At 31.9% G+C, this 141,884-nt stretch overlaps 10 protein-coding genes, 3 long non-coding RNA genes and 1 other non-coding gene across 15 annotated transcripts; 8 read left to right on the top strand and 6 right to left on the bottom strand.

The window, feature by feature from the left end:
* Positions 1–7,370: 7,370 nt before the first annotated feature.
* LOC135122749 (tetra-peptide repeat homeobox protein 1-like) lies at positions 7,371–8,872 on the bottom strand. Its single transcript, XM_064047151.1, has 2 exons — positions 8,801–8,872; positions 7,371–8,086 (listed from the first exon to the last, which is right to left on the bottom strand). The coding sequence occupies exons 1-2, from the start codon at positions 8,810–8,812 to the stop codon at positions 7,460–7,462; spliced, it is 639 nt and encodes a 212-aa protein (XP_063903221.1). The 5' UTR covers positions 8,813–8,872; the 3' UTR covers positions 7,371–7,459.
* Positions 8,873–22,831: 13,959 nt separating this feature from the next.
* Positions 22,832–24,001, top strand: LOC135122741 (tetra-peptide repeat homeobox protein 1-like). The gene is made up of 2 exons (XM_064047139.1): positions 22,832–22,856; positions 22,944–24,001. Exons 1-2 carry the CDS (start codon positions 22,842–22,844, stop codon positions 23,919–23,921), a joined length of 993 nt encoding a protein of 330 aa, XP_063903209.1. The 5' UTR covers positions 22,832–22,841; the 3' UTR covers positions 23,922–24,001.
* An 8,635-nt stretch (positions 24,002–32,636) lies between these two features.
* LOC135122735 (uncharacterized) lies at positions 32,637–35,134 on the top strand. Its single transcript, XR_010279447.1, has 4 exons — positions 32,637–32,768; positions 32,820–32,902; positions 34,748–34,871; positions 34,926–35,134. It is a non-coding gene; the product is annotated as an uncharacterized LOC135122735 (long non-coding RNA).
* A 3,910-nt stretch (positions 35,135–39,044) lies between these two features.
* LOC135122729 (uncharacterized) lies at positions 39,045–40,213 on the top strand. Its single transcript, XM_064047121.1, has 5 exons — positions 39,045–39,149; positions 39,216–39,297; positions 39,349–39,434; positions 39,486–39,639; positions 39,687–40,213. The coding sequence occupies exons 1-5, from the start codon at positions 39,078–39,080 to the stop codon at positions 39,800–39,802; spliced, it is 510 nt and encodes a 169-aa protein (XP_063903191.1). The 5' UTR covers positions 39,045–39,077; the 3' UTR covers positions 39,803–40,213.
* A 2,148-nt stretch (positions 40,214–42,361) lies between these two features.
* On the top strand, positions 42,362–43,189 carry LOC135131268 (uncharacterized). Of its 2 annotated transcripts, none has more exons than XR_010280906.1 (5): positions 42,362–42,496; positions 42,540–42,624; positions 42,675–42,760; positions 42,811–42,964; positions 43,014–43,189. XR_010280906.1 is itself a non-coding variant. In XM_064058939.1 (5 exons), exons 1-5 carry the CDS (start codon positions 42,421–42,423, stop codon positions 43,118–43,120), a joined length of 504 nt encoding a protein of 167 aa, XP_063915009.1. In that variant the 5' UTR covers positions 42,362–42,420; the 3' UTR covers positions 43,121–43,189. The 2 variants fall into 2 exon arrangements, 1 of the variants encoding a protein (XP_063915009.1); XM_064058939.1 differs by having other exon boundaries at positions 42,362–42,492.
* LOC135131280 (uncharacterized) lies at positions 43,122–48,464 on the bottom strand. The gene is made up of 5 exons (XM_064058954.1): positions 48,355–48,464; positions 48,017–48,196; positions 47,886–47,971; positions 43,374–43,527; positions 43,122–43,318 (listed from the first exon to the last, which is right to left on the bottom strand). Exons 2-5 carry the CDS (start codon positions 48,189–48,191, stop codon positions 43,251–43,253), a joined length of 483 nt encoding a protein of 160 aa, XP_063915024.1. The 5' UTR covers positions 48,192–48,196; positions 48,355–48,464; the 3' UTR covers positions 43,122–43,250.
* Positions 48,465–48,593: 129 nt separating this feature from the next.
* Positions 48,594–49,368, top strand: LOC135131292 (uncharacterized). Its single transcript, XR_010280907.1, has 2 exons — positions 48,594–49,023; positions 49,083–49,368. It is a non-coding gene; the product is annotated as an uncharacterized LOC135131292 (long non-coding RNA).
* Positions 49,369–57,661: 8,293 nt separating this feature from the next.
* On the bottom strand, positions 57,662–64,366 carry LOC135131262 (uncharacterized). Its single transcript, XM_064058926.1, has 6 exons — positions 64,320–64,366; positions 60,683–60,728; positions 59,154–59,308; positions 59,009–59,094; positions 58,802–58,946; positions 57,662–58,368 (listed from the first exon to the last, which is right to left on the bottom strand). The coding sequence occupies exons 2-6, from the start codon at positions 60,700–60,702 to the stop codon at positions 58,298–58,300; spliced, it is 477 nt and encodes a 158-aa protein (XP_063914996.1). The 5' UTR covers positions 60,703–60,728; positions 64,320–64,366; the 3' UTR covers positions 57,662–58,297.
* A 2,297-nt stretch (positions 64,367–66,663) lies between these two features.
* On the top strand, positions 66,664–84,773 carry LOC135131252 (sensory neuron membrane protein 1-like). The gene is made up of 8 exons (XM_064058915.1): positions 66,664–66,903; positions 82,983–83,140; positions 83,190–83,334; positions 83,381–83,632; positions 83,681–83,892; positions 83,945–84,230; positions 84,282–84,407; positions 84,464–84,773. Exons 1-8 carry the CDS (start codon positions 66,664–66,666, stop codon positions 84,740–84,742), a joined length of 1,698 nt encoding a protein of 565 aa, XP_063914985.1. The 3' UTR covers positions 84,743–84,773.
* Positions 84,774–87,029: 2,256 nt separating this feature from the next.
* Positions 87,030–89,490, bottom strand: LOC135131250 (uncharacterized). Its single transcript, XR_010280904.1, has 3 exons — positions 88,985–89,490; positions 88,713–88,929; positions 87,030–88,658 (listed from the first exon to the last, which is right to left on the bottom strand). It is a non-coding gene; the product is annotated as an uncharacterized LOC135131250 (long non-coding RNA).
* A 2,582-nt stretch (positions 89,491–92,072) lies between these two features.
* LOC135131078 (sensory neuron membrane protein 1-like) lies at positions 92,073–93,995 on the top strand. The gene is made up of 7 exons (XM_064058650.1): positions 92,073–92,212; positions 92,425–92,572; positions 92,634–92,885; positions 92,934–93,139; positions 93,200–93,479; positions 93,535–93,660; positions 93,714–93,995. The coding sequence occupies exons 1-7, from the start codon at positions 92,082–92,084 to the stop codon at positions 93,993–93,995; spliced, it is 1,425 nt and encodes a 474-aa protein (XP_063914720.1). The 5' UTR covers positions 92,073–92,081.
* Positions 93,996–94,353: 358 nt separating this feature from the next.
* On the top strand, positions 94,354–110,373 carry LOC135130998 (uncharacterized). The gene is made up of 16 exons (XM_064058531.1): positions 94,354–94,479; positions 94,544–94,701; positions 96,498–96,645; positions 96,695–96,946; positions 96,995–97,206; positions 97,268–97,535; positions 97,584–97,709; positions 97,772–97,942; positions 98,284–98,385; positions 100,874–101,031; positions 101,084–101,231; positions 101,293–101,547; positions 101,602–102,099; positions 102,151–102,498; positions 110,134–110,280; positions 110,335–110,373. The coding sequence occupies exons 1-16, from the start codon at positions 94,372–94,374 to the stop codon at positions 110,371–110,373; spliced, it is 3,138 nt and encodes a 1,045-aa protein (XP_063914601.1). The 5' UTR covers positions 94,354–94,371.
* Positions 109,834–131,723, bottom strand: LOC135131243 (UDP-glucosyltransferase 2-like). The gene is made up of 5 exons (XM_064058892.1): positions 131,515–131,723; positions 124,116–124,447; positions 117,337–117,837; positions 111,808–112,036; positions 109,834–111,683 (listed from the first exon to the last, which is right to left on the bottom strand). The coding sequence occupies exons 2-5, from the start codon at positions 124,443–124,445 to the stop codon at positions 111,166–111,168; spliced, it is 1,578 nt and encodes a 525-aa protein (XP_063914962.1). The 5' UTR covers positions 124,446–124,447; positions 131,515–131,723; the 3' UTR covers positions 109,834–111,165.
* Trnaq-uug (transfer RNA glutamine (anticodon UUG)) lies at positions 125,062–125,133 on the bottom strand. The gene has a single exon. It is a non-coding gene; the product is annotated as a tRNA-Gln (tRNA).
* Positions 131,724–141,884: the final 10,161 nt, after the last annotated feature.

The raw sequence follows: 141,884 nt of genomic DNA, 5'->3' as shown, positions 1-141,884 counted from the left end.
CAAGAAATGTCTAGAAATGCGTTTCCATTGTGACTTGTTATCATTTCTACAATCACTTGGATTTTTGCTTCCCGAGCGTAAGCGAAGGAAGTCTTGTAATCGAATTCATCGGACGAATGGCCACTTTTATATTTTCTTGACGTTTCATGACCCCGACAGTATGAAAAAGTAGTCTCCCGTTTCCGTCTGTCTGTCCGTCTGTCTGTGTGTACCTATTTTTATTAGACACGTAATCTCCGAAACTGCTGGACCGATTGTTGTCAAATTTTGTATGTATATTAGAAATATCATGTAGATGCTAACCAAAATTTGGTTAATCATCCCCATTTTAAAATGAGTTGAATGTTATACAAAAATGTACTCCTATATTTATAGTGTACGAATCCGCTTTCAGTTTTTTTGCTAAATGTTCAAATTTTCGCAAAAGCAATTGCACGGTATAATAGTGTTATATTACCACCACGAGATATATGAACTCGTGGCGCAGTGGCTCAGCGATATTCTCGGCAAACCGACGACATTCCGTCGTGGGTTCGATGCCGAACTTAACGCTTTTTTTTCTTGCATTAGTAGAACGCTATGACTACTTTTATGTGCTGTGACTAGAATTATCCATGTTGATGATTTCTCGAAATAAATATAATAATGATAAAATAAGAATTATAATTTTCAAATATTTTGTTCGATTGTGGTTTAATTAATAATTTTAGTCCTGTTTTGAGAAGAGAAACTCATTCAAATTAAACAAATTTCTACGTGAATTTATTTTACTGATTTAATCAGAAACTACAAAACCGAATGCTTTGGAGATGTTTTAAAGTTATCATAGCTTAAAAAATCTAAGTACAAAAAAAATTTAAAAAAATGATCAAAAGTTATTTCGACAGAACTTCCCTTGCCCATGAAGCACAATAAAACAAATCTAAAAATCCTTATAAATTAAAATAAATTTATGCATGTAATGTTAAAGTAAATAAGTTTTCCTTTGGCAAAATTTTGTGATGACGTCATCAACATTTTTTGCAAAAGCACATATATCACTTTAGAGAGGTGCAGTATAATACTAATGATAACAGTACTTGTATTCCCAAATTTTCAAGAAAAAGGAGTGAACTGTTTCTGATTTAATTAATAAAATATGTACATTGACTCATTCGTTAATTTTTATAATTCACCATAAGAAATTCAAAAACTCTTAATTCTTAATGTAATACACATATTACGTAGGATTTATTCGGCAAAATTTTGAGGATGACGTCATCACTTTTCTATTTTTTTGAGTCACTCTGTATAAGTAATTCTAAAAATTTGAGTGCGTTGATAAAGCAGGACAAGTATACGGCCATAATATTTTGCATATTCCAGAGAAGATTTATTCGCCAAAATTTGAGATGACGTCATCACATCAATTCCTTGGAAGGGCATAAACGCATACATTTTTGTTAACGATTTATCATCGATTACGGTAACCTTAAAATGTTTACAAGATTTCAGAGCATTCGGTTTGGCAGTTTCGAAATTAAATTGCAAAATATTGTCATACAATTTTGAATTTTTTTCCAAAAATGTGGATATCCAGAGTGAAAATTCTACACGGATTCAAGCACCACAAGTGCAGGGACTTCTTATTTTATAGAATTAGAAAAAATACTATCATAAATTTTGGAAATGACGTCGTCCCATTGGTGGTGGGAAGGATTAGGTAAATTTTAGTTAGCGTTTAACTATATACATGAAATCCCTAATATTTATAGAAAATTTGACAACAATCGGTCCGGTAGTTTCAGATATTAATTGTCTAATAGAAATGGATACAGACGCCGGACAGACAGAAAGAGAGACCTAAACGGGAGACCACTTTTTTCGTACACGTCCAGAACATATGAAAGTGGAAATTCGCCCGAAGGACTCGATTGTTGTACTTCCTTAATTCATTATTTTTTAAAAATAGATATCGATCGCGATCTTTAGAACTCTTACCCTTCAAGTGAGAAGACGTACATACAATGTGTGTATGATTTGTGTACTATAGAGGTACATAAGGTTAACTCCATCTGTGAAAAATTATTATCGCTCATCTTACTAATTTGCTGAGAAAAGTTAAACCGCCAGTCTAGTAGGGGCATTTTTCAGCATTGAATTCTTTAAATATTAAACATTATTGTCTCTATTAAACATCAAATAAAAGAAAAGAGTAATGAAACATGAGTAACAAAATAAAAAAAAATGGATAAAATCACCAGACAGACAGACGGAAACGGGAGACTACTTTTTTCGCATTGTAGGGGCCACAGAACGTCAAGAAAACATAAAAGTGGCTATTCCTCCGATGGAGTCGATTACTATACTTCTTTCGCTTGCGCTTAGGAGATAAAAATAAAAGGTATTACATTGTCAAAACAGGTCCTATAAATTACACCGAAACTACATTGTACATATATATATTTGAATGAACTACATGTAAAGAGGTTAATCTAGTTTTAAAACTCTTGACGCAAGTAGCTGATTTCAAGTCCATCGGTAGTGAATTCCAAAGGGTCATAAATTCTATTTACAAGAAAATATAGACCCTGCTTAATCCTGAATCTTTCTTCGGTAGGCTTTAAAGAATGTCTACGAAGGCAATAATTTTGATTTAACGCAAACAGTTGTTTTGTGACCATGATTCAATGTTCGAGATTTACTAAGTTAAAGTCTTTCCTGAGAGAAATAAATACGAGTGGATGGTAACACGATTCTAGCAGCTCGATGGTCACTGCCTTTATTCAATTTAATACATCTAACAAGCAGCATCAACAGCATATTGTAGCTTCTGTTAGAATACGCTTTTGACGAATAGTTACAAGTTTTAAAGAGAAACTCGAAAGATTGGGAATCTAGACTATGGAGAGCTTTGAAAAATAAAAAATTACTCTATTAACTTTGTTTACTGCTTCGCTGATAATGTTGATATCAAGATAAGGAAGATGTGACAATACCAAGAACAGTGCAGCACTTAATGATTTTCATTTGTTGATTAGTAATGTCAAAAGCGCATAAAGGATGCTACTTAAATAAATATGTTAAAAGGTTACAAAGGGTACATTGGTCTGCATTTAGAGGAATTTGTTAGTTTCGACAACAAAAGCAGAATATCAATATCCATAACCTTTTTAAGACATTTTTGACGTACTGTTAGCATTGTGATGCAACAAACTTTCGAAAATGAAACTTGAAGCAGTAAGAAACCACACTTTAATACTCCAAAGACAACAAACCAAAATCGGTACAGTTGTGGGCGATAATTATTAGGTACTGAAAACCAGATCAAAAATCCTTCTTCTGCTTAATATGGATAACTTAAGATTTCTTGTTACCAATTAAAATGGAATTTGTTACAGACATGTCGTAGGCATATACAAATTATTGCGTACTAGTCAAAAAGTAGCGCCTTATTTAAATTGGCCAAATGAAAAAAAATGCACTGGCGAGTGGCCATACCTTGAGAGTGTTAGAGAGTGTGTTTTGTAGAGTAGTAGTGTCTCTGTTTTGTCCCGACCACATTTAATTCAATAATTGTAGACACTTTAATGTAATCATAACAATCTAAAAAAAAAAAAAATCAAAGGTTACTTTCCTCGCTCCTGAAGTGGTACAGTCGAACAAATAAGAAGAAAAATTACAAAATTTTATTAGCGAACTCTATTTCTTATTATAACCTTGATAACAAGGATATATAAAGCTCAGGTAAAGAAGCAAGCTAGGCAGTGGCATAAATAACAGCTCCGCAGCCCATGCACCGTGAAGCGCGCGAAGTGCAAGAGGATGCACAGATACGGATATGAAATCTATTTAAAGCAAATAACCAACAGAAAAACATATATTATCAATACATGCTTAACTTCGACTGTTTATGTTTATTCACTGAAAGAGTTCGACAGTTAAACACGTATAAAATAAAGCGCAAGGCTAACCCTGTTTCTAATAAGTTTTCCCATTGCAAAATATTTGGAGCAATATTTCGGTAAGGACACGGTTGCCAGTTCAGTATTCTCAAATTGTCGAGAAAATTAGGTAGGTACACGGGAATCGAACCCGTCCATGTGCAAAGTAAACTGTCTTCCTATAAGTCCATTGATCGGGCTTACGGATTATGTGACGGTTTAAACTAGAAAAATAATAATAATAAATAAAATGGAGAGGGATTCATAAACTACAAGTACAGGAGTACGTTATTTTAAAATGCAAATAAAATTTAACAACAATTAGTATAGTAGTTTTGGAGATTATCTGTCTAATAAAAATCTTGACAGACGGCAAAAGACAGACAAACGAACAGATAAACGGAAACGAGACACCTATTTATTCGTACTTTTGGGGTCATGGACCCCATTACAATACTTCCTTAGCTTATGCTTGACAAGTAATAATGTAGTCGAAATTGGTTCGTAGGTATCCGATTATTAAAATGATCTAATTTATTGTTATTTTTGTTTTAGGATATGTTAGGCCGGAGGAAAAATATTTCAATAAGTCGGGTTTTAATTCAGAGAACGTTACGAAAGTAACCCTATAATTTATTTTGCAGAAAGGTTAAGGTTATAAATTTTCAAGTTGTTATTTTATACATGTTTACATGTGTTATGAATAGGAAAAAAAATATTAATATTAACAAGTTTCTGAATTAATATTGTGTGTAAGAAAAAATCAATCAAGTACCAAGGTAATGAAGTCGTCAATCGAAATCAACAAGCTTCTCCAAGAGGTCACAAGTATAGACTTTACATTTGTTAAAAGTGATATTAAGTTTTCTCATTTTTCGGGGGTCATTACTGATACAGGATACAGTGAGTACCAAAAATAAGCAACAGTGCTCTCTATTTGACGGCACAGGAAACAGTGAAGTTAATATTACTTCTTTAGGAAATTTGTTGCATTACAGCTAGCTCAGTGCCACCACATCATTTCTTCGGATCCTAAAGAAGTTCGAAGTTTCATACCCCATAGACTTGCAAACCTTCAGGAAAATCCCAAGTAAAATAGTCATTATTTACGACACAGTAATGTGATTTTGACAGTCCATGTCATCCTCAGTCGTCCCTCGTCCGTCATCCGTCGTCTGCAGACGATTTTATTAGACAGAGAATTTCGTAAGCTACTGGACTGATAGTTGTGAAATTTTTGATTCTATCAGTGGTTTACTCATAAAAAAATGCAAAATTTACATTTTAGAATTTAACCCAGAAATTACTACCTAAACAAACTGTTCCGAAATCTTGTAATCGATTTAAGGTTAAAGCTGGTAAAGCATATCCAAAAACTGGACGACAGCATTTAAAGTATTATGGGTGTATATTTTTTTGACTTGCTTATGCGTCAAATTATGAATAAAACGATTTCTTTTATCGGTAAAATGATAAAAGATAATTTTCGTTTCCTGAAATTCTGCCAATAATTTTACACACAGTGAACCTATATATCCGTACTGATAAATTTGTCCTTATTAAAAAGTTGTTGACGTCACGAGAAAATTGTATTAAAGAAAAAACAACACTTGAAGCATGCAAAAAAGTCAATTAACAGAATCACCTTTCATAATTTATGTAAGAAACTGGATTTATTTGACTGCGCTGTAGGGACGAGGGAAGTTTTCTCTAAATAAGTTTAGAACAGGTTTTTCATCTTGGGAGAAACCTGATGTTTTAATACCAAAAAGTTTTCGTAAGCCGAATACAAATAAATCTTTGAAGATCATTGGCAACTGTAACTCAATATGTGAAATTATACGTTCGACATGACGTGATGAAATATTCAAAGCCTAGTGTTGAACTCTAGGCAACCCGTTAATCATACACGAGACAATGTGTTTAGTATTTTATGTAACAAACTATCTAATATTAAAATAGCATCCAAGTAGCTTTATCGGTTAAAACTCATCTAAGGTATTTCACGCCGTTTTTATGCAATTAAAATTTATAATTCGCTTTTAGGACCACTAGTTCAATCAAATGAAATTTAAACCACTTCTTGTGGATTTCTTTAACATTTTATCGATAATATTTCGAGTTCAATTTCACCTTTTAAAATGATGCTATGTAAAACAAATTCAGTTAGCAACCAGGTAGAAAAGAGTTGTGTCAAAGTGTTATTTATTTTTTATTTCCTTTTATACAGCGTTTCCAAAAATTATGGCATTTGAAAAATTTCAATTTTATCGTGTGTAATTTTCGGATTTTTCATTTCTATTGTTTTTTAATATACAAAATTAAGTAAATAAATATTTTCTTTCACTTCAATGGTGTTTTAAAAAATCCATAATTTCATCTTTACTCAAAAAAAAGACAATAGAAAATAATTAATATACTGTTTATTGATTCATAAATGTCACTGTACAAGAATGCGTAAAACACCCGAACAAATATTTGATTGACTTTTTCGTTCCAAATTATTTATGGAAAATATTGCCGTTCTTCATCAATCTTTTGGCCAGATGGAAAATAGACTTCGATAATAAATTTATCTTCATCTAGAGTCCACATTTTTCCGTATCCTTTGTGAATTAAAGAAATAAATATGTTAAAATTTGATTCAAAGTTTGACAACTCCAAGAGCTAAGCGGCTCATTAAAAAATGAATTTCATAGCCCATTAGATATAAATCATTTATTAACCACCCTGTATATTAATTACAACAACTGAAGTTATATTGATAACATATATGTAATTTTTCTTAGTTAGAAATAAATAAAATAATCATCTGAACGATGAAGTAGAAAGAAAAATGTTAATTTTTTTAATAATGTTGAATGTAATTTTGGACAATTATTTTAAACAAAAACTTGAGGTCCCACATCAAAATTTACTGAGTTGCTGTAATTGAAAAACACTAGCTTGTGTGGACTCTTCTAGATAAAAAGAAATCTTTTACTGCGATAAAATTTTAAATTTCATGAACAAGCATAACAAACACGAAACTAATTTTGATGCTATTTTTAAAAATTAATTTATAATATAGGTAAACATAAAGTTGTCTTACACTGTCTACTTACAAACAGAAATAAATCTGGCAAATTTGATAGATCAAATCTACAGCAATATCTCGTTTTACTATTAAATACTCTATAATTTATTATCATTGCTTGTTCGATTACCATTCATAGATAGTATACACAAACACTCACTACTGCAATGTTGGTAATCTAAAGGTTTCATTTATTATTACAGAAGTTTATAGAACAATCGACTGGATAACCATACACCTAATTGACTGACAATCATTTTTTAAGATGAGATAAATTAATCAGTTATATACCACTATACTGATTTACGGAAGTACATATTTCTTTCCTTGCCAATATTAAAGGTAAATAAATGAAAATATATGACCTGGCTTCGAATTTTTATTTAAAAACGCGATAGATATTTACAAAAATAAATCATTTATCTACATTTTGTACTTAATCTAATCTTCTGTAGAGAAATCACCAGATATGCTTGCCCACCAGAACGGGTTTAGCGACAGCTACTGGTACAGGGTGGGCCACAGGAACCGCCACAGGACTGGCTACCGGTACTGGATACGGTGCAGGTACCGGAACTCCAACTGGATTTGGGACGGCCACACCCACAGGATGCGGGACAGCTACAGGAACTGGACGATCGACGGGAACGGCGACAGTTCTTTCGACCGTAACAGGAACAGGTCTGGGAACAGCCACGGGAACGGGACGATCCACGGCTACTCCCACAGGAACTCCATAAGGAATTGGTACTGGTCTGTCAACAGGAACGGGATGAGGAACAGGTACAGGTACTCCCAAATTCCTGGTGATGGTTGTATGTGTGTGAGAAGACGACCCAAGATCAATGGTGCCGGGGGCCACGGCCAAGGCCGCACCACCGAGACCTACAGCGGCGCCACCAAGTCCCACAACGGTACCACCAAGTCCCACAGCGGTACCACCAAGACCCACGCCTCCGAGACCTAAGCCGCCATCAATGATTCCATCAGCGATTCCCAGTCCCAAAACTCCTCTTTTACCCACGGCTTTCTTCGCTAGGGCTGCTTTTTCGGCGCATGTGGCGCCTAAGATAAGGCAGACGCAGATCTGAAAGAGAGGATAATTTATGCGTTGGATGGAAAAATGCGTGATTTGCAACGTGGTCTCTATTCCTTTCAACTGTCACAAGCTTTCGCAAGGACACGATTAGTTTGAATTCAGTTTTACATCCGTTTGGAATGATAAGTTTTCTGAAACATGTTGATGACGAAAACAGGAAAGGAATTTAAAAGTTTCATTACGATGCATTCATGTTTTGGTGAGAGTGGTCACCTTCAAAGGACTAGACTTGTATGGATGCCGCGTCTGAGAGATCTGAATGAGTGAAAGTGTTTCATAATGCAGACGGTTGTACACATAGTAAAACACCTTGCACTAGAACTTACGTAATGACGTGATTAGATTAATGTCATAAAAGGCTCTATTTGGTACTTATAAAGTGTGTCAGCCATCTAGGTCGAATACGTATAAGTAACTTCAGGATGGAATGCGAGAATTTCCTTATCGACTATAAAAGGATATTTTATGCTTGCAGTAAGCTGCATTTGTTAAATTTAATTAGATCTAAACTGTCAGCGGATAAGTGAATTTGTATTTAATTAAATATATATCACATGTCTAAAATGTAAGGTTACTGTTAGAAAAATTCAAGTAGTAAGGCAGCAACATTAAAACTAAGCGTACCAAAAATCAAAACAAAGTCTAACATTTTAACCTATCAATAAACGTAAAACTACGCTATAAAAAATTCAGCTTACTTACCAAAATTCTCATGGTGTTCAACTACAGTAGAAACAGAAGAAACAACAGGGTGCGATTAGCGACTGGAATGTTACGCTTTGTCGATATCTTTATAGTAATCCATAACAAACCCCCACTAGAAGTCTTGCAATAAACGGATTGTCCTGTTCAGGGATATCTGATTATATACTTTCTCTGTACTATCATGGTAGTTTTAGTGCCACCTTTATCATTGTTTTGCAACATTACTACGTATTCCTAGTAAAGATTGCTTCCGCTATCAATTGATCAAACTGTTTTTCCCAACCGGTGCCACATTTCAGGAAGAATTTAAAACACCGAAGGATGTGGCAATACTTAGTAACTGTATAGGTAATCGTGATCATGATTTTACAGACAATGGTTAAAGTCAATGTGTGCTGCAAGCTTTTGGAAACGAAGCGGTTTTCTTTTTTCCTTTCGAAACTACTAAGTTTGAAATACTTTAAAAATGGGTGAGTGGTAAGAATAAATGCATAATTAGGTGGTTTTTCAATTCTTAATTTTTTTTAATAGTTCCAAAAAGCAAAACAAATCGAGTATTCAAATACCCCCATTATTCTCTTGTTTGTCATAAGTATTTTAAGCATATAACAATATTATTATTTGAACAGTCTATTATTACATATATGTTCTTAATAATGAATAATACAATTATGTTACACCTACATACAACCATTCTTGACCGATTAAGTGAAAATGAATATATAAATGCACAAATAACATATTAGTGATCAATAGTAGTAGCTAAATGGAGCACCTTTAATTTAGCGTGCAATTATTTTAATTCCGCACGTAAACTCCAACGTTTGACATTCGTTCTTTAAAAGTATCATGGGGGTAACGAGATTTTTTCGATCAATAGCGGCTGTTGTCTGTCGGTAAAACGAGGTTCACGTGCAAAAGTTTCAATAATATATCACAGAGAAATTGCACAGATGACATCGATAAAATTACTCTATAATTTCATATAGGCAATTACTTAATTATGAGTCACAGTGTTCTGCTGCCTTTGTTACGAGACCTGTTTACAAGCTGAAGTGTATCAGATCTATTAAATAAAGACGAGGCAGTGGGTGTAACCCAGTTCAAGTGCCAATTAAACATTCATAAAAAATCTTTCTTTAGATCAAACTATTATCCGTTTGTAGTATTTTCTATTAATATGTGTATTTTTAATTTAACAAAAAATTCCAAAGTTTATTTAAGAATAATAATATGTATAATTTCAGGATATTAATAATAAAAATGGTAATATTTACTCCAAATATTATCTAAGTTTACTGGACATGCGTATTGTATTCGATACTTAATAGTTGAAGAATAAGTGAGAAAATTTCTGTTTGAGTAGAAAATTGTAAAATATATAAATATTTATTAACACAAAACAAACATCAACAAATATTTTGACGAAGGATGAAATTTAGGGACTGATAATAATGATAAACGAAAATAGCAACTTACTACAAATACAATATTTTTAAATATGTAGTCGTAAACGAACAATCAACTGCCGTTTTTTAAGAATAGAACTTTCCTTTCCTGTATAATAATTTTGATACGCATACTGTGACGAAATAAGTCAACATGATTTGCAATATGCTTCCACAGCCCTTCACAGCATGTCTGACCACAAACCTCAATAAAAATATGTACACCGACAAGTTTGGTGGCCCGGTGAATGATCTGAGCCGTATTCTAAAATCAGAAACTTGTTTAAGTAAATAATACTTACATGTACAGGGTATCGTAAAAGGGGTACAAGAAATAGTTTTGGCCGTTAAAGTCAACCACTAGCGTCATTTTCATTAATATTTATAGGAATTATAACAATATGGTGTTAGCAGGTGAAAGCAGATTACTAAATTTTGATTCAACGATTAATTAGGTCCGTTCACGTATTTTTTTTAACATTCTTGGTAACTAGATATTGTTAAGAGATTGAAACTCAGATAATCTCGGAAAGTGAAACAATAATAAACAAATTTAACGATTTTTTTTTACACTGCAGTTTAGTTTTTTGAAAATACTATATCCTTTAACGAGGGCATTCAGAATTTTATTACGCTTAACTCGAACTGTAACATTTACGTTACGTATCATAATTGCATAATTTTTACGGGTTTGGGTTCCTTATTAAGGACAAAAATAATATGAGAGGTTTTTTGTCAACAGTTTTCAGTACATTTGTAATTTTACGTAAAAAGATAAAGCTTGTATAAAATTTTTTGAAGTTTTTTCAAAGCTTTCCGGAACTATTGTTAAGATAAATCCCGAGAAACCGGTATCAAAATAAATCTTATTTAGATACAAGTTCGAAAATGTAATCAGATGCAAGATATCTCATGAAAAACATGCGAAAAATGATAACTAAAAATTTTGTACAAAATTTCATACCTCTATTAATAATGGTGGAGTTGTACAATTTTAAATGTGATTTTTTTTCTTCAATCAAAGCACAAATGTTTTGAAAACTCTTTATTACCAAAAACCCTTGTATCAATATTTTTTTTTATTTTTTCACAAATAATCTAAATATATTATTGTATATTTAAAAATAAGTAAGTTGTAGCTCTAAATGGGTACTATTGCTTGGACTACAGCAAAGGTTCTGTGGTTCACAATAAATAAAATCTTACGGGGACATTCTGTATAATGTCAATGATAATAACAGTAATAATCATTTTTATTTATTTTCTTGCAGGTTACACAACCCTACTTTAGTATCCGAGAAGATAGTTATGGTTGTAGAAAATGAAACCTAGATCCCGACGATATTTGTTAATGTTGCTACAAATTATTAGAGATTGGAGATTTTTTTAAAGTATTACGTTCGTGTACTATTTAGATAAAACATCTGATTATTTGCTGTGGTTGACCTGGGTATATGAAGATTAATTTTGGATATACAAACCTGGAATCAACATTGAAGGTCATGTAGTCTGCTTAGGATTGACATGACTAACATAAGATCTATTTATATGATTCATATAATAAAATGCACAAGTAAGATGTCTATTATGTAACATAAATGCAAGAAATTTTAGAACTGTCTTCGGATTCTTTCAATTTGATCTACATGTACACTGTAAATATGGGACAACCATAGTAAATACATATGTGTATTTAAGTTGTTATCTAATAAAATTCACTGAAAGTCGAAGGAATCATACAGATAGAGATCCCTCAAAATAATTTCAAAACCATTGACCATGCAAAACATAAATGTGACCATAGACCACGAGAATGTATGGAGTGAAGACTTCTTGAACACTGCAAAATTTACTACTAGCACTTTTGTTTTCACCGGAAATGAAAATGACTTCGTTTAATATGGCATAGATGTGATAACAATAAAATCAGATTAAGAGGTTCCAAGAATACTCGAGACACCGATGCGACGTAAATAAACCTGTTTTACGAAAATTTTGTTTTAACCATATTTCTACAGTTACAATTGTAACTAGAAGGCTTGAACAGGATACAAGACATAAAAGCTTACTTGGATACGATCTTAAAGATCGTATTGAATATGATAAAGAAATGAAACATTTTTTTATCATCAACTGTATAACTTCCACTCAGATACTGTACCTGTAAATTATAACATAAGTACACTCACTGTCACGAAAAATGGGCCACCCTTATTTTTTTTTAAGGATCCGAAAATGTGCAAAATAAAGTACAATGTCGGTTGCAATACTTTGAAGTTGTTATTATTTTTATGCAAAAAGAACTAAAAAATATATTATTTTAATAGAAAATGAAAAAAAATTCAATAATCAAACAAAGCTGAAAAAAAAAATTAAAGTTTCCAAAAAAGCAAAATCAATGATCATTATACATTGTTTAAGGACGTCAATAACGGGTATTTCCGCCACCAACCTGTAACACTGGTGCCATTCTCCAGAGCATCCCATGAAGTAAACTGTTTATTTCTTCTCTTATTCCTTTAAAAGCATATTCTGAAGCTCGTTTAAAGTGTGGGGTGCATGTAGACTCAATTAATATGAACATCAAAAATAGTAGTAGTGAAAACGTCGAAGCACTCTACTCAGAAAAATATTAACTGGCCTGTTTTTCATGCCGGTGAGTCTATCTGTAAATTATAAGAATTTGTAAAATTTCAGCTTTGTTGATTGCTAATGTAATTTATGCCTTCATTTTCCGTTTCTTTATTGCTGTATGAACAATTATTATGTAATCATAGTCATGAATAAAATTAATATTATTATTAGAGTTATTATAGTAAGTAAAACAGTACGTTGTGTTCGTTTATAGTTACATAATACTTCTTTCAGTTGATTAAAAGCTCTTATTACTTTTTAAGTTCTACATTTGATCTCATGTGTTACCGTTGTATTTGTTCTTTTCGGCATTTCATTACAGGCTTTAAATTGAGTATCGATGTTTTGCCTATAATCATAATGTGTTGTTCTTACTGTTCAGTCCCATTTCATAGCTCTCGCTTGCATTAACCACTCTATCAATAACCCTTTGTAGTCCTCCAGCGTACCTTACATTATCTAGTGCCTCGCCGTTAATACTTATTTCGTCATCCGTCTCTCTCAAGGGCTCTTGGAATAGGAATTCTAAATATGCATTGAATAACATAGGGGATCTGAGAGTATACACCCTTATCGTACTCTTTTTTACTTCCCGAGCCTAAGCTAAAGAATTGTAATCGAGTCTTGAGTCCATAAGGTGACTGGCTACTTTCATCTACAAAAAATAAGGTCTCAAATTTTATATGTATTTTAGGAATATCGTGTAGAAATAACATACTGCTGTACTTGTTGTTTATTAATCCGCTTTGAGATTTTCCCCGAGTCATGCGAAAGTTTTTTAGTTTTTCATTCTGGACTGCAGCTTTTTTGGTTGGATAGAAAAATAAAAACACTTGCTACCAATGTTTTTTTGATCAGAAAATTCAATTTTAATGTCAACTTTGAGTTTTGGGCACTGTCCAATTTAGTGGACGGCGGTCTGTGCTAACAAAAGTTATATTTTAGAATCGACGTCCAGTTAAGTAGACGTGATTTTTTTTGATAAATTTCGAAGTCTTTTGGTCAATTATGTGATTATTTACGAATATATCCGAAAGTAAACTCACACCATACTGCACAGACGGCATTTTGTAATTTTTTTTTCAGAAATCTGAACATATACAAATGGATATGGGAAGTACCTGTATCGCCATCTAAGCAACATGCATAATTTTTTTACAGAAATCTGCAAATATTGAAGTCTATTTTTGAACCAGTAGAAAATCATTGAACAATCCCACAGACCGTACAAACAACCGTTCCTTTGGTATTAAATATGTACAAATTAGCGTCCAGTACACTGGATGCGGTTTGTGAGTAAAAACCACTGTGTCCAATAAACAGAACGGCGGTACTTAAAATGTTAATGATTAAATTTCAAAAATGTTACACTTCAGTGTTTTATTACTTATTGGTATTACATTACCCGTGTTGGAATTGACATACGTGTCCTTGCTGAAATAATGTTGATCGGAACATTTTTAAATGGGAAATACACTAACTGGAAATAGAGAAATAGCTTTGCCCTTTATCAGTGCATTCATATTTTCGGAGAAATTATTAATCCGTTTCCAGTCATAGATAGAGGAAAAGTGTACTCCAGACAAAATATAAATAAGTTGGGAGAGTGTTTTTCGTAACGTAATGCGTTCTAATCTAACAGTGGCGGAGTATGGGCGATTAAATATGATACGATAATAATATCTAAGAAAATATATAGTGTTCTTTCATAGGTGCATACAAAAAAAAAATGTACGGTGTGAGAACACATTTATAGGATGTCGTTTAGCTTCTTACATTTTTACTGGTATTATTTATGTTTATTTTAATGTATAGACCTTATCACAAATAAAAGTTCGCAAAACCAACTTTTTTCATTTTCCACAGAAGTGGGATTTGTTAGACGGCACCTCAAGGACGAACGGAGACTTGTCGAAATAATCTTCAACTATTTTTTTTACGGAGAATTCCTCGAATAACTGGTTGTCAAACAAAAATGGCTTTTGTTTCTTATAGAGATCAGCAAAATTTTGTATGCTAAAAAGGGCTTCTCTTGCTCCAAGCCCATTTATAAAACAAAATTGGACCTCAACGGTATTTTCTTTGATTTTCCTGTATATACGCCCAGGGATGATCCTCAAAATATCTTTAAAACATGGCCCATACGGCTGATAATACTGTGTTCTTCCGATTTCTTGGGGTCTGTTTTTTTTTGCCAGTGATGTGGAAACAAAGAAATTCTCAAATAATTTCCCCGTTTCATATATCCGAAGTTCATATATAAGAAGTTGGGTTATTATTTCTAAATGGTCATCTTCTATTAATTTCGTAGATAATTTCGACATGCATTTCACCTGATCCAGGCAATTTATTATTTTTCAGTCGACTTATTGCAGATCTTACTTCATGCTGTGTTACTTTTAAACTTACAAATTGTTTTTTTATTTTTATTGGGGGTCGTCATTGGATAACTCTTTCATGTATGTATACCTTTCATCTGTTTAATTTGTTGGTCGTATTAAACTAATGTAATGTCATCCCTGTCTACAACCAGATCAGTGTCTCTTGTTTTGTATATCCCTGCTGTTTCCTAGATTTTTTATGTAGACCGAATATCTCGTGCTTCTTCTCATGACTTTCTATTTCAAGACATTTCTCTGATTTTCGTAGTTCCTGTTCCATAATGTTTCTCTTATTTTAGATTGTTCTTTGTTACAAGAGTTTTTTTGATCCCACGTTGTGTTAATTTCGTTGCTATTTTAGTGTTAAATTTTTCCAAGCTCTGTGTTTCTTTCTTTTTGTACCTTCACATTTATACGATGTTTTATTTCATACATTATTTCCGAATGTATGTCGGCCCCCGGGGCAGGTTTTTGAAGATGTATTTCGGTGTCTTTTATTTATTAAAAGATAGTCATTTCGATTTCTGGTTATTCTTGGTCGGTCATCTGCTGAGGATGTCCAAGTACGAAGTCTACTAATTGGTAGTTTAAAATGAGTGTTCATAATCACGTTGTCTGTTTCTTGACAAAATTCAATTAATCAGTCAACTCTTTCGTTCCTTGTACTTAATCCATAGTTTTTTGAAGTAGCATTCTGAAGTAATTACGCCTTTTCCTAACTTTGCGTTGAAATAGCTCAGGATTGTACCTAGTCACTTCTTTCTTCCTATGTTTCGGTGTCTTTCTAAGATTTCATCAGGTGAAACATTGTGCACAAATATCACATTTATGTTGCTAATAATCATTATGTCCTAGTGACTTCAGACAATACAACTGGTTTTGGAATTAATTTTCCTCTGCAAAAAAAAAGTGCAACATTTAAATGCATTTTAAATTATTGCGACGATAGCATAATAAACAACTGACTCTCATTCTAAAAACAAATATACATATTAATTTATACAAAATACCATTTCCGGAATAACACGACTTTGTTTAAATAAAGTATCAAATCGGGAACTTTCGTCTGTTTACATAGGCAAAATATTTCTTAATTTATATAGCATAATTTACATAAAAAAAAATACTCGTCTGCCCTACATTAATGAAAATGTCACGCTGAGACGACAGTTTCTCACATAAAAATTCAACCTACCTACATAAGTTAAATATTTGAAACTAGATACCTGTCATGTTCCGCGTTAGTGTAACCAATTAATCCTAAATTCGCACCATTTAATAAATCACATAAAAATGCCATTTCAGAGACGATTTTTTGTAGTACAATTGCACAAAGCAAGTAAATGCATTTCACAACTGCAGTGCCCGACGTTTCTATTTCTTCATACCTGTTAATTAACTTATTTCCATGTGGAATAATGTCAATGCAAAAAAAGATTATAAACGTAACCTTGCATCATTTTTTACTTTATACCTTAACTTCTTATGTAAGTGTTTTAGTGCGTGTATCTTACGTAAAAATGTAACACTAAACTGCATCTAACTACGCGTGAAAGCGTGAGTATTGTTCTTAAATTTATTAAGTTGTTTACCGGTGGTCATTTTACTGAAGTGTAATGAACCGAAATCACGAACAAGAATTCCTTCTGTTACAGGAAGGCATCTTGTTGCAAAGCAGTTCTTGTTTTGGTTGTTTGTTACACAACGCAACTGGATACGAACAAGAGACGTAACAATATCAAGAGTATCGGGCGTTACTTTCATGTGGTTTTTCAAGAGGTGGGCACTGACACCACCCACATGGCAATTAAATCACTTTATACAATGCACGAGAACTTGTGGCGTAAAATATCGATGGTAGATAATATCCGGGGCGTAGCTACTTGTAAAGAGTCCCTGTACGTATATAAACTTATGTTAAATAGGAGAATGAGTTTTCATTTAAAATTTCAGAACAATTTTAAGTTTCTACGTTAACTTATTGAACTTCATTGTAAAATTTTGAATTTTTCCCAAACACAAGGCGAATAATAATGTAAAATATAAATAAGAGATGTAGAAATATGATTTAAGTACGTGAAAAATTTTATATGACGTCATCAAATTTTTAGCGGAGATAAATTTTGGTTAGTCTTTTGTTTAGACGATATGCTTATAATAAAGGTAAATGTCACAAAAATCATTCTAGTAGTTTCCAAGATTATCTATTATTAAAAACGGGAAAGCTGCTCTCATATTTTAGGGACTCCGTAACATCAAGAAAACATGAAAAAAATTTGCAAAAAAAACCCAAGAATACAATTAGGATATAAAAAACCGCTGTTCTTATTTGTATTTTTTTCTGCGGCTCTATTATTTTCGACGATGACTCAGAATTTGCTGAAGACATTTGAAAAAATGTGTACCAAAAATCTGAATTGACAGTTTGCTACGTACAGAAGCAGTAGAGAGAGTTATCTATCTAGATTTTGTATAGCAGCCTTGATCCGATGTCTACTGTCGGCAGACTGACAAGTTTACTGCAATTGTTCGAAGCAGCTGCACCAGAGCTACCCACAATGATACTTTTTCGCCATATCAACAGAAATAAAACTGGAACAGAACACTTTTTGGCTCGAGGTAAAGATGCTAGACACAATTTATAAATCGTTTCATTGACTGCATCAAATTTACCGTTAACTTGATGACTGTAATATGTTGCAGGATGTTTATTTTTTTGTTATGTTATAAGTGTTAATGATGTCACAACATTAACAGCACTGGCCAAACTTTCTCAAACTTAAAACATGACCTGTTCGCAAAAATATTTGTAGTATTTTAGGACTATTTCAGTCACATTTCTGACAACTGTTTAACTTGGATATTGAAACTGTTATGTAAATATAGATTTTTCTCTCTTGTGTCTTGAACTGTAGCCTGTGTAAGAAACGTTTAGCGTGACAAGGGCTTTCGTCAAATTGAATTCCTAAAATTTTTATCGAATTTGTTCTATAAATTTGGAACACACTCCATATCAACCAAAACGATGACACATATCGTGACTTTCCCTTTGAAATATCCTTTTTCGGTATTCCGCACGCAACTAATGAACAATTAATATGAAAATTGCATTTCCTGTTTGCCAGTGAGTGGCTTTTCTTTCTTTATCTAATACCAAGGCTACGTTTTTACTCCATTTTCCAGAAAACCGTACCAGTTAGAATCGTGATACAGGTGTGTTTCAAACGCGTTAAAACGGATCCTGAAAATTTGCATTGTCATTGCAACTTCTAGCATACCAGTAAATTATTACGCACTTTTTACAATGACATTCGTGCATTTAAAATTCTATTAGGTTCAAGTCAAAGTCGCTTTCATTCGACGACAACAATCGATTCTTTTTGAGCTATTAACGAAAGGTGCGAAGGATGTCAGAGCTTTCACTGCACCAGCAAATCCCGAAAAACGGGTTTTTCAACAGAATTTAAGTTATCACTATGCTAGTTTCTGGATGTTTGACGGAAGTTTATGTATTTATACAGTTTTATGTGCAATTAGTGACAGTGAACGTGAACGTTTACCAATCTTGTAACCATGAATTAATCATAGTTATGTCTAATTGAATAGCAATTATTTAAGAATGTGTGGTTTGCAATATTCAGTTATACATAAAAATAAAGTGTACCGATATATTGCTAATTGCAGTTATTTTATTCGTACCTTAGCATATTTACCCAGTTTTTGCACATTTGCATAACTGTAACAAGAACACTGATTATTATTATTCTTGATCGTATGCTAATTAAATAGAACAAGATTCGGTTACAGAATTTCGGTTATTTTAACTTAGCTACGAAAATCTGTGTTTGTATCCGGAAGTATAAATGTTTTGCTCTCGGGGCTATTAGTGTTATTGACACTGATTAGAATTATTATAATATTCTAATTTATGTTGCAACTACGCTCTAAATAACAGCACATGTTGTTTATATATTGAAAACTGAAAGAGTCCTTAATTTTTCTATTTATTTTAAAGTTCAGTAAAATTAGGATTTTTTCTCTTAAAAAAAACCTAAGTATTATTTTGGTATTTAGAAATATTAAAGCGAAAGCAGGTTAATATTTAATACAAAGACTAGAATCTACACTTTTACCATATCATCAAACTAAGACACACTTTTTAGTTATTCAAACTAATATGAATCCAAGTCTAAAAAAATATTTAACCCTTGATAATCACAATAACAAGTTAACTATGAGATATTTGCCGCTGTTAATATTAATCAATTATTGTTTAGCAATTTCTACCCAAACCATAACTGAAAATTCCGAAAATGTCAAAACTGTACAGATGAAAATTTATTAACAATAAATTTATTAACTAAAGTTAAATAATATACACTTAGAAGTACGATCAGTTTAAATTTCGGGACATCATTTGGGTTAGATATTTTTGCGCGAAATTAGTACGAGCCCTAACAACTAAATATTGGGACACCAAAAAATTTTTATAAAAAAATCACCAAACTTTTTAACAAAAATGTAATTTATTTTAGATAATTAAAATTTTAAAATTAATTCGTTTTGCAAAACTGTTAATGTTTACAGCACAACAAAAACTGATTTCTAACTCAAACAGTGACATAAAACTCTAAAACAACGTAATATTTTGTGACACATAAATATTGGGACACAGCAAATTCAGTAACTGGTCATATCTCCTTTTGCCTTAATAACTGTAGGAATTCTTGCCATCATACTTTCAACTAATTTTCTACAATACACAGGAGTTGTTACCGTATCCTACACTGCTAAATTTCCCGTTGAAGATTGACAATCGCTTGTGATGGATGATTTCCTAAATATTTTTTTATTTCACGCCATACCGTCTCTACTGGATTAGGATCTGGGCTATTTGATGATCAGGGCAAACATTTATATTATTATTCTTTGTAATAAGTGTTGTAGGTGTGTAACTTGAAGCATCATCCTGTTGAAAAATATAAATATCAACAGGATAGACTGATTCAGTAGTTGTTAATATTTTTTTACAAAGTCTCTTGATATTTGTTTGAATTTGTAATTTCCCTTCCATGAACGTTGTTGACTGGTCTTTAAATTCCGTTAATAGACATGCACCCCCAAACCATTTTTCCGCTTGCAAACTTGACTCTTTGTTTGAGATAATCCATATTAAAATTCCTTTTTTATTTCAATAACTCTTTTTCGACTATTATCTCACCCAGACATCAAATTTGGATTCAGCGTTATATATTACTTTTCTCCAATTTTTATTTTGCTCATATTAACCGATTTTTCTTGTGGGCAGTTTTTAATTGTGGTTTTACTTTAGCCTAAAATAATATAAATAAATAATAAAGTCCATCAAAGATAGCTGTATTTAAGATTTACAATGTAAAAACCAAGGCCTGATTTGTGTATGCATTCGCAACAATATTGTCTTGAAAAATTTAGTTGGTTATCGCTATTCCAGCAAGTAGTAATTTCTCTTGAAGTAGTCCATCGTCCACTTTTATAAATTTTCATCAGTTGTCGTTGATCACGCGGCTTCACAAGTGATGGCCTACCGGGAATTTTACCTTTTATTCCGATGGTACCTCTGTCTGCGTAATATTTTACGACATTTACCATCGACGACTAAGCTATTTCGAACAAATCCTCACTTTTTCTTAGCGATTTTCCCTTGAGGTACTGAGAAATTATTATTTTCAGAACTTTTACTAAAACTAGCCCGCCGCTAACTATTTTTTTCTAAATAAAACCAACACTAGCATGAAATGCTACGATCCCTATAACAATGGCAGCATTTACCAGCTACTACGTTTGTATTTCGATGGTATACTTAGCAAATTTTGTCGGGTGTCCCAACATTTAAATGTCAGCAAAAATTGCACATTTTTTAGTTAGGTGACAATTTTTGCGCTCTAAGAAAATTTATTAATTTCCAAAATACCTCACCCTCTGCCAAAATAGATGCCCATGCAAAATTTGCATTTAGTCCAAACGAATTGAATGATATCAAAAATATCTACCGGATTTTTTTGAGAAATTATCTGTGTCCCAATATTTAGTTGTTAGGGCTCGTAGATCTGAAATTGGCAGCAACAGCATCAACGCTATGCAACCCATAATTCACTTACACTTTTTTTAATTAAAATCTTACACTCCTTTAGTTAATGCACATTGCATCACGCGCTCTACATCTTCCACTATAACTATTTCCATTTACATAAAAGGAATGTAGAATCGTAACTTCTTGATCGTTATTGCAGTTTTCCAAATGCAATAAACTGGATGCAATGTACTGGTAATGGTTATGTCGACAAGTAACTCACACTGATCTGGATTAGTTAACACAGATTTTAGATGTTACACATAAGTAAGTTTACACCACACTTTATAATAATTATAGAATTTAATTTTATTTTCTCTCTTGTTTGTACAGCACGAGCTTAATATTTAAGTGTTATTACCTTTGACATTTTATTTTCCCATTAAGCTGATTTCGGAGCTTATGTAACAAGTAGAGTCCGAATTGTTAAATTTGTTCAGAATTGCAAATTTGGATGGAATATCAACGAGGATAACTGTGTGGCAACTTTGTGCTAAATTTTATGGAAATCGTTGGTTTGATGATTTCGTTAAATTTTCAAAAAACAAAGTGTTCGTTGTTCCGTAGGTGTTAAAATAATTCAAGCGTTTTGACATTTCGCTAACATGGAAAACGCCCACATTATGAAAATCCTTGGTAAAATCGACGTTTTAGTAAAATAATTATTATTATCGAGTTCGTTCATGTGATAAGCGCTTAAGAAAAAATAGAGTATATGCAATCGGGGATTCAATTTCATAATATCGGGCCCCGCACCTTGTCCATCTTGTAAACATTTATATAATCGATGTGTCTAAACTACCGTAATTTTGTCAAAAATGAAATCATTCAAATTTTTGTGTCGGATACATTAACATAATTAATTTTCTGTGATAATGGGGAAAGTAGTCAAATTTATTATGCAGCTTAAAAGTGGTATCTAAATGTCACCTAATTGGAAAACCTGGGCTCTACCATAATTTGCGAGATTGATGCAGGCCTGAATCTGCAATTAAGTACCGATGTCGACTTATCAGCGATGCTTGTATTTTTATTGGTAGAAAGTTTGTAGGTATATGTTTCAATTCAGTTACGTCTATTAATTTACGACTCTTTATGCTGATATATCGTGAAACTGGTTTTGTTTTCGGCGAAACCCCGAAATTTAGACAATAAGATAACACCGACTCGCTCTTAATGGATGACATAAATTACGCTGCTCGTGTTCCGATAACGATATTAATTCCTACGTGACAGAGAAAGGTGAAGACGCAAAAATGAACAAAACTGACCCCAAATTATGATACTGTAAGTTATGGTTAACCTTCCGGTTGCGCATATGTATCAGTGAAAGTTAAAATCTTAAGATACATCTTATAATCCGAAGTCCCTGCCTCACACAAAGGGGGGCAAACGCCCAGACCTGTATAAAAGTCAAAAACGTTAAGCCTTCGTCACATTCACTTGAGACACACACACATACAATGAGGGCATTCCAAGTAAGACTTGTAAATTAGTAACGAGACAAATTCAAAACAATGAAAATTTTGTATGCATTTTTCTGACTAAAATTTGATTCCTTCCAGATCTGCATTTTGGTACTCGCCATTGTCTGCAGCATCTCCTGTGGAGATGTAAAGAAAGACAAAAGAGGCGTTTTAGGACTGGGATATGGATCAGGTTTGGGCCACCTTGGCACAGGGGGCTTGGCAATTTCCTCAGGATACGGTTTAGGCGGTGGCTCCTTGGGCCTTAGCAGCGGGGCTATCGGACTAGGAAGCGGCGCTATCGGGCTTAGTAGCGGCGCTATCGGATTAAGCAGCGGCGGCATCGGAATTGGAGGTCCTGTCATCGGCATTGGTGGCGGCGGAATTGGCCTTGGCGGCGGAGCCATAGGCTTAGGAGGCCTAGGACTCGTCGGCGGCGGCACCAACACCGTCACCACAATCAACCGAGCAATTCCTGTGCCGGTACCACAGCCCGTCCCAGTGACCGTCAACCGCCCCGTCCCAGTTCCAGTGCCCCAACCCGTCGCTGTTCCAGTGCCACGCCCAGTGCCCGTTCCCGTGCCCAGACCAGTACCAGTCACTGTCACTCGCCCCGTTCCTTATGAAGTACCGCGCCCAGTTCCCGTACCTCAGCCCGTTCCAGTACCCGTTTCTGTGCCACACCCTGTGCCTGTTGCAGTACCACAGCCTGTCCCTGTGACGATTCCTCAACCAGTTCCTGTTAGAGTACCAACACCTGTGGCCGTTCCAGTTGCCCAACCCGTCGCTGTCAGCTCCGGCATCGGCATCGGAGGTGCTGGCATCGGACTCGGCTCCGGAATCGGAATCGGCTCCGGAATCGGAATCGGCTCCGGCATCGGAATTGGCTCCGGTATCGGAGTCAGCTCTGATATTGGGCTTGGTTCCGGTATTGGATACGGTTCCGGTATTGGGTACGGTTCCGGTATTGCCGGTTCTTCCATTGCTTTAGGTTCCGGATTGGGACATGGAGTTGGTTTGGGCTCTGGAGCTGTTTTAAGCGGAGGCCACGGCGTTGCCATCGGAAAGGGATGGTAACTCATTGTCTGTGAACACTATTGATCTAAGTCTCATGTGTAAAATTTAGTGTAAATACGTAAATATAAATTTATTTTTTACTAAGTTGATTTATGATTTATCGAGAGTGGATTTGTTGATGCTGAGCATTATTGACAATTAGAGCAAATGAAAAAATAAAGGCCAACGCTGGTACGCAAGTAGGTTGTGTAACTGCAGAGGTTGAAAAAATGTAATAATGCTGACTTTGTCAAGAAAAGCGTAAAACGCCACACCTAGTCCCTGAGTCATAATTTTTATTCTAAAGATTGTTACAAATACCAGATACATATTAAGTATATTACACCACCATTACCTGTACGTAGAAGGGTATTATACCCGGATCGTTTTACGCAAGGAGTTTAAGTCGAACTAACAAAGAGTGAGTATTAAACCAGCAAATTTAAATTTTTAAAATAGATTTATGACTTTTGCAGTAAATTAATTAATTAGATAGGTAATTTTTAGGACTACAAAATGCATATTAAACAGAAAATTTATTGTCATTAACTTCTAAGTTACGACAAAAGCTGACACTTCGAAGTTATCATCAAACATATTATTCGTATGATTATGTAACGTGAGTGATACGTAGAGTTGGTTTTGGGGACGTAGACAAATTTTCTGTAACGAGATGTTGACTGAACTAAAATCATTACTTTAGGATGTTAAGGGTCCCCAGTCGTCGGCCGCAAAATCGGTTTCAGTGAGAAGAATTATTTTTTATAACTATGCAACCCAAAGTACGGATGCACGGCAGGTAGCGACCCAAGAGAGGAGAGATTATGGTCACTGTAGGGAGTCCGTCATAAAATGCAAATCGGTAAACAACACCAGATAAGCTTATTTATTTTGGAATGAAGGGTACAGGGAAATAACCATCGAAATCCATTTCTATCTATTTTGAGAGAAATTGAATTGAAAGTTTAAAATGCGGAAAATAGATTGAGAAACCCACAAGGTTCAGTCTAACACAACTTTTTATTTTCTTTATAATGTTTTAAAAAGATATAAAATAAAGTGTTTATGTTCAAATATAACAGCAAGAAAAATTGGTGGAAAGTTGTTTCGACAGAACTTCCCTCGCCCCTAAAATACAATGAAACATATCCAGCATTTTCGAGTTAAATTTTTACTTTAGGTACACAATTTTGTGATGAAATCATCAACATTTTGCAACGACACGTAAATCAATGTGGATTAGACTAAAAATAACAGTATTCCAAAAATTTATGGGAAAATGGAGTGAGTCGAGACTGATTTAATCAATAGAATAAATTGACTCATTCATTAATTTTTTGAGCCATCTAGGTATATAAGCAAATCTAAAAAAATATGAATGCAATGATAAATTACAATTACAAACTCATCATATTTTGCACATTTTTAGTAGAATTTATTCAGCAAAATTTTGAGATGATGTTATCAATTTTTTAGTAGCATAATCCTGAGATAATTATTGAGATTTTTCGACTTTTCGGTTTTTCGATTTTTCAACTTTTGATGTTTCAATTTTTCAGTATTTTAATTTTTGACATTTTCAATTTTTCCATTCTTGAAATTTTCGATTTCTCCATTTTCTTATTTTTCGATTTCTCAATTGTCCGATGTTTTACTGATACGATTTCGCAATTTTTCAACTTTTCGATATTTTAATTTTTCAATTTTTAAAATTCTAGATTTTTCGATTTCTCCAGTTTTTAGTTCTTCTATGCATATTTCAGTTTTTCAATTTTCGGAATTCATTATATTTCTGATTTTCCATTTTTTTTTTAATTTTTCGATTTTCCAGTTTTTCGATGTTTCGATGTTCAATTTCAATTTCTCGATTTCTAAATTTTAGATTTTCATAAGTACACGTTTAATTTGGCAAGTGTTACTGTATTTAGAAAATTTCAGGTAATTTATTAATTTATTTGAAACACCATTACCAATAATTAAAAAAAAAGTGTACTTTCTTAAAACAAATAAGATATATACAAACCAAATATATAAAAGGACATATTAGCCTGTGAATTTTACGAGATTTACTCAACAAAATTTTGAGATGATACCCTTAAATTTTTAAAAGTGATCGATCATCACATAGTGTTTTACCATCATGTTAACCATAAGCTTAAAGTGTGTGTAAAATTTGTGTTATCTAATGACTAGGAGGCACATTGAGGCTTCAGTACCGTAATATTTTAATATTTCATTTAATAAGTAAAACCGTTTTTTATTTACTTAGACACAATCATTTTACACACCGCACTTAGACTTTCTATCGTGCTGGTATCATATACCTGTACAATTGTACATGGAATTATACAACTCAACAATTCAACTGATGTGTCACTACGAGCAAACTCCATCGTCGCAGGTAATATAAGACTTTTATCTCATTTTTAACTAATATTATTAGTAATAATTATCAGATATTGATGAATATTAAAGTTCTATCCAAACTGCTGTATCACTTATTAAGGACGAGGAACTATCTACAAATTCCATTTTAATAGACATATGTATTTACCCATTTTTTCTTAAATTAAAAATTATGAAACATGCTTATTCATTTTAAACTTGTTCATCAACCGACTACTTTTTATAGTCATTACCAAGTTGTTGCTGTTAGCAGTGTTTGTACCTACCAAGCGGAAGCTAAGGAAGTATTGTCATTGAGTCCATCGGGAGAATGGCAACTTTTACATTTTCTCGATGTGTCATGACCTCTAGAGTACAAAAATATAGGTTTCCCGTTTAAGTATGTCTGTCTGTATGTTCGCCGCCTGTGTCAATTTTTGTTAGGCAGATAATTTCCGAAACTACCGGACCAATTGTTATCAAATTTTATATGTGTATTATGTACCTATAACATGGAGGTGGTGAAAAGCTAACCAAATTTTGTATAAGCATCCCCACCAATAATATGATGACATCACCTCAAAATTGTACACAGTAAATGGGTTTTAAATTATATAAAATAACGTAGTCTTACACCTGTAGTTTATGAATCCGTGTTGACTTTTTATCCGATATATCCAGATTTAAAAAAAAAGTGAACATTGTATAACATTTTGCAATTTCATTTTGGCTCTGTAAATTCAAATGTTTTCAAATCTTGCAGACATTTTAAAGTTACTAGTATGGCAAATTTATAATTAAAGTATATTTGTTTATCTCGCTCAAAAAATTGATGATATTATCTCAAAATTTTTCCTAATCAATCGTATATAAAATGTGCAAAATATGATGAGTCTATATTTGTGAATACTGCATTATATTTTTTTGGAATTATATGATCGTTTTCCGGGTTGGGACTGTGTCAATTGAGTTTTTGGATCAACGTTTCGCACACTTTCGTAAGTGGCATCTTCAGGAGCAGGGTTGAGAAATTAGGACGAACGCAAAAGGGCACCGTAACTCAGTATGTCAATCATACCAGAGGCGAAACTCTTCTGGATTGACATACAAATTGAGATACGTGTCTTTGCAAAAATGTCGATGATGTCATCACAGAACTTTATAACGGAACAACTCATTTGAAACATACGTTTAACACGCTTCTTTACATCCGTAAAATCAAATTTAAAATTTTTCGAACAAGGTGGAAATGTTTTATTGTACAGTCGGTTGATATACAGGGTGTCCCAGAATTCGCGCCATTCCCGTGAATGACATGTTCCCTGTCCCGAACTGTGCTGTAATTCGCAAAAAGAATTGTCCAGGCTTTAACCGTGTGAGAACTGAAAGGCGATTAAGTTGACCAATAGAGAGGCTGCTTTTATATCCGAACGTTTCTATGTTCAAAGTTACCTATGCCAAGAACAAAAAATCCGGTAATACTAAAGTTGAATGAATTTTTTCCGAATCCCCCTCCGTCAACAAAAGGAAACAGAAGTGTGGTTATAAATTTAATCATTTTGACAATTGTTTGTCATAAACTGTCACGAAGTTCATCACTGACCTGAACAGACGCTTCTGCCCCCAAAGATGACTGATTAATGTACACAGAGACGTCAAGGTTTACTTTAAGGCAAGTAGCATGGGACAGAAGTTATTTCTGCTGCCATTCTAGTTAAATTGTGTTTAACTGGGCTGTACATGTCATAAAAGAAGCTGTTTCATTTCATCGTAGGCAAATAATACATTTATTACTATTCGACATAGTGTAGATACCGAAGAGCAGGTATTAGAAGTCATTTTCTTAGAGCCCCGTGAATAATGTGTTGTTCTTTTTAACGAAAAGTAGTGCATTTTCAGAATTCACTATGCATCATATCCCTGATATTAAGTTTATCATTATTTCTAAAAAAGAGTACCACATGTTCATTCAAAGAACGTTATTAAGTGTACTAAAACATAAATATCGCTTTTGATTAATCGGTGCTTATGATTTTCAATAAACAGTATCAATTTTTACCGAACAGCTTTGTTGCTGATACCTAATCTAAGCAACGAAAAAAGAGACGAGACTCCACTTCTCTGGTGTATTGAAATCATAGGTATCTGCTGTGGTGGCAATCATGTGGGGGAGATACTGAAAACGGAGACTTATTCAAGAATAATATTGATGTTGCACATGATGATTTAAAACAGTTTCTTTAAAGTTGTGAGTACTTTCTAGAGATTGAAAAGATCCGAATAAAAAATGTGACAAAAATCGTTTAGTTGCATTTTTTTTATTTAAGGACAATACAAACTATAAACAAATCAGTACCAATACCACTAAGTCACTGATGTCTTATTCATACTAGTATAAAGAATATTTGGAAATGATGTTAATTTATGGAGAATGTAAACGCTCTGCAGCCACTGCTGTGCGCGAATATACAGGTCTTTTCCCCAACCATCGGCTCCTTGACCAGCATGTGTTTCGTCGTTTGTTGCATCCAGCAAAAGAAGATGGATCTTTTTAGCCTATTCGGAAAGGCCTTCCTGGGGCTACACGGATTATACGCGTAGACGGTGAAGAACAAGTGGCACAAATGAATGGATGCTCAAGATCGATCATGCATCGTATCCTTACAGACAAAAATCTGCATCCTTACTATTGACGAAAATGCAGCATCTGCGACGAGCCGACTGCGCGACGAGTGCATGTTGCTCAATGGTTACTGCGACAAAATGAACTAAATCCTGATTTTTCACGGCACATTCTTTTCGCCGACGAATGTTCATTTTCCCGAAAAGGAATATTTAATGCGCACCATTGGCACTTCTGGGCAAACGAAAATCCATATTTCGCTAACGTGAGAGCATATCAAGAGCAATACTATTAATCTATGGGCTGGAATCGGGTATTCGGTTGGTCCCAGATGCTGCACTCTCGTGTAATGGTAAGGATGCAGTCTTCCCTCTTGAAGGATACGATGAGTGGTCGATCTTGAGCATCCACTCATTTGCGCTACGCAGCGGACACTTCTCCTAGGATCCGCTTCCATCAATATTATTCTTGAATAAGTCTCCGTTTTCAGTATCTCCCCCACATGATTGACACCACAGCAGATACCTATGATTTCAATACACCAGAGAAGTGGAGTCTCGTCTCTTTTTTCGTTGCTTAGATTAGGTATCAGCAACAAAGCTGTTCGGTAAAAATTGATACTGTTTATTGAAAATCATAAGCACCGATTAATCAAAAGCGATATTTATGTTTTAGTACACTTAATAACGTTCTTTGAATGAACATGTGGTACTCTTTTTTAGAAATAACGATAAACTTAATATCAGGGATATGATGCATAGTGAATTCTGAAAATGCACTACTTTTCGTTAAAAAGAACAACACATTATTCACGGGGCTCTAAGAAAATGACTTCTAATACCTGCTCTTCGGTATCTACACTATGTCGAATAGTAATAAATGTATTATTTGCCTACGATGAAATGAAACAGCTTCTTTTATGACATGTACAGCCCAGTTAAACACAATTTAACTAGAATGGCAGCAGAAATAACTTCTGTCCCATGCTACTTGCCTTAAAGTAAACCTTGACGTCTCTGTGTACATTAATCAGTCATCTTTGGGGGCAGAAGCGTCTGTTCAGGTCAGTGATGAACTTCGTGACAGTTTATGACAAACAATTGTCAAAATGATTAAATTTATAACCACACTTCTGTTTCCTTTTTTGACGGAGGGGGATTCGGAAAAAATTCATTCAACTTTAGTATTACCGGATTTTTTGTTCTTGGCATAGGTAACTTTGAACATAGAAACGTTCGGATATAAAAGCAGCCTCTCTATTGGTCAACTTAATCGCCTTTCAGTTCTCACACGGTTAAAGCCTGGACAATTCTTTTTGCGAATTACGGCACAGTTCGGGACAGGGAACATGTCATTCACGGGAATGGCGCGAATTCTGGGACACCCTGTATAAAACTTGTACAAGTAAAATTTTGTCAGTATGTAGCAAGCTACTTAATTGTCAATCAACTGTAACTCAAAAATTAAATTTGTCATCTTCACAGTTGCAAGTTTTGCAATAGTAATCTAAAAATGCCTCTAACTGGTTTTCAGAGGCATATAATTTTACAAAGACTTGACAAGCGAATGCCCCTAAAAGTTATTGCAGCTGATGAACTGCATGTCAGCAAAAGTACAGTTTAATTGGTGAAGAGAAAAATTGAAAATTTTGGGTTCTTTAACGGAAATCAGGTACAGAACGTCCAAAAATTGCGGCTGAAGATGAAAATTTTCAAGTTACTCCACTCGCTCTAACGTTTATTTTACTGAAGCGTTATTGTCATGGTATATAACCTTGGCGTAAAAAACTAATTTACACAGGATAACTTTCTAGGTCATCCGTTTTTTTTGACAATTTTGTACCAGTTTTTGAGTTTTATATGTATTATGTCTGTCGGCTGTACTTCAAGAGCTAAGGAAGTTCTGTCGAAGGAACCTTCGACCATTTTTTTTTGTGATGGATAAGTACACCCATTGCCAAATTATCTTAATTTGCTTGAAATTTTTTAACAATACAAGTTTTCATAAGAAACGTCTTTAGTAATTTTCACATCTGCATTACAGTATTTTTTGGTATATGTTTTATTGTAGTACCAAACACTTGGATGCTTGTATTGGAGTAGTCTTTATAAAAAAATTAAGATATTTATAGTACTTAAATTGACAGATTTCAGTTTTCAGATAAAATATTCTGTATTTTATTTCTCTTTTTTTTTTATTTTTTGACACATCAAATACTGAGAGCGAAAAAGAGAGAAAAGGACAGAGAGAATAAAAATATACCTTCTATATTATGGATATTTGAACATTATAATACTATTATAGAATTCTCTTATAAACGTTTTTATAGTAAGATTCAATTTTGCATACCATTCCATTGTAAATGAATTTCAAAAGTAAAACACCATTATAAAATCTAAGAACAAGCCAATCAGCGCATGTAAAATATTAAGGTGTCCTGTTTAAAAAATTCAATTGTTACAAACAAAACACTCGGTGTAGTTAAAAAATAATCTTAACTACGGTTATATAATGAATCGTTATAAACCAAAATTCCATCTTCAAATTATTCAGAGTTACTTCTTAGTTCCGCAATTATCTATTATCATTTGCACTATGCGTATTTCTGACGCAATTTGTGCATAGTGTTCTAAGAGGACGCAAATGCATATTATTTTCTTGGTTTAAATATATATATTTTTAATGGGCCGACCCTTTTTATTTACCGAGCGTAAGTTGAGGACGAATTGTCACTTTCATATTTTCCCTACGTTTCATGACCTCTAGAGTACGAAAGAAGTGATCTCCCGTTTTCGTCTGTCTGTCTGTTTCAATTTTAATTATTATCTGAAACTACTGGACCGATTGCTGTCAAACTTTGTAAGTATGTTATTAGGAATATCACGTATATGCTAACCAAAATTTAGATAATCACCCTAACAAAGAATTTGATAATGTCCCCTCGTTTTTTAGGAAACGTCATTAAAATTTTATACAGTAACATATTGGTCTATTGTAGCAAAGGCATCAAAATTGTTGTCACTGTTGCCGCTGTATTATCTATATATATTATTTTTTATGTATAGCGGTTACCACAAATATAATGTCGCAAAACCAAGTTGTATGATTTGTTAAAGAAGCGGAATGTGTTAGATTTTACTTTAAAGGAGAAGGAAGTTCTATCGAAATAACTTCGACTATTGTTGCTATTGCGTTCCCATTATTATTTTCTTACGTGATTAGACCAAATTTAGAACGAATAACACAAAGCAAAATTTTTGACTGATTTCAAATTTAATGTGTTTTTCTATTTAATAATGGTTGCGACAATCGCATTAGGGTTTAAACAATAATTTTTCGTTCAACAATAATCATTTTAGGTGGCAACAGAGTTGCGTGCAATATCGACAGGAAATAAACTAAATTTTGAGTACGTCCTTTGAGGAAACAATAAGAATTTTCATAATGCTTACAGCGATTAATTAAAGGATAGTTTTTGTTAAAAAATAAAAATAATTTTCATTTCCGTCGAAAGTGTATGTGCTACGATGGACAAGAAATAGACTGAATTTATTGTGTATAATCTGTTCAAAGTATGCAGATGGAACACGTCGTATATGATTTATTTTCGTCTTAGATAACAACTATTTATTCAGCAAAACATGAATCAGTCAATCAAATAGATATCGCTTTATCATTAATCTACATTTGCCGGGAGATAAAATTATTAGACGTCAGTTACATACGTTGTTATTAACTATATTTTCACATTGTGAATTAAGTTGTGATTTAGTGTAAAATGCGGTGGTTTATTTTTTTAACAATTCTTAAAATTATTTATTATTTGTTTGTGGGAATTTGTGTAATTATTAATGCCTCAGGTAACAAAATAATATATGAAAAGTGATTGTTTAGAAAATTCTAATTTACAGCTCTTATAAATTATATACCTTTGCCAGCAATATTTTTCGTCAGTGTTGTATTTCAACTAGCTCTGTTAACAGCATTATTCAAGGTAATTCTAACTCTACTCCTACATTTTGAATTATATATACCTTTCCTATCAAGGTCCCTTTATAGTGATTAGGTTAGGGTATATCATGGCCTTGAACAGACATATAGTTACTTTTTCCCATTACATTGCAAGAGCGATTTTGCCGAAACTGGCATTGTGTTTACAAAACCTTTGTAGCCAGGACGTAATCACCGTCAGGGTAGTTCACAACAATATCCCAAAAACTCTAGCGAGGTACTTTCTACGTCACAAATGAGTGGTGGCTCCCTATCCCCCTGTAACAGGTCTGTCTACAAACTCGCTGTATGCACTAACCTAGTCAATATTAAGGAACCTTGCTTTCCTATACATTAATTTATTAAATCCAAGCACCATATCTAAAATGAATTCAGAATTATTGTTTGCCTGGATTTCATAACGATTAATAATAATTTGTCGACAGCAAAATCCTACATTTTTTATATATTTGGATTCAACATGAAAATTTTCTTGCATAGATTTTTTTTCGAAAAATGTTTTTTAGTGACGTGAATATCTTTTTAGTTCTTAAATAAATAACTAAAATTTTCAATAGATGTTATGGTGGTTTGAGGAACTCTTAAAATAAAGACAGCATTTGCATTTCTTTCAACGAAATTGCAGTCTCATACAGTTGTGTGTCTAAAAATCCTAAATGAAAAAATCATATATTTTAGCTTTCACTTTAAAAGCGACCACCGATTTTTAATAGTTATTTATGTATTAAGGGCATAATCAGGGAGATTGTGGCACGCGGGAATGTTTAAAGCCCGACGAAGGAGGGCTTTTAATTTCCCGAGTGCCACAATCGACAATTACGCACGTGGTACATACAACGTTTTATTCTATTTTAGTTTCTAAACTATTTTTAACGAAATATTGAGTATTTTCGGCAAGACTGTGTGAATTGTGCCGATGCATAGCTGGCTATTATTTTGATGTTGTTATGGATACCACGTTGATTATTTGATAATTCGTTTTTCAAAATGCAAATTAAAGAAGCGGAAAACGTTCATTCAAAAGAAAGTTTAGAAGAATTTGAAGTCGGTCAGGTAATGATTTGAAAAAATATTATTTTGAATATCGAAGCTTGTTTGAATAATTAATTGAGTAGTGTAAATGAACAGTCAATTGTTGCTTAGCAATTTTTGATAGATTTGTGCGATACAGGCCAACTTACGCCCGCATTTGGGTGCTTATAAACAACATTACGATTCTAAAATGGAATAAAATAAAGTATTGTTATGAAATAACCCATACGCCGCCTCGGTACGACGCCTATGGGTTCTCTAGTACGTACGCCGTCCCTGTAACTCATTATCAGTGACGGCGGCACTCTAATAAAGACAAGTCTGGATAGTGGATTCCAGAACAACCTCGTACGGTAATCGCGATTTTTCCAGAAGAAGCGTGCGGTTGTTTAAATAGGGACCTCGGAAGCAGGTTAGTCTAATCCTGGGGTCGGTTAATAAACTTGAGTCAGAATTATTCGCTGTTATATTTTCGCTATTAGTCGTATAAATTTGTATTACAGAGAAATAAATTGTTGAGTTTTACCCATGCCGATTTTAATTACCGATCAACGTAATAGTATCTACTTCTAAGTCCACATCTGCCATGAATGTTATTATAATATTTAAATGCGAATGCTATTATTGTTGAGAAAACAATCGGAAATAATTAAACTTAATTTTATGAACTGCTTATAATTATCAAACTTTTTTTGTAAAAATTGGTTAATAATTCACTTGGTCTTATTTGTTAAATCTCATAGCACCTTTATACTTTTGTTATTAGAAATGATAAATTTACATAATTATTTTTTAGGCTATAAAATGTATGATGGACATTTGGATAATATTTACGTTTATTGAAGTCATAGGAGTCCTAGCAACTCTAGTGTATGTTGAATCGACGCCACATTACTGGTTGTATTTCCCACTGTATTTAAGTAAGTATGCAAAGGTTTTAACGTCTATATTTATTTCATCTGAGACTATTTCAGTATCACAAATATATAGCATATGTAGGGTATTCTCTTTTCGAGGAGATCACTTAAACTCTAATTCAGAATATGAAATACTTTCGCCATCATAATACTCAGTGTCTCTCTATGCAAAATAATATGAACATAATTATCAATAAATTATTTTACTTAAGCACTTTTAAACTTGTAAAATTGTACTTGTTTTTTAAATAAAATTGTTGAAACTATGTTAGAAAAATATTTCTTTTTTATATTTATTATTGTCCTGCGAATTGTCACAATACCTCTGAAAAAAATAAGCGAAGGGTGTTTTTTCTTATAACTGAAATGATAGACATATTTTAGATCTTGTTTAGAGTCTGTCAGGTAAGTCAGAGAAAAGTCCGAAATTGCATTCGTCCCTATTTTTTTTGAAATTTTCCGGATAAATGGATGATTGTTATTACATTTAATTTTAACCAGTGGCATGGGAAATGTTGTTTAGTTTAGGCATAGTTTAGTATACAAAACGTATTTCATTTAATAGAGTGACTAAGTTTTATAGTTGAAATGTTTCCGAAACATTACAGTGAGTCATTTGGATCCGACAATTCACACTTCTCCAGTGGCGTATCACAGACGCTTACCATCGGAGTTAAAATATTAAACACAACCCAAATTCAAGTAATGAAGTTTAGTAAATATATTAATCCTTAAGTAGGTGCACTGCGATCAAATTGTCCCAAATATAGTTATAATTCTGGAAAATAGTGAATACTGTACACAAGCAACAGATATATGACGTACGCCGCTGAGTAACGTCGGTCCCTTAAATTTAAAAGTCGACTGTCACTGTCGCAATTTCGTCTTTCGCGCAGGTTTATCTGTGTGCTACTTAGGAGCAGTTTGGTGGATTATTTGTTTGTGTTTGCAACGTTTGTTTATAAATAAAATAAAGTTTCGTCATTATCTACAACTATTTTTTTGCAACCAGCTAAGTAACTTTATCTCACTTTATAGATCTTTTGAGCAAACGTGTTATTATTTCAATTGCGGTATACATATTTTTAATGGAGAATTTCAATTCCGGTCCAGGTCGAGCATTCACAAATAGGACATGGTAGATCGGGTCTGCGGTCATCTGAGCTCCTTAGGCATGGCATCAACTTCGGTTCGACAAATATCTACCTCATCCTAATTACGTTTACTTAGTGCGGGAACACATTCAATTCATTTCGGATTAGGAAGCGAAGTACCTTAAAATTCACGCAAACAATATTAGCTTTCATGGAGTTACAAAATTTGTTAAAAATTAAAAAAACAATAGTGTTATGTTTATTATATGAGACACATTTTACAAAATCGTATTGCAAATTTTTTTGCGATATAAATTCTGCCGTTATCTAACTTCTTAAGACCCACCACTGACCCGGAAATGACCGGCATTCAGGCAAGACTTCTATCATTACGGGTACTAAGACCAAGTAATGATATGCATTGATTAGATTAACAGAACAACTTTCGAGATTCTAGAATTACAGCATACAAATTAGTCTGCTATTATTCTCTAATCTCACCCCATCTACTTTCTGACTTATTTATTATTATTCTATTAGTTTCACGTTCGTTTGTATGTAAAGTTTAGAATAAGTGCTCTTATCAGTTAGGACCGGAGTTAAGACGAGGGATTAAGGCACTCCAGGTACCAGTATAACGAGAGATGACCTTGGACCGGAGTTGGTGATCCACCGTTTTTAAAAGCATACATTCTGTTGGATCATTTTGTGTCATCAAAATACTTTGCAATTGTGTGTACTATTGTTGTCGATTAGGGTTGAGTTCATGTCATTAACACATATAATAAATAATAATGGTTATTGAATTTTTCCCTGTGACACGACTAAGTTTTACTTTTTCTAGACATGATCTCTAACGTCTATAATTTTTTTATATTTTTGCCTGAAACAACATTTTTAAATTCAAGAGCATGTAGACTACGTTGAAACTAATTAAAGATAGCCGTTTCTTTTGATTTATATTTTAGATATTTCACTAAAAAAATACCGGTTTTTAAACTATATCTACTTGGTACTATTGTATCAGCTTTTTCATTTCCTTTTTCAGCAGGGTGATATTCAGTTTATACGATAAAAAATATATATTCTAACAAGTTATTAATAATAAGGAAGTTAATAATTACGGAGTTCTCGCATGTAGAGTATATTAGTTGATATTTCATATTACCTGCACGCATTGTTGCAACAAGAAGAATAACCTTCAGCTTTGAACATGAAACCAATTGTAAGTAATAAAAAATTGGGCTAAAGTTATTTATACAGAATTTCCCTTGCCCTGAAGTACACTACAGCTTTTTGGAAAAATTATAAAGATTAATTCTCTGAATTTATTTTTTTTCATGATGACACCTATAAGTTAATATAAAGATATGTATGTGTACTGGTACAGTAAATTTAAAGAAGCTTGCTATGCGTGTTACTTTTTCCATTACAAAATTCTGTCATGACGGCACAAACATTTTAGCAAGGATACGTATCAATTGGGATAGGGGCAGTGTGATATGAATAAGAACAATACTGTTTTCCCTAAATTTAGATAGAATTTATTCGGCAAAATATTGAAATCAATTTATCAATTGTTGAAAAAAGGTGATAAACGGTTCCAAAAATTTTGAGGTCTAGGGTAAAAAAATCAAGACGGATTCATAAACTAGGAGTGTAGGAGTACGTTATTTTGTAAAACTTAATTAAAAGTTATTATTCAAAAGTTTGAGGTGACGTCACATTATTGGTGGAGATGTTTAGACAATTTTGGTTAGCGTTTTACCATCTATATATTTCTAAAATACATCTAAAATTTGATAATAATCAGTCCAGTAGTGTCGGAGATTATCTGCGTAATAAAAATCGACACGTAAGATCAACATCAGGCAGGCAACAGAATACTATTAAAAATGCAAGTACTCTCTTAACTAAATAGATATACATATAACTATTTTGAAAGCATGATAAAGTTATGCGAAAAAAGAGTACGATAAAAAATGTATTTGTCGAAAACTTCTCACCACATTGTAAAAAGTAAAAAATGGAGATTATTATTATTGTTCCAAATTACACAACAGTCGATTGTCTCTAGAAAAGATACCTCATGGTCTCTATTCGAAAACAAATAGATAAGAACATTTTTCTACTCATTAAGGTTGAAGTTTGTCATTTTCCCATCGCTGGCAGTGGATGAAATTTCATTTCACCCTCTAGTGGAAAAATACTCGGCCGTCTACGATTTTAACGGGTCGTCCAGCCTGAGCGTTTCGCAGCTAGCGAAACGTGTCGCGTATCGCCTGCACCGACCGCACCGTCCGCTTCGCGCGCTTCGAAAATCATGACGCCTAGGCTGGACGACCCGTTAGTGTTTGACGTTTAATACTGCTAGTTTACACAAGTGAAAACAATGAACATGAGTGAGACTGACGAAGTTTCTGAAGAAATTTTGAATGCTGCCAATGCGGCATTTTCGAATCTGATACCCGAAAAGTCTAAAAAGTTTTATGAGCTAACATACCGAAAATTGTTCTATTACAGTTAATGTATTTCAAAAATAAAATACCTACCATAAACAAACATTTATTTCCTAATTTCTTAGAAAAAATAGTATATGCAACTCGCGGATGAAGAAATTTCAACGGCTCGAGTTTCTTTTTCGCACTCGCTCGTTGCACTCGCTCGTGTGAAAAAATCACTCTCGCCGTTGAAATTCAACTTCATCCACTAGTTCCATAATGTACTATTATTTTGTATATATTGGTTTTAATATCACACAAAATTTTAATACTTTTTGCTTTACTTACTACTCAATAGCACCTACCCACTAGCTGATAATTTGTGTTTTTATAATTAAAAGATTGTAATAGAAAAATATAATTTTCTTTCATTGCGTAAGTCTGCTGTCCAGGATTTTAATCAGTGTATGACAGATTCGTAGGTATTGTTTTAAATTTCACTAATTCAATTTTTAAGCTCTTCTACAATATCGTCTAAATAAAACCAAGATGTTCAGTTTTCGATGTTAGATAAGATAATAGTCATTAACGCATTTCCATTTACGTCAATGAGATTAAATTTTGAAATAACTTACAATCATTTATATTACTTTGTAATGTAACAGTTTACCAGCATGTTGTTTAAAATTTTTAAAGTGGATGATACTTCCAAAACCACCGCTTGTAAGGTGGCTATATTTAATCTAGTAAGTTAAATAAGTTAAATGTTTAAGACTAGATGCATTATTTTACTTATACTATCCTAATTGTAGATTTTGACATTTCTGCTAAACATAACACTAATTGGGGTTATTTCTGTTCTTTTTGAATTTGATGACAAAGTCACAGCTGGACGTAAGTATGAATTTTGATTAGTGTATAACGTCTTAATTGAAACAATTTCAGATATTAGTCGCTTGATTTGGGTGGAAGTTATTTTAAACTTCCTTTTTTATCCATTTGCAATAGTCTTACTACTTGGTGTGAAAAAAGTGAGTGTTTAATATATCTAGGTACATTTAAAAACGAATTTATATTTGTAGGATAATTACAAATGGATTAGGATTTGGATTAAAGCAAAAGTAGTACAAGCATCTTACATACTTCTCCTTAATCTGGTCATGCAGGTTTATGTATCAGCCTCTATAAGTATTGGTGATGGTTTGATCGTTTTGGCTTATACCCTGATAGTTGAGGGTAAGATCAAGATTATATTGTAATCAGAAATTAACAATCTGTTTTAGTGTTCTACATGGATCATATTATTTTTATGAATAATTACCACCGTCACAAAGAATCTGAAGAAGATGATTCACAACTGAAAGAAACGATACCTGAAAGTGTCGTTATAAGATTTTGAAGGATGCACATTTTTCAGAATCACACTTGAAGAGTGACAGAAGTGTCAAATACCGTGTGCCTATATTAGGTATCTAAGTGTGGAACTAGCCGCAAACGCAAATTTAGTACTTTTATTGTACATTCTTCCATCTCTCTACAATACAAAAGAAAAAAATCAGTACACTCTGATGATGCCATAAACAATATATTATTGAAGTGTTTATACTCAAAATCATCACTTCAACAATTTCATGAGAGCACATATTTATTTAGAACTGAAGTATATTTAAATTTTTTTCTGTTATTGTTCAGATGCAAATATCCATGGAACAGTATTTTAAACTCAATTTAATTGTTTAGTTTAGATGATATTAAAAACTATAATCTCATGTTTTTATAATAAATAAATTCTTTGGAGAGTTTTTCAGAACCTAGTACTTATGTTTGTTTGGAAATTGTCTTAAAATTATCTTTCCATAAAAATTTAATCACAAGTAAAAGAATAATTCATTTTATAAGATACGCTGAAAGATGTGTATGTGTCTAACTATCATCTGTGCAGAAATCTGAAATATTTTGAAAACTATTTATCAAGAGTTTTAATAGTTCCTGTAAAATAAAAACTTCTTCGTTAAGTGAAAAAAAAAAAAATTTAGATATTAAGATTACAAGTGTAATATTTTTTTTAAGGAATTAAGATTTTCATTTATTTTTAACATAGATACAAACAATGAAGATAATTGTCAAAATCCTGTTGGTCAAAAAGATTAACATCATTACTGCAATTAAAAGTTATCTTTCACTAATCTAAGCAAATAATTTATGGACAGAGGAGCTTTAATTAAAATCTCAAAATTTGGAAACAGAGAACCGTCAACATTAATTTATTATATAATTATCAATTTATTTTGTAGCAAATTGTCTTTTAAAAATTAAGATCATTAAAAAATTTTGAAAAATCGGCTTTTTAAATACTTTTGGACTTCTAAGTAAAACTGAATTTAAATTTTTGACTATGTAAGCTAACATTTAAAGTTATAATGTAGGCAATCTTCGCATAATTTGGTTGTTATGTATGTTGCACTTGATAATTTTAATATATTTTTTATAGAGCTGATACAGTAGATAACGCATATTTTCTGTTGTAAAAATTATATTTTTCTATTTAAAACAAAGAGAAAAGAAAATCCCCAATTATAATAGATAACAAAGAAACTAAAATTATGACTAAATCTCAATCTGCGTCAATTTTCGTTGTTATCTAAAGTCACAATATGTGTGTTGTGATAAGTATTTATTTCACAAGCGAAGTAACAATTCTATCATAGGAAAAAACCTGTTTTTACTAAAAAATATGTACATTCAGGTGATCCTTTCAAACTGCATTACATGCTCACCGCATATTGTAAAATTTATGGTGTCACTATTATCTAAAGTCAAAATTGTCTGTTGTGATAAGTATGTATTTCACAAGCGAAGTAACGTTTTTATCATAGAAAAAAAAATAGTTTTTATTAAAAAAATACATTCTGGTGATCCTTTTATAATGCAGTATATTTTTAGCTCATATTATAAAATGTGTTGAAATAAATATTTTTATTTTTGTAAGAAAATGTTAATTCTTATGTAAGTATCTATATTTTTTGTGTACGTAGCACGATTTCATTAACCCATGTAATTTTTTTAGTAAGCGGTAGGGACGTTTAGATCTACGTATCTGAACGTAGTCTGAGATAACAGTAAAAACGTACATTTTATATACGTAATAGTATTTGAACTTATTTAGTTAAAACACATATAATTTGTTAGAGAAATTAAACTAATCGCATTATACTTACACGAGTTACAGGATTTAAGTGTTCACATAAAGCTGCGCTTTTAATTTGAGGAAACTCATAGATTAAAATTATAAAAAACGTTTAGGTACTGAAAGAAATATACTAAGTTATTTGCTCTATTCATATTGTATACCAGCAGTACAGTTTTTATTAGTAAAACTGTTTAGGTGTTAGTGTGCTTCTTAATTAAATCTATTATGAAATTTAGTGAAAAATATATAAAAGCACACTGCTTTTTTTTTGTTTGATTCATATTTTTCTACTTGCTTTAACATACTTACTTATACCTGTATTCTGCAGTATTGTCGAATTCTATGACAATTGGACACTGAATGCAATTATTGTTATTGGATTACATCATTAAAATAGTAAAAAAATATTATTTTTTCCTATATAAGGTAGCAACATTAACTTATTCCATTCAGACGGAAATATTACGTCGCGTGTCTCTAGTGCCTTTACAATGCACACAATTGATTTTTAAACAGTTGCACCCCGCACCGGCTGTTTCCCAGGAAATAAGATCAATACATAATTTTAAAAATTAATTACGAAAGGAAAAATAAATACTACGAACTGAAACTAAATTTTCAATTTTTTGAAGACTTACTAGAAACGATCGTATACCTAATGAATTGATAAAGTGATTATCTTATCATTAATTTTTAACAATATATTTTGTTATATCGTTTTTTATCTTGATTACGTCGTAACGAAATTTTTGTTGCAGTAATCTCTAGGTTTGCACCTACCATTTAATCTCTAGTACTTAACAAAAACTACGTCTATAATACACAGTATGTTGTTGTGGTACTCATCTTTTTTCAAACACGTAACAAAGTGGTGTTTTGGGACTGCCATCGCACAATTCGTAAGTCAGTAGACACTAATCAATACTTTTCTAATTAATGTATTCAGTTTGTTTTCCTTTTCATTTTCTTGGGAGTCTCATACTTATCGACATTAATTGAAATAGATTATACCAACCAGGTTATATCGGAGTGTGAGTTTCACTCGAAATAATTGTCATCTATTGTACTGAGATAATTTTAGATGAGAAATTTATTGTGTTGGCTTCGTCGCTCTACATGGTTGTGCCTTTTGCTCTATCAAATGTATTTCTTTTTGGTATTCTACATGTGAGTAATTCCAAGAATTGTTTCCCAAAGCTATATAACTTGATTTACAGAGAAATCCGCTTATCTTGAAGGTGTTCATGATCGGAAGTCTTATAAATTGTGTAGTTATCTTGATCGTGGTGATAGGGTCAGGGATATTTTTAGCAATCGAAGGCACTGATTATATTGCTTACAGCTTAATAGCAGTAGGGATTGTGCTACAATGTAAGGAATATTGTCATTGAATGCTGTATTTTAAATCACGTTATTCTAGTATTCTTGGGCCACGGAATTTTGCTAGTCCATGGAACAAGACAAAAATATCTTCACGGACCGGAAGCCACCAGTGTAAACTCAGATAGAAACATAGAAGAAACTTAACTGTGATAAATATGTTATATTTCGTAATGTGTATACAATATTTATTATTAAAATAGTTTGTAAATTAAACTAACGCGAGTATAAACTAGTGTCATATTACTTAAACATAATACTGTGATTAGAAATTCGTTTAAAAATTTAAACTCTTCAGATGTTTGTAGAAACTGTGGACGGCAATGACGTTGTAGAAGGCAATCACTGAAAAAAAAGAACTGTATTAACAAGGGATCAAAATTTTATCAAAAGTACTTACGACACACAATAGTACCCACTGTCAAATGTCCTATAATAAAGTACGTGCTGTTTTCTCCAGTGTGATGTATTATTGCCACCAGAATCGAAATTATATACACTAAGATTGCTATAGGGTTAAAAATTAACCACGGCATCAAAAGCACTGGCCGATTCTGAAATATGAAAACAAAGTATCATAATCAAATCACAATATAGAGTATTTTTAAGTGCGTAAAGTTATTTTAGTAAGTTTTGCTTCTTATTTATCGAAAATGTTTATAGTTTTTAGTATTGCCAAACTAACAATTATTGGTAAGAGTAATTAAGTAATTAGTATTCACTAAGACGTTTTTCAGAACAGTAGAATTTGAGCTTTTGTTGGTTCGTTAGTTCGCTTCTTTCAGATCCTGCAGGTAGTAAAATAAGTATATAAAGTATTTTGACCATACAACACGCCTACCGTCTGCTTCTTAGTTTAACATGTAAACCGAATGTGGATGAAAACAAGATAAAATTTGATAAAATCACACACAAATTGCGAAATATGTAATTAATTTTAATTAAGACCGATGTTTTGTACAGTGTTGGGAAAGTAAATTTGATAAAAAAGTCGCGAATAGAATTTGATGATGTCAGAGATATTATTTTTAACTGGAAACCATAAAGTTTTATTGCGTGTTCTAAAAAACGGTAAAAATAATTTTTGGCTTTGTAAATGATACCTACAAAAACTATATATACTAATTAAAAAATAATCTAAAGTTATTTAAACAAAATTCCCTCGTCCCTAAAGACAATCAGACAAGTCCAGTTTTTATATAAATTATAAAATGTTATTCTACGTATATTATGTTTTCTGTGACAACATCTATACATTAAAATAAAGAGCAGTATTATGTCCTTAGAATAAAAAAAAATAATAACCATTTTTTAAATCAATTTAAAAATGAGTTAGTCCTGTACAAACACTTCTAAAAACGAAGATAGATTTGTTTAAGAAATATTTACGATGACATCATTAATTTATTTCTAGGAAGAATAATAAATGAATTGTAATCGTTGAACGTTGACCATGAAATCAATATTAACAATTGGTCAAAAAATCAAAAAAGCTTCGTTCGTAGGTAGATTTTAATGCACTAGCAATTGTGTAAATTTTGTTTTTACAAATTTTGTATATTTTACGATAACTCAGTTTCTTATTATTACAAATGTACACACATTCATTCAATCACAAATAAAGTTCGTAAATTCCAGGCAAGATTGACATAAATTATGACATGACGACATCAAGTTTTAGGAAGCTAAGTGAACTGATGAATACTGATTAAGTGAATAGCGATGTACCGTGTTCAATATAAACTTAAAATGCATACACAATTTTAGCGCAATCGAATTCAAAGTTTCTGAGTTAAATTGGAAAATTTTTTTGTATAATTTAGTTTTTGAATATCCATTTCCTGTTCAAGTACAGATGATCTGGAGTTATGTTTTACTGTATCTTGAACGTGTGGAGTGAAAGACAGTTTTATTACAACATGTTTCGACTTTTTATTGATAAATTAGTCATCTTCAGGTATAACAAACTAAAAGAGGTTGTTAAATAAGTATAGATTACCTGTCAAAAACTCACCGAGGATGTAAAATATGACATGGTTTGTGGTAGTGTTAATAAAATTATAATAACATACGGTTAAGATGATTAAAAATCTCAAAATTCCACAAAATGAGGCATTTTTCGGTAATGGCGTGCTTTTTTGCGGAATGGAAGCGGCGTAAATTGCTCCTGCCACACGTTCAAGAGACGGTAAAACATAATTCCAGATTGTTGTATATATTTTGAATTTTCTTCCAAAATTTATATGCGTACTTAGAAATTGAGTAAATCAAAAATGGGGACAGACTAAGAAATGACAAATATATATAAAAATTTTCTACATTTTGCACAGAATTACTTGCCCAAATTTTGAGATGACGTCTATAAATTTTGGTTGGGATTATTCTGATGTTTCTTGGCGTTTGATCATATACCCGATATCCTCAAATTATAAAGTTTCACTGTAATCAGTCTAGTAGTGTGGGAATTCTGTCTAATAAAATAGTCAATAGACAGACGATAGACCCCAGAAGACAGACACGCGAAAAGGGAAGGATGAAACACCTAGGAAACATTATTTGTTGTTAAGGTGTTTTTATTGAGTTTGATTTATTTAATGAAATCGGACACTTATTTTTGGACAAGAAAAAAATCTAAATCGGACACTTATTTCTGGACGGAGTATTTTGATTGATACTTACGACGCATTTCGCCCACCACGTTGGCAACAATACTAATCTAGTTTACGACAATTATCATAAAGGTTTTGTTAAAGTATTACTTCTATTTAACAATGCAGACTACAGCATTACTGATTATAAAAGTGTGTTCACATTATCATAAGTTAGGAACAGGAGTAGTATCACCCCCAGAATCTATCAAAATCGTTTGGATTTAGTCGACCATAAATTACTCGTTGTCGCCGCAGCCGTATCTCCTAATTCAGGAAGCGTACAATGTTCCATTTTAAAATAAATCCAACAAAGATCAAAATGTAAAAATTTAGGAACGGTCAACTTGACAAAAAGTCAATTTCTGCCTGTGGCTTTTAGGTGGTTGCTTATGTAGAAAAAAGACATGTTTCAACATTTTTTGCAACATCTATACAAAATGTAAATAGATTTTTGGTAAATTAGTTTCAGCGTTTTGCATAAATTACACATTGAAATTTCAATTTGTTTGCCAAATATACTTCACTCGAAAAATGACCACTGAATCAGATTCTTTGTAAAACTGTATGTTTTTATTATTATTGAAGTAACGAAATTTTTATTTTTTTTAATCTATTTTATCGTCTCCTTTAAATCGATAGTACTACAATTCTCATGTCATCAAGTCGACCAGCAAATTTCAAAATTGATCTTAGGACGTAATTTTTCTCGAATTTCATCCCTGATTTCTCTAGAATTTATTCCAGACTTTACAGACATTAGAATAAGCATAATAATTGTTGAAGCATTGTAGTCTGAAATGAAATAAACTATTAAAAATCTGGAGAAATATACAAATAAATTCATAAAGTAACCATCAATATAATTTTTTAATAATTTAAACTGTTAATGAAAAAGTGGCTTTTGTATATTGTCTTTTCTCCGGGCAAATACATCAATCTCCAAAAATCTGTTGCTTATTCTTCCAATATTAGCGTTAATTTTGCTAATCTTGGGTTTAGAAAAGAGCACCTAATAATTATTATCAGCCTGCCATTAAATAAAGTCATTATAAAATAAATTAAACATAAATACTTAGCTAAGCAAAAAACAAATCTGTATTTTCTTTTGTTTGTTTTTTTTTTTTAATTTAGCGGCCATTTAAAGTCGGAAGTAAATCTAGCGTAACAGCATAAAGAAAAAAGTTTAAAAAAATGAAAGAGGATCTTAAAAAACAAGAAATAAACAGCAAATAATTTATGTTCGGTAGAATAACAATAATTTTATTATAACCGAAGTTGTACCAGTTATCAAATTTTTAAGTGTTGTTATTATTATTAATAAATAGTTAACAGATTATTATTTGAAAATTATGGGTTTTATATGAATAATTAGGTATATAATACATATTCCCTAATTGACTTTACAAGATAAAAAAAGAATATATTTGCGATTTAAAAAAAATGTGAAACGAATAAAAATTCTTGTTTCGCTTAATATAACTAATTCTGCAGTTAAATCGACAGAAGTGTAGACAACAAAATCTAAGTGTTTTTTATTAAATTATGGGATAAAAAATCTGCATTATTTAAAATTTTTGTAGGTGAAATACTTTATGTCAAAGTTTGTATTTTTTTGACTCTTTTCTCTAAAGTAACAAATAAAAAATGTCTCTTGTAAATTCACTCCGAGGACATACTGTGTATAACTTGTACAGCAGCTTATAAAAACAAAAATTTGTTAACCACGTGCAGTTTAAATTTTAGCGGCAACTTTTCCTCATTCCGAATGTGGGTTAAATTTTAATAAACATTCAGAAAAAGTGTAATGGCACATAAATATTTCAATTTAAAAAACAAACAAGTGAACATAATTTATAAATAAAAATTTAAGTGTTAACCGGAACAGACATGTTTTACATAAATGATGAGTTTGTTAAAGTTTATAAAAAAGTAAAATGAATGAAAATAAAAGGAACGTAAACGAATCAACTAAACTGTCACCAAATGTGTTAAGGTCAATTTAATTATGTTTTGGAGACATTCTAATTAAAATATTCGACTTTGCCGTCATTGTCATAGTGTATGACATCACATCCTCTGCAAAATCAGAAAGAACTCCTCAAAAACTCATATCAACTTTCTAATTTTATAAAACAGATATGCACTTTTACGTTGCGGAAGTAATAAAAGAATTACATAATATAAGACAAGTAAGTGAAAACTTGATAAAAATAAATTTGCGAACCGTTTAACGATATTTTACAATGTATGCAAGAACTTACAGTTTCAGCCCCGAAAATAAGCAAAATAGACAGAACACACTGCACAGCACTAGCGACGGAGATGATAATCAAAAGACACCTTAAAACTGAAAAAAATGTTACAGTTAAGTCTCTACTTGCGATAAACTTACCTGTCAAATCTGGGACGATGGAAGAATCTGACAGGTCCAACAACTCATGAGGATGTTCTGCGTATGCTGCTGTTAATATCAAACACATAAAAGCAAGAACGCTTTGTACAATTCCAATAATAATGGTCCCATGTTTTAAGCTAAATCCACAGCAGTTCGTGATTTCAGGTGCCATCGTAGCTGCAACAAAATTAGTTAAACTCTCGGTAACATTTACTTGTTTTGGTTGGGTTCTTTCGTTAGTTTCGCAGCCATATTGCGTATAAAATGCGATATTAGTTGTGCAAGACGTGAATTTTGCGAAAACAATAATTAGCATTTTAAAGACATGTACTTACATGTTTGTACAAAAACGGCAACAGTAATATCTATATCACAATTTTAATCACAACTTGTTACGGACGCACAATAAAAGGTTGTTCTGGCTGTGTTGCTGTTGGTAAATACTGTTATTTGGTAATCAAGACATGCCTTTCTAAATTACTCTTGTAGGTAGATGGCTGCAAAGCATTGTGTGAAAGTTACTCACCTGTGGACGTAGGTTGTTGATTGGTTCGGGTTACGGATGATGACTAAGACCTTGGAAAGTTGATACAAACAACGATTGTATCAAATACCTATTTTGTTCTGGCAATATGGAAACTTTAATGAAGTGATTTTACTACAGCGTAAACTCTAAACCAACAAAGAAAACTCTCATGTAAATATTCTTCTTCGTTGAGATATCGATTTATGTAAATACAAAACTAGACTATTTATAGGAAAGCCTTCAGCTAAGTCTAAAATTTTAAAATACGTAAATGCAGTTTGTCCGCAGTAGAGGGTAGTCTTCAGAGCTGTTCAAATTTCATGACCTGCCCCATCTGAAATTTGTTAGTAATCGAGTTCAAGTACATCTGGTTCAGGCGAGTCAATATAAGTATATTTAAAATGGTGTTCTGGCCCAGTTTACATTCATGGGTCAATAATAGTGTCTAAACTGTTTGCAAAATACCATGAAGCTAATTGTAAGTGGAATCGTTAATTTAAATTTTGATGCTAACATTTATTTATTACACATTTTTAGCTGTTTGTTACGTTGGTGGTTCTTATATTATTTGTTAGTGATACTTTTGCACTAACACGAGGTAAACGTGGACTGCATTTGCACTTTGGATCTTCTAAACATCACGTCGTACATCATGTTCACAGTGCTCCTGTTCTCCATACTTACCATGAACCAATTATCCAACATCATGTGATAACGCCAGTTACTACTGTACATCATCATTATCTTATTTAATTGAAATTAATTATTAACAGGTGTATACTGTACAAATGTAATTTATTTAATAAAACGAAATTAATAATTATCAATGTTGTATGATGTGTTACATGCGTGTTATTAATAATTAACTCATGAGTTTCGATAAGAGGTATTTATAATATATCTAAGGATAATAAAATATTAACATGCTTTATAAACACTAAATAAAGAACGACGTATAAATATCGGAAAAACTGTTCACATGTTGTAGTAGCCTATTATACAGAGATAATTACTGGAAAACACACAAAACATCAATATAATATTTATTACATGTTTAAAAACATTATTCTATCCTTAGGGATAAGATATTGATAACTGTAGACTAATGCAAGACCATAGCTAAACTTCGACACACACATTTTATTTAATTTTCGATAACAGTTTAAAAATTTAACCATAGTCTTGTTTTATATAGTTTTTATAAAACAACTTCATTGAATGAAGAAACACTCAAATAGTTTTTCAAAATCTTAAAAAAAGTCAATAGTTTTGTTTGGAATACACAGTTCTCCTCTATTATATTAAATATCAGCGAGTAACATAATTTGTAAGTCATCCTTTTAGCATGACGGTGATTACACCACATTGATAAATATTAAAAACAGTTTTAGTAAAATATGCTTGAAGTTACAAAGAAAATTGCCACAAGTTTAATTAATTGTATTAAATAATAGTACATTATGGAACTAGTGGATGAAGTTGAATTTCAACGGCGAGAGTGATTTTTTCACACGAGCGAGTGCAACGAGCGAGTGCGAAAAAGAAACTCGAGCCGTTGAAATTTCTTCATCCGCGAGTTGCATATACTATTTTTTCTAAGAAATTAGGAAATAAATGTTTGTTTATGGTAGGTATTTTATTTTTGAAATACATTAACTGTAATAGAACAATTTTCGGTATGTTAGCTCATAAAACTTTTTAGACTTTTCGGGTATCAGATTCGAAAATGCCGCATTGGCAGCATTCAAAATTTCTTCAGAAACTTCGTCAGTCTCACTCATGTTCATTGTTTTCACTTGTGTAAACTAGCAGTATTAAACGTCAAACACTAACGGGTCGTCCAGCCTAGGCGTCATGATTTTCGAAGCGCGCGAAGCGGACGGTGCGGTCGGTGCAGGCGATACGCGACACGTTTCGCTAGCTGCGAAACGCTCAGGCTGGACGACCCGTTAAAATCGTAGACGGCCGAGTATTTTTCCACTAGAGGGTGAAATGAAATTTCATCCACTGCCAGCGATGGGAAAATGACAAACTTCAACCTTAATGAGTAGAAAAACAAAATTAAATTACAGTCAGTGTTGAAAATGTTGCCAGTTTGTTATAAGCCTAAATGAGCTCTTTGTTCAATCGATCAGAAATTTCAGCATTTTTACATTATTGTTTATGTTTTTAAACAAAACTACAAAAAAAGTCTGCAAGGACAAGATTAGAAGATCTCGGGGGCCAGACATTCTTTGTATTTCGATTAATTCCCGTAACATTATTACTTTGTTTGCAGCTGAATACAGTGTAGCCAGGTCTTGTTGAAAATAGCCTACGTCCATTACATCGTCGTGAATTTGTCGTATAAAATCTGACAAAATTTCTTGTTGATATTTAACAGTGGTTAGGTTATCTTGAAGAGGATCACATTGAATCAGTCATTTACTTACATGATTATTGTTGCTATGACCTTTAACGAGTAACATAAGATCCTTTTTTGATTATTTGCACCCCAAACAATTTTTTGAGAAGGAAGGGAAGTTTCAATATAAATGTGGGGATTTTTTGTACTCCATATTCTCATAATTTGCGAATTAATACTCAAATAAAACCATGTTTCTTGTGCAAAAAAAGTTTCCTAACAATCGGTAATCAAATGTATCGAAAAACCACTGACAATAGTCAATCATAGCTGGAAAATCGGCTTCAAATGCACATGCACATATTACTTGAACCGGAAACAGTGCTAAATTTGTTCCGCAATATCCGGCAAGCTCCATACGATAATTGCTTTTGCTGCGCATAGATGTTATACGGATCCGTTCGATACATTTCCAATATTTTTTAGAGTTCTCTTATCTTTCGACTTGTCACTTTCCTCATTTTTTTGTAGACACGATGTTTCTCGGAAGTTTGTCACAGATCGTTGTAAAAATTGGCACAGTCGACGATATTACTGGAAAATTCTTCCCGGAATTCGTCTTAAAAATGGGCACAATCGACGATGTTACTGAAAAATTCTTCCCAGAATTCATCACAAGTCGCTTGAATCGAGTATTTTCACACGACTCAGTCCTACGCAACTAAAGTTCTGAAAAGAGCTGTTTCTATGTAAAGATTATTTATCCAGGAAGCAACTACAACCAAGAAAATAAGATAAATGAGGTTAGAAGAGGCGTTTGATGTAGTAATTCTGTCGCAAAATCATAGAGAGATCGAATAATAAATCATTGTGAAAATTTTGATGTAGTCTGTGTCTTACTTTGACGTTTAAAATTTAAAAAATTTATCACGTCGCGTCCACACAAAACTGAAAAAAATAAGGTTACAGTACGTAAAGGTTGTTTACACTTTGTGACAGCGGAATAATACTGACGTTGAAGATTTTCTGGCCCCGACTGTATAGTGGTTGGGCAGAACCGTGCTTTGGTCGAAAAAAGGGAACATTAGTGGCAGTGGAGAAGATGCCGATAAAAGTGTTGACTCTGGACCATGACATAGACAAAGGAAGGCGGTGTAGAGATGTGCGTTAATAATAGTTATATTATTAACGAACCTGGGAACAGAGTGATTTAATTCTCAAGTACTGACGATTGATCAATAAGATGTGTCTACTTTCATACTGACAAAGAGTTGATATGTAAAGGTAAGTGAGTTTGCAGATTGCACTTGGCTGTAATTGTTAGATTGGTATGTATTAATAATCATTGATCAATAAGTGTTTTTTTTTTATTAAGGTATCTTTATACCTCTACCAATGCAGTTTTTCCACCACATCAATATTTTGAAAATTTTGCAGTTATAATTTTGTCCTGAAAGATATACATAGATTTTCTGTTTCTGACAATATTTTCTACATTATGACGTTTATTACCCTACAACACCGAAAATACAAAATTATAAAATTTCTCGACGCGTTGTTCCAACTATGTTGATAATGACAAAACTAACCTAAACCTAAAGTGAAATTACAACTACGCTAGTTTCTTTTCGTACTCTCCACCCTCTCTAACTTCTCAAGGACGTAGCGGGACAATTTGAAACTATTAAGTTCATTTATGATATTTGTTCAGAATTTCAGATTTCACCTCATCATGTAATGAATTCACATCTCGAAATCGTCCCTCAACCCAATATCTTATTAATGTGATTGGTATAAAAAAACTTAATCGGAATCTACAAAAAAAAATGCATCTTTTGGGTTAACTAAAATGTAGAAGTACTATGTAGTTAATAAACTTCAAGCAATTTATATAAGTTTACCATGAACAGATACTGTATCAAAAAGAAATTTGTAAAGTCATTTACATAGAACCTCTCTCACTCCTAACATATCATACATACTACAGGATAAACTCTCTTAGAAGATTATTTAATACTTGTTGGCGTTTGATGTGTATAGTCGCGGGCATAGAAATCTGAACCATTTGGTTTGACACACAATTCCAAATTTAAAACATTTTGGGGTTTAATTAAAGACACTATCCGTTTTTGAAATCAGGAGCGTACATTCAAATTGCTATTATGTATAATGTTAAAAAAAAACGATACATTTTTCAATGGCCGCGATTGTACAATACATAACTAATTACAGTTTAAAAACACTAGTTTGCTAAAATATTAAAAAAGAAATTGATTTTCGAGCGTCGCGATATTTAATATTTGTGTCTGTTCTAATTTTAAAAATTACCATTACCATATTATTGAAAAAAACTTCTTCTAGTGAGCCAGGGAAATATATATATATTTTTAAATGTGTTGGCAAAATCTGCACAGTCACAACTATTCGTTATTGAGGTTATGGGAAATTACTCGCATAATTCATGTCACGTCCACTCTTTCTTGGTCTGAACATGTCTTGAGTACTATTAGAAAGGCGAACAAAATGGTGTATTTGTTGGGGAGAGCATTTGCGAGAAGTCATATATCTGTCATTAGCAAGCTCTATAAGAGTTATGTCAGGCCAGTTCTTGAGTTTGCCAATTACATCTGGTCTCCGATTCTTCAACGGGATATAGAGCTATTAGAATCTGTGCAAAGAAGGGCCACAAGAATTCCATTTGGTAGAATTCGGCCGCAGTATGCTGACAGACTTGTAATGATGGGTCTTCCAACGCTTTCCAATCGGCGTAAGAGAGGTGACCTAATTTTAACTTTTCGGGCGCTTAAAGATCCGCAATCACCCATCAGGCATTTGTTTCCCCTGAATACACTTAGTAGAACTAGAGGGCATTGTTTTAAACTAGTGAAGGATAAATTCCGCTCCACAGTGAGGCAACATTTTATTTCCAATAGAGTTTTCGAGACGTGGAACGCCTTACCAGCCAGTATTGTTGAAGCTGATACAGTGACAAATTTCAAAATTAAATTTGATAATTATAATGGATAAAATTAATTGGATGCGTTTGTTAGGTAGGTAGTTAGGTAGCGCGGGCATAACAGGCTAGGCCTCTGCCCGAACGCAAAACTAATAATAATAATAATAATAAATGTGTTGTATTTTATATTAGAATGTTGAGAACACTCACCCTTTTCGTGCTTGACTCCATTTCAGTAATAACTATAGACAATCAAAACAGTATGTACTGTCTTAAGTATTTTTGTTATTACACTGACAATATAAATATCAAATTGCCAGGTAATTTCAATGGAAAAAGTACTGTCACTACAGTTTTTGAAAAAATTAAATTTATGGCTCAGTAGAGGAAGTTTTTTCAATCATGTGGTACATTGCACTTCACATTTGACATTTGGGATGATAAGGTATACTATACTGTAGGAGTGTTAACAAGATATGTAGCCCAAAATTTTTATTTCAAATTCCTTACAACAAACTTTGCTAGTGAATATTTTTAGATTTGACATTTTCAGGAAATAACAACACGTACATTTAGGAAAACTACTGGATCTTAAGAATGTTATATTAGAGACCTTTAATTTTTATTTTATCTATTTTTTATTAATTTGTTGTTACTAGATATTTTTGATTAATGTCATATGAAGTACTGCAAAAAAGATGTAACTGGCAAAATTGTGTAACCGCTGATTGTTGATGCCGTTGATATAAAATCTAATATATATACATAGTAGTATGTAATGGCCGGTGATAATGATGTGAAATTCAAATGGGGCACCAATCAAAAAGTTGCGAAGTCTTGACCACAGGGTCTCTTTACATATACTTATGATCGCTGATTTCCATCTACCATTAATTACACATATTTACGTAACGTTTTAGGATCGAAAGTGACATTCACTTCCATCTCTTGGGTGGAAAGTGACAGATAAGTGACATATGTCACTTTCCACCCTTGACATTGAAATGAAGTATGTAATAACTCACTTCCAAACTTTTAAAAAGTTTGAAAGTTTTACATTACTGACAGATTGTAAATAAAAATGATTTCAATACGCCACGGGGCTTACTTAAGTGTTTGTATATATTTATTGAAAAGTTCGCTAGTTTATACATTCGGGACATAAAAAATTACCTACCGTTATTAGTTAGACAGAACTTCTTTCGTCTTTAAAGTACAATAAAAATATCAATTAAAAAAAAAATTATAATATTAAGTGTAAAAAAAGTGACTGATGAGGGAATTGAATCTGCGACTCTTGCCTTATTAATACGACGTCCTAACCAACTGGGGTAATGGGCCGCTGCTCAGCGTTCCTCTTATACAGGGTTATTCAGCTAAGATGACCTATTTGTGTTTTTAAAGTAGGCAACCCATAATACCGATTCCACTTGAGCCTGGATTATAAAAAATGTTTCAAAACTGAATTGTATCAAAGAGTCAGAAAAATGCCTATGCATTCTTACGATAATAACGAGAAAACCGACATGTTTGCCGAATCTAAAAGAGATTTTGGTGAGTAAATTGTGGTTTTTTATTGCCTGGTAGGTGAACGAAACACATTTAATAAATTTAAGGCTGTCATGCAACTGTAATAAATTGCTGACTTTGGCTTCATCACTGAACAAAACACACTCAATAAAATTGGGATTAATTTGCATTTGGTTTCATATAAATTTATAAAATTCCAATCTTTGTGGTTGGTTTGTGGGTCGAAGGGCATGCTCCAGGTGCAGATGGTTAGAGGGGTTAGGATGAAATTTATTTATTTGTCTAGCAATAGTAATTTGTCCCATAACTCCCATATGAAGATTCTCATTAACTTGTGCAAGAAGTTATACTTAATTTTCCAAGCTAGTCGCAGTCTGGTTCCGTTTCCTTTTGTTAGCAGGCCACTTTCTTACGCAACGAATTTTCTAGCCTCTTGAAAATTTTGGGTGTTGGGGCCACACGCTCAGGGTATCTTCGGGCATACAATTGTGCTGTACGCCTAGCTTTTTTGTGTCATTCTCCATAACGGGTCCATAACTAAGGATCATGTCGGTTTTCTCGTTATTGAATGCATAGGCGTTTTTCTGATACTGACCAACGTCAACACTGACACTGCTATACGCTTAGCAAACTTTTTGTAATCCAGATTCAGGTGGAATCGGTATTTTAGGTTGCCTATTTTACAAACATTAATGGGTCATCTTAGCTGAATTTTGATTTTTTGCGAAAATTTGGATGCCTAGAATAAAAAATCAAAATGGATTCATAAACCACAAGTGCTGGAGTATGCTATTTTATAACATCTAAACAATATTTACCACGTAAAGTTTTGGTGATGTTATCAAATTATTTGCGGAGGTGACCAATTTTTGGTAAGGGTTTTACCATCTATACGATATTACTAAAATACCCATATCAGTTCAGTAGTTTCGGAGATTATTTGCTTAATAAATATCTACACAGGCTACAAACAGACGACAGACAGACGATAGACAGACAGACAAACAGACGAACGACAGACAGACAGACTAATTACAGTTCAGTCTCCTCCATACATTAGTATTTCTTGCGCACACAGCGTCTTCCAAGCTATTCGTGGAAATTAAATCTTAACGTGAGGGTTTCTTTAAATTCTGGTTGTGTTTTTGTTAAAACGGTGATCTATTTAACATTTACCGAAGTAGGTATTTTAGTTTTTGGTGTTAAATTACTCGAATAGAATTGTTTCACAAAAAATATTTCTTTGAAGAATCAACAATATGAAACTCTTTTTTTACAAAAAGAAGGTGGAACTTACATGTTTTTATTCATCTTTACAGAAGTGTGGCAAGCTAGGTTAAGGTAGGTATATAACTCAAAACGGCTTTATTTTTATATAGAATGTTTAAACCAAATTAATGTAATGTATGTCAAAATTTAAAAATTATTTCTCTACGATTATTAAAAAAAGCAATAAACAAAAAATGTATAAACAAAATAGATAGAATGAGACAATTTTGTCCCTGATATGTCACTCGATTTTAAATATTGCCCTCATTGAAGCATATCCTTCCTGTATCTGTAGACACAGAAAATAGAGTACATTTCTAGTAACATCGATTAAAAGTGTGGTAGTGTAATCGATCTTTGAATCTCGATGTTTTTAATGCAAAGTGAAGGTTTGTACCAAACTCAATAATAGGTGATAATTTTGTAATGGGCGCACTTAACTAAATTGTGTTGACAGTGGTAGTAGAATTTCCTTTATTCTAGGAACTTAAATTTTAGTATAGAGAATGGTTAAATCATTTCATTTGATGAAAACAATAGAACCGAATTTAATTAATTGAAATCGGCCGAATTTGATCAAATTTGTGATATGAAAAAGTTTACCAAGGTATTTTGGCTTAAAATACAAAATATAGCTATAAATAAATCCAAGATATAAATTTGTGGATGTTTTTTTCTTTTTAACTTGAAAAAAACGATATCAATTCGTGCACAAAACAGTTTTTCGCTGTTAATGACAACATACATTATTTTTAGAATTAGTTATCCAAATACTTAAATATTGTACAACCCTCAAAAAATAATTTTTGCAGTTTTGTGTATAGACTTCTATTGGTTAACATATGCGATGACCTAGGTATCTAGCGCTTTCTTAAAATTACTTAAGGGAGGATTCTCGACTATATTTGAAGACTTTCGAGAGGCAGCATTCAAAATCTATTAAATAAATGTAGAGAAAACAGTCACTAAGTTTTTTCTGGTAATTTGTTTTAGTACCACAACTCATCGAATATCAAATAAATTTTGAACACTTTCGTTTATTATATACATCATATATAACATTATCTTAAGAATAACATCTTAATTATTTTTTAAGTAAGCATCCACTAAATGGTATTTAAACATTGTGTTAAATATCTATTGACCTCGTGGTAATAAGTTACACATTACTTTACATTATCTGGAACGCTAAGGGGTGTTTACTGGTCGAAGACAAAAGTTTGGAGACGGAGCGAAGCGAGTTAATTTTCTTTCCGCGACTATTAGTGAGTGACTTATTTGCTTAAAATATCAAGCATGGAATTTAAAATAAAAAAAATCTTGAATACACGATTACTTACCGTTCAGCTGAACAGTAAGTAATTTGCGTACCGTTCGCCTCTTCGTTGTTAGTCGTAGCAACCCGTAAACTGAACTTACTGCTATGGAAACCTGTACGGTAAATGATCGAAAAAGCGATAGTCGTACAAAAAAGTACAAAAAATGTTTTTACCACATCTGCTGCAGTTTATAAATGTATACTATCTTATTAGCTTCAACATCAAAATATTATAATATATTTATTACTCCTATTTTTGTTCCAATGTACGTAACGAAAACCTTTAGCTATGTACAAATACCCTGCTGCTGTTTAAATAAATACTACAAATACGATTATATGTAGACTGGGATAGGTTTCTCCAGAAAGTATATGTAATTTCTGGTATATCTGAAGCACAGCAACACTAAAAATTAAAAAGAATAGATTTTTGTTTCACAATTTGTTTCAAATCTTTCTGGTCAATAATATAAACTTGATTTTAATTTAAAATTCTTCTACTAATGTTATTAACAATACTTTTGTCAGCATTTTAACTCATAATATCACGTCGTTGTTACAAACAAATATTTCGCAATTTATCTGAATAACTGAACAGTGATAACCTGAAACAGAAGCTCTGCATACAAAAGGTATTTAAAAAGTCAACATAGGTTTTTGTGTGATTATTGATGTCGGTAGCATTGTTAAAATACATGAATGAAGGAAGGGCCGTTTGTTTAAAATACCTCTGCATATTTTGTTTTCTCTCATTAATATGCAAATAATCTATAATATTAATAATAATATTAATATCAACCAGAAAAATTTGAAACCTGATTAATGGTAGGTACACATACGCGATAATACAATTAATTTTATTCCCAAAAAAATGTGCAATCGTTCTGCTGGTATAGTACACAGTAGAATTATTATCAACAGAATGTAAAGACCAGTGATTACCATATCAGTAATAAACCACCCTTTTATTATCCGCGGATTGCCCTAAAAAAGACTGTTAAATATTCACGCAGATACATATACAAAGTCTTTAAAATATTACTTACCGGTCGTCCCACATAAATGAAATAAATTGTAACGAAAACATGAAGTAGATTGAGGGCGATAATGATGCCTAAAAGAATTTGTACACCTAAAATAAAAAAAAAATGATTATGTACTCAGTATTTTAAAGGAAGTGTTTTTGCTTACCAGATGAAGAATCATATACTGCAAGAAATGCAACACAAAGACCGAAGGAAATTAGTGCTATTGTTGTACGCATGATTCCAATAAAAATAATTCTCTTTGTAGGTGACGCCGAGTGGAAGTCGCACCAGTCCGGCAAAACTGGAACCTTCTCAGGCCTTAAACAAATAAAAAAAATTCGTAAACGTTGCATAATAATTAACGCACGATGCTCTTATTGTTGTTATGATAAATTTTCGTGGTAAATTTTATCCAAACACCATTTATTATTGTCCTAAAAAATAAAAAAGAAATGTCTCGTGATGGTAGGTATATTCTGTACTACTTTTTACTAAACTAATGAAAAGTTTTTAATAAATAAGAATGTTGATTAGAAAAATAAATGTTTTAATCATATAGAATACATATTAGATTTACAACTAAATTTTGACAATGCGCTACGTCTTCAAAACTGCGTTTTCTTTGTGTCAAATAATACTGAAATAAAGTCTGCAATTTTATAACGTCAGCAGGAGTCTTAAATATATATGTTACGGTTAAAGTGAATACTCGGCTAGTTTCCAAACTAACTGGTTGTTATGCAAACTAACCAAGTCGCTAGTTATTATAGACGAAAAACTATTTTCTCTTACATTAGCAGGGTTTCTTGGTTAATTTGTAAACTGCCCAGCTAGTTTATAAACTACCGTACAAGTTTGGATGATTTACATACTTTTTTTAAAGTACATAAATTAACCGAAATAATTTGTTAGTTTACAAACCAGCCACTTTGTTCCGGTTAAAATAAGAACTTTTTCTCTAGTACGATAAAATAACCAATGAATTGTATCATTGCCTGCATTGAACACTAAAACAACTGTCTGTTTGCATACTAACTGCCTAAAATATGATACAATTCATTGGTTATTTTATCGTACTAGACAAAAAGTTCTTATTTTAACCAGAACAAAGTGGCTGGTTTGTAAACTAACCAATTATTTCGGTTAATTTATGTACTTTAAAAAAAGTATGTAAATTATCCAAACTTGTACGGTGGTTTATAAACTAGCTGGGCAGTTTACAAATTAACCAAGAAACCCTGCTAATGTAAGAGAAAATAGTTTTTCGTCTATAATAACTAGCGACTTGGTTAGTTTGCATACAACCAGATAGTTTGGAAACTAGCCGAGTATTCACTTTAACCGTAACATATATACAACATACATTGCTTATTTTTATAAGTTACCGCAAATTCTGTAAATCTTGAATCTTATGAGAACCAATAAAAATTGTTTACTCTAAATTTAAAATTTTCGGAAACTGAATTATATTACTTTAGGGTATTAAAATAAATCCGGTGCATTTGTGAAATTAAGTATATTGGGTGTTTCTCATCGATGACACTATGCAGTAACACATAACCAAAGATTATGTGCACAGAAATGTATGTTAAACAGGGTAAAATCTACTATATATCATTACCGAACTGATTTCGATTGAGTATTTTTGGCTTAAACGCTGTCAGACAATTACCAAAATATCGATTAACTTACCATTGTGATTTGTGCGCCATTTCCACAACACGTTTAGCTACGAGTTCTGCAAAATTTTAAGAAAATTTATTATAAATATACTACAATGGGATTTCCGTTGTATAAATTTTCAGAATGCAAACCAACACAAGGATTTCACTGGAAATTCCATACAAAGTGTCTCTCTCTCTCTTTATGCAGTATATTGATGGGTTATAACATATTACTTACTACATGTAATACTAAACACGTATCGCTACTAAATGGAATAAATAGACAAAAATAATTTGCTAATGTGATATCAAAATAAAAATTTTGAGACCTCACGTAATTTATATTCCTAGCTACTTAAAAATATATTGAAATAATTTTAAATAATTGTATAAAAAAGGATTTAGCACGCAAAAACGAGGTTACACTGTAAACGGTTCGTACATCATTTTGTTTTGTACACATTCGTGATCGTGATAAAAATAGTTACGGGATTAAAAAGAGTGGGGATAAATCAACTGCTAAAGTCAAGGTCAAATTACTGAATTTGCAGAATGTAGGATAGGCGTACCAACATACACGTACATGTATCATGTACATAACACCTTAAAATGGCTGGATGTTTTCTAGTATTAATTCAACAAACCACATCTACTTCATGAACACTTATTTTACTTAACTTGGGTCTAAAATTAACAATTACTCCTAATTAACTTATAACTATTACTAGTAGATAAATAATGAGATACGTCGTGTCCTAGAAAATAACTACTTAAAATACTTATAAATCATAAAAAAACAGATTGTTTTTAAAGCATTTATTAAAACTATTATTTTGAAATCATGCAACACTTTTGCATATACCTAATGTAACATATTATCATTGTCGCCATCATCTAATTTTAAAAATTAACGCTTAGGTTTTTTACATTTGACGTTTGAGACTAATAATAAGGTAAGACTACAAGTAGGAGTAATAACAAGATCTGTAGTTCAAGATTCTTGTTTCAAATTCAAGAAATTTTCCAATGATTTTTTTTTAATTTGACGTTTTCAGGAAACAACAATACTTACAAAAAATCGGACAGTTGTGATTTATGAAAAATTTAATTCAGTAAGTTATTACATCTTTAGTTCTTAGTTTATCTGATGTTTTCCTATTTAAAAACTGTTTTTGGCAGTAAAAAGTGTTGCAGAAGAAGTGCAACTGATATAAGAAAACCAAATTGTATGACAAATATAACGAATAGAATGCTAAGATTTTCTAATTAAAACAAGATTTTTAGAAACTGTTTTTGGGTTAGAGCAAGCCAATCTGAATATTTCTGATGTAGTTATTTACTCCACGGATTTTCTTAACTTCCATCACGTATCCTAAAATTTCACATTTCGATACACAGATCGTAAATAAGTATTACTTTTTCCTTATAATATTTTGGAAATATTTTTTTTAATAATGACGTCTTCAAATTAAGTTCACTTGTTTTATTAGTATGTGTATTAGCACTTTTGTTTTAAAATATGTATACATTTGTATTAATTTCCTGCTTTACGGAATTCTTCTTGGTCAGTGTTTTGTGTAAGTACAAACTATTGAATATCACTACAGCATAGTCAATATTGCAGTCTATATCAAGCCTGCTTTATACATATCCTGAATAGATCCTAAAATATATGAAAACATGAAAGATATATTTGGTAATAATTCTTTGCTACGTCACCAACCCTAAAGAGAAATGGATTTACAAGTAATCGCTCTGGTAATTTTGAAGGTCCAAGAGGTTCCAACATAGAGTGACAGGACAACTGATAAAGAGCGAAAGATAAACAAAATAATGCATTTTCGTTTTCTACGAATTGTGGAATGCCAACAACACAGATACATGAAAATGACTCGCCAGACACTTCTCTTCCACTATTGAGAAAGTAAATATAACGAGAAATTAAGAAAACAAGATACAGATTAGTCAAATTTATTTAAAGACAAATTTTAAATTAAATTTTGTACAACACTGAAAAGATCATTTATAATAATGTTTAATTTTTAATACTTTTATAATTATAAAGGAAAAGCCAAGATTTATGTCAAATTACAAAACATCTTTAAAAATATTGAAATAGTATGTTAAAGCTGTTTTTGAAGCTGTAACTTGACAATAATTAATGATTAAGTACATTTTTTCAAAACTCTTAATAACAGGGAAAACATAAATGCTTACGCTTTCGGTTTAGCCAGAAAAGAACTCAACTTTTCTTTGATTACTCCCAAACCCGTTTCAAATTTTCTGATAATGTATTGTTTGTTCAATACATTAACACTAAACAAGTGTGTTTATATTCTGCTCGTACAAAAAATATTTTATTTATATGAATAAACAAAAACCTACTTGTAAACCAACGGTGGACACTCAGTATATATATTAGACAAAACAGATATATATTGTACTAGCTGACCCCGTGAACTCCGTTTCACCTACAATTTAATTTTGAATCTGCAAAATCGAATGCTTTGAAATCTTGCAGATGTTTTAAACATATGATAAGCATAATAAATTTGTATTCAAAATATATTTACTTATCCCCTCAAAAAAATTGATGACGTCAGCCCAAAATTTTGCCAAATGAATCCTATCTAAAATGTCCAAAATAGGATGAGACTATACTTGTGATTTATCATTCCATTCATATTTTTTAGTTTTGCTTATAGGGGGTGTCTCAAAAAAATTAATCACTGAGTCAATTTATTTTATTGATTGAATCAAGAAACTGAATTTTGAAATATTGCAGACGTTTTGAAGTTACTGTTTGACATGGTGGGTTTTCAATCAAAATATATCTGTTTATCAAACCCAAAAACTTAAAGACGTCATCTCAAGATTTTGCCGAATAAATCCTATCTAAAATGTGGAAAATATCATCAGTATATTTTCGTAATTTATCACTGCATTCATATTTTTCAGATTTGCTTTTACAGTGACTCAAAAAAATATATGGATCAGTCAATTTATTTTAGTGAATAACTCAAGAGTTGCAAAAATGAATACTTTGAGATCTTGCAGACGTTTTAAAGTTATTGTAAGCATGGTAAATTGTTAAGAATATTTATTTATTCCCCCCAAAAAATTGATGGAATGGCTCACTCGATTTTCGCAGATAATTTTGGGAATACAATACAGTTATTTTTAGTATTACACTGCACCAATCCAAGGTGGTATATCTACGTGTTGATAGTAAATGTTGATTAGGTCATCACAAAATACTGTGAAGAAAAGACTCAACTCGAAAATGCTGAATATGTTTCATTATACTTTTGGTGCGAAGGAAGTTCTGTCGAAACAACGTTCGATCAATTTTTTGACAATGGTTGATATAAATAAAACTCAGTAGATGCTCATACTCGAAATACGAAGTATCTACTCGAATATCAAATCAAAATATTTCTAGTTTTTCTAGATGATACTAATACTTCAGTAAGTAACAGTTGATGCTCAAGTAGCATCTCGATACAACAAAAAAGGACAACAGTGACAGTGTTCAACCATCAAGGCAAAAATCGAGTCACCAAAATATAAGTTAGTATGGGGTAGACACCTTGTGATGGGAATCTCTATGGCCAGTGTTAGAAAAAATGCACTGCACAATTTATGAATAAATAAAAGTTAATTACCTGAAAAGTTTTCGATATTCCTGCTCCTAATGTGTTTTTCAAACTGAATGCACCTTTTGACGACGTTTCACATTCATGAAAGTCACCATGTTTAGTTAAAATTCACTCTTATAACGATCCTACTGGTTTTCTAAGCTACCTTACAGACAGCTCAGTTATTTGCCACGCCTATGCTCACATCTAGATTAAATGCTCGCAAAACGCGTAGATGTTCAGTTTGTGTCCGGGGAGATACAATGTTTCCCAGTAGGTACTCAGTACATAGAGTAGATGCTCAGGTATATAACAGTAATAAATAATGAAGTAGGTACTTCGTACTTCAAATATGAGTATCTACTCAGTTTTATTCATACCACCCAATGTCTCGCTTCAATGTATGATTATGTTGATTATGAGCATAACGCTGATCAACTTCCATATCCGAATTACCCATGAAATAAATCAATGCGGTTTGCACCTGAGGTAGTTCGTCGCACATTTGATTGACTTCGTGGACCTATGTGAGCTTGTCGTCTTCCCAACATTTTAATGAACTTCATAAAACGACACAGAATTATTTTCACAGTCAATCAAATCTGTAAATTTTGTCTTGAGAATTTTAAAATATTGAAAACTTCAAATTAAATCCTCGAATAACGGTAAAGTTTGAGGTTTTGTCAAAACCAACAAAGTGAATGTAGGTAAATAGATTGGCAGATCAAAATGAATAAGAAGCTTTCGCAATATGTAATTAAATTTAACCAAGACTTTTCTTAAAATAAACGACGTTTTTTTTACGAAAAAACAAAGAACGATTTCAAATGCAATATATGTACTTTTCACAATCACACGGAAGAATTAGTTTTGTATGACACGTCAGTTAGACGACAGGTCCGTCAGAGACGCCAACTATTGACAGTAATTCGAAGTGGCGATTCCCATACAAAATGTTTAGAATTTTTTAATTTTTTACTGTTCTTTTAAGTTATCCTTATTTTTTTTATTTATAAAGCATCCCCGTAATATAAAAAATGTTTCAAATCGGTCAAGCCGTTTTTGAGTCTTAGCGTGACTAATAGGAACAGCAATTGATTTTTATTTTATAGATGATTAATAAATGGGGGTTGGTGGTAGAAAGGTGAAAATTTAGGATTGTGTGTATTTTTTGATGCCAAATCTTAAAAAAATAAAAATAAAAAAATTTGTCAAAAAAATAGCCAAAAATTTTTTAGGGTGGGCCACCCTTATCACTTAGGGGTTTAAAAAATAGTTTACAACCTATTGTCAGACCTACCGAATAGACATAAAAAATTTCATACAAATCGGTCTACCCATTTGTGACGCGAGAATTTTATACATAATGCATTATTATTTTAGAACAAATTTCATTACCATAAAAAAGGTTATACTGACTCGACCTTAAAAGATAGACATATGCTGTCGCGGACTTTTCTTTAGAACTTTTAGAGGGGAACAATTTCGTTATACATGATTTTTACGTAACTTTAACCGTTTAAGCAGCGTAAGCAACGGAAGCTGTCAAAGGAGGAATAATTTTCCCGTTTTTCCGAATTTTTCATTGCTACTTCGCTCCTAATGATCGTAGCGTGATTTTATATAGCCTATATGTAGATATGATACATGGACTATCCAACACAAAAAGATTTTTTGAATTTGAACCAGTAGTTTCTGAGATTAGCGTGTTCAAATAAACAACAGCTTCAGCTTTATTATATAAGTATAGATAAACAATATTTTTGGACGACAGTGGTAAAGTTTGTAGTTTTATAAAAGAAAGCTTTAGTTTTTAGGCGGAGCGAAAAATTACGTGGTACATTTTTAATAGAAAATTAATACCCAGCGTCCGCACGATATCATGTAACGTATTACCCGTAAAGCACTATGCGTCATCTCTGTTCTATAAAACTGAAGGGAATCAGCTAATCATTAATTCGTTCCAATCGAACATGAAAACAAAAATCAATACCTGAATGCAAGGCAAAAATGAATTAAATTTATTTTCATTAAATTAAGCGTCAACAATTCATAAATGAATAATCTAAAAAAAAAAAACATGTCTCCTTTCGGAGGTTAGAAGAAGTATTTAATATTTATTAACGATTCTCACCAAATTGCTACGTACACCAACTTTGAGCAAGTTCCTTCAAATGAATAATCTATCGCGTTTTAAGCGTGTTAATAATGAACAATTCATATTTACTTGGAGCTTCGTAAATGGTTGATGTTATCCCCTCTTACGACCAATCATTATCCCCTCAATACCCTCGGAGTCTGACAGTGGCGTAGTGTCATCTTTGCGATTTGTCTGTATAAAGTCTAAACAAATGGAGACACCGTTTAGTGAATGAAACCGATTCGTCGGAAAGACTTGTTGTTTTTACTTTTTCCTAAGTTGCGTTTAGTTAAGTTCTCTTTTGATTCGTTGAAGTGTTTGTACGGTTGTTGTCAGAAGAGGAAAGAATTTAATAAGAAGAAAATGCGGTTGCCGATTAAAATTGCTATTGGGTGTACGATAGGGGCTGTCGTTATTATTATTTTTGGATTTATTGCGTTTCCTAAAATGATTAAAGGGAAAGTGAAAAAAGTAAGTGGTTGTGGTGGCATGGTGTTATTAAGGCACTGTATATGCAATGCACATGCACCTGTTTTTGATTTAGAAAATTATGCCAAAAAATAACATAGCATATGAAGGAAGAGCGATTAATTTGAAGTGGAATATAACTGTTTAAATTTGTTGCTTTATTATTTTTGTCATAATTTACTAGTATTATATTTAAAATTTATTTTAACTTCTAGTGACGTAACATAATTGTAGTTTTTGGTGCTTTATCATTTTCGTTGTCACCAGCATTACAAAATCAAATTTAATTGTATATTTTTTTCTGCTTTGAAAAACGTGTATATGCAAGGATATATTAAGTGTTGAATAACTTCAACGTTTCCGGTTACAATGCAAAAAACTGTCGACGAATGTGTGGGTTGTTATTATTATTGATGACAATAATTCAGTAAGGTCACGTCCTATTAGCAAAATAATACTACCTATACAACATTTTTTTGTTACAGTAGTTATTTGTTTACTTAGGAATTGCCATTATTTGATTATTTCAAATTGAATCTATTAGATGCATACTTGTCTACAGAAGAATGATTTTTCGATCGACTGCTTTCTTATCACGGATAATGTCGCAGATTGTTACAACATTTTCACATAAACTTTTGTTTGTTTGTCGTTTGTTTGTCAAGAAGATATTTTAAAGAATCATCAATAAATAAACTAGACTTTTCATTATTTAAGAGGTACCTACACAAAAATGTATACATTCAGTTTTTTTGTCGTTACGTAATAAAATAAAATTAACTGAAAGCGCTATATCAAACGGAATCTGTTTGTTAAAGAACTTGGAACTTAATTATATTTTTAGTATTTAAAAGGTGTAACTATTAGGAGTACTATATAAAATAGAAGCTCAAAATTACAATATACTCTGTATGCTATACCTTAATTTTTAAGTTTCAAAAATATCTGTCAGAGCTATTCAGGTAATGCATTTTCTCTGATCACTCGGTGCATAATAACATTATACGTTTAAGCAGGAAAACAGTGAATAATGTAATTCAGAGCCCAGACAAGAGCGAGTAAACCGCCAGTTCAATAGAGAGATAGTTTTTTTTCAAATTCACCTATATCCATTGTGTTGTAATAATACAATGCAAACTCAGGTCTACAGAGGAAAATGTAGATAAAACAATAATTGTTAATCGACACAGCGTAAACTAGACTAAATTATTTAATCTGTAATCAAACGTTTACTATATGTAACGGGGACGCCTATGGACCACTTGAAAGTTACTACTCCGGGCTCCGGTAATTGCTATTTTTTTAATCACTTCTTTCCATCTTTGAAGTAAATTAAAAAGTCCTAATAAACTTCGCAGGCTCCTGGGCAAAAAATTGTTGAATATTGCAAATCATTTCCAACGGTGGATTCTGCAACAGAACACCACTGCGTTTTAACCCGAAAAATGGTTTTGAAACTTCAGTTTTTTTTTTTGCTTTAAAGTACTGTCTACGTGTATATTTAAAAAGGGCAGTTTAAGAAAACTCCACATTCTGTAAGCTTTCAACTTCGGCGTACAAGTTTTTTTTTTATTTGACAGTTTCAACAAAAAGATGCGCCCGTAAAAGATCACCTACTAAAAAAGCTAGAAACTTTCTAAACAATCCAGTATTTTGATACTAAAAATCTGAACAATTTTTGTGAAATACTGCGTTTTAGAAATTTGACTAATTCTGCTAGGAAAGTGAAACAAAAAGTACACAATCTCAATCTGAGCGTAGTCTCTCGGTGGTTGTATTACAACGCAAATCTATTAATTTTGCTTCATTCTAAGTTAAACTTCATAATCTGAAAAATTAATTAAAATACTCAATATGAATGAACTTTATTTAGTTCACTATTTTGAGAAGACGTCACCCATTTTTATCAGAAGATATAAGTTTCGGAGATTATTTGTCTAAAGAATTTCGAACAGATCATATAACCTATTTACTATGTAGATACAATTTTGAAATGACGTCATCACATTATTGGTAGGGATGATTAGACAAATTTTGGCTAGCGTTTTACCGTTTACATGATATTCCTAATATAAATACAAAATTTGACAACAATAAGTCCAGTACTTTCAGAGATTATCTGTCTAATAGTAATCCGGGCAGACAGACACGCAGACGGAAACGGGAGATTTATTTCTTCGTACTCTAGGGGTCATGAAAGGTCTTGAAAACATAAAAGTAGAAAGTCGGCCGATGGCCTCGATTACAATACTTCCTTCAGGAAGTAAAAATTAAATCGATTGCTGAGTTGCTTGATTTTCAACAACAGGTGTCTCATAAACTAAAAGAAATAGAAGTATTTTTTTTATAAAAATTTGCCTTGTTAGTGTTGTTAATTTACCTAATAATTTATTTCTGACAGCAATGCTCGATTGTCATCAGTTAGAAGTATTACAATCTGAATAACTTAATTACGACAAAAAAAAGCTAAACTGTCAGATTTTCATAGAAAGCTCGAAATTGAAACACTCGTGAACGGTTAATGGTTTCATTGAGATTTCTTCAACTGAGGTCCTGTTAATAACAACTTCTTTTGGAAAAAATCCAAGTTGATAAGAATTATTTAAAAATAGTTTGAAGATACTAATCTTTTGACGTTTGTGGTCAAATAACTGAAAATATAACTGCTTCTTTTGCGATTTGCTGAGATCTCGATGATATGTAAAAATATTAAAACTTGTATGCTAATTACGCAAATACAAATTATGGGTAAGAGCATACCAGTTAGCAACATTTTGCCTTGAATACGTGACCATTATTTGCATGATTTTAATTTGTAATAATACAACTTCTATTTAATCAACGAGTAAATTTGTCAAGTCTTCATGGTTCGTAGATATCATAGCAATTTTGTTACGGCATTCAAGTACCTACTTTAATAATTGTAAAATGTAATCAATTGTTACAAAAATGGAACATTTCAATGTTGACCGTATTATGTAATTAGGTAATCATACACTGAACTTTTAACCGTTAAAGGTCGTTTTTAATTTTCTTGAAAGATCTTGTAATACACTTTATTTCATATCAGTATTCCAGATACAAAAGAATTAAATAAAACAGTGGAGTAACTTTGACTCTTGTTTTTAAGTTTTTAAGAATAATTTTAACAAAAAACGGTTCTAGAACTGACTTGAGCTTTAATTTCGGAGGCTTCCACGGTCGGAGTCAATACATGAAGTTTGTCCGGGTTGGGACCGTGTTAATTGAGATTTGGGCTCAACGTTTCATTATTTTCATTTTCAAAATTAAATTGAAAAACGTTACTCCTATAAAATTATGAATTTTTTACCAAAAATCTGGATGTCTAGCGTAAAAACTCAACGCGGATCACACATGCAAGAGTATGTTATTTCATAAAATTTAAAGAACAATTATTGGTCAAAATTGTAGAATTACGCTATAATTTTTTAGGGGGGACACAAACGAAAAAATTGTTATCAATGATTTAACATGCTTAAAGCGTTTACAAGAATCCAGAGCATTCGCTTTTGAAGTTTTAAAGTTAAATGGCAAAATGTTCTACAATTTTGTTTTTTTTTTTTAATTTGGATGTCTAGTGCAAGAGTAGCTTATTTTATAAAATTTAAATAACATTTACTATCGTAAATTTTGAAGATGACGTCATCTCATTGTTAGTGGGGATGATTAGACAAATTTTACCATTTACACGATATTCCTAAGATACATATAAAATTTGGTAACAATCGGGTCGGCACTTTCGAAAACTGTCTGTCTAATTAAGTTGACAGACGACAGATAGACAGACGAACACGGGTGACTTATTTTTTAGAAATTAGGTCAGTCTCATGTTTCCTTATCTCTGTCGTCTGTGTCGATCTCATATATATGCCTTTTTTTTTTCTTACCTGACTAGTTTACCTGTATTTTAGCAGTTCATATATATCTCTGCTTTAAATTATAAGGATTATTTTAATTTTATATTTTTTTGGAGAAGCTGAATTTATTGGATTGCACTTGAGTGGGTGTAAATAATCTTGGACAATTTTTTTGTAACAAGAAAATCTCGATTTTTTTTATTTTAAAATGATAAGAAATATATTTTTTTATTAAAAAAACTAAACAATTTATCAAACAAAGAGAAACACTTATTAATTGTGACCGTCGGCCATCTCCGCTTCCTGTTGTGAGTTTATGGTTTCTTAGAATAACGCATTTGTATAAATGCAAAATTCAGTTCTCAATAGCAGAAGAGCCGCTAACAATCCACTGTTTTCTTTGATAGTTTTGTGTATGGTTACTGTGAGTGACACCTTATCTTTAGAATCGCTTGTACACAATGATTCAAAAGAATTACTGAATGAGGCAATTTGTTTTATTGATTAAATTACGAATGGCTTACCCTATTTTCCTGAAAACTTCGGAATATTGTACTGTTGTTGTTAATATTACATTTCACCTATCTAAATTCATATATGTATTCTTGGTAGGATATTGATGACGTCAGCACACATTTTTTTATTGGAAAGACCACTTCAAACGCTTATCTTCATTTTAAATTATGAGGGGTATCGCAAAAAAATTAAATTTGCAAAATTAAATTTTATAAATTTTCGAATAAGTTGCATTAAACTTCACGGGGGAGGGAAGTTCTGTTCAAATAACCTTCACAGCAACATTTTTTACAGTTGTAAAATACTAATCGTATTATGGAATCGTTATAAAAATTGTTTTTTCTACCGCGCACGTTTTTCGGTTTTCTAATACAGCTATTAAAGTACCCAAATGACGTCATAACGGTTCGTTAATAGCGGACAGGGGTTCTGAATAGATCTGGTGTAATTTAGATCGGTAAGATTGGTAGCCATGACGAGAAATGTCAGGTGAATGTCAGTGGCAAATGTCAAATTAAAATTTCCCGTATTTCGGGAGGCGTAAGGACTTCACTAACTTCTTCACAAGACATTTTAACCAATTTTAATTCGAATTGATTCGAATTACAGTTGTTGTTGTGAAAATTCAAACTTCAAATATTTCGTGGTTCGTGTCAGACCAACCCATCACCAACCACGACAAAAATCCCCAGATTTAAAAAAACGCAAATTTCAATTAAATTTTGCGAAAAAACGTGCACGGTAGAAAAAATAGTATAAATAACTCGTTCATAAGGCCATTGTGACACTCATCCTTTATATAACTGTTGGGAGCAGACATAAAACACTTAGACGTATGATACACAAAAGTAAGATAAGGGTCCATCAATAAATAAAAAAAAAATATTTTTGAACATATTCAAATGCTGCTAATTATGACTTCGCTGTAAATAATCGTAGATGTTATACTTTGAATTTCTATAAAATCGAATAGTATAATTTTCCCGGTTGTGCGATATTAATAGGTAATAGCTATATTACTGTAGTTATCAACATTCTTTGAGTTAAAGTATAATGTTAAAAAGCACAATTTAAAAATCGGTGAAGCCCCGACAGTGTAAAATCATAAGCTACAGATCCTCAGTTGGAGTTTGGCGGCCACAAATGAGATCTTGTTCAATAAAAAATCGAATACACAACGGTTGTCTGCAATGATATGAATCTGGCTTTCAAAATAATGAAATTAATTTATCTCTGTTAAGCGAAGGGAAGCCCTGAGGAGTATCTGAGTGTTTTCCCGAAAACAATCTACGATTTATGTAAATTTCAAACCAGCACAGTTACGTCATTTGCCAAACATATTGACGAGGATTTACTCAGGAAGGTTGTTCGAGCATTCTTGGATAAATGATAAAGTGCCTACAGTTTTAGGTGTATACAATAGTATTAGTAGGCATCTTTCCACTAACATTTATATATCAAATTGTTATACGTTACACAGTGCTAAGTTCAAGCATTCATAAAAATGTGTTAGAACCATTCCATTAAAATTATACAAAATAAACGGTAGCCCCAAAATTTGAAAAGTCTTTTGCCTAAATCTATAAGAAGAGCTTGTAAAAATATTTTTACATTGATATATTACATCATTTAATTTAGATAGTGTAGCGGACCTACCACAGAATATACTAATCAACTAATCAACGTCATTGTCGGCAACAGAATTCCCACACTCAACTAGTCGAAAAACCCAATTCTTTTTACTTTCCGAGCGTAGCTAAGGAACTGTTGTAATCGAGTCACTCGGCCGACTCTTTACTTTTACATTTTCTCGACCTTTCATGATCCCTAGAAAACGAAGAAATAGGTCTCCTGTTTCCGTTTGTCTGGCCGTCTGTCCGTCTGTCTGCCGTCCTGGATTTTTATTAGACAGATAATCTCCGAAAGTACTGGACCGGTTGCTGTAAAATTTTGTATTTATATTAGGAATATCATGTAGATGGTAAAACGCTAACCACAATTTGCCTAATCGTCCCCACCAATAATGTAATGCCGTCACTTCAAAATTGTACATAAAAATAGCGTTTAAATTGTACAAGATAACCTAATCCTACACATGTAGTTTATAACTCCGAATTGAGTTTATGAAAAAAAAAATTATAAAACAACATATTATAAAAATATATTTATAAAACAATATATTTTGCAATTTAATTTGGAATCTGCAAAACCGAATGCTTTGAAATCTTACAGATGATTTACAGTTATGATAAGCATGATAAATTTTTATTCAAAATATATTTACTAGTCCCCTCCAAAAAATTTATGACGTCACCTCAAAAGTCTGTCGAATAAATCCCATCTAAAATGTACAAAATATGATGAGTCTGTACTTGTGATTTATGATTCCATTCATGTTTTTTGGATTTGCATATACAGGGTGACTCAATAAAATTAACGGATGGGTGAATTTATTTAATTGATTTAATCAGGAACTACAAAACCGAATGCTTTGAAATCTTGGAGATGTTTTACAGTTATCATAGGCATGGTAAATTTTTAATCAAAATGTATTTGCTCATCCCCCCTAAAAAATTGATGACGTCACCCCACAATTTTGCTGAATAGGTCCTATTTAAAATGTACAAAAAATGATGAGTCTGCACTTGTGATTTATCATTCCATTCAATTTTTTTAGATTTGCTTAACAGAGATAGACTAGAGAAGGTGGTATAGACAAGTTATAATCAACCAATTGTGAATTACACCACCAAAAATTAAAATAAAATCCAATGTTTTATATAATAAGCTGAAGTCGAAGCAATAAAAAAGTCTGGGTGAACATCGGTATTGTTTGCAGTTTCTCTGTTTGACTCTCACGTATACAATCTCAACAAGTGTTGCCACTTGTTGTCTTAAATTAAGAATGCTTATACATAAATGATTTTGTGTCGCCTCTGCTAATACACGCGGCATACGTGAGTAAACTGTTTCGTTACTTTATTGATTATCAATCAATAATCAAAACGACTCAATTAATTTTCCCTAGAATTTGGCAGTACAGTACTTTTATTTTTAGTATTACACTACATCTATCCAAAGTGATATACGTGTCGTTGCAAAAATGTTGATGGCGTCGTCGCAAAATTATAAAATTATTTTAACTTCCACGCTACAAAAATGTAATGAGAATAAGACATAATAGGCATGTAGTCGTCATGTTTCCGACAGCGAGGGAAGTACTGTCTAAACTCTTTAGAACAATTTTTTTTTGAAACCATATAACTGCTAATTTACAGAATCTGGTGTCATTTATTTATCTTAAAATTGTTACCAAGAACAGTCTCGAGGAATGTTATGCTATTTCGTTTTTTAATTTTATTAGTATTTATATAAATTTTTCTTTTATTCAGCAAATAATAAAAACAATCTTTCACTCAAGGAATTTCCAAATTGAAGTTTAGGAAACACAAATCTGTACTCATTTTTTTTAAATAAAAACTAAAAATGTTGCTGATCCAAAGCGAGCAGACTGAAATTTGAACATTATCAGTAAATACGAATCAATAAATCCGAAACAGTCCAAAGTGGAAAGTTGTTTCATTTCTAATGTAACGTCATTTTCTTGCAAAATGAAAGCGTAGAATATGTGTCTTATTATTTGTAGGGTGATATGGATGTAGCAAGCAATCAGGAAGATAATCTAACTGGTCATTGTGTTTACAAAATACTTATCTCAAAAAGTTATAATTTACCACTTGATAAGAATGAGTTGACGAAAAACCATTGTCTTTGTATTGTATGTTTGGCATTATAATAGGGTCAGTTTGACAAAAGTCAGTTTGATGTTTTCCATCTGTCGTCTCTCTGGAAATACTACTATAAAACATGATTACAACAATCAAAATAATGAGACGTAAATTCTGTGACTACTTTGAAATTTTAGTAGTCTCTACGTTAAGATTGCCGTATAGATGTTAAAACGCTAATAGAAATTTATCTGATCGTCCCTACCTAATATTATGATAACATCTCAAAACAAGTAGGCAAGTATTGTACATCCTTCGTGAAATATTTCATACATCTTGGATAGTTTAGTTTTTTGAAAGATGTTTTTCAAATTTGGACCGTGTCAGAGTTGCAAAGGGTCTCTCTCAGAAGAGATGTTACTCTCTTATTTCTGAACTTCTCGTTCTTCTTCTCCTTGATTTTCTGTAAATGCCCCTTACCAAAGTAGGCGAAATATCCAGGATCTAAATTTGACGCAGTGCAAACCCGGATAACTTCTTTCTGTTATTGACCTTGGCAGTGAAGATCTTCGATTCCAGATTGTAATATTATCGCCCCCAATTTGGTGTTGCATTAGTAAAGTAAAAAGTAATTTGTACACTTAATACAACAGTTACAAACGACACTGAATTTACATCTGAGTAAAACCACCTACGCTTGCCTCATTTGCAAGTCGAAGGTATAGAACTAAAGTGATGAAAATTCGAAACAGATTTACATTTAAGTATTTAATCAATTGTTGCAGCAAAGTTTATCCACAAAGTAAAACACTAATAACAAGGAGACTCAAATAACTCGGAATATTGGTCTGTAGAGAAGGGCAAATTGAGTGTGTTAAAATTAAATGATGGTACTGAATATAAAAGTAGTTTTTCGAATTTTCGTCGCTTATGAGGTTTTCGTTCTAGACTCCACTTAGAAATGGTTTTAAAATGAATGTTAGTATTAAAAAGTCAACTACAAATGGATGTCTATAGATATAGGAAGTATATTGTTCCACTTTTAATTAGTCTTCTTTAGAAACGTGTTCTTAATTTTTTTTTTTAACTTGTGTTTTCCTAGAACAGACTAAAAGTTATTGTAGAAAAGCTAGCAACAGTATCTTTCTTTAAATAAATTTAAAAAATCGTGGATCATATGAGACAATAAACAAAACAATTTTGTTATCTAATCGTCAAACAAGAACAAGCAAGTATTTCAAAATTTCATATTTCGTATAAGAGCTGTTACAGTTTGAAGTTTCCTATGCTGTCGTAAAAACAAAAATTTAAAATTACGCAATTGAGGAACAAAGTTATTTTTAGAAACGATGGAAAAAGATTACTGTGTATAGGAAATTCTCATGACAATGATAATATCTGGTGACCTATGCTACATAATATTTTTATAAAATTCAGTCTAATTTTTTTGCAGTTTACTTGATAAATGACTTATACCTACATGCATAATATTTTAGTTCAAAGAATCGACTACAAATTTTAATGTTGGTACAATATTAGAAAATGTGAACATCACAAGCTCTTAAAGATATAATAATAAAAATGATAAGACAATAATTAGAGACAGATTTCCCTTCCTACTGGTTTTTTAAGACGTAATATTTCATCATTTTATGTTATGAATTAGATTTGGAACATCGTCAAAATAACGATTCTTCCATGATTAGAATGATTTTCCCTAAATACGAAATTATATAGGAGTATATATTACTAAAATATCAATATTAGTCCCTGTAAATCGGGACTCTTTTTGACCCTAAAGATAAAAAGTCTTTCCAAAACAACCAAACACTTTAATTTAAAGTGCTAATATAAACACATCGAAAAATTCACAATGGCTCGTCTTATTTACACCTATAGCCTTGGTTACCCGACAAGGTTTACTATCGCGATTGATGATAGGTAATTTCGAAAATTTTTACCAGTTTAAAATTTAGTATCTATAGTCTCGAGAGGGCAAAAAATAGTATATGCACCACACGACTAAAGTGCGATGTATAGATCAAACATGATGCTAAAAAGTTTTGGTCCTTTGTAAAAGTCAAACGAAAATCGCCTACAATACCAACAGAATTGTCTTTTGGTGATAGTATTGTGTCAACTCCCCAAGATATTGTCAACGCTTTTGCGACTAATTTTGCGAGTGTTTACTGTGATAATAGTGTATTTGCCTGTGATATAAATAATAGCTGTGATAATAATCTTAATGCTTGTGATATTTGTGGTAATGGTAATTGCACGTCTCTTGAACTAGAAAACATCTGTGATATCAGTGCTGTGCCACATTCTTTCTCTATCAATTATGCTGACATCTTAAAAGCTGTGATGAAACTTAAACCCAACTTAGTAACTGGTCCTAACAATGTATCTGCGTTTTTTGTTGTAGACTGTATCCGTTGTTTATTAATTCCGCTATGTTATATTTTTAATTTAGTGTTAAAATCGTACAAATATCCGTTCATGTGGAAATTATCAAAAATATATCCTGTTTTTAAAACAGGAGATCAGTCCAATATCCAAAACTTTAGGCCCATAGCACTATTATCAAACTTTGCAAAACTATTTGAATGTATCTTATCCAACAATATATATTCTCATGTTATAAACTATACAGGGTCATCATAAATGATTGTAGTCAACTTGGCTTTGAAAACAAATGAATTTTTTGCTGTTGCCGCTTCATAATACGGTTCGAAATAATTCGAACTATTAGTTAAATGTCATGCTCTGTTTGAGGTTATTTTCAAAAATAAATAAAACATTCTTTAAGTGTTTAGGCCTAACTGCACCGCTTTCATTTAACACTTAGAAGTGTTACCTAAATTCATTTGTGTCCGTGCCCCCGTGCCTCGTGTGTTCGTGCAGTTTATAAAAAAAATATGGAACAACAAAATGCCGAATAACCAGTTGTACACCGGAGGAGGTTTTAATTATGGATTAAGTTTATGAATATGAATCCAAAGCTACCATAGAAAATAAAAAGGACGATGTCATTTACTGGTGCGACAAAGATTCTAAAAAAAGTGGTACGAGAACAAGAAAAATGAAGACCGGAAAACAGCCGCAGACGAGGAGGCCGAAAGAAGAAAGATTGGCAAAGGACCACGTCCAGTATTTGAAACAATGGATCCTTGTTTTGGTTAAGTTACGGACATCACAAATCAAAACACTTGTGGAGACTGGAGACGTACATTTCACATAGTGGGGACGAAAATGAAAGCATTAAACCAACAAATAGCCAAGATGGTGCAGAGGAAATCCTGTGTGTTTAGGTACAAGATGACATCACAGTCTTGGTTCCAATGTTCAACAGAAAAGCATAGTTGAACAGGGTGGTAGTCAGTGTTCTGTGGTCATGATTTACCAACAACCTCAAAAGAAGTAAGTATACATTTCATTGTTATCTATAGAAAATTTACTGTTTATTTTAAGGACCACTGGCGTGTTACATTCCAAATAATTTTAAAAAGCTGATGGATCAGTAACTTCACACTTCACACTAAAAATTGGTTTAGTGGAAGAAGAGCAAAGGTTATGGAGACTGTTCATGGGAACATAATTCACAGCAGTGGCAGGGTTATGAAGTGGCAAAATTAAAAAACCAATATTTCGGGCAGGAGTTAACTACAAAAGAAGGAACGAGAAATTGAAGAATTTAATTTTAGGGAAAGGGTTTTAAAACCAGACATTGAATTAAATGTACTTACTTCAAATTAAAACATTAAAGAGTCCATTTTCAATTAAATGATGCTCATGTTTAATGTAATGTTAACAATAACATGAGATATTGTTAGTTTATAAATAAATTTTAATATGTTTTTCACTATAAATGAAATCAACAAAAAAAAATTATTACCAATAAATTTTTACTGTCAAATATTACAATCTGTTTTAAAATGTTGTGTAAAACAACAGCGACAATCACAACTGTTAACACAGGAAACTGTCGTTTCAGAATCCCAAATGTGCACCCAATTCTATTGCGGCTTCCAATGTGTCACTGATAATAGAGCTGTTGTGCTGGAGTAACGGGATATATCAGCAGTGTCAACAAGTATTTTTTAAGGGATAACTTGTTACTTAGAAATATAATAATATAATAAAATTCTCTTAAAATATTCTATCCAAGAGCGCACAACTTTGCAGTTGTGTATTTTCAAACAGATCTTAAACTGAACAATGATTAAAAATAGTACTATCATTTGTAGCTACTGATAATTGTGCCACAATATTTGAAATTTAATCATTTCATCACATATGGCTTGTACATTAACCAAGAGACAATCTTCCTGATTTCTAAAAATTTCTGGATCTTCTCCACCTATAACTTTTACTATTTCATTTTTTGTGTTCTATGTTAACAAAAATTCATATACCTGGTAATTTAATTTTTATATGTGCATATGCAGTCCAAGGCGCCAATGAAGTCTGGAAAACGAGCTAGATGAACAACAATCTTTCACATTTGCTTGCTCGTCTACAATTTTAGGCATCACAAAATTTTTTTGGTACAGTATAATCACTGCTCTAGGTACTCAAGGAATTCTTCTTTTCAAAAACAAAAGGATTTTCAGCACTCCAAACTCTATAATTTTGCGAATTAACGTAGCCATTTAGATGAAACCATGCTTCATCGGAAAAAAATGACAAACCCAAAATTCTGTTGTTGTTCATGTTGTTTTGAAACCATTCACAATATGCAACATGACGAGGATAATCAGCTGGTTTAAGTTCATGGATTGACGATACTTTATAGGGATGCATATGTAATGTTCTTTTTAAAACTTTCTGACAAGTGGTGTATGGGACACCAGATTGCAAAGACACTTTACTTAAAGATTTTTTGAGCTTTGCTCCACTCATTCCCTCAAATCTTCGACGACCTCTTCACTAACTGGAGGCCTTCCTGGTGACTTGCCTTTAGAAATATTTCCAGTGCTGTTGAATCGGTCAACGATTCTTTTTATTTGTGTCATTAAAGACTGTTCTTCAATGTTTAATTCTGGAAATTTTGCCAAATACTCATCCTTGCAAGCTTGAACAGAATACACCCATTCCCCGTCCGCATTTAACGTCCCATTTCGCTAGTAAGACAACAATAAACGTATTTTGTTCAAGAGTGTACCCCATCTTAACCTAAAACAGATTTATTTGAAATATGAATACACATTAATTCATTTCTAGTTACCTTAATCGCTGTTTTCAATCGTTGTAGTTTTGATAAAAACTGGTTTAATTCAATTTAATTTATAACAAAGAAGACTGGAACTACAACACAAGTAAACAAGACGTGCGCGGGAAAGTATTATGACATATGACCAATATGACATTCTTCTGACAGCAAAGCAAAACAAAAATTCCGCATAACTTTAGTGGACTATAATTAATAATTTTTTGAAAGTAAGAAGCGGCATATCAAAACAATTGCGTCAGCGCCTACTTCGACTACAATCATTTATGATAACCCTGTATAGTACAAGAACAACATGGTTTTGTCAAAGGAAGATCGACTGTCACAAATCAATATGAATTTACTCAGTTTGTGTCTACTGCTTTAGATGATGGTTTGCAGGTAGATGTGCTATACACGGATTTGACGAAAGCGTTTGATCGTGTAAACCATTGTGTACTATTTAAAAAACTTGAAATGTATGGATTCTGTGATAATATATTACTCTTATTAAAATCAATGATTATGGGAAGAAGGCAGTTCGTCGAGTATGGTGGATTTAAACCTTTTGAGTTTATTGTAAATAGTGGGGTTGTTCAAGGCTCAAACTTGGGTCCTTTGCTGTTTGTAATTTTCTTCAATGATGTTGTGAAACATCTTAACTGCAAATGTTTCATATACGCAGACGACTTAAAGATGGTTAACATCATAAGATCTAATAATGATTTCTTAAAGCTGCAGGGGAATTTAAATAATTTTATTACTTGGAGTTGTATTAATAAACTAGAAATTAATAAAGACAAATGCAAAATCATGAGTTATACTAGAAAGATAGATAAAATTAACTTTTATGATAATATCAATGGTGTACTGTTACAAAAGTGTAATGCATACAGAGATTTAGGACTCGTAATTGATTCTACTTTGTCTTTCGTCCCACATATCGAACAAATGGTTAATAGCTCTCTAAGAACGGTAGGGGTTATAATAAGAAATGGAACAGATTTTAAAGAAGTATTTAGTACCTATTAAAATATTGTTTTATACTTTAGTGAGAAGCAAACTGGAATATTGTTGCATAATTTGGATGCCTTATTATCATGTTTACATTAACCTCATCGAAAATGTATTACGAAAAATTGCTAAATTCATCTATTTTAAGATGTATGGTACTTATTCGCGTCAGCACTGTGATTCAAGAGGGCTATTTGATATTGTAGGTGAATCCTCACTTCAAAGTCGTAGGAATATGGCATGTATATCTTTTATGTAAAAACTAATAAAACGTATGCTAAGCAACTATTGTAGTAGTTAGTAAATCGAATGATTTTTTTTTTGTTCTTTGTTCTTCTTCGACGTTTCTCCTCTACAACACCAGATGAGTTTTGACCCAATTATCACCTCGTCTTGTCGCTGTTCGTCACCTGGAGTTCCGTCAGAATTTTCAGTGTTTTAATTTCGTGACGTAGTGCTGGCGAGGGCGGAGACAACGGTGCTAGGGTAGGGGCAAGTAAGGAAAGGGTCAGAGAGGAAATTTCGAAGGTGTTGGGAACAAAATAAACTTTCGAGAGAGATTAATTTCTGGATTTGCATAAAGAGGCTCTCCGGAAGCCATGCTGTTTCATTTGACTTCAATGAATTTTGCTTGAAATTGGTAGGCCTGTCACTTCACGTTACTTCCTGTTGTCAAAACTGACATGATTGACAATGACACTTAATTTACGTCAAAATTTGTTATTGAGTATTACTAAAATGTCATAACCATTAACCAAACTTTTCTGAGTGCTCCAAAGTCATATAGCGCCAAGCATTTGAATCAGGTTTGGCAATTGCAGTTCAAGAAGGTTTTCTCAAAATTGGTTAATTCTATTACCAACTCAAACAGTACTTGTTGAACACGCTGTATAAACTTATTAGTGTCCCACTTGGTAATTTTGAGTAGAGTAGAGACAATTCAATAACGAAATTTTTTTAGCCAGCTATTGGGCCGTTCTGTCATTTAGTTGTTCGTAGCGTTTCGGGGATAGCCACTAGGGTTCAACCCTGTTTTGTTCTGATTTATATTACTTAATACTTGTTTTCATTAAATACAGGCTTGCCAAAAATAATCACTTTTTTAATTTTAATTAAGGTTTCTGATCCCACCTACCAACTCTCCTGAGAGTGAGTACCGGGTAAGTGAACCTCCCTTCACTTGTCACTTTTTAAGGTTACAAGTTAAATTGTTCATATTATGTTATGTACTATATAAAAACTCCCCAAAATACATTACTACTTCAAAAGTAGTCATTTTAAACAAATAAAACCTATTACAATACTTTCCTAACTTGCGCTCTGGAAGCAATATTACTAGTCATAACAAGTCCAGGTCCGTTCCAGGTCTAGTACCTAATAGCCAGTTCTTTCTGTAACTTAAGCTGAGTCTATCTTTTATGTCAACATTAACATAATAGTCGACAAATTGAATTTTTGAAATAACGGTAGATATGTTATAATTTCTTACCATTAGTGAGTTAGTTGTATTAAGTAATAATACATTTTTATAAATTTAAAAAATTCCAATTTTCAATATCTCTAATGATTAATGAATCCCTCACTGTATTTCTTGTTGTACCACTTGTTATATTATTATTTATTGCATGAACACTTTTGCTTTTTGAAGTAGAAACTTATACGTAGTGCTAACTACACATCTTGTGATTTTTGTTGCCAGAAAAAGCTCAAATTGCCTAAAATATGATACTTTTTTAGATGGTAAACTTAGATAAAGATAGCGAAATTAGGAAAATGTTTGTCAAAGTTCCATTCGGTTTAGATTTTAAAGTTTATATGTTCAACGTAACAAATCCTATGGAGATTCAAAATGGTGCTATACCTGCAGTCCAAGAAGTTGGTCCTTTTTGTTTTCAGTAAATAAACTCAATATATACTTTCCAAGATTTAAATCAAATTTTCTAGGGAATGGAAAGAAAAAGTTGATGTCAGTGACATCGATGACGAAGATATGATGTTGTACAAAGCTAAAGACACATTTTACAGAGCAGATGGGCCAGGTTGTCTTGATGGAAGTCAAATGATGACAATACCGCACCCCTTAATACTGGTAAAGTTTTAACTTTTGTGGAACTCCATTGACAACTGTGTTTCAGGGTATGGTCAACGCAGTTACTAGAACCAAACCAGGAATGTTAAATTTAGTCAGTAAAGCTATTAATTCCATTTATCGAAATCCTAACTCAATATTTTTAACGGCCAAAGCTATGGACATTCTGTTCGACGGTGTGCTAATTCATTGCGACGTTAAAGACTTTGCCGGAAAAGCAGTGTGTACACAACTTAAGGAGTCTCCAGATTTAAGACATGTTACAGATGACGACTTGGCTTTCTCTTTTATGGCTCCTGTAAGCTTTAACATTGAAAGAAGTTTTATCTAAAATTTACTGTTCTAGAAAAATGGAACTCCAGGCAAAACATTCAAGGTCTTAAGAGGGGTCAAAACCAATCATGATGTAGGAAGAATTCTTGAATATGACGATAAGAAAGAAATGGAAGTATGGCCAACAAAAGAATGTAATCAATACCAAGGCACTGATGGAACTGTTTTTGCACCTTACCTAACGAAGGAAGAAGGTCTAGCTTCTTTTGCTCCAGATTTATGCAGGTAATAAAACGAATAATTGTAGATTCATATTGATTTTTTTGATAAAATACAGGTCACTAGTTGCTGTCTACAGTGGAGATACCAAATACGATGGTATTCCCGTTAGGATATATACGGCTACATTAGGTGACATGTCTAAAAATCCCGACGAAAAATGCTACTGCCCAACACCTGAAACATGTCTAAAGAAAGGCATGATGGATTTATTTAAATGTGTCGGAGTTCCTATTTATGTCTCTTTGCCCCATTTCTATGAATCTGACGAAAGTTACCTTAGAGGAATTAAAGGCCTCAACCCAAATAAGAAGGAACATGGAATTCAGATTCTATTTGAATCGGTATTTCTTTTGCTTTTAAATTAATTTCAGCTAAATTTGTCTTTATTTTAGATGACTGGAGGTCCTGTGGCGGCAGCAAAACGACTTCAGTTCAATATGCCTTTAGAACCAAACGAAAAAGTGCAAATATTTAACAAGTTGCCCAATACGGTTTTACCTCTGTTTTGGGTCGAAGAGGTATGTGGTGATGACAACACAGTAGTTGCTAAATTATAGTATGTTATTTTCTGCAGGGAGTGAAATTGAATAACACATTTACGGCTCCCTTAAAATCACTCTTCAAGATACTGAAAATAGTGAAAATAGTAAAATGGGTTGTTTTGGTAGGTTGTCTAGGAGGTTTAGGTGCAGCAGGCTATCTCTTTTTTTCAAAAAAAGGAGAAGCAAATATTACACCAGTTCATAAAGTAAAACCTGCTGAAACAAATGGAGTTAGCACGATTGGAAGCGCTGGTTTTGGTGGTCAAGTGAACCATGCGATGTCGGACAATGAAATAAATGAAAAATATTGACATTTTTTTTAGAAAATCTTTTAATTATGTAATAACCAAAATAGAATTTGATTTATCTAGTCTTGTTAAGTTATAGTTTATTTTTATATGTAACAACGTAATTAGATAATTAATTCCCAGATACGTCAGGTTGATACTTAGAATGTTTGTGGTAGATGCATTTGAGATAGTTGCGTCATCATTATTTTTATATAAGTTTATGTTATATTGTTAAAATAAAATGCCAAAAACTAAAAGTGCGAGGCTGTAACGAAATGTTGCTAGTCAAATAAAAGTAACTATATTTCTAAATAATTTTTATTTTTGTGTTCTAATTTACCATTACCATAAAATGTATCTATGCAAACTCTGGTAAAAACGGTATACCAGTAGTTTTACATATAAGTATAAAAGTAATAATAAGTGGGAAAATATATACGACACCAATCACTTGTCAGTTGTAAATTTTACATACTTTAAGATGGCCATCAATACTGACGACATTAGAAAGTAGACTTCATTGTAGGCTTTCTATTTTCTATTCGACACATTGGTGAATTGCAACAGAGATACTTCGAACGTCTATCGGTTTGTCGATCTGTCTTCGCAACTACTCAAAAAACTGAAATTTTGGGTGTGTTTCAAGTGGAGATGTTAACTTGCACATTTCTTTGTAGGTGGTGTTACCCTTGTTTCTAAATTTATATATTTATCTGTAGTTTATTGTAAAGATATAAAAAAAATACGAATGTCCGAAAAGACTTTTTGCAAATTTATGATTGTATCGCATTCGAGAAAGAAAAGTCCTATTACATTTCAGTAGATGTTTAATGACCTATCATTAAACGTTGTAGCACTGTTAAAGATCTTGGTGTAAGTTTTGATTATTCCTTATCATTTGATTACCATATTGCTGATATTACTGATTATTACTTCAATTAAGGTGTTGGGGTTTGTCATCAGAAATTGTGCTCCTTTAAAAATGAACTAGCACTCAAAACGAAATTAGAAAACTGTCATATGGTCTAGACTTCATTTTATACTTGTCATATTGGTCAACTGGAAAACGTCCAAAGCAAGTTTGCTAAATTTTTGCACTACAAGTTATTCCAAAGTTACCCTGTCAGAGGTTGTGACCATTTATTATTGCTTGATAAATAGAGTCTTTATTGACTGGATTTCAGACGCAAGCTAAGTAGGGTAAAAGCACTGCACTGTTATATAATCTTTAATTTTCTTCCCAATGTTAACAACTATGTAGACAAGTTTTTTTTATCCTTTTATTTGATACGTGTAGAGCCGTAGTTGTAAAAGCTTCTCTGTAGAAAGAGTTATTTATGAACACATTTGCAATTGGTATCTAAATGTCTAATTTTTGGCTTAGTCTGAACCATATCACTGTATTTTGGTTCGAAAGTTAAACCTGTTGATTTTCGTATTTAGAAACCATTTTCAAATGTACATCCTGTCTCAAGTCGATATGCGCTTATAATTCATACATGTGGGTTCTATTTATATGAAAGAAATAATTATATTTAAAACGTACAAACAAATATTTTATGTTCGTTTATAAATTTACATAGATTTTTAATTTGTTTATAAAATGAAGATAAAAAATATATATAAATAAATTCTTCCAACTAATTTTAAAATACCATATGTTAAAAAAAAACACTCCTCTATTAGGTCGTGTAATTTATTTTTAATTATTTTTTTAACTTCAAATTAATGATGTGGGCAACATCAAAACGTTTTTTACTCAATTTGACAGTGGTTCAAATAGCTACAATAAGACTAAACGAGTTTTTTGTATCATATGGTATATTTGATATTTCATAGCAATAAAAAAACTGAAACATGGTTATATCTGATTTGCGTTACCACATCGACGTATATCTGATGCTGGTATACGTTAAATCTCATCAGAATTGAAACAAAATGTATTCGAACAACTAAAAAACTGATGTGATTCTGATACATATTGATAAAGTGTTGTGTAGAGAACATTATTCGTGGAGTAAATAAATGACCTGACGAGCTCTTGTTTTGATTTGTTTATTTTTTATTTTAGCCCAACAATTGGTATTTATTTCCACATTATCAAAGGCCGACATTTAGTTTCGCTTAAAAAAATTGTGATATTAAATATCAAAGACTGCTATGTAATTGTATTGTATCATTCGTAGCATTTTTTGAAATTTATAAGAGAGGAGCTTTTGCACAGACTGTTTTTGTAAAGAAAACTCGAGCTGGTATGCTAAATATTTTATTTTTAATAATCGGTGTGACTGTGGTGAAACTATGTAAATAAGTTATCGTTCCGGTTCTTTATTGGAAGTCTTTACATGCTTAAAAATTTTATGACTTAGAAAAAATTAGAAACGTATCGTTGTCAGATGGACTCTTTGTACTCAAAAACTCGTTATGTCAAAAAAATAACACCGTATTATGCTTTCCAAAATCGACGATGTACGAAACATTTATAACAACCCTGTGTATCTAAGTATGGAAGCTATTTCGACCCCCATTAAGGTGAAGTTGCATCAATGCAGCAAAATCCGACGATGCTCACTATTCGCTTATCTGTGCAAAGTTTCTGCAAATGTCTTGATTCCGTAATTTAAATTTCATAAAATGAACTATTTCGATTCGTTCATTCGTTCAAGGTCTGTCTTCATTTATCTGCATTTTCTTGGCAACTAGAACATCCCTATGTAAGCAGCAAAGGTTTCAAGACGTTACTCATACCTCGTCCTTAGTAATTTCACTACAATTCAACCAGAATGCAGTACTACAGGTTCGTATAATGAAGAAGTGGATGAACACGATTTAGAACATAAGTATTTTTTTTATGCATGTAAGTATCTAACGAAGCACCCCTCTGGGTTGCTTTATTTGTTACGTCTAAGTTTTGATGCAGTTGTAGAGCAAAATAAAGGGACATATGAATACTTCTAATAATTGTTCTTTTATTTGTTTTAAGTGATAGTTTTAAGAGCACCTATAATACATTTCTTTGAATCGACAGATTATAACACTTTCTCCCTGAAATTTAACCAGTTCTCAAAATTTATAGAAACTGTGCTGGGAGATGCTAACATCCTTCCCATTACACTCAAGTAATATAAATGGTTTGGAGACACAGTTTCAAGTCTACCTTCATTTTACACATACTAGCATTAAGAACAGGTACGTGAAGCACCAAAAAAAAACTAAAAAGCTTACTCTTCGTACCAACCGTGCACTTGTTCAGGATCTGTTCCTGAAGAAAATCCAGCCACTGGTAAATTCCCAGACCCGAACTCAATAAATTTATTTAGTTATATAAATAATATATTGATACACGTGACAGTTTCGGGAACCCTGTCAATAAACCCCAACTCCGGCATAGATATGGCTTCATTTTAACTAACAACCTTGAAGTAGCAAAAACAATAGCTGACATTTTTCAAGAAATGTACACAGGAGAAAACCTCCTTTTGTACCTTCTAGATTCAACACGACAAGATGTCAGTTAGTGATCTTGGATTTAAGGTTTACAGAAGATCTTGTATTCAGCACACTAACGAAACTGAGGAAAACTGTGTCGCCGGATCCAGATAGGACAGATTCGGCAATTTTAGTTAACTGTGCTTGTGCTCAGACAAAATCATTAAGCATGCTTGTGTAAGAATATTTCAATACTAGTGAATTATCTAACTGGAAAGTGGCCGTATTACAAAGTTTAAGAAAGGTGATAAATTAAATGGGACTAACTCTGGTGCAATTAGTTTAACGTCACTTGCAGTAAAAACGATGGAATTGTCGATAATATGCTGAACATCAACACGGTTTCCTTTTTGGTAAATCGGTAAAGACCAATTTTGTCTGTCGTATTAGAGACTCGTCCAGGAATTTGGGTAACAGTTCTCCTATCGACCGCGTATATTTTGATTTCCTAAAATGTTTTGACAAAGTACCAGTTCAACCTTTACTACATAAGTTTGAATACTAGGGCATTGGAGGTTCATTGCTGAAGTGGAACAGATCATTCCTCAATGACAATTTTTTTTAGTTAACATATTTGACAAATTCCGTAGCAAACGGTCTGTTCTAAGCTGCTTCCCACAAGGATAGGTATTAGGACCTCTCCTCTTCATTGCTTATACACTCGTTTTGGTTAGTAATGTACAATCAACCTTTGTGATCTGGGCCGACGATGTAAAAATCTATAACAACAACAATGAAAAAAACAGAGAAAAACAATCCCAAAAAAAAACTTACTTTGTCGACAATCAGACAACAGTACAAAGCCTAGAATCTCACAAGGACTTAAGGGTTGCCTTAACATCCGAGTTATCATGATCTCTTCATATTGGCAACGTAGTCAAAAACGCAAATTTTGTAGTAGGAAATCTTTCACTAAGGCATCCACAACATCAGTTACTAAACTACTCAACACATTCATCCGTTCTCATTTGGAATTTGCAAACTGTGTGTGATATCCCTTTGGGATTCCATAGACCGTCATACGACACCATGCTTCATTTAATGAAATTACAGCCGCTAGAAGAGAGGAGAATCATAGAAAATGTAATTCTTACCTACAAATCCTCTACTACGCCCAACCCTGCGATAAGACATAATTTTGTTCTTGCCACGGACAGTAGAACCCGTGGTCAATGGCTTAAGTTAGAAAAAGGAAACTTTCAAACTGAAGGTAGAGAAGTCATCCTTCCAAATAGTAATCAGCGAAGTAGACAACTATCGAACGTGTAACCACGCTCTCCTTCAAGATAGCCTATAATCGGTTTACGTCAATCTAACAGCTTCAAATAAATTAAAACAAATAATTAAACTCTAGTTTCGTTTGATAAAAAGTATTCAGGATGTTTTTTGAGAAAAGTGAGCCATGCCATTTTTTCTTCACGTTGGATAAACTGATTCACAAAACAGTTTGTCTGTCAGTCCTTGAGACTGACAGGACTGATGTTCACTTGAGGCTGATTTGCCACATTTATTGTTATTTGGAAATCACCATCCCACTTGTTCTATTGAATTGGAAAATACAAAGTGTGAAATTGCTGGCAACAGTGTTACAGTTTTTGTCAGATTTTCTACCTTAGTTAACTTAACTTACAGTATTTGCCATTTCTACTAAAACACCACTTGTTAATCGTAACCAATTGCTAACTTTTAAGCAAAATCAATAGGTGGTGTTTCAATAGAAATGGCAAAGACAATACATGATAAATTTCATTTTCATTGAGAATCAAATTACTTACTAGATTCACATCTCTAAAAACATCCTGACCGGTATTAAATTTTGGTCCGTTCTTTTTTCACTGTTTAAAGCATAAACCATGATTTTTGCAACAGCGAATGTAAGTTCTATAGCTATTAAATATGTGAGGTTTTCCAGTTTTCAAAATATCTTGAAATACCATAAATAAAAATCTCATAAAGCTTCAACGTTATAACAGTAGCAGTATTATCACTTCTTGTTTTCTTAAAGTCCCTGTTGTTTGTTCCAAAAAGATCCAAATTTTGCGAACAATGCAATATTGTATTCCGTATGAAGAAGTTTGTAGTTTTACTGGTTTCTTAGTCTTATCGTGCAATACAGTTTTGCTTAACACGCAGTACAAGGCAGTCCCATTGTCATGATAAGAAAATTGTGCGGTACAAATTTAGCATTGAAATATCGTAGTCGTGACTGGAAACACAAATACAATAATAGTTGTCGATATAAAAAAATACACTGACACTTAAGAACTTTTCCCTACAGTCTAATTTCGGAACTCCATGTATTTTGTCCACATACCGACGAATGATCTGAAATGTCGACTATTCGAGGTTATTCCACAACGTAATCTTTTGAAAGGAGATACTTCATTAAGGTCCTTGCGTCGTTAGTTATAATAGAGTAAATACTATAAATAAGTAAATGTAAGTAATATAAGCAGTATAAATAAAATAGTATTTGAGGTGTCTCTAAGTTTTCCCTAAACTCTATTGTAAATCCATTTAGAAATCAATATGCAAATTCGCCCCAAAAAGTGAAAATTTGGCTACATGCGAATATTGCAAATAATCTGTGTCAAATATACACAATGAGTATCTACCTAAATAAATAATAATATTATAATATTACATACTTTAATTTTCAAAAATTATCTTACTTATTCTGTATGGCAGATTGGACAATACTTTTCTTATACTTAGTTAATAAGACTTTACCGTTCAAATTAACTTTTCTTATTTTAATTAATCGAATTTTTTTACTTTGCAGAAAAATATAATTTCCCCACGAATTAAAATTCTCTCTGCTCCTAAACACCCTCCCTAAACTATTTAATCATGAGTTAGGTTAAACTTTTTCTTTTTATATTTTGTGTGTAAATTTCAACAAATTATTTTAAACTCAGAAAAAGTTTTTCCCTTTTTTAGAAAACGTTGATAATAAAGCGTGAACAAATAACGGCCACATCAATACAAAGATTTTATTAAATTTTTTAGAGGATTCCTTGCTTTTCAAAATGGAAAAGAATGATTAAATATTTCCTGTCGATAACGGTTTTCTCGTCCACGCGCATGCGATAATACTGTATAACTGAACTATTCACACCTGAAAACTAAGGTGTTTTGTCACTATCAGAGTGTTTGAATAGAAATTTGAAGATAATTTTACAAGTATCTACTTCTGTGGACATAATTTAAAAACATATATAAAAAATGTAGCTTTTTCATTACAAGAAATTGATATTAAACTTGATAAAAAAGCAGAAAATCAGTTTTAAATAATTTGGAATTCTCGTCTAAATGTAAAATATACATATGTACAAATACTCCAAATATCGATTTCTTTTAAGAAAACTGTCTACGTTAAAAATCAATGTCTAGTTGAACATAAACTACCCATTATCAACCTTCACCCCGTTTTGCCCGAAGAAGATGATTAAGATAATTTATTCATAAAGCTCATCCTTTGCTCGTATTTAGTTCTCGTAGTCTTAATGTCGTCTGGTATTATACATAATTAATAAATAGATCATTTACCTACATTTCACAGACGTGGTTTATCTAAGCATCCCCACCACCTAATGAAAATAAAGCACAAAGTGTTTCAGTTGACGTGTAACTATCGGGAAGATTTCCAGATTTTACAAAAATGAACAACATATTAGATACCAAGCTGAAACAGCATCACGTGATTATGATAGTGTCCATGACGGCTATCATTTTTACAATAATATTTGGTTTCTTGTTATATATGCCTCTGCTGAGAGTTGCGATAAAGTCGGTAAGTAAAGTAATTTTGGCGAAGTTATATTGTGTACAACCGTTTTTAAAGCAAAAAGCTCTCAAATCGGGTAACGAAATGCGGGATTTCTATCTAAAATTGCCGATTCCTTTGGATTTTCGCATCTACTTTTTCAACGTAACCAACCCACTACAAGTACAAGAAGGTCAGAAACCTATCCTGCAAGAAGTTGGGCCTTATTGTTACGAGTAAGTACGTTACGCTCAAACTATGTAATTTACTATTTCAATTATTTACGAAACGAGGATATAATTCTGTGGCTTTTGATAATTATGTATAATTATATTTATGAATGAGATTTGTTCTCTATAATAATCACAACATTACATAAGCACCAAAAAAACTGAAATTAACAATGATCTTGCTAAACGTGAATTAACCAAAATTTTCCCGGATTTAGCGCGTACAAGGAAAAAATAGTTATTGCAGAAGACAAAGCAAACGACACTTTGACATACAATCCTTACGACACCTACTTTTTTAACCAAACTCGAAGTGGTGACCTTTCTCAAGACGACTACGTCACGATCCTCAATCCCCTCGTTGTGGTAAAATAACACTTAGTGACATACAGGTTTTGCGATTGGTAATCGTTGCTATTAATTTAAGGGTATTATAAATGCAGTGGCAATCCAGAAACCACAATTTCTATCTGCCGTAAATAAAGCTTTGCCCATCGTCTTCAAAGAAGACTATTCTATATACCTCACGACCAGAGTGAGAGACATTCTCTTCGACGGTGTTCGAATAGATTGTAACGTCAAAGACTTCTCAGCAACTGCACTTTGTTCGCAGTTTAAAGGCCAACCTGTAATGAAAGAAATCGAGAAAAATGTTTTCTATTTTTCCTTATTTGGATCGGTAACAATAACTTGATAGAAATATTTAAAATATTAACTAAGGTTTTAGAGAAATGGTACAGTTCCGCAGCAAATTACCGTGTACAGAGGTATCAAAAATGGCGAGAGTTTAGGTGAGGTTGTCTCGATCGATAACCATACGGACCTACAAATATGGCCTAAAGGCTCATGTAACAAATATCGTGGAACAGACGGTTGGATTTTTCCGCCATTCTTAAAAGACAATATAGATATTGTAGCCCCCGATTTATGCAGGTAATTTTATTTACGAGAATAAAATGCTTTTAATCGTAAATATTTTGTTTTTCGAAATAGGAATTTTCAAGCAAAATTTGTTGAAACTTTGAGATTTCACAACATCAAAGTCAGGAAGTATTTTGCCGACCTTGGAGAAGCAAATCCTGAAGACCAGTGTTTCTGTCCAGCGCCTGATAAATGTTTACCTGAAGGAGTGGTAGATTTAACCAAGTGTTTACAAGTGCCTTTAATGTGTACCTTGCCCCATTTTCTACGAGTTGACGAAAAACTCTTACAACAAGTCGAAGGTCTGCATCCTGACACCGAAAAACACATAATATTAATTTATTTCGAATCGGTATGTTTTGTGCCCAGGAAATTTTGCAAAAAGGAATTTAAATTTGAACTTTTAGATTACTGGAACCCCCGTGGTAGGCCAGAGGAGAATTCAGTTCAATTTAGAGCTAAAAACTATTAAAAAAATTAACATTATGCAAACAGTCCCAGAGGCCCTTCACCCCATTTTGTGGTTAGAAGAGGTAATATTTCTCAAATGTGTTTGTGTTGTAGTGATTTACTGTGACTGATTCAGGGTGTTCAATTGGAAGGATTTCTCTTAGATAAAATTATTACCGCCTCTACGCTTTTAAAAGTGGTGTCAGTTGGTCGTTACATAACGTTGATAGGATTCATAGAAATATTTGCCTATGGATGTTACCAAGCGTACAAAGACTGGAAACTGTCTAAAGTGGGTCCCGCAGAATCTCCTAGCAAAAGTGTGAGATCAAGTGGCGGTCAACACCGAAAAATTAATACTCAAGAGATACTTAAAGCAATTAATTTTGCCAATAGGAAAGACGAAGCAACCACATAAATTTTTCAGTATGCACATTGAATAGTTAAATTTTACTAAATACTTTATTTTGCACATAATTTACATAATTGATTGTTAATTGTTAAACAAAAATAATTTTTGTAATATAATGTGATTTCTCTGAGTTTTGTTTCTTTTTAACCATAACAACGACGCTACAGGGGATTTAATGATCTAGGCAAGTTTAGTACGCAACAATGAATTCTAATTAAAGGTCGCTAGTAATTACTAGTCGCCAACTGTAATGGTTAACATTTTTTATCAAAAATATGTTTAATTTAAAAATACCTCTCGTTCTAATCCCCTCCACATACCTACGATACAATTAAATTTCATTGTTAACTCTTTTCCAGAATTGTTTAGATGTTCGTGCAATATGCGCTGTTACAAAAAAGTGTTTATATTCTCATCATGTTGTTTCATCATGACTGTTATTTTTGGGTTTGCGGCGTATCGGTCGATTTTTGAGTACGCAATACGAGACGTAAGTTTTGTTCACTGATTTTCGACAAAATTTTGTAAAAATAATGATAATTTATAAATTTTAGCAAGTGTCACTTCATAAACGAAATTATGTACGACAGTTTTATTTAAAATTTCCCATGCCCTTAGACTTTCGTGTGTACTTCTTTAATGTAACCAACCCAGAAGATGTACAAAAGGGAGGAAATCCGATTTTAAAAGAAGTTGGACCTTATTGCTACGAGTAAGTACAGTTGAATTACATTCTAGTCAATACAATATTTCAAAAAAAAAGTCGAGGCCTAAGTTACCTTGACCTACTTTCGCCGTCGTCTATCATGCCCTATATACGTTGCTACAGTTTTGCAAAAAATATCACTACTTTTTTGGTTTTCCACGCATCTGAAGTGACTACGTTTAAGTTTTTTCACTATTAAGAGAAGTTGTATTTAAAATGAAACTTACAGTAGTTTTGAAATTTTAATACGTAGCGATAATGGCATAATTTCCTAAGACTATTACATACCCCGATATTATCGTCGTTTTATTCCTACCACCAACAAAAACGTAATATTTCATTCATCATAGTTTTCTACTAAAACATTTATTAGTAGACTTCAGTCAAGGACACCGAGAACGTAGATAATAAGAGCAAGATTACAACTTACCCAGAACCATAATTTTTTAATGATACAAATTAATAAAATTAATAAATAACATTCGATACGGCTGATAATATTGTACGTCGATTTAAAATTGTTGTTTACGACATACGATATATATAATGATTTCTGTTATAACTCACAAAATATCTATGCAACAAGTTAACACAGAATTGATGAGACGGTTCTCAAAATTGTATTTAAAATATTTTTGAAAAATAGAGTTTGAAATGTGGCATAATTTGTCTTTCTTTCTGCACAATATTTTTATTCTTAGAATTGCTGATACAAAATGTCCAAAAAAATTCATTTAAATTTTCAAAAATTTGTAACACAGTCTAATTAATTTTACGTTGAACACGTCAACATTAATATACTCATCAAAAAATTGATGACATTATCTAAAAAATTGTAAAATTAAATTCCCAGACGATTTCTTTTTTTTTACCTGGGCGAATGATAAAGTTACTGTGGTTTAGTCCATGTTTCATTTATTTTTACTGAAGCTTCATCCGATTAGGAATGAGTAAACGAGTTACGTTATCAAAAAATTCTCACTATTGCGGTGGGATAACTAACACAATTAATAAAACTACTTATCTTTAATTTTTTATCATTCTAATGGTCATAATGACATCATAAATGCGTTACTCATTTAAAAATGGAAATTCCAAAATTAGCAATTTAAAATGAAAACAACTAGGTTATTTCAAGTCTAAATCATAGCCAAATTTTAATTATGTATAATTAACTGAGGCGTTTGTAAGGTTCGCATACAGCAACGCAATATAAAATCTTGTTTGTAATTATTGTAGATCAGCATTTAATTGTTTTAGTTGTCTCAGCATTTAGCTGAATGAAACTCTAATAAAGAAGAGAAGTACGTATTTAGGGATACGCTTAATTGTATTTAAAACCCGGAATTTTATGTAAATTTCAAACCGGCAAGGTTCGTTTGCAAAAAATCAATTCCTACTGAGAAATTACACTAACGGGGCCATGACATTTATAAATTTTAAAAACAGTGTTTTTACGATATGAGTCCAATTATAGGGACAGAATTATCGGCACTATGTATAGTTATGATCGCAAAAACAATTTCACCTTGATATGGTTAATGCAGTTAAACAAATCGTTTTGATATAAGTCAACGTTATACAGAAAAATTTGGCAATTGATTATTATTATTAACAGATTGAAAAATTTTTAAGCATTCAATTAATTTCTCATGGCAAGTCCTTCTAAATTTGTATAGGACTGCAATTAAGAATTTTTAAATGTCAAGCTAATTCTATAAATCCTGCAATTTTTAGTTATAATTTTGAAATCCGTTTATCCAAATCCATAATGATTGACTGTTAACTTACGCATTTTGTAGTCTTTATAAAGAACGAATAGATGTAGAAGATGATGAGACCGAAGACAGTTTAACCTACACACCACACGACAACTACATATTCAGTCAAGAAAGATCTGGAGAATTAAATGACGATGACTACGTGACCATCATTCATCCCCTCATGATGGTAACTTACGCACATTACCTGAACAAGAATGAATATAACATTTTTTCAGGGAATGGTTAACCACATTGCTACCAAATCTCCACAGTTCTTGACGATTTTGGATGAAGCTCTTGTGAAATTATTCCAAAATGAATCTATCTACCTGACAGCTAAAGTCAAAGATATTCTTTTCGACGGTATGTTAATCAACTGCACTGCAAGAGATTTTTCGGCTATGGCTGTATGTACTCAGTTAAGAACAAAAATGCCTGGTGTTAAAGTTGATGGAAAGGGTTATCTACGTTATGGTCTTTTAAGTCAGGTAAAGCGAACATATTGGTAAGGCAAATAAAGACGATATTTTGTATAGAAAAATGGTACTATTTCCACAAGAATCAAAGTTCTTAGAGGAGTACGAGATTCAGCTGAGTTGGGGCAACTTGTAGCTGTGGATAACATGACTAGAACCGATATTTGGTCTAACGAAGTGTGTAATGAATTCCGTGGAACAGATGGGTGGATATTTCCACCACTCTCTGGTGACATGGAGCAAATATGGATGCATCCTGTCGATTTCTGCATGTATAGACTTTTCACAATTTCCTAACAGACATAATTATAGTTAAATTATCTATAATTTTAGGAACCTTCACGCTGATTTCGTTGAAGAGACCAGCAGTAACGGTATCTCCGTCCGAAAATTTTATTCAGACTTTGAAGATCAATGCGCTAATTGTTCTTTGCAAAAGCCATGTCTTCCTCGGGGTTTAGTTGATTTAACTGAATGCATCCACGTTCCTTTGTACATAAGTTTGCCACATTTTTTGAAAAGTGATGAAAGCCTTTTACGAAAAGTACATGGTTTAAACCCAGATACAGAAAAACACATTACTAGAGTTCTTCTGGAAGGAGTATGTGAGTGAATTTGCCTTCACTTCCGATTTCATTTTCTTTTTTAGACGCTATCTCTACCGATAGAAGCACAGATACGAGTTCAGTTTAATTTTCCTCTTCAGTCAGTGGGTAAAATACGCTTCATGCAAACCATGCCTGAAGTTATTCATCCAGTAATATGGGTGGAATTAGTAAGTGATCTTTCAAGTTTCATGTAGATATATGTCTTGTAATTTTTTTGTTCTAATTTTAGGGCGTCGTTCTGAACGGATCGTTTCTCAGAATGATACAAGCATTTTTCTATTTCTTAACATTTGTAGAAATTTTCAAATATACGATGTTGATCTTAAGTCTTTTGGGAATGGGATATGCCGCTTACCTATATTTAAATAACAAAAAAATGTACTCTATGAAAGACACAATTGTTCTTAGTTCGAAATAATTTTCATTTAAATTATTTTTACGAAAGTAGTTAATAAAAGTTGAAATAAAATATTAAGGATAATGAGCTTCTTAACCCCTACAACTTTCCTCACTGTCATTGTCATTATTCTAAGACTATTCAGAGAAGCAATTTTTAAATAATTGATATACAGGCCTGTTTGATTGTCACTGAATCATTACTAAATCAATTTTACCCCTACCACTACCACTCAAGTAGAAAATAGTTACCTGACGAATATTTGAAGATTATTTGGGAATTGTTAGTAACTTATTGTTAGTGTTAACGACATTTTATACATTTTATTATACTTTCAAATGCAGTCATACAATAAAATATTAGTTGTATCCTCGGTTTCTTTAGCGGTCATTCTTCTTTTTGGATTTGTGGGTTTCTCAGGAATATTGAAATTTGTAGTCAGAGATGTAAGTATAATAATTGCTTTACTTAGTTCATTGCTTTTATAATGTAATTTTTATTTTCTATACGTGGAACGAGTTACTTGTTTTTAATTGCTATTTCATTAGTATGACATTATTAGCAGCCATATGTGTTCTGAACGTATCAATTTGTTTGAAATTTGCACCGTAACTTCCTACTACTTAGAACTAATTTTGTTTTAATAATGGATTCGATTTGATCATCGAGTAGAAATAATCCAGAGGTATAATTTGTCAGTTCGATGTTACAAATATCATCCATGAAGTTTTCAAATTACTGTATAATTGTTATTTTTTTAACAAACATCAAATTATGGCGACAACTTATGACTTTAATCAAACTTTGTGCACGATCAATCTTTTGTCATAATGTGGATTTGGTTATAGAGTCGTGAACCTACGCGAACTTCCAGTTTTTGTCATGAGTTTTCCAATTTTTTAAAATTAATTTTCAGCAAAAATTGTTCCTCGTAAAATTTATCAGTTTGTAGTTTTATATTTATTGAAGATTAAAATTTTGAAGACATATTTTTATGAAACATGTTTCATTCAAAAAACCGTGGGTTGTCGTGTTGCAATTTTTCCAAAACTTGAAAGTGTTAACAGCGAATAAACGATTAATCCGAACATTTCGAATTCATCGTCACTTGGGAGTTGAAAATATTCGAAATCGTCAATAGTCCTTCGGGAGGTTAAAACCGAAGTTGACACTGAAAACTAATAAAATGTTAACAACTTTATAATCTACTAAAAAACGGAAACTAAGCAGAGAAATGTACAAATCAAGATTTCTTTTTTGCGTTGTGTTTGTGTTTTTAATTTAAATTTAATCCATTTGATTAATGTTAATTCAAAACTTTTATATAGGCTCATTTTGTTTGTCTTTATTTTAAAATTTGCTGCAATTTTTGCTCGATTTACATAAAATTAGTCTCATATAGTTGTTGCATCTAAGTCCTTTTACTATTGATGTTACTACATTTACTATAAATTGAAATCTATTTAAATATCAAATTATCAACACTGCTAAGTACCATTTTTTCTATCGTAATATTGTGTTAACAGCTATTAAATCATTATTTCGGACATTTGGACTCTCTTTCTTGTATTGTCACATTTATGTATTTATGCTCTTAATTTTGATGCAATAAAAAATAAATATACAAAGTGTAGCAAAGATTGTAGATGAAGAGCAGGAGTTTTGTGAAAAATATCACTATTGCCAACCACATATTTTATGTATTTGTACTTTACAGATCTTAAATTTGAAATTTGATTACCCACAGTATCATAATACTCTAATAACTACTATTTGTAAAAGTTAATATTAACCACAACCTGATGTATAATAGACACTAATTAAATTAACTAATTTTTGTTTTTTTTTTTTTTTAATATACATATAGAGTTTCCTTTCATCAACAGGATAGTTAACCATGTTTTCAATTTCTTGTTGGGAAAAGAAGACTTCGCATATTAAGAAAACATGGACAAAATATAAGCCCCGTCCACCCACCCCTTCTCAATTGTGGTGAATATTTTATTGATCGTGAGCTGAAGCTGAAGTTTAGTTGCAAAATCCTCATTTCTCTACAAGAAATTACCCTATGAAACTCATCACAATTAAGACTGGGGCGGGAGCTTAATCTTTGTTTTTTTTTCTTTATATACGTAGTTTTCTTTCAACAATTTTTTGGCGCAAAGAACAAAATAATAATATATACTTATATAAAAATAATAATTTTAAGAACTCTTGAAAATAGAGGTAATTTGAGGTCTTAAAAAGTCTCTAGGGTAACAAGTGTGGGTTTCTTGAACGGGTCTTTAAATGTATTATCTTAAATGCATATTGTAAATGCATGTGACGCCATAGCTTGAAAAAGGATGACGTCACAAATAGCTAAGGTAATTTAAAAACAGCGTAATTAGAACTACAAATAAAACTGTTTACCATTAGTTTTGAAATTACTGAATTTTTTCCGTAGGTAGTTTTCATACTGTATTTGAATTCACATTTCACTACCTTCAGCCAGTAACAAGGGAAGAATTTCATATTTCACGGTTACTTTGTGCTTATTTGCTAATAAGAAAAAACTTTTCCATAGTTACTATAGTTACTATAACAACGATTCATTATTTCCAATCACCTATGTCTACTCTAATTTAACAATCGATCAGAAGTGGTGCCGCCATGGTATTTGCTTATTTATTATGGTTGTACTTTATTTATAGTTTTCCATTTTAATGTTTCAGTTAATTTTTCATTGTTTGAAAATACAAATGTATTATATTCCTAATTATGACCATTATTCGCTCAGATGATTTGCTTCACTCTTCTACAGCTCGTTTCGCAAACGTCATCTTTGTGAATGATGGATATCACAATTACACATATAGTAGCTACTGTACTCCTTTTATAGATATTATTTTCTTTTAAAACTGCACAAATTGTATAATCTTATTACGTTTTCAGCAAACGGCTTTGAAAAAACGCAACCTAATGAGAAAATTCTACCTGAAAATTCCCATACCTCTCGATTTCAGAGTTTATTTCTTTAACATTACCAATCCAGAAGAGGTACAAAAAGGACAAACTCCAGTCGTCAAAGAGATAGGACCATACTGTTACGAGTAGGCTTACATTTCTATTGTGTACATTATGCTAATAAATTATTTATTTCAGTGCTTATAAAGAAAAAATCGACATTCTAGACAACGAAGGCGAGGACAGCTTAACGTACACCCCTTATGAAACATATTTTTTCAATCAGGAACGATCCGCAAACTTAACAAGCGATGATTACGTAACTATTCTTCATCCTCTAATTGTAGTAAGTAAATTAATTAGCTACAAACTTCAGGGATTAACTACTTAGTTTTACTCTTGCTTAGGGTATAGTGAATACTGTGGCCAAAGACTCGCCCCCGCTATTACCCATTGTAAACAAAGCCCTTAAATCAATGTTCAACGATCCCCAGAATATTTACCTTACTACCAAAGTTCGAGACCTTTTGTTTGACGGTATTATTATCAACTGCAGCTCACAGGATTTTTCAGCAGCAGCAGTCTGCACACAGATTAAGACTCAAGTTCCAGATTTAACTGAAGTTAGGAGGAACGTATTTAAATTTTCTCTTTTGGGTCCGGTATTATATTTATTACACAATTTTTATTCGTTTCACCATGGTAGACGCTTTTAGAGAAATGGTACTTTGCCAAATCGGTTTAAAATTCTCAGAGGTATAAAAAAATCTCACGAGCTGGGTCGTTTAGTTGAACTCAATCACGAAAAAGAATCGAATATCTGGTCTACGAAAAAATGTAACAGATTCGTAGGAACAGACGGATGGATTTTCCCACCTTTTGTCGACAAAAACGCGGGAATATGGGCCTTCACAACGGACTTGTGCAGAAGTATTCACACCGTTTATACTGAAGACGCCACAGTTCATGGGGTCCACGTAGAAAAGTATTACGGTGATTTAGGAGACATGTCCACAAACCCAGCAGAAAAATGTTATTGTCCTACTCCACGGACATGTTTACCAAAAGGAATAATGGATCTAACCCGATGTATGGGAGTTCCCATTTACGTTACTCTTCCACATTTTCTTCGAGTAGATGAGGCTGTGCAAAATACAGTTAAAGGGTTAAATCCCGTTACTGATGAACATATTGTCAGAATTCTAATACAACCAGTAAGAATTTTCTCATTTTGGAGAATTTTATATATTTAATTTTATTTGCAGTTGTTGGCGGTGCCCCTAGAAGCCCAGAAACGTATCCAATTTAATTTACAAATTCAACCAGTTAAGAAAATTAATTTTATGAAGACCTTACCCACCGCGCTTCATCCCCTTCTTTGGGTGGAAGAAGGAATTATACTGGAAGGATCGCTTCTAAAAATGATACAATCCGTATTCATAGCTCTAAAAGTATTTAATGTTGTCAAGTTTTGCTTGTTGGGTATTTCTCTTGTTGGAGTGGGTTATGGCGGTTTTCTACACTACAAAGAAAGGAATTTGGGAAAAGTGACGCCAGAGGACAATGTGTCATCGGCTACGAGTAAAAGCACTGATCAGTTATTTAAATCTGAGGCAAGCAGTGCCAGCATTATGAATAAAAGTAACTCTAGTACCCACAATAACACACACAAAATTTAAAATATTATACAACTGCTTTTTTGGCACTGGTGCACATACCAAAGTTTCGCATCTTTTCAATTTTGTCCAATTTTGACCTTTTAATAGACTGTACCGAGACATAAATTAAAACTGAAATTTTTAGTATGTCAAAAACTGTTATCATATTAAACACAATTTGTTCTAGGTATACATACATAAGTTTTCTGTGATACACATGTACAATCATGCTCACATAAATCTGAATTTGTATCCATGTTATTGATTTTGACACACGTGAGGTTGTACGAGATTTATGTGAACATGACTACATACAAATGTATGTTTGAATTTTTACTAAGAGAAATGTGAAGAAGGATTCTGAATAAAGATATTTTGTATAACCGATGGTAACAATTTTTATTTTCGTTAATTATAAATCGTTTTTTTTTCCAGTCGGGTACAGGCAATTATTGAATTAAATTAACATTCATCTAAGCATAACTATCTATAGTAATGGTATTAGTTTTAAGTTTTGTTTTATAATAACGTTATATTGCTACATAATAATCAAATTTTATAATTATAAATCTTGTAAGCGTTAAATAATTTTAGTAAATGGTACATCATGCAATGTAACATTCTACTGAAAATTTAATTTTGTATAACAATATATTCCAAAATAGCTACAAGTATTCCAAACGTGGTGCAGACTATAATTCTTCTTCTACGATCTTAACATTAGTTCAATTATGAGTTATGTGCATATTTAGCTGAGGTAAATTATTCCTTCAACAATATTTGAAAATTTGTAGTTTTTTAATAAACACAAATTTGAACAATAAAATTAAAATATTAAGAAAAAACGAACATTACAGTATTAGTTTAAATCTAATCTAATTTTTTATCGTCCTTTCTACTTCCCGAGCGTAAGCTAAGGAAGTACAATGAAAACGTTCCTTTTGTACACAAGAAAATTTTATGATGGTTTAAGTCAGTTAACTTCAGAGCGGTTCATAGCCACCACAAATTGCAATTTTATAACTGGAGAAGTAGCAGACCAGTAATCCGAGAGGTTCTTAGCTACCCTTCTTCTGGTTGAATAAAAGCGGCGCATGCCAAGGCCGTGGGACCCTCAGTGGGGTGGGACCCTCGTAATGACATTGTAAAATTTTATTGTGTACCAACCGAACGTTTTTAGTATCGAGTAAATAAGTTCACAGGACGAATTGCCACTTTCATATTTTCTTGACGTTTTATGACCCCTAGAATATGAAAAAACTGATCTCCCGTTTCCGTCTGTATGTCTGTCTGTTTGTCTGTCTGTCTGGTGTCTGCATCCATTTTTATTAGACAAGTAATCTCCGGAATTACTGCATCGGTTGTCGCAAAATTTTGTTTGTATATTAGAAATATCATATAGATCGTTAAATGCCAACGGATGTTCACTTCCAGTACGGAATTTTTTTGTTTTTTAGACTATCCTGCTATTTATTAACTATACTTTTTGTTGAAAAAAACTAGTTTTAAATTATTATCAGCACTACATATGTTATTTGAAATCAAAATTTTTTCCAAGCGTACGTCATGTAATAAATTTTTGTGTGTTAATTTTACTCTTATTATTTTGTGTTAAGTCTTGGAATAAAAATAATAATAATTATAATAAGTTTATTTGCCCCACAGAAACAAGTTCCAATTACCTATATTATTATATTTATTTATGTATTTTTGTCCTAACAAAAATACATAAATAAATAAATATACATTCTAATACTAATTCTAATACAGATGACAAATTATACTAGAATAAAGTTAGAATTCTATGAAGCAATAAAAGGCAAAAATTAAGAAGCAATCAATAACCTAACCACTCTTACCAGACAATCATAACTAACTAACTAACAGTAATACTCACTCCAACTAAGAAAATCGCTCACTAATACAAAGTTTAAATTGATTTAGTCTACAAAAAAATAAATCACAATCGCAATACCTTTCCAAAATATTTCAATAAAGATGTATTACATATATAGGGGCGCTTTCCTACCTATGTTCGTGCGAGGAGATTTACTATATAAGGAAGTAGTGTATCTGTTATTTATTCTAGGTACATGAAAATTGACAAGAGCAAGCATGTCAATATTATCAATTATGTTATGTATAATTTTGTAAATAAATATTAGTGCATTAGCCACACGTCTGGAATGTAGGGTACTAAATTTGTATCTTTTCAATAACTCAAAATGAGAATAGTTTCTGTAAGGCCATCTTCCTTCTTCTTTAAAGTAATTTTAAAAATCTCTGCTGTACATTTTCAATTTGATGCGTCTGGTTATAATAATAAGGAAACCATGCCAGGGAGCAATACTCTAACCTAGATCTCACAAGCGCGTTATAGAGTACCGTTAAAGTAAAAATGTTATTAAAATCCTTGCAGTTCCTAAGCATAAATCCTAAAATTTTTCCCGCACTCAACACGATATTATTCACATGTACTCTAAAACTGTACTCGGAATCATAGTACACACCAAGATCCTTTACAGACCGTAGTCTTCCAAGTGGATAGTTCTCAACATAGTAAATATATTGACAGAGATTTTGACATAAAGAGTACGTAACCACTTTACATTTTTTATGGTTTAAAAGTAAACAATTTGCTATACACCATTGTTGGATATTCTCCAGGCCCATCTGCAATAAGAGGCAATCGTCCGGACTTTCTATTTTCCTAAAGATCTTAATGTCATCCGCGTGCATTAAAATATGTGCGTTTTTAATAACTTCCACAACGTCATTGATATAAATTATGAAGAGCAAGGGCCCCATTACAGACCCTTGTGGTACACCCGACGTAGAAATATAAGAGTTAGATATAAAGCCATTACACATAACCAAATTTAGACGAGAAGACAAGTAGGAAGCAATTAGTTTAATTAATAATTCCGAGAAACCGATGGATGATAAGTTAAAGAGTAATAATTGATGATCAATTGTATAAAAAACTTGACTTAGGTCAGTGTATATAACATCAAGTTGACCCCTATTGTCTAAAGTATCAGCTATAAATTGAGACATGGACGTCAGATTAGTAGAAGTCGATCTACCTGAAACAAAGCCATGCTGACAATTCGAAATGCACCCTCTAATACTAAAAGATATTTGATTATACAAAATGGTTTCAAAAATCTTAGAAAAATTGCATAAAATAGGTATAGGTCGATAGTTTCTCACATCAGAAATATCGCCATCCTTAAACACCGGTGTAATTTTGTCAATTTTCCATAATTTAAGAATATACGGATGCTTCAGACTAAGATTGAATATGTAACCTAATGGCTTAAGAAATATATTTGAACAGCCTTTAATTAAAAAGCCTGGTATTTGATCAACACCAGATACATGGTTATTTTTAACTTTACTGATGGCCTTTATAATATCATCATCATTGATTCGAACATTGATACATTGGTTGCTGCACCCTTCAAAGGAGTTTAACGAATTAGTTTGCTGATTAGTCGATGACGAATTAAATGAGGAGGAAAAGTAACGGGCAAAAGCATTTACTACGTCAACCGGACCGTCATATGAACTACCATTTAGCTGTACTTTTTTAGGAATAGACGAGCGGCCCCGTTTTTCCTTAATAAATAACAAAAACTACTTTGGATCTTGTAATAATGAGTTTTCAAGGTTCCGAATATAATCATCAAAATCTCTGTGAATAAGTGTTTTTACTATACGCCGTAGAGAAGTGAATTCATTATGTAGTTGAACAGAATATTTACGTTTACATTTCCGAAGAACTCTGTATTTCTCCTTTATCATACTTCTAAGCTCTATGGAGTACACCATAACTATATTTTTTACATTTAAAAATGGGAACATGTTTGTCCAAAATTGTATACAACGTTCTATAAAAAAAATCGCATGCTTCATCGACGTCAGTAATTTGATATAGAAAATGCCAGTCTGAATTCAGTATATCTTCATACAACATAATAAAACTGGCTTTCCTAAAATTGTAGATTTTGGTAGTTGTACATATGGGGCAGTTAACATAAGAGGTATTTTTCACTCCAAGATTAATGTGCAGTGCTGGATGATATTTATCTTCGATTACTATGAGGCATGAGTCGTGAGTAACAATGCAGCTCTTTAGTGAACAAAAAATTAAATCTAGAAAACGACCATCAGAGTTAGGGACGGAATTAACTTGCGTTAAGTTCAGTGGTGACATCATATTCTTTATTGAAAGAGTTTTCGCATCATTAGCGTTAGTAAAGAAATTGGGCACTTTGAAGTCTACAATTAAGAGTAAATTGGGATACTGTAAAGCGTAATTTTCAAGACATTCCACGAAATATTCAAAGTCTGTTTCGGGTATATCCGGAGGTACATACATGGTCAGAATATATATACTCTGAGAATGACAATTAATTTTACAAGCCACCACATCTACTGAAGATGGAAATTTGGGTTTAGACAATTCTATGCGTACTACTTTAAATTTATTATGAACCGCAAGCAGCAGACCACCTCCACGTTTGCGTCTTGTTGCAATAAAATCCCGATCGGCCCTGAAGACATGAAATTCTTTAGGGATAAGTTCCGAGTTAGAGGTAGAGGAATCTAACCATGTTTCCGACAAACAAATAATATCACGTTCACAATCAGACAACCCAGCATAAACACTGTTAACCACAAATCTCACATTCCTTACACTTTGATAATATATATCTATCTCATTGACATTGTTATTTTGATAGTCAAAAAAGAGACTGCGTTGATTATGGATAGAAGTATTTAAGGTGTTATTATTGAAAGAAGAAGAATTGACAACAGATTGAAGAGGAGAAACTTGTGACAATGATTGCTATATAGTGGAACCAAAAAGGTCATGTTTGATTTTATCCATCGTCTTCTTGCAACGCATACAGGATTTATATCGCAAACCGCATGATCAGTGCTGATATCAAGGTTAACAATTTCATCATATTTTAACGTTTTCATGTAGTTAACACAGTTGCTACATTTGAGATCATCAGTCTTACACTCAGCAACATTGTGTTCACCAGCACATTTAGGACAACAAGTTTTATTTTTGCACCCTCTTGATGAGTATCCGTACTTGTTACAATTGAAACATCTTGTAACTTCAACCAAATCTTATATAGTACAGTCATCAAGGCCAATTAGACAATGGCCTACATTCAAAGCCCTTTTATAGGTAGGCAGATCAACTTCAAATAGAGCCTGATAGATTTTATTTTTTTTTTCCTTGCATTAAGTTTAAGCAATTTAATATCCGAATCTTCACTAAAAATTATTTCATTTTGTTTTCTTAAGTGTGTTACGTTACAGTATTATCTTCTTCTATATCATCGGAAAATCCAACTATTCTAATGCTTGGTCGTATTCTTAACTTCTCTTATTTCATATTGTTCAGAAAATTTCCCCTTTGCAATTTGCTTGAACGTTTTAGTATTTTCACAGCCGACTAACAATGCACCACCCTTAAGTGTTTTTACCTTGCCGATACTCAACGGTGAATTAAGAGGATCAACTGCATTTAGCACATCTGACTTGGTTTTCGAAACCGATTGAGTTCTATCTTTTGGTTGTACAATGACTGTTTCTTGCGAGTCTTTCACCATGGTTTCAGCAATTACGACGTTTTTGCAGTCAATTCATTACTATTAAGTTCGACGAATGTTTTAGGCTCAGAAGATTTATCGGATTTTAAATTTGAGCCAATCTTTTGAATTTCCAGCCATAAAGCAATATTCTCGGTGGTTAAGTTTTGAATTTCACTACGAAGTTCCGTTATTTAGTTTGACAGTGTGTTAACTTGTTCTCTAATAGCTGAATTGATCAATGCTGTGAGTTGGTCAACAGAAATATAAATATTTAAGATAGGATTCTGAAGAGTGGCAGTATTTTTACTAGTATTAGCGATATTTACATCCGAAAATTTGAGAGAACAGAAGCCACAGGTCTAAGTCTCAATTTTTATTAGAATCTTTTAACTTATCAAAAGCATCATCAGTAACACCAGTACAAATTAGATGATAGTGAGATTTGCATGTGTTGGCACATGTATTGTAGTTTTCAGTAGGCGTATTAATTGAACGATTGCATTTCCCACATTTAGGTGCCATAATAAGAATTAAATTACAGAATAGGAATTGATAACTACGATAAAAGACAGTTGCTGCCAAACAGCCACACGGTTCACGGCAGCTCCGCGTTGACGCTGACCTCCGTATAGGGAATGGTGCGAGCAAAAGAAACAACTAACTTAAAAAGAATCAAAGTGATACTAATAAGATAACGATATCCCATTAACAATGGATAACTCAACGAATAATGAGAAAAGTAAAAAAAAAATAATAATTACAGTAGAAAACCTCTGTTTCAGACACCAAGAGCCACCACACACCGTAACACACCGCACGTCAAATCTCACATCCCTAATATAATAATAATATTTTATGCAATTATAAGTTTCTTTATTAGCTTGAAACAAATTTTGGTTGTCGTTATTAGCTCAACATCATATAGGCAACACATAATGCTACATTAGCCTAATTTACAATAGCAAAGATTGTTAGAAAATGAGTCAATAATAGTAAAATAAGAGTTGTATGCCTTTTCATTGAATACGGCTCTACTTTTGCGAGAAAATGATTTTTTAATTTTTATTTGTAATCGTTTCAACTATTTCTCACAGTCGTTAATACTTGAAGACAATTTACTCAAAAACAAATTTTTCTAACTTGTTTTAATATTTTTCACAACCTGGAATTGCTATTATTACGATTTTTGTGCATCACGTTTTTAGAATGACTCAAATAACAAAGAGTGATTTATATGTATTAACATAAATTTTTGCGAAAGCTACTCTTTTAGCATTCAAAATGTTGAGTAATAGTTTCAGCAATTGCATAAGTAGAATAATTAGAAGACAAAGATTAATCTGAGATAAAACATTTTATAACTGGAAGTTCGGAATTAATTTCAAATTTTAATATCATCGAAGTAATTTAGCAAAGTTGTGAAGGTACAATTTTACCAAACCTGTGCTAAAGAATTCTGTTAAACCTACAGGTTTAAAAAATCGTAAGGTTTTTTTAGTATTCAACTTCAAAAGCTTGAGGTTCATTTTTAAATATTTTAATTCTTTTGCACTTTGAGATTCTGAGAAGTGTGCAGATTTGATACTTAATCTTTCTGAAAGTGGAAGGTTCTTTCGTTTAAAAGTAAACACCAAAATCATAAGTTTTTAATGAAACAATTTGTATTTACAGCTTTAGATTCGTTATACTTAAATGAAATATATATTTGATATAAGACTTTTTTATCAACAGATTGCTGACAATAGAACAGGATTCGAACTTACTTATACAGAATTAACAAATTGGCAGCTTATTCATGATTTTGAAGTAGGACATCTTATTTTTTCCAAAATAGTCCAAGCTGTTTCGAAGTAAGCTTGCTGTCGATAGCGATTTTGTCGTGATTTGTTCTAGCAATAATATTGTCATGGCAACAAATATTTTATAATTCTTAGTTGCGAAATCATGACCCCTCTATTTCTCACGGTGGTAGTTGGATACGGGGGGCAATATCGTGCTAGAACGAAGACAAATGGGGAAAATTGCTGTTCTAGCAGGAGATGGTTTTCCACTTCAAGGAGAACCCGAAACGAGGATTGAGTGGATGACCATTATCGCAACAACCAGACCTCGGAGCCTGGTAAGCACCATTATAATTAATAAATCTAGTTTAAATTTTTTTCTGGGAGTTTAGAAAATTGGGAACCCCAAGAAATCTGATATCTGGTCGTAGCAAAAAAAAATGCATAAAGATGAGCTTAAAGATCAGAAGTTGTCCTACTAGAAATATCTTGATAAACTTATAAAAAATTGAAGAATTGAACTTATTTTCATTTGTATAAAGAATTTTGATTTGAAAATTATATTTTTGAAATCATTGTTAGGGTAAACCCCTCGAAACCTGATAACTGTCGAAAAAAAACTTACCTAGCATCAAGTTCGAAAATGTTACGAAGTACATGTGTCCCATCTGATAAACATGAGAGAACTGAGAGTTTGAATACGTACAGACGTGATTAAAAAGTCTGAAACTTTTATTTTTAAATGTGACACAACTGAGAATATTTTTAAATATCACAATTTTTTTACAAAAAATGTAAATTTGTTGAAAACTGTTGACTAAGAAACGTTTGTGACAGAAATCACTTTTTTAATTTTGTTTTACAGAAATCCAAAGTTGCAAAAGCCAATGGTCTGTTACATGCTAGAAATGCAACTTCGATGTATAAATTTTAAAGAAAAGGTGTGTATACTTATTTGAATACAATTATAACTTCTCTACTAACTAATATATACACAAATTATAACTGCGAAAAATAATATTTATCAGGAGTGCATAAGCTTCTGTCGCCAAACCGTTGAGACACACTGTATATTGTTTAAAGTGTGCCAAGTACAAACTAAATAAATTAACATACAGAAGTATAACAAAACGAATATCGTCAGACTCACAGTAAGTAACACTTCTATTTTTACAGAAAATACACAACATTTAGATACATATTTACACACGTTTCTCCAGCATTTAGTCTATTTTGATATTTTTCCTAAATAAGTTAAAACTCAAACTACCTGACAACACACTGAACAGTACCTTGAAAGCAATTTTCATCAAGTACCAAAACAGATATGTACAACAAAACATAACAAACGCTACATCTAATAAATAATATTGAATAACCCCCATATTTTTAGCTGGGGACTGCAAATGTTTGGCACCGTTGTGCCTCAGGACATATTCTGTCCAGTAAACCGCTCTTTCCAGCGGAGTCTCCTTCTGGTCCCTCAACAGGAACTGCCTTCTCTTGACATCTTCCCTATATTTAGGGTCATGTATGACCTTTTTAATAGCCCATGTTAACGACTCTGTCGTAATCGTCGACAAGTCCAGTTTCAAGGCGTATCCGTCAATTTCTGCCTTAGCGGCGTTGGAGTCGTGATCACAAAACACCGGCAGAGAAACAACAGGTACTCCATGGTACACAGTCTCGAACATGCTTAATAATCCTCCATGAGTAACGAATGCTCGAATTTTCGGATGACCTGAAAATAATGATTTATTACTTTCGCTGCTTCTTATCTCTAAGAAAATAAGTAGAAAGTAGATAAACAAAAGTCTTTTTATGGAGAAAGTATCGAGTGCTGTAAACAGTGTTGTAACTGTTACCTAAAATATCTTGTTGAGGTAACCATCGTCCAAGTTTCACATTCGCGGGAAGATCCGGCATGTCTTCGTCGGCTTCGTATTTCCACAACACTCGTTGAGGAAGCTGGCGGAAGACTCGCATGAGCATTCTTCTTAGGTACTCGGGCATGTTCGCTGCTTTGACAGAGGAACCCATGCTGAAATAGATGAAGCCTGCGTCGCCACTGCCTTTTATAAATTCTTCTAAATCCTAAAATTGATCAAATGAGTATCGTTGTGACTATAATTTAGGAGTATGTAACAAAATTTGTAAAATGGTGTTTATCGAAAAAATACTAATAGGAGGGTTTCATTAATTTTACAAGTTAATAACTAAGTTATTTACTGGATGGGAGAATATACAGTTTTCTAAATAGGAGATTTACCTATAAGACGGTTTAAATCAAACAAATATTGTTACAGAGTTGGTATTTCTTAATTTATATTGATACAAGAATATGCATAATAACTGTTAATATGCAAACTCTCCTAATTCGTGGCACAAAATTTACATGATGATTAGTTTTCTATAGAAATAACAAAAAACTTCCCTAGTACAGACTAGAGAGTATTCTAACAGGGTCACCTTAACGAATATTTAAATACAAATTTTGTTCGACGTTACACAGTTTGTAGTGTACTAAATACATAATTTCCAACGCTACTAAACCGATTATTATGAAATTGTTGGTGTACTTTAAAGGTACTGGGAACGTTAACCAAAATTTATGTCTTCATTCCCACAAAAATTTGATGACGTAATTTTTAAAATTCATAACATGTTGTTAAATCATTTTATGTTTAGAAGTTTTGCGTTGATTAGAAACACCTCATCTAATTTTCCCCAAATTCAGGAGTACATTAAATATGGTTAGATGAACCGCAAGCTAGGATAAATTTGTTAGTAGATACATACAAAAGTCTATTTAGTTCTAGCAGTCCATTCTGGAAGCACGGATATTACAGTGATTGTAGCAATTTATGTGACAATTAGCATAACAGATTCGCAATAAAACAAACTTCAAGCTTCACACAAATTATATTTTCTACAAGCTAAGAAAACTTAGTTATTCATTGAGGAAACCTGAACTGTTGACTTTACAAGTTAAAAGTTTATTGATTCTTTTACATCGACACTTTATTGCCCTGACTCTCTATTTGGATTCTACTCGAGTAATTTATTTGTTTTTCCTTTTTTTTTATGAAAGTTCAAATTTGAATGCTGACTTTGTTATGCTATATTGAGAATGTAAAGTTGTTCTGTTATTGAATTTCCGTTGGAAAATAAAGTTAAAGTTAAAATTAAATTTTAAGTATCTCAAGCCAGTGCTGATAGAGGACGCACTTATGTTGTAAATTGAAGTCGCTACATTTTTGAGCTTCAGTTCGGGGATCAGATGTTTTAACATGGAATTTGTTTGTCTCTTGCAGTCAGAAATTAAATTGTTTACAGAAATTTGTTATTAAAAATCAAGAAGTTAACCCTTAGATGAAAATAATATTCATGGTAACATGATTAAATTATTTTCATATAATAGCTTTTATGCGTCGATTTTGTTTGATGTCGACTTAGTCCTTATATTTTCCATTCTTACTGACTCCGTTTTGAACACAGCAGTTGTATAGTGCACCCAAAAGACTTTCTGGTTAACTTTACCAAATTCCAATTGTTTTGTCATTACGTAAAACATTAAACACAAATAACAGGTACACCTATGTGTTTTGTTTCGTTCGCCATACATTCAACAGCAGCTAAATATTAATCTTTAACATTATATTTCGAAATGTTATAATTAATACAAATCAAAATAATGTGTAATAATTAATTGTTATAATAATTAAACGGTCAAAAATGAAATAATAATTAAATTTTAATGAACGAATTTTGCTTAACAGATTATTATTTTAACTAATTCTACTTAGTTAATTAACCATTTTTTTTTGGTTTGAAATAGGAGTAATTAATTAAATAGTTGAATTTATAATTAAAGTAATTTTAGAAAAAAATCTAGGCAGGTTTCCGTACATTTGTAATTATCATATTTAACCCAATTTAATGGCCTACTTTTAAATAATTAAACTGTTTCTAAACATAAACCAATTTTATATACTATTTTTGTAAACAAACTTAACTGAGGTGTGCAACATGCAGGCTTTTCTAACTTGGAGAACAAAGAAAAATTTCTTATTTTCTTTTGTATTTTTTGTTGCATCTGAGTTTTGCCAAAATTCATGTGATGTTCCAAGAAAACTGCTAATCCATTATGTATTTAAACAGCTCGACGTTACATTTTCATTCATTTACAATTCAGCCCTATTCACAAAAAAAACTTTGTGTGTATTTTCTACCATCCAATGGCTTTTTTTTGACATATGGAACTCCAATAAGAATTTACAATTTTTGTAGTTTTAGGTGCTAGCCGATACAAAAGACACAAGACCTTTTGTATTATTTTTTAGATCCCGAGCATATGAAAGTATTGTAATCGAGTCCATGGGGCTGTTATGATATTTTCTCGATGGGTCATGACCCCTAGAGTACGAAAAAATGGGTTTCCCGTTTCCGTCCGTCTGTCTATCTCTCTGTCTGTCTGTCCGCCGTCCGTGACGAATTTTGTTAAACAGATAATCTCCGAATCCACTGGCAAATGTGTATAGTGATATCTCTCTCACTAAAATGTACTTTCACATCCATGTTGTCAAATCTTATATGTGTAAATGGTAAAACGCTAACCATACTTTGTCTGTGATAACGTCACCTACACGTGTACTTTATGAATCCGTTTTGAGTTTCACCCGAAACGTCCAGATTTTTTCGAAAAGAACTGAAAATTATATAACATTTTGCAATAAGTTGATATACCTGTTCTTGCAAAAAAGTTGATGACGTTATCAGAAATTGTAAATTAAAAACTCATTTCAATTTGTTTTTCAATTTTAATCATAGAGTAATTGTAAAATAAAATGACACACCCTCTGTCATAACAGATAATATTATAACAGTATGACTCAATCGGTGCAATTTCCTACTTCAGTTGACCTGGATTATCTTCAAAGTATAAAATGTCTAATAACCTACGTAAAATAAAAATTAAGAAAATAAGATTAGCAAATATTCTTCTTGAGCATAAGCTCAGGAAAATACAGTAATCGAGTCCATAGGGCGACTTGCCACTTTCATGTTTCCTTAATGTTTCATGACCCCAAAAGTACGAAAAAAAGTGGTCTCCCGTTTCCGCCGGTCTGTTCTGTGTCGATTTTTATTAGACAGACAATCTCTAAAACTACGAGACCGATTATTGTCAAATGTTGTATGTGTATATTAGGAACATCATGTACATGGTAATACTCTAACCAAAAATTTGTATATATATATAACTATAATGTTTTTTTAATTTTGTAAAATAAGATATTCCTACAGTATGATTTCGTGTTGAATTTTTATCCTAGTCATCCAGATTTTTGGAAAAAAAATCAAAATTTTATAATATCTTGCAATTTAACTTTGAAACTGCACTTCCAAATGCTCTAAAATCTTGCAAATGTTTTAAGATTAGCGTTATCATGGTAAATCGTTAATCAAAATTTATTCGTTCATCCACTTCCAAAAAATTGAAGACGTCATCTAATGCCGAATAAATCCTGTCTGATATATGCAAAATATTATTTTTGACTCATCACAAAATTTTCTAGTGGAAAAACTCACTTCAAAAAATGCGTACCACGCTTCTTTATTTTTATTTTAACTTACAAGGATTATCATCAAAAAATTAATTTCGCAAAATCAAATGTTGTAACTTATCGAAAAAGCTGGATTTGTTGTACTAAACCTCATGGGCGAGGGAAGTTCTGTTGAAATAACGTTCGACCAATATTTCTAACCTAACTTAATATACAAGGTGAATTACTAAGCTCTCAGTTCTCAATTAATTATTAGATATAGAGAAAAACGTTATAGAATAAAATTGTACAGTTCTTTGAGTAGCATATGTACATTAAAATTATTTCCGTCTATACAGAGTGTTTTGTTTTTGAGGAATACCACACAACTTTTTATTAGCAGAACAGCGTATACCTATATACTTTTACATATTCTCATTAGCCTCTTCCTAGGCTTTATAACTATAGTTTATTATTGAAATTCTGATATAGCGTTGCCACATTATTTCAATTGTCTTCAATTTTTTTAGCAATACAAGTTTTCACGACCTACTTAAGTATAAAATCCTTGTTGCAATATTTTAGGAGAGAAACAGTAGTACGAGTTTTAGTGGTCTTCATTAAATAAAATTTTCATATACAGGGTTTTTATTAAAAAAAATTCGAAAGGGTTACAATTTTCAAATATCAATATTTTAGTTTTTTCAAATAAAATAGCCTGCAGTTTACTCTACTCTTTTGTTATTTTTCTTTCAATATGTCGGTGTGTCTCTTGAAATATAAAAAATCGCAGTAACTATATTAATTATGAACATGGAAAATATTTAACAAAAAAGAAAAAGACTGAAAACAAAATAAGATGCAGTAATAAGGGTGTTTTATTTAAAAACTGAAATATTGATATTTGTACATGGTAATAATTTAAAAAAGATTGTATAAACACTCTACAAGACTCAATTTTTAATATACTACAACGCGTACCTTTATTTTTCTTTTTACAAAGTGTAACACAGATTTCATAAATTACCCAATTGCGATTTTTTATAACATGGTAATGTCGTCTCGGAACTTCAAAAATAAACGTAATTTTGAAGTCAAGAAGAGGTCAAGGAGAATAGGGAAAAATATATAGGGTATTCCATTCGTAAAAACTAAACTGTGTTACGGCTTAAAAATAAAACACTCTGTATATCTGAAAATAATTTGAGTGTATAGTTTCCAAAGAACTGTAGGTACAACTTAAGTCTTTAACACAAAAATTTGGAAAAATACCTAAATTTTATGGTCGTTCATTCACTAAGTGTGTTTTTCTCGCCATTAGCTTCCACTATCTCATTTTTTATAGTGTTTAAAATCAAGCATAGAATAAAACACTTAAGGAAACGTATTTAATTAGTTAAAATGAAGAAATTTCGTAAATGAAAAATAAATTACTTAGTGGAAGCTTGAAATATCGTTAGTCATCTCTAAGTACTATAAATATACAACTACTAGGTGCACCGAATGTGGATGGAAAAAGATCTTCAATAAAAAAGAACTAGCAGAAAAAACTATAACGAAGAGCTGGGAAGCAAACAACACTACCAAAAGAACTTATTAAAAATAACACGAGACAAGTATACTTTTACCAAACGCAACGACCTCAAATTTAGGATCACAACCCAAATTTGCTTCATGAAGCCTAAAATTTATAAATTACTTTTCTTTCACAACACAGCATTATCTAGTCCGAGTAATTTCAACATTGCATGACAAGACCCGGCTATCGAATTAAATATGTATCATTTTTTGCAAAATTTCGTCATGGTACCGCTGATTTTAAACCAATCTTATGTTATAGACGCTACTTACATCAGGTAATGCCTTGGCTCTTTTGCAGTGAATACACGCAATCTCTGCCACATTGGGTAAATACGGCCTTGGGTAGCTAACTGTGGCATGTGCATTCTGCAGAATGAAACTAACGTTTCTGGAAATATCATACACCAGAGGAACGTCTGGACCAAAATGTTTCCTCACGACTGTCTGTATCATAGTCCTCACCATAAAAGAGTGTAAAGCGTTGGCCACCATATGCCACAACGTGTTTATTGTTCTTTGTAGCAGGTTCATCGAATCAGTAAAAGGTCTTGCAAGAAACGGTGTCACGGAATAAGGAGACGGATTACCGGCTAATGAAAGCGAGCCTGTGTAAAATCCAACTGTGTTTATGTACATGAAAGGCACATTGTAATAATTGACGAATCCTAATCCGCATTCCGGGTACGCTCCATCAAGAATCAACATGTCGAAGCTTTGTTGGGGATACAACAAGTCTTTCGTTTCGGGATCTGAAAGAAGTACATCACAAGCCTGAAAATTGAGACATGCACACATACTGCTCAATGGGGAAGTGTCTATGCTTTTGTCGGACGGTTCCATACTGAGTAACTTATTAGTTCGTTAAAAACTCTGTAATAAACATGACTTAGTAACTGAATTTATCTTTTATAGAAAGTTAATGGCGTCATCGCAAAAAATTATTGAATAAAGGTTTGTTAAAAAATGTGTTCCGACATGCAACGTTGTTTACGATTTAGAACATATTTTTGTCTGTTAGTTTTGCTTAAATAGGGTATTTAATTCAGAAAACTATCAATTAATTTTGTTAATTAAATCAAAACTGACTGATCTTAACATCCAAAATTCTGGCATAGTGTAGTGTAACTGTAGGCTCAAGAGGGAGACAAATTCTGCGTAAATAACTTAATATCTTAATAACTTTAAATCTATCAAAAAATTTGCGAATGCTGAAAGCTATTTTACTAATAAATCACTATCTTACTTAAACCAACTTACTGCAATTTTTCACTGCTTTTTATCTGTGATAATAATCCACTCTTATTTTTAAAAATCGTTTATTTACGATGTCAGAAATTTAAGTGTAAAAATCGCCAAAAGACTTGAGTTTATCAACTTCCAAAACGGCTTACATCTCCTTTTTTTTTTAAATCATGGTTTATATGTTGAAAGAGTTTGTAAAACTGAGCATAATTATACCACTTTTATATCTTGCAAAATTTCTACGTTATTCGTGCTATTTAGAAAAGTGTTGTTACTAAAACACTGCTCGTGTGAAAGTCTATCTAAAATGTTTCAGCAATTTTGTCAACTTTCAATCTTTCAAAATATAGTTTGTAATCTATTTTTTGTTGATTATTATAACATTTAGTTGTTGAAATTTTACACGACTAGGTTTAATAGCTTAAATATTTTTTAGATAGGGCGTGTTGAAAAATAATCCAAATTTTGAGATATTTTAAAACCATACTCCCAGTAATTTTCAAATTTATTTTTCTATTTGAGGGGTCTATTATAGCAGTGTTTTCTTCGCAAAATTATACTGAAGCGTTTATCAACACTGTTTTATCAGTTGGTACTACTCTCGGTCATTAATTGTTTATGCCCGGTAGTACAGATTCCCATCAGTCAACAATACAACAAATAATTACTAGATTAATAAACAAAAAACCTTAATTATTAAATGAACAGTAGCAATTTGTAATAATTCGAAGTGTCTACTGCATTTCTTCGTCAGTTATTTTCGTCAAAACACTCGACTAAGAACAACAACATCCCAATAAACCATTTTATTTGCTTTTAAAGTTTAAAATTTCACAATTCGAAGTTTTCGCGTGTTGATTTCGTGATCTAAGCAACCTCATTGCCACTAACTATGCTAGGCATACTGAAAAAAAACACTAGCTAATATCTTTCTGGATATTTAAAAATTAAAAAAAAAATAAAACACATCAATAGAAACTTATACTTACTTATATATATTTTTTTTAATATATACACTATTCTAAAATGCAGCCAATATCAAAACAAAAAATTTAGTGCTAGTAAGTTTAGGTTAGATATATACCATATGAACGAAAAAAAATTCTTCTAGTAGGTCGTGCAGTATATTTTTAATACAATGATGGTAATACCAACCCGTTCCTTGTTCAGTTTCACAGTTAGTCAAATTGCTGTCAAATAACGGGTCAATGTGAACATCAATAATTTTAAAATAGTTTGTACGGGCAACTAGGTTTTTTTCATGATATGGTACACAAAATGTATTACTGGAACTTTTTTGTCTACTAAAATCTGGTAAAATTCTATTTTCCTGTCAAGGTAAAGCTACATCAGTCACAGTCTGTGCCATTTGAAAATGTCGGTGTATAGTGATCCAATGAAATTTCATATTTCAGTGCAAAGAAATTTTATTGAAGTAACCACACCAAACAAAACGTTTAATGTACAGATGTGTTCGTTACTATACAGGGTGTCTCAGAAATAAGTACATCAATTCTAATTAGTTATAGAGCTCATCAAAATCAACAACTTTTTAATTATTTTAATTATCAAGTTAAAAATTGTTAAAGTTTCACCAAGGATTTTATTTTCGTAGACAGTCGGTTACAAAACATGAGAGAATTATTATTTTGTTATATGGATTTGTACCTTTATGTGTGGCAAGACCACAAATAAAAATATAATTTAATTTGAAAACTATCAGAAGAAATGCTATTTGAAGTTACGGAAATCAGTATCAGAAACTAAGAATAAACAATTAAAATACAATCATCTCTTCCTTGTGTTAATAGTTAAGCTAACAACAACAACAACAATGTGAATCACTGAAAATGAATGCCACTATAAATTTGCCTAACTTGAAACATTTTAGATGGAATAAAATCAATGTTAAAACAATTGTATTTTATTATTCATCCATAAAAGGTCAAGTTGAATGTCATGTTCACGCTATAAAATAGTCACTATGTTTACGTGCCATGGATATTGAATATATTCGTCAAGCGTACATAAATGAAAATTTGTATAAATTAATGGAAACGTAACACAAGAATATGGTTCAAATTCCACCAACAGTAATAATGTTTAACAACACTAGTCAAAACTTATTTGGAATGTGTTAAATCAAAGCCAATATGGCCTTCTTGCGACAATTTTGTTAACCCAAAAACAAAAATAAATTCAAGAACAAAATAACATCTTAAAAAAAAAACAAAACAAATGTAACTAAAGTACATTAACAATTTCGTAAAAAATAATTTCGTCATACAGCTTATTAAAATTTTATATAATTTGCTGTTACCTACTTTGATAATTTGCATCAACTCCAGACTAACGTTTATAATGATTATCGATAACGTCATGACTACAACAACTCAGAGAAAACGTTTACACCGACCGTTTAAAAATTTCACTCACTCTATCCAGTTTAGCAACCCGCATGTCGAATATCGTATTTGCTTTGGTCAGTTGAATTTCAACAAAAATTCTACCTCGATTAAGAAAACTCAAGACAAATTTGTTTAATGAATTAGGACTGTAAACTTTGCAACAACTAATTATCATGCTTTGAACAAGCGAAACATTAGCTTGTGAAAATTAATGAAGCTTACAACTCACTTATTTTGATACTAACGAAATTAAAGTTAACGTTTACAGTTTTATTAATTGTTCTGTTTTTTTAGAAGAACTAAGAGTGCAAACCCTACTTTAATAGTTTAGAACTGTCGACGTTGCTCACTATCGGCGTATTATGTACATTTTAAGGAGATATTTAAAGATGTGTTGCTACAAGTGATGGGTTTAAATTTTCATGGTAAATCTGACGCGTTCTAAATAATTTAAAAAAGTCAGTGCAGACGACGCAATTCAAGTTTCTCTTTTTTGTGTAATTAGTTTTTAAAGTTTATTTAAGAAATTCCATAATGGATTTCTGTGAAATTTTGGTATAGATATATAGAAGAAATTTGTTCCAAAAATTAACATCTACACTCAAAAAATTACTAAATGAATTTTAAAGCATGAAATGATTTATTACGTAATCGTTGATGTAATTTTTGAGAATTTCTGCGAAGAATTCAGATTTATGTTGCATTTGTATTTCAATCTCTATGAAAAATTCAAAGACGATGAATAAAAAAATTGATGAGGTGTTGACATGTATTCGCTAAATGACACATTTAAGAGACAAGGGATTTTGTGGACAGACATCTTCATCCCAATTTGTTTCTACAAAATTATTGTATTATTTTGTATAAAATCTTTCAATATGAAAGGAAAAAAATTATCATTCGGAAAGATGTCATCGTGTACCAGGTTCTGACAAGACAATTCAATAAAAAAAATTATAGCCGCTTATTTTTTCATTTCATAACCTAAGTTGACCAGAGATGGTGCTTTATTTTTTTTCCTAATTGTTAGAAAGAATACATTTCCAAGTGAAAACGGTAATTTCGCATATTATATTTTGTTCCCACTGCCCCAAGAGTTCCTAAACGTCTGAAATTGCTTTAAATAAGCACATTTTAAGTTCTGCAGTGTCAGAGTGTAGGCTTTTGCTGAGAATATCTAAAATATAAACTTCAAATGTAGAAAAATATACAGACTTGCTTGAAGACTTGTTTTGTTGTTTTTTTTTTTGGATAAGTACGAATATATTAATTTTCATCCAGTAATTGTAATATTGACCATAACGTCCTTCTGTTTTCAGAATTTACATGCTTTCTGATATGCTGATATGTTGTTCACTAAAATGTTAAAAGTCAATTTTGTCTAACAATTTTGTGAGTTAGTAATCAATTTTTTAAGGGATCAAGAAGCCCATTGTATAATTATTTTACCAAGCTTACAACGCCATAAAACCAAAAGATTTGTTGATCGATAAAAATACAATACAAAAATACAGGGACTGAAAATTTTAAGGCAAACAGATATATTTTGATTAAAAATTTACCATGCTTACAACAACGTTAAAACGTGTACAAAATTTCAAAACATTTGGTTTTGCAGTTCCTGATTTAATTAATTTAATCAATAAAATAAATTGACTCAATCATTAATTTTTTTTTTGAGTTACCCTGTATAAGCCATTCTAAAAAATATAAATGCAATGACAAATTACAAGTGTGGATTGATTCTATTTTGTACATGTTAAAGAGAATTTTTGGGACAAACTTTTGATGTGATGTCATAATTTTTTTAGGGGATAAATAAATATATTTAGATTAAAAATTTTGTCATGCTTACGATAACCTTAAAACGTCTGTAAGATTTCAGAGCATTGGTTTTGTAGTTCCTGATTTAATCAATAAAATAAATTAACTCATTCATTATTATTTTTTTTGGTCACCTGTATCAGCAAATCTCCAAAATATGTATGGAATGATAAATCACAAATATAGAATCATTTTAAATAGGATTTATTCGGCAAAATTTTGAGATTAACGTCATCAATTTTTTGGAGGGGACAAACAAATACATTTTGATTAAACATTTGTCATGCTTACGATAACTTTAAAACGTTTCTAAGATTTCAAAGCATTCGGTTTTACTGATTCAAAAATTGAAATTTAAAATACAAATATCTGGAAGTTTCGGGGAAAACTCAACACGAATTCATAAATTGCAAGTGTAGGACTTTATTATTTTCTACAATTTAAAACCTATTTACTATTTGGACAATTTTGAAGTGACGTCATCACATACAAAGGTTGGTTACCATGTACATAAAATTTGAGAACAATCGAAAATTTGACACAGACGGCCGTCAGACAGATATACAAACGGAAACGGGAGACCTATGTTTTTGTAATCTAGGGGGTCGTGACATATCAAATGCAAATGTGAAAGTAACCAGTCGTTCGACGGACTCGATTATAATACTTCCTTAGCTTACGCTCGGGAAGTAACAAAAATTATTATTTAAAAAATAAACAACATAACTCAATTATATATCATATACCTTTTTAAGAATATTTCTTATGGCAATATTTATGTAAAAAATCAATTTTTGTGAATATACGAGAAAATCTAAAATCTGACGTAACACAATGTTCCTAGGATCAGCCACTTTCAAGTTAACCCCACCACTTGACTTATTCTAAGTAGAATTACCAATTGTGTATATCTCATCTGATCAATAACTCTGAACTCGGGTTTAAAAAGATTTCAAATTCTGCAGAGACGATATGGACAGAAAACAAATTACTAAAACAGTGGCTATAGCAATAAATAATTACTTAGAAAAATAATTACCATCTGTAAATTTAACTTCATAATTGGACCTAAGTAGAAGAGTAATATTATAATTTCTGGTACGTTTATTTTTCTATATTTAACAGTTGTAAATTATAAAAGTTTTCAAATTTAATCTGGCAAATATTCAAATTTTTAACTTTTTTTTAATTTGTAAATTTCTAACATACAAATATTCCCAATTATTGTATTCAACAGTAATTTCTTGAATCTGCATTACATTTCCTACGAAGCTTGACTTGATTTAGAACTCCAACTGATTTTGTAAAAAGGACTTTTACTTATTGTTGTTATTCCATCGTAATTTAGTTTTATTCTTAATTTGCGTTATTTATTTTATATATCCCTCTTCTTTTATTAGAGAGAGATTTTACAAATTTATTAGGTTTTGTAAGTTGCGAAGGGTTATTCACATTTATTACAGGTATTATTTTATTTAATTATTATTTATAACCATAAAATTTTAAGGAAATAATTTCATTTAAATAAAACAAATTTCGTCCGACAAATGCTAGACACTTCCTTCATAAAAATACCTCATAAGCGTATCTGACCATATCGAATGGATGCACGGGTTCTTCTCCCCTAATTTTGGCCCCCACCAAGTCCCAATTCGTGAAATTCTTCACATAGAAGACGAAACTCGTCGGCGTGATTTCTTCCAAGCCAGGCATGAGGAAATCTGAAGGGAATGCGCTAATGAAGGTGATGTTGTGACCTCTGGGAATGAGTCCTCTGGCCAATTCCCAGAAGGGAATCTTGTGAGACTTCGTTCCGCCCATCGTTATCATCAGGATATTGGCGCAGGTACATACGTTTATCACAGCCATAAAGGTTGTCATTAACGATAACCTTCTAATGTCCATTGCTGAAAAAGAGGCTACGGTAATGAATGTTGCAGGAAATGGTTTGTTTAAGTTACATAAAGTAATTTGCAGGACCGCAACGCTGATATTGACAGAATCATTTTCACCGCGAAGACATGTGCTCATGTTACTTTTTTACCGATTAATTTGACCAACTTTCTCTTTCGGTCAAGGTCGGATAAGATTTTTTCCATTACGATTTATTTAATTGACCGTAAAATGAAAATTTAAATTAAAGTGCTTGTAAACACAAGTTTCTCTCTTAAATTAATGCGGCTTGCAACATATGCTGTCTACCTGTGACGCCGGTGAGCGACTTCATTTTAATATTAAATGATATCGTCTGACAGTGGACATCCTCCTAATGAATATTCTCAATAGTCCAAAAAATAACAGTTTTTTAGTAGTTGAATTGTTTCGATATACTCGTAATGCAAACATTGCATAAAACTGTAATAAAATAATGCGGGAAGTTGATCGAATTGTAATTTTACGTAATATATTTTCCTTTACCTATTTAGTATATAGATATCGATTTCTACAAAGTTATTTGTATGTAAAAAACTACAAGATTAAAAAGTAGTTGTTGATTTCCTCAAGAGAACAAAAAAGTATGAGGTCCCACCGAGATTTGAACTCGGATCGCTGGATTCAAAGTCCAGAGTGCTAACCATTACACCATGGGACCTGCGCTTAGCGGATGTAGATATCACACATTTACACGCAGCGTGGTGCAAGTAAGAATTGGTTATTTATTAATCATTCACTAATAAAGAAAATAAATTCAGTTGATTTATACATTAATTTACAGTAGTGCATAATCATGTCACATAATACATAAACATATAAAAATAAATAAAAATAACGTAATTTTTCCACAGTGAACATAAATATTAGTTTTTGCACTTTATTTGACGTTTAAGACATTATATAGTCTTCAAACCGAGATTTTGTAAAGTAAAAAATCTTTTGGTTTACCTCCAAAAAATAAAATGTAGGAAACAACTCTGTAAAATCTAGTGTTTGAGAGTTTGCATAATATTAAAATTTTTATTTCCGAACAGTTCTTTTCAATATTTTCTTGACGTGTCATGATCTCTAGAATAAGAAAAAAGTGGTCTCCCGTTTCCGTCTGTCTGTTTGTCTTGTGTCTGTATCCATTTTTATTAGACAAGTAATCTTCTTAACCACTGGACCGATTGTTGTCACATTTTCTATGTATAGCAGGACTATAGTGTAGATAGTTAACCGCTAACTAAAATTTGGCTAATCATCCCTACCACGAATGGGATGATGTCATCTCCAAAATTTATAGTAAAAAGTTTTTAAATTTCAGAATGTAACATACTCCTACACCTTTTCACCCTACACATTCAGAATTTTTGGAAAAAATTCAAAACTGAATAACAATATTTTGCAATATAACTTTGAAACTGCGAAACCGATTGTTCTGAAATCTTATAAATATTTTAAGGTTATCATGATCATGGTAAACCGCCAACAAAAATTGATTCATTTGTTCCTTCCCAAAAAAATTTCGTCAAACGCCATTTCAAAATTTTGCCAAATAAATCCCATCCAAAATGTGCAAAATTTGATAAGTCTATTCTTGTGACTTATCGTTGCATTAAAAGTTTTAAAATTTCTTATAGGTGACATAAAAATTAATGAATGAGTCAATTTATTTTATTGATAAAATCGGAAACGGCTCACTCTGTTTTCCCAAAAATTTGAGAATACAATACTGTTATCATTAGTAATACACTGCACCTATCCAAAGTGATATACGCGTCTTTGCAAAAAAGTTGATAACTTCATCACAAAATTTTGTCAAGGAGAACTCATTTGGAACATACACCCAGCATGCTTCTTTACATTTAGTTTAACGTTATATATACATATCTTTATTTTAACTTATAACTTATAAGGATAAAAAAAAACGCATATTCAAATTTTATAATTTTTCGAAAAAGCTGGATTCGTTTGATTGTATTTCAGAGGCGAAGAAGGTTCTGTCGAAATAACCTTCGAACAGTTTTTTGTTCTATAATTTTCCGTCAAATTATTAATCATCCTGTATACTTAAGGTTATAGTTCGTGTAGAAGTTTTAGCAGTTCATATTTCTACAAATAAATCACTTTTGAAATATTTCACGTTATTTTGGCTTGACGCTTCCTTAATAAAATAAAATATTATTATTTATATATAACGTAAATTTTGAAAATAAAATGAATCACTGCCTTCTATATTTGTTTAGCATATATTGGGACACTGCAATTATGTTTCGTTGAATCTTTAAAAAGTGAGGAAGTATTGTCCATCGGACGACTGGTTGATTTCATGTATTCTTATAATGTATCATGACTCCAAGTTTACCGTCTGTCGTATGTCCGCGTCAGTGCTGATTCTGATTGACTGTTAATCTCCGAAACTATCGGACGATTGTTGTCAAATTTTGTGTCTATATTAGCAATATCATGTAGATGGTAAAAGGCTACTAAAATTTGTTTGGTCATCCCCACACCAACAATGACGTCATTTCCAAATTTTGCAACAGTAAAAATGTTATTTAAATTTTATAAAATTAAAAAAAATCTACTTGTAGTTTATGAATCCGTGTTGAGTTTTTACCTTTGATATCCAGATTTTTTGAAAAAAATCATAATTGTACAACAACATTTTACAATTTAACTTTGAAATTGCAAAACCGAATGATCTGAAATCATGTAAACCTTTTAAGGTTATCGGAAGCATAGTAAATCGTTAATTAAAATTTATCCGTTTACTGCCACTCTAAAAATTGATTATGTCATTTTACAATTTTCCACTACATGCTAATTAAAATTTTAAAAAAGTAGCATCGTCCTGCATGTTGAGTTAATACTTAGGGGGAGATTCTCGAAACTCGATAAGGCCTTGCAAGGATCTGCAAATTCAAAACCATAGCAACATGTATTGTTGTTGCATTGTATTTGCAGGTTCGATAGCGATTTGCAACTTATCGGAGTTTCCAGAATCTCCCCCTTAGTTATTACCCCAGACATGTAGAATTTTGTAAAAAAAGATCTGAATTGTGTAACAATATTTTTTCGTTTAACTTTGATACTGAAAACCAAATGTTTTAAAATCTTGCAAACGTTTTACGGTTATCGGAAGCATAGTAAATCGTTATTGAAAATTTATCCGTTCATCCCCTTCTAGAAAAATTCAAAAAATTTCCGAGTATATCTAAAATTTGCACAATATTAAGAATCTATAAGTACTTGTGGTTTATCAATGCGTTCACATTTTTTAAAATTGTTTGTACAATGTGACAAAAAATTTAATGAATGTGACATGTTTTATTGTCCATCCCATTTTACCGAAAATTTGAGGATGTAGTAGTGTTATTGGTAACAGTACACTGCACCTATTCAAAATGTCTTTGGTAAAATGTTGATGACGTCATTTTTTTTTCTATGGAAAAACTTTCTCTTTTTTAACTGTAGTTTAACAATCCACACATACAATAATTTTAGCTTATTACCAAAAAAATAAGATACTCAAAGTTTAATTTTATAATTTTTCGAAGCTGTATTCAACTGTACTTTAGGGATGAAAGAAGTTCTGTCGAAATAATTTTCGAGCAATTTTTTTATTTTATTTTTTATATTTTCTGTACTAACAGAAATATATTCGTTTCCAAATACATGCATACGAAAGTTTTTGGGCTGCACTATTTTCACGTAAAACGAGTTATTGAGATTCATATTGTACGAACAGATGTATGTACCTATGTAGTTTAAAACTCTTCTGTTAAACAACTGAAGTTAATTTCTACAGCTTGACACACTTATAACAATGTGTAAAATACTGCCTTACAATTTTTTTAATTCAGTCTCTGGAAAAATACTTTTAATAAAATTAAATTGCAGTGAACTTAACTTGTTTCCATAAAAAGGTTAATATTTCCAGGACATTGTACTAATTATTATTTATTTGTTGCAATTATTCAAACAAGTTAATTGATTTTAAAACATGCAAATTTACTTCTTATCTGTAATGTAACTAATGATGTGTGTATAAAATGTGTAAAATCTATCAAGATTAATTTACACTAAATTTAAAGAAGATAGTTAACAGAAATTATATACGAAAGTTTTCATTTATATTAAGATTAATATTGGTTCCTTTGCAAAGATATTTATTACTAAAACTTGAAAATATAATAGGAGTAATATGTATTAATTATGGCAAAAAGCTAGAGAGTTGCAATAAAAATAATTTTTAGTTAATTTAAAGTTTTAAACAACTGAATTTTGTTTCCTGCTTATTTCAAATCATCCTTTCCATTTATGTAGCTGAAAGTAGTAGAGCTAGTTTCCATTTTTTTAATGCATTTTAAATTTATTTATATTGCTTTAGTATCAAGTCCTCTGCGCCATGTTCAAAAAGTAGAACATTTTTTTAAATGAAATAAATCATTCTGCCTTGAATTTATATCACAAGCACAGAAAACTATATTTCGAAATTTATTAATAATTGTGATTTACCAATTATTGAAACTTGCTTTGAAAATACTGCTTCCACAGTGTCAAATATGATGCAACAAATAAACACGTGATTTTTGTAATCCAAACAGGTGGTAACTATCTGTCGTAACATTTGTTTATAAAAACGTGTTATTTTCATAATCCAGATATCATCATATTATGACGATTTATACCGAGTGTTCGTAATTGTCAGGTTTGTAACATATTTAAAATTTTATACTGATTGTCAAATTAACATTTATAACATCAAAATAAAATAAATAAAATTGACGACTGTGAACTCATATATATTAGCATTGCTGCCAATAATTCAGACATACCAAAACAAAAATTTTCTGCAATCATTAATGGTCACTTGATACTTTAAAATATTTTGTTCCCAAAAATCCAACAGTGTGTACGAAGTCTATACTTGCATGAGGCGAACCAAATTTTTTGACATTTTATTGAATATTGAACTATTTCGAAAAGCAAATAAATTTTTAAGAGATTAATTCCACAAATATTTTCGTTTTGTGAAGTTTGGCTGTGAAAATTGTGTTGTCTATAATTTTGTAGGAGTAATTTTTAAAGTCCTAAATTAAAAAATTGCAATTCGTTGCTAAACTAAGATACGCACTAACGAATTTCGTACAGGCCATTGCTATGATTATTATTATAATTACTGTTATTAGCTTACCCATATCTTTTGAGTATACATCAGGAGGATCTTTTAATCAATTTCTGCTTTCTTTTTAACATTAGTGTACATTTAGTACAAAGCATAGTTTTACCTATTATATTTAAACGTTTTCAAATAATATTAAAATCTATGAATGAGCTTTGTGCATTTGAGCTAATACCATAAAAATTGTATGTGTATGAACACTGTTCTCATTTACGATTTATTGATTCTCTGTTATATTTATTACAACGTATAGATACAACAATTCTACTTCAAAAACTATTAAAAAAAAAGATTCATTAAAATAGGTGCATTTTACATTAAAATTAGATAAAAATCTCCGCACCGGTAGAGCAAACTAAACAAAATAAAAAAATAAAATAATAGTCTCCTCTAAGGCCTAAATCGAACGAATCGGAAAAGTTTATTGCATTATTGCCCAACAAATACCGGTCTGTATCAAGGCATTCATCTCATTTTCTTCTTTTTAAAGTGATTAGATAAATTCCTTTCTCGTAATAATTAGATGATGTCTCGACGGATCGTAATTTAACGTTAGAAGCTCTTTATCTCGTTCTAATTCCGTTTGTAGACAACAATAAGAACCGTACCAGATTTTCTTAACCTCAAGATGTTAATTGCCATTGCGTGTCACATAATCATAGTTATTATCACACTTTATTCCACTTAGAAGTTAATCCGCTTTGATCTTGACTTATCAAGACCAACATGACCAAATTTCACAAAATATTGTACCGAAAGTTATGCACGTAATTAACACAATCAACGTATGGCTGTATTACTTTTCTTCGTAGGTAAGGTTAGTGCACCGGTACAATCACTTGCGGATTTTTTTACTTAAATTAGCTCACAGTGTATGAAATAATTTTGAAAGATATTGCCGCCACAAGGCCGCCAGTCACCGCCGTACCCTCTGCTTTGTAAAAATCGGAAATTCCGCTTGGAAAACCAACAGTATTGTCACAAACAGAAGAAAAAACTGGACCGGTGAGTAGAGTTATGCACGTGCGAAAAGAAAGTTGTATTTCTGTATAACTCGGTTATATAAACATAAAATCGATTAAGAAGGCAACAAACCATTTTACTACGAATACCAGTGACGTATTAATTAAAAAGTGCAAGTGAGTGATAGTGAAAGATGCTGGCGGGCTCTTTCGCAACTTGGATAAATGTCGTCCGCAGATGAAGAAAATCTCTCTTTGTTCCGCTACTTTCTACACACTGTTTATTCGATAATTTTTCAGTTGAAACGAAAATTCAACCACTGAAACAAATTAATTTGCAATGGATTCAACTATATTTTTCTCATAGCAATTAAAATTAAATTGCTGCGTGGGGTGTATTAGAATTACGCTCACTCGGAAGTCGTTATTACTCCCCAAAATGGACATGTTGTGTACTTCATCGAATAGCTGCATAATTTAATAGCACTGTTAGAGGTTTTGCTTTATAAACAATGTGTATGTGGTTAAAAGTCTAATTGATTTGGCAAAAAGTTAACCGAAATAACATTGACATTGATTGAAACAGTTTCATGACTGGTCTAGTTGCGTAAAGCTAAATACAACATGGACCTCCAGTAACGAACCGATTTATTAAAATCTTGTTTGTTTTCGTGATTAATGCCACCTAGAGCGAAACCTCTTTGATATTCACACAGTGCAATCTTTGGATTTATTTGGCATATTTTATTAGTAGCGTAAGAAAACGATGAAACAGACCATAAACTCTCAAAAACGTCTAATAAAACTTACATTTTTATAAAATGAAATCAGAAAGTGTAACTAACATTGATAACCCGGTTATTAAAAGTTTCATTATTCCAAAAAAAAGTCAAAAACCTAAACTTACTTGTGTACAAAATTTGCACAAGATTTGTCCACTTCAAATCAACACATGTTAAGAATCACATTCACACTGTTTTCTAAGCACAGGAAACACTGTCTCTGTAACACAAATTCCGATCCTTCATATTGACATTTGTTTGTTGGTGTGGAATAGAAACATAAGTTGATGTAGTACCACAGAAAGTAAACTGAATACTAGCTGGTTACAGTGGAACGATGTCGAAAGTGGAGGAGAAATGGTAATGGTACCGCTTTAGTACCATCTCATGTTCAGTTGCATTGGTCGGATTGTAGTGGTTTCATAATGTTCGTTACATTATCACAAAATTGTCAGCTTACTGAAAGCTCATGTTGGACACGTTTCATTAAATTACCGAAAAAAATACAAAATATATGGGGCGTTTAATGACTGCCTACATTAAAAGACAACAACTTCCTTTATGAGATATAGATCTGTATCGAAACATAAAAAATAATGATATTATTGTGAATGTACATCATGATTAGCAATATAAATTTCCGGTGTCGGATTTTTCTGTTGCTATATTTTTGTTAGTGAAACGTATAATTTGGTTTTAATGATTTTTGCAAATTTCGTCAGGCTTTAGTATTCTGACGCGGTATTGAGCAAGTCCGAAAGTAGTTAAACGACTTTAAAACATGTCTACCTAGTTCTTCATTAAAAATTAAAGTCGCATTTATAATGAATCATAATACAAAATTAAAAATTTTACCTAACAAGAAAAAATATTTTTTAGTTGCAAAGTCACGGTATTGCAATCATTTCTAGTTTTTATTAAAAATAATTTTAATTTAATTCACACTATTTTATGGTTAAGTTAACTTACCTTCTCCAAATTTAATACTCAAACAGCATTTTCCTTTCTTTAAAACGTTTAACGATTCACAAAATTTAGGAGTGTATTAAATGATTTATAAAGTTTTATTTATTCGTTTTAAACTTTCTTTTAAAACGTGTTTATTTCGGATTTAATTTCAATTTATGTGTTAGAAAAAAATAAGTAAAGTTTAAATTTTACAAGGAAATTTGTAATGCAGTTATGGTGAGTGACTATTAATGATTGTGGTTTTTTTCATCAGATGGGCAACAGATTTAAAATTTTATGGTGCCACAGCTGATTGTCGCAATGAAATTTAGGGCACCACGTCATCTTCTCATCACATTATTGTAAGGCGCGTCAGGAGCGCTCCTGACAAAATTGACAACCCAGAACTGATAAGTTAACATTGCTACCAATAATTCAGAATTGCTAATAAAAAAATTTGCTTCACTCATTAATAGTCATCCGGCATTTTTACAGTGTTTTTGACGTAATTATAATTTTTACATTGTTAAACCAGCACTGGAAGTTTGAACCTATTTAACGTTCACTACCTGTCACAAAAGGACAGTGCTAATATAATTAATAACATGTTTTATAAATGCATACATAAGTAAGAAAATTAAGATTCTTCACATTATATGTAAAAATTAAATGCACTGTAACTCTTTTTGAATTAAATTATGGTCAACTTCATTGATAAAACAATTCCTTTCTCAAAAAACATCACAAGTAAATAATTTAGACGTTCACTGGTAAAATAAAAAAACAAAAGTTAGATTTCTGTCTACTTAAAGTAAGAAGATACATATGTACAACCATATAATTATGTAGCAACATTAACTTTTATTGTCTAACTATGTCTTAATTAACAAATTTTTATTTTATCATTCCAGATGAGTATTTTAATAGTAAAAATTAAACTAGCTTTTTCATTTGTTGAGGGGGAGCGGTGGGGCAACTCTGTTCAAGATGACTTTTACAATTTGTCACCAAGGTAACCTGATTTTGAAAGTAGGTATACGTACATTATAGTATCAATTACTATCGTCCTACCGGCTAAAATAAGAAAAATGTCTACTAGGAAGGTACTGAAATATATTTTAGGGTTTTCAAGAGCACCTAAACTTCTGGTATATTGTACTAAAAATTTTAATTTCGGAATTTTCTTCGCAAACCGATGTTAACTTGTACCACGCGAACACACAGTATTTAACGTGATTTATTATCTACGTATACGTTAAGGGTTAGATTGTACTATGTCTAGTAGTGTGAATTGATGCTCTATCTTGTTGAAAATGCAATTCTTATCTCACTGACAATATACATTCTACAAGAATTTTAAACAATCATGAGTTTTGTTTTATGGCCTTCTAGTGCATGTAAAAAGCGACGTTGAAAAGATTTAATTGTCTGACGTCGAAAACATCTTCAAACTTTTTGCTGTAAAACAGTCTTACAAGTTTACAGTCATGCCTTTAAGACGAGTGGATTCACGATTAGCTTGTCTCATCAAAGAGACGTTTATTTTCTCGTCTTCGTTTGTTTTGAATCCCGGTTCCAGTCTCGTTAAAAAGTGTGCTCATTTTAAAATTATACGATGAATTGGTGAAGGCTCTGATTGCCTTAAAACTCGATAACAACTGCTAGACAATTTAAAACCGGCTAATCGGATTACTACAACTTTTTCAGTAACTGTTAATAGTTCTTAAGCCACCGTGTCAAATATTTTGTCAATCTAACAACTGACACGACAGTATAATATTTGCAACTAGAGTTGTTTTTATAAAACACTTCTCACAATTTTTTAACTTTGAAGAAAGATTGCAAAACATAAAAAAATACTCCTAATAATTTTTATATAGAGTCAGCATATTTTTGCAAAAATTTCAAAACGGTTTTTCACCATATAATAAGGTTAATGAAGTGTTCTTAATGAACACACATTTTATGTAAATATACGGGTACTTTTAAAATTTTATCCTAGAATCTTTCAAAGTATTATCATCAACAATCCTTTTCTACTTAACCCAAACATGACAGTAGTTTTCAAAGTACTTACTTGTATATGCACATTATTATTTCAGACACAACAATAATGTGTTTGGAACAAATAAATAAGGTACTGCATCAAATTTGTTAACTATATAATATTAAATCAAATTTGGCCGCCATAAATAAACCGAAATGTTTTTATATCAAATAGTAGATAGGTATGTCAAGTTTTCATGTATTGATATTGCTGTATCCAATCGGTTTTATTTCAGCCTATTAAACTAACCATTTTTTCTATTACGTTATAACCATCAAAAAATCATATAAAATATAAAATTAGCAACCACAACACATTAATAGCTACCCACTTCTAGATCTGCCTACCTAAATTGTCATTAGATTTTCCTCCATTGTCTTATATCCTATTATATAATAACAATAAGGAAACACCATCTAGACTGAGGTCGCGAAGGTGTTGACAATAACAATTAATGGTGCCGCTGTTACCCTTGAAGAGAAATTTTGAAAGTTCGTAAGCGGTGTTTTAACCTGAAAGTTTGCCTAATATAAAAGTAAACAATGATTCGGTACTTTACTCGCTACAACCATAAAAAAAAATCAGCTCCAACTTCAATTAATTCGAACCAAGACGTTGACCTACCCACAGTGTTATTAACGATTCATTATGAAATGGCTTGTTTGTTGGAATCTGTCTAAAATTGTGCAATTTAACTTCTCTTGAACTGTTCAATGCTTCGATAAACAAGTGTTTACGAAATTTCACTAAGTACTTTTTCTTCGGGCATTAAAGCAATCAAAAGTCGAAAAACCGACAATGTTCATTTCGGAAAATGTGTGTCAGTAATAAGCATACGCAACTTTCAAAGTACCTTCATGCTCAGTGAGTGTAATTATTTGAACTAATTTATAATACTGCTATAGGTGAAACGATTACGTTGTGTAATCATTTAATAAAAGCACAAATGCATAATAAATCGATTAATTACTAATACCCGAAACCATACCTCAGGGGTCACCGCCGCCAATATTTACAAGGTTTAATCAACGACATTTGCACACCATATATACTATACCAACGCCTATAAACGTTTTGAATGCAGTAATTGACCGTGTTTTAATTATATCATATTATAATAATTAAATGAAGACGTGTATTTTTTTTAAACTTGACTTTTGGAACAACTCAGACTGTCGTATTAATTTCAGGTAGGTTCAAGAGAAAGCGAAGTGAAAATATCGTTCAATATCGTATGTATACCCATAATTTATAAATAATAATTTCCAAATGTTTCAAAGTTACGACTTCCTAATATTATTTCTAATTATCGTGGTACTTCTCATTGGTTGTTTGGTGCTTCTTGAACTACGAGGTACCAGATGCTGGTTCATTAACATTATACGATCCATTAAACAAGTAAATCCTTTCATTTTCGCCACTTGGCTGCTTCGTGGAATACAGTTGCATCTAAAAGAAAAAACAATTTGGTAATGAGTTAAACGAATTAAGTTGTTTTGATTACGGCTTCTGTGGAACCAGTTAGGGAAATTTCCTTACAATTTCGGTATTTTATTATGTCAGATCGAAGGGAAAGTGTGGGAATACCCACGTGCAGCGAGTCAGTGGTTTTGTCTTAAAAGTTCAATTTAATTATTTAGATATGACACAGCATGGTTAAGTTTTAATGCGCCTTGTAAATAATGGCATCGTTTCAAAAAGTAAGCCGTTTACAACTGCAGAATGTTGTCTATTAAATTTTTGCAAAGATCTAATTCCTTCACATAACTGTCACAAAAATGGCAACAATTAAATACTGAAGGAAGTGTAATAAAAAACATAAAACTAACTTTTTGTAAAAATTATTAGCAAAAGTAAAAGGAAAATAACAACGACTGTGTAACAAATCTCACAGTCCTTTTACTGTTGTTTAATATGCTAATTGATGTTTAAATGTGAATTTTATTCTTTTCTACTTAATTTGATTTCTGATATTGTACATATTTAATTGTATCTACAAAATTTGAATTACATTAGATAGCAGCAAACAGTGAAAGCTAACTTGACAAAGTCTCAACAGCTCAGAATTTTTCTTTAAGAAATATAAATTTTTAACACAAAATTAGCAATTTTTTAATTAACATTATTAAAATGTTGACTTAATATGAATATTATTTTATTCGTCAACTCTAACTTGTTATTGTTTACTTTAAAATAAAATATTAGCCTATACAAAAAACTATGAATCAAACTTAAGAGTTATTTGGACATGCAAAATGTTTAAAAAAGACATATTTAGTTTATTTTCAATTGCAGAGCATCAGATAAATGTTGGAGTCGTAAAAATAAGGCAAATGTGTCTAGTGTTATCTATTCTGCTAAAATATACACTTGTACAGTTCCTTTGATAACTTCTTGGACAAAAATGTCAACCAGTTGTCACAAGTTGTCAAATTGTAAAGCGACCTTTAGTACTTAGTAACCTTAGATACTTTTTCGGTTTGATCTGACAACCCATCACGATATGTAACAACTTATTTATTTTACCAAGACCGCTGCAACTTGCCGATAAGACATATCACCTTCTACCATTGATATTTTTCTGACTTTACAGCTTGCAGAGGGCATTTCAAACAGGATGAATTTGAAAAAAAAATGTACAACAGTGCCAGTTAAACTTGAACTAGATACATAAACTTTTTGATATTGCCGGATATTTCATATCCACGTTATGACGACAACTATAAGCATGTTGTCAAATTTTATATGGGTATTATGAATATCATGTAGATGGTAAAATATTAATAAAACCTTGTGTTATCGTTCCCAGCAATATTGTGATGACAAGACTTCAAAATTGTACATTATAAATGGGCTTTAAGTTGTATAAAATAGTATATAACATAGTCCTACATGTGTAGTTTATGAATCCGTGTCGATTTTTATTTGTAAAAAAAATAAAAATTGTGTAGTATTTTGCAATTTAATTTTGAAATTGCAAATCCAAATGCTTTTGTAAACGTTTTAAAGTTAAACATGGACAATTTTAAACAAAGTATCATTGTTTATCCTCCCTCCAGGAAAAAATTTATCACGTCATCTCAATATTTTGTCGAATAAATTCCATGTAAAATTTACAAAATATATTGAAGATGAGTCTTTGCTTGCGATTTTTCATTCCATTCTAATTTTTTGGAATGCTTATACAGGGTAACTCAAAAAAAGTAGTCATTTTAGTTTATTGATTAAATCAGGATCGGCTTGCTCCATTTTTCCGAAAAATTATTCAAGTTCTTCCAATTATTCTGGTCAACCAGCTTGATGCGTGTTCAGTTGTTGCATTCTTTGGATATATAACCATAAAAAATCATTTTTTTTTTTTCGTTCAAGTACAGATGATAAGATTTATCGTTTACCGACCCTTGAACGTGTAGCCATTGAGGAATAAATGCCCCACTTCGTGAAATTTTGGGTTTTAATCATTGTAATTGTATTTTATTATAATTATATTAATATTACTGCAGGCTATGTCAAATTCTACATTCTCGTTTGTCATATATGAAAATGACTTTAATATATTAATAAAAAGTCGAAACATGCAGTAATAAAACTGCCTTTCATTCTACACGTTCAAGAGACAGTAAACCATAATTCTAATAAAAAATCGAAGTAAAGCATGTACTGATAATGTAGTTTATCTAAGTAGTTATCTGCTTTAAATAAATTTAATACTGTTGGTATAGTGCTGCAACTCCTGGTTCGTTTTTATGGCTAAGTCCTATTGTGAAGGAGTTAAGTGTTCCACAATGGGCCTCTGCCGTAAGTAATCCAGCGGTTATAAACTATCAAGGCACCAACTGTCTACACTACACAGGACCGTATGCGCCCGTAAACATTTAAGATGATTTATGGCACGGCACATTTTCGGTAGAGTTCCTAATACTTGGGGTAACTGAGATTGCAGTGCCATAAAAACGAAGTCAGAGTTGGACCACCATACCTGTACGGACTACGCGTCCTTGGCGCAGAGGCTGTGGGGGTGTTATTTACGCCACTACATAGCATGTTCGTTACCTGAACAGTTCATACACATCTTTATTTTAAGAAGTTTTATTTCTTCGATTGTAGTTCAGAAGCGAGGTAAGTTTTGTCTAAATAACTTTTCACTTCCTGAGCATAAGCTAAGGAAGTATTGTAATCGAGCGAATTGGACGGCTGGCTTATGTTTCCTCGAAGTTTCCTTCTCTCTGTTTCCCGTCTGTCTGGATTTTCATTAGACAGATAATAATTTCCCGAAACTACTAAATCGATTGCTCTCAATTTTTGCACGTGTATTAAGAAATGTATCATGTGGATGGTAAAACGCTAACCAAAATTTGGATAATCATCCCCACCAACAATAGGATGACGGCATCACCAACATATACTTTAGTAAATATTAATTAAATTTTACAAAATAAGAAACTCCGGGACATGTGGTATATGAATCCGTGTTGAGATTTTACCCTAGACCTCCCAATTAAAAAAAATCGAAATTTTATAAGAACATTTTGCAATTTAACTTTGAAACTGTAAAACCGAATTCATCTGAACGTTTTAAAGTTGTCATAAGCATTGTATGCCGTTAATCAAAATTTTTTCGTTTATGATTTTTTCGAAGTATCATAAATCGTCAATCATAATTATTTGTCCCTCATCTTACGATTTTGCCGAAGGTTTTTCAGATTTATGAGTGTTTTTGGGAAAAAATAAGTGTGGTTAATCAAATAATCAGTTCTCTCTTCTGCGTTGAGAAGACAAAATAAAATTTCATTTTCTTTTAACCTCTGAAGTTAGTAATCTGAATGTGCTAACAGTCGAATTCTTTCGTAGTATAAATAATCATGCGTGAATCATATAAGTGAAATGTAGTTCCAACGACTTAAAATGTTATGAAAACGATGAGGAAACGAGGTTTTTATATCGACTATTCGGAAGAAACTCTGAGATTATATTTGCGAAGTATCGGTTTCTACTATAAATTAATAAACCAAACAGCAGTAATTATTATGGAAAAAACTACGGTTTGAATACATTATTCAGATTAGAAAATTTCGTGCTGAAGGTAGATCGATCATCTACTTGGACGAGACCTGGTATGATACACACAATGTTTCTAAAAGAGGTACCTATCACAGATGGTTCAAGTAGATGTGTACTGAATATTCCTCCAAGTCGTGGAAAAAGGAGCATTATTCTTCACGCGGGGAACGAAAATGGCTGGATCCCTGGATCTGTTCTTCTATTGAGAAATGGAATATGCCCATCCAATACGTAGTCGATGAGGTGGCTGCGAGAAGTGGTCACGTCGTTTTGCAATTACCACCCTATTATTGTGTACTAAACCCGATTGAAATGGTGTGGAGTACATTGAAAAAAGGTATCACAAAAAATAATTCGTCACCCAACTTCAGTGCAAATGTAGTAGACTGAATAAGAAAACAAGTTGACGATATGAAGAGCGGGAACGAAAATGGCTGGATCCCTGTATCTGTTCTTCTATTGAGAAATGGAATATGCCCATCCAATACGTAGTCGATGAGGTGGCTGCGAGAAGTGGTCACGTCGTTTTGCAATTACCACCATATTATTGTGTACTAAACCCGATTGAAATGGTGTGGAGTACATTGAAAAAAGGTATCACAAAAAATAATTCGTCACCCAACTTCAGTGCAAATGTAGTAGACTGAATAAGAAAACAAGTTGACGATATGAAGAGCGATGAGTGGAAAAACTGCTTGCGACAAGTAATAGAATATTTGTCACCGAATATACAAAATTTTATAATTAATGTAAATAATGGTAGTGATAGCGAAGATGAACAAATTCATCAAAGTGATCTGGACGAAGATGAATAATTATGTAGATAAATAGATAAGTTTGTAAATTAATACTTTAATTTTTGTGTTTGTTTTTTTTTTAATTCATTTCAACGCTAATTTTTGTAGCACAATGGAAACAACTGCATTAAAGGAGCTCATTGCTCAAGAGTAATTATTCTTTTACCCTTTTTTTGTTCAGTGCTTTGGCGCAAAGATTACATTTTATTCTTTACTACCTGCAGCCGCAGAGGGTTTCGAAATAACCACTCGCTTTAAAAGCCGGCCCTGCTAAATGTGAGCAAGAAATATTTAGACGACGATTTACTGCCAACCGGTAAGCTTAGTGCGAACCACACAAAAGGGGTATTAATTTGCGGTCAACTAAATACTTCTGTGATGTTCAAATAACCTTATAGCTTTTGGACTAGTATACAAACAGTTGAAGTTTTTAAAGAAACGGGATTTGATGGACTATACTTCAAGGGCGAAGGGTGTTCTGTCCAAATAACCTTCGACCAATTTTTCTATAAGTAATATATCTTATACCGGTTAAAAATTAACATACTAGGCCGTAAAATCTTCCAAATTTTTATTGCAAAATAGAAAAAACTGCGAGGAATGAGATTTATGATTTGGATTGTTCAATAATAATACTAGCTTTAAAACTCATCAAGCTTTATTATAAAAACAACTCTAGCAGCCACAACACTTCGATCATGATGAACAGTTTGAAACATAAAACTTCTTGTTACAATTTATTATTCCATTTAGTACCCAAATCCACTACATGTTTGACTCTTCCTGTCTTAGCTCTTTGCCGTAGTACTTTCGAGATGTCCCACTTAAAAATGTGCACCACAAATATACCACATAAGGGCTACAATACAGTTTTAAGGAATCGCAGACGGACCGTACAAATTTTTTTGGAAAATTGATGAAAAAAAGGTATCTAAGCGAATTGACTTGATATTAATAACAAGTGAGATTTTATTTCAAGGAGCACATAAAATATAGTAACAAACTTTTTAACACGCTTATATTAAGCTTCACTTGTAATAAACGATGCAAACACATCTAGGAAATCAATTTTAACAGAATTCTAATTATTGTATCGAGTTGAAACTTTGTGAGGGTGTGTAATTTGGATGATAATACAATCATACTCATGATAAGTAGTAGTGACACAAGGGTGTTTTTTAGTTTTTTTTTTTAAACTATGTATATTATTACTTACTGATGTTTTTACTTAACAACTTCGTTCCCTTGCTTTGTACTTGTCTTTATTGATAATAATAATAATCCGTGAATATGGGGGACGCAACCTAACGAAATCATTTGAAACGGGAATTTTGTCCTGTCTTGGAAATTGCTGCTTGACAACAGATTGAGTGGGATAATCTACATGTATTATTAATGTAACCTTACGTAGAAAAAATCATATTGAAAATAGACATGTGACATTTACTTGATACCAAAACAATATCAGAAGATTTCATTACATGAAACAATTTCTTGGATATTTATTTCACGTTGACGGAATCAAACAGTGGTTTCGGAAAACAAAGAATAAAACCTAACTAATTGCACTTGCTGGAAACGTTTTATACAATCTGTGAGTGATAATCACATCCTGTCACGAATTGCTGATTGAAATCAACGA

The sequence above is a fragment of the Zophobas morio genome, unplaced genomic scaffold (assembly GCF_036711695.1).
Source record: "Zophobas morio isolate AGI-343-1 ecotype UQ-CSIRO unplaced genomic scaffold, CSIRO_AGI_Zmor_V1 ptg000002l, whole genome shotgun sequence".
Classification (NCBI taxonomy): domain Eukaryota; kingdom Metazoa; phylum Arthropoda; class Insecta; order Coleoptera; family Tenebrionidae; genus Zophobas; species Zophobas morio.
The sequence above is the reverse complement of the archived record's forward strand: the minus strand, read 5'-3'. Positions and strand labels throughout refer to the sequence as shown.

What these genes read in the sequence shown, in the direction of transcription:
- LOC135122729 (XM_064047121.1), top strand. Translation starts at nt 39,078, where the DNA reads ATGTTGTTTAAAATTTTTAAAGTGGATGATACTTCCAAAACCACCGCT. An exon ending in AGGTGGCTATATTTAATCTA is followed by an intron (nt 39,150 to 39,215) that starts GTAAGTTAAATA and finishes TCCTAATTGTAG; the next exon opens with ATTTTGACATTTCTGCTAAA. An exon ending in TGACAAAGTCACAGCTGGAC is followed by an intron (nt 39,298 to 39,348) that starts GTAAGTATGAAT and finishes AAACAATTTCAG; the next exon opens with ATATTAGTCGCTTGATTTGG.
- LOC135131268 (XM_064058939.1), top strand. Translation starts at nt 42,421, where the DNA reads ATGTTGTTGTGGTACTCATCTTTTTTCAAACACGTAACAAAGTGGTGT. An exon ending in GGACTGCCATCGCACAATTC is followed by an intron (nt 42,493 to 42,539) that starts GTAAGTCAGTAG and finishes TAATGTATTCAG; the next exon opens with TTTGTTTTCCTTTTCATTTT. An exon ending in AGTAGGGATTGTGCTACAAT is followed by an intron (nt 42,965 to 43,013) that starts GTAAGGAATATT and finishes ACGTTATTCTAG; the next exon opens with TATTCTTGGGCCACGGAATT.
- LOC135131280 (XM_064058954.1), bottom strand. Translation starts at nt 48,191, where the DNA reads ATGGCACCTGAAATCACGAACTGCTGTGGATTTAGCTTAAAACATGGG. An exon ending in TTATTTTCGGGGCTGAAACT is followed by an intron (nt 43,528 to 47,885) that starts GTAAGTTCTTGC and finishes TTCATATTTCAG; the next exon opens with AATCGGCCAGTGCTTTTGAT. An exon ending in AGTGGGTACTATTGTGTGTC is followed by an intron (nt 43,319 to 43,373) that starts GTAAGTACTTTT and finishes CTTTTTTTTCAG; the next exon opens with TGATTGCCTTCTACAACGTC.
- LOC135131262 (XM_064058926.1), bottom strand. Translation starts at nt 60,702, where the DNA reads ATGGCGCACAAATCACAATG. An exon ending in AGTATATGATTCTTCATCTG is followed by an intron (nt 59,095 to 59,153) that starts GTAAGCAAAAAC and finishes TTTTTATTTTAG; the next exon opens with GTGTACAAATTCTTTTAGGC. An exon ending in AAAATTAATTGTATTATCGC is followed by an intron (nt 58,369 to 58,801) that starts GTATGTGTACCT and finishes TTTAATTTTTAG; the next exon opens with TGTTGCTGTGCTTCAGATAT.
- LOC135131252 (XM_064058915.1), top strand. Translation starts at nt 66,664, where the DNA reads ATGAAACCGATTCGTCGGAAAGACTTGTTGTTTTTACTTTTTCCTAAG. An exon ending in TACCGCACCCCTTAATACTG is followed by an intron (nt 83,335 to 83,380) that starts GTAAAGTTTTAA and finishes ACTGTGTTTCAG; the next exon opens with GGTATGGTCAACGCAGTTAC. An exon ending in TTCAGATTCTATTTGAATCG is followed by an intron (nt 84,231 to 84,281) that starts GTATTTCTTTTG and finishes TCTTTATTTTAG; the next exon opens with ATGACTGGAGGTCCTGTGGC.
- LOC135131078 (XM_064058650.1), top strand. Translation starts at nt 92,082, where the DNA reads ATGCGGGATTTCTATCTAAAATTGCCGATTCCTTTGGATTTTCGCATC. An exon ending in GTAGCCCCCGATTTATGCAG is followed by an intron (nt 93,140 to 93,199) that starts GTAATTTTATTT and finishes TTTTCGAAATAG; the next exon opens with GAATTTTCAAGCAAAATTTG. An exon ending in TATTAATTTATTTCGAATCG is followed by an intron (nt 93,480 to 93,534) that starts GTATGTTTTGTG and finishes TTGAACTTTTAG; the next exon opens with ATTACTGGAACCCCCGTGGT.
- LOC135130998 (XM_064058531.1), top strand. Translation starts at nt 94,372, where the DNA reads ATGCGCTGTTACAAAAAAGTGTTTATATTCTCATCATGTTGTTTCATC. An exon ending in TCATTCATCCCCTCATGATG is followed by an intron (nt 96,646 to 96,694) that starts GTAACTTACGCA and finishes ACATTTTTTCAG; the next exon opens with GGAATGGTTAACCACATTGC. An exon ending in ATCAGTTATTTAAATCTGAG is followed by an intron (nt 102,499 to 110,133) that starts GCAAGCAGTGCC and finishes TCACGGTGGTAG; the next exon opens with TTGGATACGGGGGGCAATAT.
- LOC135131243 (XM_064058892.1), bottom strand. Translation starts at nt 124,445, where the DNA reads ATGGACATTAGAAGGTTATCGTTAATGACAACCTTTATGGCTGTGATA. An exon ending in GAGCCAAGGCATTACCTGAT is followed by an intron (nt 112,037 to 117,336) that starts GTAAGTAGCGTC and finishes GATCAATTTTAG; the next exon opens with GATTTAGAAGAATTTATAAA. An exon ending in ACCTCAACAAGATATTTTAG is followed by an intron (nt 111,684 to 111,807) that starts GTAACAGTTACA and finishes CATTATTTTCAG; the next exon opens with GTCATCCGAAAATTCGAGCA.